The 144,179-nt window shown below is 28.4% G+C and overlaps 12 protein-coding genes across 45 annotated transcripts; 5 read left to right on the forward strand and 7 right to left on the reverse strand.

Annotated features, from left to right (window-relative positions):
* Positions 1 to 9,120: 9,120 nt before the first annotated feature.
* Positions 9,121 to 12,626, reverse strand: LOC107073191 (condensin complex subunit 2). Its single transcript, XM_015333727.2, has 2 exons — positions 11,828 to 12,626; positions 9,121 to 11,703 (listed from the first exon to the last, which is right to left on the reverse strand). The coding sequence occupies exon 2, from the start codon at positions 11,577 to 11,579 to the stop codon at positions 9,573 to 9,575; it is 2,007 nt and encodes a 668-aa protein (XP_015189213.2). The 5' UTR covers positions 11,580 to 11,703; positions 11,828 to 12,626; the 3' UTR covers positions 9,121 to 9,572.
* A 212-nt stretch (positions 12,627 to 12,838) lies between these two features.
* LOC107073190 (uncharacterized) lies at positions 12,839 to 20,601 on the forward strand. Of its 4 annotated transcripts, none has more exons than XM_089178567.1 (10): positions 12,839 to 12,947; positions 14,045 to 14,333; positions 16,796 to 16,905; positions 17,042 to 17,137; positions 17,224 to 17,389; positions 17,751 to 18,408; positions 18,514 to 18,901; positions 18,973 to 19,296; positions 19,367 to 19,783; positions 19,869 to 20,601. In XM_089178567.1, the coding sequence occupies exons 2-10, from the start codon at positions 14,283 to 14,285 to the stop codon at positions 20,287 to 20,289; spliced, it is 2,631 nt and encodes an 876-aa protein (XP_089034693.1). In that variant the 5' UTR covers positions 12,839 to 12,947; positions 14,045 to 14,282; the 3' UTR covers positions 20,290 to 20,601. The 4 variants fall into 4 exon arrangements, with proteins under 4 accessions (XP_089034693.1, XP_015189212.1, XP_015189211.1 ...); XM_015333726.2 differs by having other exon boundaries at positions 12,891 to 13,439; XM_015333725.2 differs by having other exon boundaries at positions 12,891 to 13,198.
* Positions 20,602 to 21,347: 746 nt separating this feature from the next.
* On the reverse strand, positions 21,348 to 23,306 carry LOC107073189 (growth hormone-inducible transmembrane protein). Of its 2 annotated transcripts, XM_015333724.2 has the most exons (6): positions 23,172 to 23,302; positions 23,051 to 23,076; positions 22,715 to 22,949; positions 22,494 to 22,605; positions 21,544 to 22,164; positions 21,348 to 21,450 (listed from the first exon to the last, which is right to left on the reverse strand). In XM_015333724.2, exons 3-6 carry the CDS (start codon positions 22,914 to 22,916, stop codon positions 21,366 to 21,368), a joined length of 1,020 nt encoding a protein of 339 aa, XP_015189210.2. In that variant the 5' UTR covers positions 22,917 to 22,949; positions 23,051 to 23,076; positions 23,172 to 23,302; the 3' UTR covers positions 21,348 to 21,365. The 2 variants fall into 2 exon arrangements, with proteins under 2 accessions (XP_015189210.2, XP_015189208.2); XM_015333722.2 differs by lacking the exon at positions 23,051 to 23,076 and having other exon boundaries at positions 23,172 to 23,306.
* A 1,142-nt stretch (positions 23,307 to 24,448) lies between these two features.
* Schip1 (Schwannomin interacting protein 1) lies at positions 24,449 to 48,926 on the forward strand. 11 transcript variants are annotated; one of them, XM_015333714.2, is made up of 13 exons: positions 24,449 to 24,645; positions 25,029 to 25,189; positions 28,340 to 28,411; positions 30,257 to 30,525; positions 31,771 to 32,117; positions 32,406 to 32,765; positions 33,375 to 34,008; positions 34,761 to 34,855; positions 41,454 to 41,612; positions 43,829 to 43,940; positions 44,507 to 44,865; positions 46,199 to 46,410; positions 47,783 to 48,926. In XM_015333714.2, the coding sequence occupies exons 3-13, from the start codon at positions 28,353 to 28,355 to the stop codon at positions 47,970 to 47,972; spliced, it is 2,796 nt and encodes a 931-aa protein (XP_015189200.2). In that variant the 5' UTR covers positions 24,449 to 24,645; positions 25,029 to 25,189; positions 28,340 to 28,352; the 3' UTR covers positions 47,973 to 48,926. The 11 variants fall into 11 exon arrangements, with proteins under 11 accessions (XP_015189200.2, XP_015189201.2, XP_089034689.1 ...); XM_015333715.2 differs by having other exon boundaries at positions 24,449 to 24,629; XM_089178563.1 differs by lacking the exon at positions 24,449 to 24,645 and having other exon boundaries at positions 24,736 to 25,189.
* Positions 48,927 to 52,963: 4,037 nt separating this feature from the next.
* Positions 52,964 to 63,444, reverse strand: ROCK2 (Rho-associated, coiled-coil containing protein kinase 2). Of its 5 annotated transcripts, none has more exons than XR_001476694.2 (13): positions 63,305 to 63,444; positions 62,966 to 63,218; positions 62,713 to 62,873; positions 62,278 to 62,616; positions 61,059 to 62,192; positions 60,674 to 60,974; positions 60,561 to 60,584; positions 59,936 to 60,351; positions 59,205 to 59,846; positions 58,705 to 59,115; positions 58,403 to 58,619; positions 57,978 to 58,282; positions 52,964 to 57,115 (listed from the first exon to the last, which is right to left on the reverse strand). XR_001476694.2 is itself a non-coding variant. In XM_015333699.2 (13 exons), the coding sequence occupies exons 2-13, from the start codon at positions 63,144 to 63,146 to the stop codon at positions 57,028 to 57,030; spliced, it is 4,128 nt and encodes a 1,375-aa protein (XP_015189185.1). In that variant the 5' UTR covers positions 63,147 to 63,218; positions 63,305 to 63,444; the 3' UTR covers positions 52,964 to 57,027. The 5 variants fall into 5 exon arrangements, 3 of the variants coding, with proteins under 3 accessions (XP_015189185.1, XP_015189184.1, XP_015189186.1); XM_015333699.2 differs by having other exon boundaries at positions 58,060 to 58,282; positions 59,936 to 60,342; XM_015333698.2 differs by having other exon boundaries at positions 58,060 to 58,282.
* A 683-nt stretch (positions 63,445 to 64,127) lies between these two features.
* On the forward strand, positions 64,128 to 68,399 carry LOC107073185 (uncharacterized). 3 transcript variants are annotated; one of them, XM_089178574.1, is made up of 6 exons: positions 64,128 to 64,271; positions 65,021 to 65,155; positions 65,406 to 66,299; positions 66,397 to 66,771; positions 66,882 to 67,058; positions 67,154 to 68,399. In XM_089178574.1, the coding sequence occupies exons 3-6, from the start codon at positions 65,409 to 65,411 to the stop codon at positions 67,313 to 67,315; spliced, it is 1,605 nt and encodes a 534-aa protein (XP_089034700.1). In that variant the 5' UTR covers positions 64,128 to 64,271; positions 65,021 to 65,155; positions 65,406 to 65,408; the 3' UTR covers positions 67,316 to 68,399. The 3 variants fall into 3 exon arrangements, with proteins under 3 accessions (XP_089034700.1, XP_015189188.1, XP_015189187.1); XM_015333702.2 differs by lacking the exon at positions 64,128 to 64,271 and adding an exon at positions 64,773 to 64,932 and having other exon boundaries at positions 65,386 to 66,299; XM_015333701.2 differs by lacking the exon at positions 64,128 to 64,271 and adding an exon at positions 64,773 to 64,932.
* Positions 67,897 to 72,171, reverse strand: rt (Protein O-mannosyltransferase rt). Of its 4 annotated transcripts, none has more exons than XM_015333729.2 (7): positions 72,046 to 72,171; positions 71,224 to 71,411; positions 70,849 to 71,150; positions 70,595 to 70,769; positions 69,429 to 70,515; positions 69,044 to 69,345; positions 67,897 to 68,930 (listed from the first exon to the last, which is right to left on the reverse strand). In XM_015333729.2, exons 1-7 carry the CDS (start codon positions 72,169 to 72,171, stop codon positions 68,741 to 68,743), a joined length of 2,370 nt encoding a protein of 789 aa, XP_015189215.1. In that variant the 3' UTR covers positions 67,897 to 68,740. The 4 variants fall into 4 exon arrangements, with proteins under 4 accessions (XP_015189215.1, XP_015189219.1, XP_015189217.1 ...); XM_015333731.2 differs by having other exon boundaries at positions 68,769 to 68,930; positions 69,192 to 69,345; XM_015333730.2 differs by having other exon boundaries at positions 68,769 to 68,930; positions 69,189 to 69,345.
* Positions 72,172 to 72,228: 57 nt separating this feature from the next.
* LOC107073194 (ATPase WRNIP1) lies at positions 72,229 to 75,245 on the forward strand. Its single transcript, XM_015333734.2, is given in 7 exon segments — positions 72,229 to 72,589; positions 72,809 to 73,149; positions 73,236 to 73,424; positions 73,535 to 74,174; positions 74,177 to 74,389; positions 74,488 to 74,709; positions 74,797 to 75,245. Coding segments are annotated over 6 exon segments (1,710 nt in total). The 5' UTR covers positions 72,229 to 72,589; positions 72,809 to 72,813; the 3' UTR covers positions 74,907 to 75,245.
* LOC107073181 (methyltransferase-like 26) lies at positions 74,941 to 78,615 on the reverse strand. 2 transcript variants are annotated; one of them, XM_089178576.1, is made up of 3 exons: positions 78,476 to 78,615; positions 75,929 to 76,010; positions 74,941 to 75,794 (listed from the first exon to the last, which is right to left on the reverse strand). In XM_089178576.1, exons 2-3 carry the CDS (start codon positions 75,958 to 75,960, stop codon positions 75,161 to 75,163), a joined length of 666 nt encoding a protein of 221 aa, XP_089034702.1. In that variant the 5' UTR covers positions 75,961 to 76,010; positions 78,476 to 78,615; the 3' UTR covers positions 74,941 to 75,160. The 2 variants fall into 2 exon arrangements, with proteins under 2 accessions (XP_089034702.1, XP_089034701.1); XM_089178575.1 differs by having other exon boundaries at positions 74,941 to 75,797.
* Positions 76,077 to 78,614, reverse strand: LOC107073187 (dnaJ homolog subfamily C member 21). 2 transcript variants are annotated; one of them, XM_015333711.2, is made up of 2 exons: positions 78,476 to 78,614; positions 76,077 to 78,270 (listed from the first exon to the last, which is right to left on the reverse strand). In XM_015333711.2, exon 2 carries the CDS (start codon positions 78,255 to 78,257, stop codon positions 76,233 to 76,235), a length of 2,025 nt encoding a protein of 674 aa, XP_015189197.2. In that variant the 5' UTR covers positions 78,258 to 78,270; positions 78,476 to 78,614; the 3' UTR covers positions 76,077 to 76,232. The 2 variants fall into 2 exon arrangements, with proteins under 2 accessions (XP_015189197.2, XP_015189198.2); XM_015333712.2 differs by lacking the exon at positions 78,476 to 78,614 and having other exon boundaries at positions 76,077 to 77,962; positions 78,067 to 78,227.
* Positions 78,616 to 78,924: 309 nt separating the features above from the next.
* Rbcn-3B (WD repeat-containing protein Rbcn-3B) lies at positions 78,925 to 95,584 on the forward strand. 8 transcript variants are annotated; one of them, XM_015333704.2, is made up of 25 exons: positions 78,925 to 79,081; positions 79,933 to 80,110; positions 80,201 to 80,433; positions 80,587 to 80,729; positions 82,804 to 82,994; positions 83,088 to 83,233; positions 84,250 to 84,276; positions 85,128 to 85,218; positions 85,300 to 85,714; positions 85,791 to 86,011; positions 86,090 to 86,309; positions 86,382 to 86,496; positions 86,613 to 86,818; positions 86,920 to 87,057; positions 87,175 to 87,243; positions 87,904 to 88,005; positions 88,993 to 89,208; positions 89,284 to 89,548; positions 89,630 to 89,849; positions 89,915 to 90,140; positions 90,227 to 90,564; positions 90,643 to 90,966; positions 91,056 to 91,148; positions 91,229 to 91,426; positions 92,111 to 95,584. In XM_015333704.2, the coding sequence occupies exons 2-25, from the start codon at positions 79,946 to 79,948 to the stop codon at positions 92,294 to 92,296; spliced, it is 4,548 nt and encodes a 1,515-aa protein (XP_015189190.1). In that variant the 5' UTR covers positions 78,925 to 79,081; positions 79,933 to 79,945; the 3' UTR covers positions 92,297 to 95,584. The 8 variants fall into 8 exon arrangements, with proteins under 8 accessions (XP_015189190.1, XP_015189192.1, XP_089034698.1 ...); XM_015333706.2 differs by having other exon boundaries at positions 90,230 to 90,564; XM_089178572.1 differs by having other exon boundaries at positions 85,131 to 85,218.
* A 14,219-nt stretch (positions 95,585 to 109,803) lies between these two features.
* unpg (homeobox protein unplugged) lies at positions 109,804 to 124,522 on the reverse strand. Of its 2 annotated transcripts, XM_089178578.1 has the most exons (4): positions 123,251 to 124,522; positions 122,802 to 122,917; positions 122,585 to 122,717; positions 109,804 to 112,254 (listed from the first exon to the last, which is right to left on the reverse strand). In XM_089178578.1, the coding sequence occupies exons 1-4, from the start codon at positions 123,552 to 123,554 to the stop codon at positions 111,368 to 111,370; spliced, it is 1,440 nt and encodes a 479-aa protein (XP_089034704.1). In that variant the 5' UTR covers positions 123,555 to 124,522; the 3' UTR covers positions 109,804 to 111,367. The 2 variants fall into 2 exon arrangements, with proteins under 2 accessions (XP_089034704.1, XP_089034703.1); XM_089178577.1 differs by having other exon boundaries at positions 109,805 to 112,254; positions 122,585 to 122,917.
* Between the last annotated feature and the right edge of the window lie 19,657 nt (positions 124,523 to 144,179).

Here is a 144,179-nt window from a genome sequence, read left to right on the forward strand (position 1 = left end):
AAATTGATAAAATTACACGAAGGAGAATCTTACTAGATCTCTCACATATAATGAAATATATTTACAGTTAAGAAAAACAAAAGTATGCTAAAAAACGTTTTTGGATTCATCCGATATTTAAAGGTGCGATTTCATGCTGACACTTGACGCTAACTTTGAGCGTCAAATTTGACCACATTATGTAATTTCGATTGAAGTGCCATCTAGATAAGAAGCAGCTTCAAATCTGAGCGTCAAACTGTAGCGTCAAGCGAATAATGTCTGCGAATTATAAATACCAACGATGGATTTATCAGTGCCGCGAAATAATTCGACAAGCAGAAATTGATAAAATTACACGAAGGAGAATCTTACTAGATCTCTCACATATAATGAAATATATTTACAGTTAAGAAAAAAAAAGTATGCTAAAAAACGTTTTTGGATTCATCCGATATTTAAAGGTGCGATTTCATGCTGACGCTTGACGCTAACTTTGAGCGTCAAATTTGACCACATTATATAATTTCGATTGAAGTGACATCTAGATAAGAAGAAGCTTCAAATCTGAGCGTCAAACTGTAGCGTTAAGCGACATTGACGAATTAAAATAGCGTTTTACAAGTAAAAAAAATCGAAAGTTGACTTATCGATTTATAGTATTCCCTAACCTATTCGAATCAACAACAACACAGTACAATTAACAATGCAAAAATAATAATTTATAAAATACTTGTAAGAAGATGAACATTATCAATGCAATTTATTAATGACTATTTGTTTTTTGTATAACATGTAAGACATATTAAAATATTTGTTTATTTTTTTTATGAGTATCAATAGGTTAGAATGTAGTATTTAATTTTTTACAAAGCAAAAAATGAACTGTTTAATTTATATGAAAACAGAGAATTGTTTATAAGTATTACCTCTTCAAAATCCATAAAGATGGATTTTTCTTTTTTTTTTTTTATGCAAATAAACTTTGAGAAAACGACGCGTTACGCGAGATACGAAAAAGAAGCAAAAAAAAAAAATTGAAAAGAAAAGAAAAAGGGGAATTGGGGAATAAGGGTGAGGGGGGTGGATAACGGTGACTCGGGGAAAGTCTCCGGTGTAAGCGATGCTCAAGAAAAGCTCGTTGAAAAAAAAAAAAAAAAAGACAAAAAAAAAAAAGAAAGAAAGAAATGTTTCCAAGGTTTTTATGCGAAACGATGCAAGAGAAGAAGAAGGGTTGTGGTAGAAGGAAAAGAAGGAAAGGGAATGGAAGAGGAAGGGTAGGGAAGGGTAGGGAAGAGTAGAGAAGGGTAGGAAAAGTGGAAAAACTCGAAGGAACGTATCGCTGAACAACGAAAATGCACACCCGTGGCACGGATTTGCCCTAGAGAAGAAGAACCTTTAGGTCCTTCTATCCACGTTCACCATTATATGCCCTTCGCGCATCACAGACTTTACTTGCTGCCACATAAAACTGAAAGTAACGATGCCAACATATAAGAAAGAAAAGATAAAGAGGAATAGAGAGAACAAGAAGAAGGAGGAAGAAGAAGAAGAAGAAGAAGAAGAAAATGGTGGGAGAAGAGGAGGAGGAGAGGGGTGGGGGAAGATCGAAAACGATTGGAAGGATTTTTTTATGATAAAAAGTTTTATGCAAGACAGAAAATTTTGTCTCGTTTTTGTTCTTTTTTTTTTGTTTTTTTACTAAAATACAATTTTGTTTCACCCCCGCCCCCTCCCTCCACCAGAAAATTGTTCCTTTCAAACGGAAATATATTTTATTATAGTTATTACTTATGTTTTATACGCATGAACGATTTTTGGAGGTTATGGTTTGAACAAATTCATGATCAAATTTTAAAATAATATTTTAAATAGAGAAATAAAAGAAAACATAATCCACAATTAATCAGAAGAATAATTGAGAGCGTTTAGAAAATTGATCGTTTTGTAAATGGTGATGATAAAGTTCGTTAAGTTATTCTATCGCATAAATTTTCAAACAAAGCTTGGAACCAAGCCCAATATAATGTTATACGGATTTTCTACCAAATCCTTTCGAGACAATTCGTAAAAAGGAAAATAAAAGAGAGGAAAAACCTTGTTGGTTGGTGCGTGAGTGGCTACCAGATGTTATACCAATTTTCAAATTACTTTATATTATCTTTTCAAAAAAGAAAAAGAAAAAGAAGAAGAAAAAGAAGAAGAAGAAGTAGTAGAAGAAGAAGAAAAAGAAACGTCGGATCCAGTAGTAGTAGTAGTAATAATAGTAGTAGTAGTTTTAATTATCAAAGAAGTTGAAGGTAGAAGAAAGTAGAAGAAGATAGAAGAAAGGTAGAAGAATAAAATGAAGAAGAAGAAACGTCGGATCCAATAGGAGTAATAGTAGTAGTAGTAGTAATAATAGTACAATAGTTTAAATTATCAAAGAAGTAGAAGGTAGAAGAAGGTAGAAGAATAAAACGAAGAAGAAGAAGAAGAAGAAACGTCGGATCCAGTAGTAGTAGTAGTAGTAGTAGTAATAATAGTAGTAGTTTTAATAATCAAAGAAGTTGAAGGTAGAAGAAGGTAGAAGAAGGTAGAAGAAGGTAGAAGAAAGGTAGAAGAATAAAATGAAGAAGAAGAAACGTCGGATCCAATAGTAGTAGTAGTAGTAGTAGTAGTGCAATAGTTTTAATTATCAAAGAAGTTGAAGGTAGAAGAAGGTAGAAGAAGGTAGAAGAAAGGTAGAAGAATAAAATAAAGAAGTAGAAGAAACATCTGATCCAGTAGTAGTAGTAGTAGTAGTAGTAGTAGTAGTAATAGTAGTAGTAGTAGTAGTACAATAGTTTTAATTATCAAAGAAGTTGAAGGTAGAAGAAGGTAGAAGAAAGGTAGAAGAATAAAATGAAGAAGTAGAAGAAACATCTTATCCAGTAGTAGTAGTAGTAGTAGTAGTAGTAGTAGTAGTAGTACAATAGTTTTAATTTTCAAAGAAGTAGAAGGTAGAAGAAAGGTAGAAGAATAAAATGAAGAAGAAGAAGAAGAAGAAGAAGAAGATGAAGAAGAAGAAACGTCTGAAAAGGATTTTGTAGAATTTTCTTCAACATACAAAGATTTGCTTCTTTATTTATTTTCTCAACTACTAGTAGTATTCCTCACGTTTGATTATTTAAAGGATCTGTTAAAAATTCGAGAGAGAGAGAGAGAGAGAGAGAGAGAGAGACAAAAAGAGAAAGACAAAAAGAGAGATTTCTTGGGGATTGTTGTAAACGAAAGGGGTGGAATAGAAAGATGAGGAGAAAAGAAGGAAGGAAGGAAGGAAGAAGTTAAAGGGTGTACGAGAAAGTAGGAAATGCTAAATATCCGTTCAGTTTTTCTTTTAGTTTTAAAGAGACACCCCTTACACCCTCTCTCCAGTCCTTTTTCTCATAAGAAGAACGTTAGGAGTAAAGAAATGAACGAAAGGAAGGAATTAAAGAAATAAAATAAAAAAAAAAAAGAAAAGCTTTCGGGTAGTTTCTTCTTCGTGCTTGTCAACTTGAATTCTCATTTCATTTGCTTACAAAAGTTATAAAAAAAAAAAAAAAACGAATAAAGATAGATGTATAATAATAGAGAAGAAAGATAAGAAAGATAAAGAATATATATATTCTAAATAGTAATACTATATACTACTAATACTATATACTATTATAAATAGTAATACCAAAAATTATATTATACTATTGTGTAGCCATTTTTTTTCCTTTATATATATTTTTCCTTTATTTATATATATAATAATTAAAATATATATATATATATATATATATATATATATAATATATATTTAATTATTATATATATAATTCTAATAAATATACTATTTATAATAGTATATAGTATTACTATTTATAGTTTATATATTAACTAGTTAACTTAGTTACTATATTTAGTATTAGTACTTCATACTAGTATTTATATATATATATATATATATTGGAGTGACTTATATTATACTAATTAACTTATATTATATATAAAAAGAGAGGAATTGACAAATAATAAAATAAATAAAAAATAAAAGAAGATTGATATTATATAATAATAACTATACCTAATAATAAATATAATCCTTGATGCATAAATTCAAGAGGTTTCGAGAGTGATTAATCTGAATGCTCGTCAACGCCCACACAGTATATGTATATGACGTTGGCACTTGAGGGTATTAGCGTAAAGAGGACGCTACAACGGGGTTGAACGCGACTAATCGTTCCAACCCTCCATCAGCCGACCTTTCTCTTTCTCTCTCTCTCTCTCTCTCTCTCTCTCCCTTACACACAATCACACACACACACACTCGTACACATATTCTCTGTCTCTGTTCTTTGTCTCTCCATTTTCTCTCTTTACCCCACTGTTCTTAATTTTACCGGACGAATTTCTACCACCCTACATCATGGAAATGGATACTACCCCTTTTCGTGCAAATTGAGATCGTGCATCTTCTAACGTGACACTCGACCCAAATTCCGCCACCTTTCCTCTTCCTCCCTCTCTTCCTCTTTCTCTTCTTCCTCCTCCTCTTCTTCTTCGTCTTCTTCTTCTTCTTCTTCATCATCAACTTCTTCTTCTTCTTAACTAGTTCTTTTTTCACCACGTGTTTTTAACCTTTTTACTTATGCTCACCATGAACAGATTTCATTTTACATTCATTCTCATAGATTCTGACTGTTTGAAAAATTCTATGGTGTATGAAAATATTTATCATCTTCTTATGATTTCATTTCTTTTTTTTTATTTATATTTTTATTTAATTTTATTTATTAATATTAAATTGGACTATGACTGGTGGAATGTTCACGTACCTTTAATTTGTACGAAATTTGGGGTGAACAATATATATATATATATATATATATATATATATATATATATATATATATTATTTATTTCTAAATTAAATAAAATATATAATTTCGTTCGCTATTTAATTGACTTAAAAAAAAAATCTCATTTTATATATTTAACTCTTAATAATTATATTATTTTAATTTAATTTAATTTGATTTTATTTATTAATACTAAACCATACTAAACTATAGAAAACTATAGAATATAGACTAAGTAATTTAATTGAATAATGAACGCAATATATTATATATTTTTTATTATATATTTATATAACATAATATTATAAATGTTATAAAATATATATATGTTTACTTTTTTATCTTTATTTTATTATTTTTTTCCTTTAACTTTTTATTCGTACATATAACATATATATTGTAATAGTTTTGTTCATGCATGATTGGAAGAAAAAAATAAAAGAAATAAAAAACAAGAAAAAAAAAAGGAACACGAAATATACGTATTTTTTATTCGATATTATTAGTGACTGAAAATATTTACAGAAAAATAAAAACGTGTGAAGGAACGATGGTTGATATATATATATATATATACAACGTGTCAATCAACAACAAAACTAGGTTTCCATAGTTTACACCAAACCTAGTCGAATAGTTTGCTGTTTCTTTTTTTTTTTTTTATTCTACTTCTTTCTTTCTTTTTCTTTATCCCTAGCACACAATTAATTTATCGAGTTTACTTGGGAATTAAGGACTTCCAACAACGATATATATATATATATATTCATCATCAAACTTTCATGTGTACTGATTTCTGTCTCTAAATATCTTTTGAACGGTTAATTTAATCGCCAAAACATAAGACACCATTTTTATAGAACAGTTAATTTCCTACAAAAATTTGTATTGCACATTTTTTAATAGTCATTTATTGTCGAGTTATAAAATTCATTAACAACAAAAAATGAAATTTGTCTTAAAATAATCAAACTTCAATCATGAATATCATTCAAATGGTGAGGTTTATGGAAAAAAATATAAGATACCTTTTTTGTAGAGCATTAAATTTCCTACAAAATTTGTCTAGAACATTTTTCTCTACAATCAATAAATAATGAGATATGAATTTTATTCTATTGGACTGAGAAAAAAAAATAGAAACAAAACTGCGATGAGAAGGAGGAGGATCTTCCTATTAAAATGAAGAGCTCATATTTGGTGAGAATTTTTTTTTAAGAAATCTAGCAACCCATTTTTCCATGGCACTTGTAAAAAAAAAAATAATTGATTTTTTTGACTCACCCTAATATATATATACATATATATATATATATATATATACAACGTGTCAATCAACAACAAAACTAGGTTTCCTTAGTTTGCACCAAACCTAGTCCAATAGGTTGACGTTTTTTTTCATTCTATTTCTTTCTCTCTTTTTCTTTATCCCTAGCACACAATTAATTTATCGAGTTTACTCGGGAATTAAGGACTCCTAGCAACCATAAATATATATATATATATATTTCTCCCTTTCCCTTTTCATTTTTTTTCTTCTTTCCTTATTTATCTCGACCCTTACTTTTTTTTCATCATTCATCCCCCCTATCAGCAAGTAATAAAATCAAGAGCCAATTAGAAAACCTCATTCTAAAAAAACCATGATTAAAAAACTTCAGAGTACTTTTTCTTTCTTTTTTTTTTTTTTTTTTTATCTTTCTCCTCATTTTTGTAATTTTCTGTTTGTTTCAATTTTTTTTTTTTTTTTTTCATTTTTTCATTTTTTCATTCCAAATTTCTTAACGCGACATTAGATTCTCCCATAATTTTTTTTTTTGCCTTTTTTTTTTCTTCTTCTTCTTCTTCTTCTTCTTCTTTTTCATCCCCCGGTAACTGAAACGAACGGAGAAAATATTCCGTCGATTGGATCTGTTCGTGGTTGTTTTCTTTCTCTTACTTTGTCTAAATTGTTTTTTTTTTTTTTTTTTTGATTTTTCTAATAACAAACTAGTTGAATGCATTTGATATTAAAAATAGAAAAAATTGGAAAAAAAAAAAAGAAATGGAAAACGTTTATCGATTACATTAACGAAGCATCGTAAAGCTGTGAAATTATCAAATTTGCATTTTTCTATTTTTTCTTTTTTCTTCTTATATACTGTCATCTGTGTGATAAACTTGAAAAGTGTAACGACGATTATTGAAATTAAATACAAGTAAAAGAAAAAAAACGAAAAAACAGAAAAAATGAAACGAATAAAAACGAATTTGACTCGAAGAAAATATTCCTGCAAGAAAATATTAAATAAAAAAAAAAAAAAAAAAAAGAAAACCAAATGAAAATAGAAATTTACGTGTTACATTTTTTTTTTTTTCAATCTTAAAACATTGAAATCACCCAATAAAAAAGAAACCACTACCACTACTACAGCACGTATAAATAAATATATCAAATTTGTCTCTCTCTCTCTCTCTCTTTCTCTTTCTCTGTGAGATTTTAATGTAGAAAACGAAGAAGTAGGATAAAATAATAGAAACATGTAAAAAGGAAGTAAAAAAAAAAAAAAAAGAAAAAAGAAAAAGTGTGTAAGGGATCAGAGGGAGGGAGTAGGAAAGAAAAGGGTGAAGAGAGAAACAAGGTTGGGTGGCACATGGGAAAAGGGGGAACGAAAGGGGAAGTAAACTACTGGCTTGCACGTGACTCCTCATTTTCATGGGAACTGTTTCCCCTCATACTCACACTCACTCACATTCTCTCGTTCTCTCTCTCTGTCTCTCTCTTTCTCTCTCTCTGTCTCTGTCTCTCTCTATTTTACAATTCCACTATCTCCCATTCGAAAGCACAGCTAACGAAGATTTATCGAGGTCAGTAACGAGTTAGCCGAGATAAAAGGGGCAGGTAGTAGTGGGTGGGTTGAGAAGTGTATCGGGAAACTGTGCTGGTCGTCTCAACACGCAGTTTTAAAATGAATAGCAGACGCAATTCTGACGCTAAACCTAAAACACAACCATGCTCATCCATTTTTCTTTTTCTCTTTTTTTTTTTTTTTTTTTTATTGTAGAAAGATCGAACATTCGTGGAATCAAGATTAACAACATTTCATTTAAGAATACTAATGTTTTTTATCATTCCAGTATTGGATCAAGTATAAGCAGTATCAGTATCATCACCCTATTTTCAACATTTGATTTAGTAATATTAAATCATTTTGATATTTGAAATATTTGATACTTTGTTATTTTAGATTACAATTGTTAGAATATATTTTAATATTATTAATTTTGCAAATGAACTATATTGAAAAGAAATAAACGATAATTATATATTGAAAAGAAACAATAACTAATAATTAGAATTAGAATTATTATTATTATTATTATTATTATTAGTGTTGTTTAAGATTTGTTGTAATGATTAATCGATTCGTAATCGTTAAACTCTAATTCAATAGATGTGAATATTATTATTTATACGATTATAAATTAATAAGCGTAATTTGTGTGATTAGTTGTTGTTGTTGTTGTTGTTGTTGTTGTAATTTTTTATTATTTCTTCTTTTCTTTTTTTTTTACAATCGTTATATCGTCAATAATTAATTATTATTAATGTTATTGAGTTCCTGGTAGTTTTAAATATTATTGTTGAGATACTCGCATCATTATTATGATACCGATGGATAAATTAAAATGGGAAATTACCGTGATGGGTTGCATCATTTAACATTTTTGCAAAATGTAATAATAGAAAAAAAAAGAAAAAATAAACACAAATCAACAGGATACGCTACGATCAAATTTACTAAGAGATTTGTATAATTGGTATTATTTTAAAACCGGTATATTACGATATTTACAAACCGGACGTGTAATGTATCAACAACATCGTAGAATTGTTATATCAAATAATTTCTATTTCTTTTTCTGACTAATGAAAATAATTGGGAGAAGAGTGAAAAAAAAAAAATAATTATTATTTCTAATGTATTTTCTCAGCAGAAAAGCAAACAACATAGAATTAAATAAAAAATTTAAAGTGTTTATTTCATTTAAAAAATTGATTTTAGTTAGCAACGAGACCACCAGTAAGCGACAATAGATACAAGTTCCTCTGCCGATAACCTACCAACAAGTTACGATGTCGATAACTTACCGACCCAGTGTCCCGCCGGTAACATACCATTAAGTTGCCTCGTCGATAAAATACCAACAGGTAGGTAAGTTACCGACCGTTCTTTTCTTCTTTTTCTTTCCTTCTTTCCTCTTTCACTTTTATTTATTCTATGCATGTTCTACATTGCTGTTACAGATAAACCTCAAACTATAGGACTAGGTTGAAGGATTATCAAATACCCATAATATCTGACTACTTTCGAAAGTTTCCTGACACAAGAAAGATAATCATCGTATATCTGCTAGATAATCAACGCACAACAGGGGCTTAAGAACAAAGTATAGTCTGTTTTCTAGTTTAATTTTTATAAATTTAATCTTATCTATCTTATAAAATCATTTCTCTATTTTAAAGAATTGTAAAAGAAAATTTCTGTAGGAAATTAGAATGAATAAAATATATTTAAATTAAATCAAATAATTGATTGAAATTATTTGTAAAATGTAAAACTAATATTTATTAAAAATATATTGAACATTTTTACTTTTAATATGGCAACAGATGTACAATATTATATTTCATTTAAAAAATACATATTTACAAATCAATATTCTTACAATTACTTATCAATATTCTTTACTTAAAAATCATTCTTCTTGTATAATAATATCTGAACCATCTAAAGTAGAAGAGAGTGTTAAAGACGTTTCATTGGCTAATTGAAGCAATGATACTATTGCAATGGGAACGCTTAATGCTTTAGCATTAGATTGAGAAAGTTTAGCAGGTAAAGTTTTATAAATGTCGCTGAAATTTATGGAGCCACTAATTTGATCATTTTTCTGCGTTTCTTCTTTATTATCAGTATTAGTTTTCTTTTCCAGAACAGCTTTCCATATTGTTTCCTTTAATTGATGCATGTCAATTATTTTGGCACGTGAAGGATACCTTGCATAAATTTTATTAGTTAATGTAGGTGCTGTTACCAAATTATCATTAATAAATGGTATCTGATTTTCTATTGGATTTTCATCTGAATCATTTCTATCTTGTGCATCGCAATCAACATCTATACCAGGACAAAAGTTAGATACATCATTATCATTGTTATAATCATAATCTTCTATATCTTCAGGCAGTTGTGCTGAATTTAGTGGACCTTCTGAGTTAGGATACGAAGAGATTGAAGGACTAAGATATAATTTAGTTAATTTTGTAATATCGTAATGCATATCTTCCGGTAATGTTATTTTCTCCTCCGTCCAATTGTCTCTTGCTGTTATCAATTTTATTTTGTTTACTCTGCTACATTCAAACTTTTGATCCAATACAGATTTATTTTCGTTCGTGAATGAAAGTTCAAATTCTTTTCTCTTCTTACGTGCAGTATGTTGACAAGTTTCTACTACTTTGCTATTACTTAACAATGTTTTTAGACCTTTATGTTTCCAATAAGAAGGTCCTGCCCAATGAATTGAATTCATATTTTGTTTTAAGAAAGAATATTCTGGCATTTCCTGATTTTGAATTATTTGTTCGGTCATAATTTTACGAAAATCTACTATATTTTCCGTTTGTTTCGGATTTCTCGCACACATATTTTTATCATTTGTATCTGTATCCATTTGAAAATAATTCGCTTCTTCAAAATACTCTTCATCTGCAGAAGGTACACTGGCATCAAGATCAAAATGAAATTGTTGATTTTCATTGTTTTCTTGTACAGGCTCTATGATATCTTCTTCATCTTCCAATGACCATCTTAAAAATTGAAAATCAGGCATGCTCGGAAACAGATCTAACTGAGAAATATCATCTATCTTTGATATAGTATAAGTAGGACAATTTTCATTATTTTCATTTGTTTCATTTAATTGATCTAAAATAATATCATTGCATATATTATGATAAAAGCCTGAATTAGCAAGATGCGGTAACACTATTTGGTAGAGCATATCAGACGAACAAAAATCTTCTCCTTTTCTTACAGTCATTCGCGAGGGTACCATTGTTTCTATTGTTACACTTAATGCATCATCTGTAATAATAATCTTTTGTTTTCCTTTTCTCTTTTTTCTCTTCGTTTGACTTTTTACTTCTTCTTCTTCTCCATCTGAATCTTTGTTAGACTGTGCTATTTCCATATCAGTTAAATTATCATCCTTTTGTTTATCCATTGCACCAACCATTTTTAAAACGTCTGTGTACATACCGTCAACGCGATACCCATAAATTTTGGCACATACATCCAACGATGTGCTAGCCATTTGCAAGTTAGTCATTTCTGAATATCTTTTAGTAACCATGTACGTCATATAATCAATCATTTGTAAACTAAATGCATTTTTAGGATTGATTTTATTTTCAGTACTCAATTTGATATATTCAGATATGAGTTCGGTCATTTTAGTTTCTGGCATTTGTGCTAAATAGCTTAAACCTAACGATTGTCTTCTTTCACTAGATGTATTAATTGATGTACTTGGAGTAGCATGACATCTCAATGCTAAACGTTCTCTTTCATCATCATTTTCTAACAAAGGTGACATATTTGTTGTTATGTTTATCGTTTTTCTACGCAATGGAGAAGAGACGGTTGAAGAATCGTTCCTATTTGAATCCATCACTATATTTGCTAAAATTTTTCTAGCCATTTTTAATAATTTATATTTAATTCTATTATATCTAATGAAACTTTTATAAAAACAAACTTCTTTCTTTATTCTTTAATGTTTTCTTTATCTTATATTGTTGTATGAAAAGTGAAGAAATATAATCCTAAACAAATAAATCAATTATTATTAAATATTATATATAAAAAATAATATTACAAATAAATAAATATATTAGACATACTTTTAAAAATTAATAATATATTATAATAATTACACGATTTTTTTACCTTATATACTGTACAGAAAATGTTTTGTAAGTGACATAGCTATTTACTTTATTTTACTTCAGAAATTTATTCTTAACTTTGACAGTTTACATTTAAATCTGTGAGGCCAGTTCGCGGAAAATTTCGACCCCTTCTCTTGAGCCCAGCACACAACAAAATTTACGTGTGGGTGTGTCGGAAAACCGAAAAAAGCCGAGTGAAGCCGAGGTTAGCTGCGCGACAGAGGAGAAATATAATTAGAAATACCCTGTTGGTATGTTACCGACAGGGCAACTTGTTGATAAGTTATCGACAAGATAATTTGTGGGAAGTTTATCTACAGGGAAATTAGTGGCTAATGTATAAGCAAAGAAAATATAGTAATATATAATATTAAAAGGCCACGTTTTATCTAAAAAATATATCTTTGCACGAGGTCCATTTTTACGGTACCGAACGTTCTTTTTCAAAGTCGAATAATATTTAAAACGTTTCCTCGAAATTGCAATAGTCAATAATAAGTTATTTAAATACCTGCGAACGTTAATCAATAATAATTTTTCTTTATATTAAATAAAGACAAATTGACAATGAAATTCAAATTGTTCGCGCTCAACGATAACACTACGCTTCCATCGGCGGTAAATTTGAAAACTAACGAACGTAATCGATTATAATCGAAAATGTACGAGAATCTTATCGAAGTTGTCAACTTTTATTATCGAGAAGATGCGAAATGTACGACGATACGAAAACAAACCTCTTGAAAATTAATCGTTTACAATAAAAAAATAAAAAAATAAAAAAATGTAAGGAAAGTGCAAAAGAAAAAATGGAATAAAAATAGACGAATTCTAGTCTCGTAAAAAAGAAAATAAAATCTGCAACTAACGTGTGGCTCCATCTTGCAATATCTCCCCTATTCCCCCTCTTTTATTGTTTTAATCGATCCTCAGCATATTCAGACAACGGCACAGTTTGATTTTCTCGAACGAGTTTCGATTCATCGCAATTGATATTAAATGCCAACCGTATTTCTGTCATCGTTGGACAAGTAATATGGTTCAAGAGATCATTTGTATGTATGTGTGTGTGTATGTGTACGCTAAGTTAGCTCTCTTTGTTGGCATTTAACATTTAAGTAAGTAAGTAAGTAAGTAAAGTAAGTAAAGTTAACCGAATAGGAGGATTCGTGTTACTTGGCACAAGTGTACAAAATAAAATATCACCTAATCAACAACGTGTTGTACAAAGACTATAGCGTAAACGAACAAGAAGAAAAAGAAAAGAAGAAGAAGAAGAAGAAGAAGAAGAAGTGTTAACTATAATTCCGTGCAGTGTATTACTACTACTACTGTTTTCCATATATGAAAAAGAACACAACACAACAAGGTAGAGAAAAGAGAGACTGTCAATTAAAAATGAAGTTGTGTGACATTATGATAATTAAAAGAACAAAATGAAACATTTTAAAAATTGATAAAAGAAAAAGAAAGTATCTTGAGTTGTGTAGTAAAAAGAACGACAAAATTGTCTTTTAATTTTCGATCAGATAAAAAAAAATACAAACAAAATGATAGAGGAACAGTTATTTATCTGAACCAATCAATCTAAAGCCGACATTGAACACGAAGTCTGTTTCAAAGATAGTCCTCGAGAAAGTCCTCGAGTGTGTCAATGTCCTCTCTTCTCTTTATCTCTCTCTCTCTCTCTCTCTCTCTCTCTTCTGTTATCTCTATCTTTCTCAACATTTTTCTTTAATTAATCTTAACTGAGTATATATATTCCTTCCAACTATATATATATATATATATATATATATTTTAATTGATTACCGTTCAATGGATACTCGAATACTATTCATAGTAACACGAATAATTCACCAACTATCAAATACTATATGCGAATGACGTTTCTGACATAAATAAAAATGCAAAATGTGTGTGTGTGTGTATCCTTGAATTAGAAAAAAAAGAAAAAGATTAGTAGTAATTTTGAAAATTGTTGTTTTGAATAATGTTGTCTTTTTTGTGTGTGAAGAAGGAAAAATCAATGATCATACAGATTGAATATTTAAGAAGATAATTTGTGAAGGATTCGAACGAGAAAAGGATGAAAAGGGAGTGGATAAAGTAGAGTGAGAAAGACAGAGATAGAAAGAGAAAGATCGAGAGAGAAAGAGAGAGAGAGAAACAGAGAGAGAGAGAGAGAGAAACGTCAATTGGTGTGCTGTTCTAGGACGACGATGTTGGCTTCCCGCATCAAAAAGGAACATCTCGTAACCAAAGTTGCAGCAGTGACGTATTTGTGAGGGTCTCGTCACCCCCACCTCCCTTGATAATCCTCCTCCTGACAACCCACTCAACACCTTCGCAAAAGAAAACAGGAAACGTGCCTTTTTTTTGCTGCGTGTGTCTCTCCTGCGTGTGTGTGTGTGTGTTTTTTTTTGGTTTAGTTTTTTGTTTTATTCTGATCAATGTCGAACATGTTCGCATGTCCTAGAGAAGCCGTACGTGTCAAAGTGAAGGTAAGAAAAAAAAAGACAATTCTTTTTGTGTTTCTTTTTTTTTTTTTTTTAGGATGAACCAAAAGTTCGTCGTTCCTTTTGTACTACGTCGAAACTTTTATTTTGAAATATTTGAGTAATTGTGTGAAATTGGTTTTTTCTTTTTTCTTTTCTTTTCTTTTCTTTTTTGAGATATTAATTATAAAAAAAATAGTACGAACTTTTGATTCACGTAGTGTTTAATATTTAAATTTCTATACTTTCCCGCACTTTTTCTTTTCTTTCCCCTCCCCCTTTTTCTATACTTTCTTTTTATTATGATTAGATTTTTTTTTTTAAATAGAAATAACAATATCCTACGCCATTGGTATACCTAATGTTATAAGTTTATAATAACGGAACACACCACAAGTGTAATAATAATTACGAGTTCTAGATAATCAATGAAAAGATAATTAATGAGTCTTTTTAACAACAGTAACGCAATTGATGTTAGTTTTTGATAATATTCATACTTCTTCTTCTTCTTCTTCTTCTTTCTATTTATCGAGAGACGTAGAATGTATTTTTTTCTTCTTTTTTTTTTTTATTTAATGTACACCTTTCGTAAACGCGTCAACGCTTCTTAATTATTATTTTTATTCGCGTGTGTATGCAAATGTTTTGAAAAAAAAAAAAGATGGCCGATGATAAAATGCAGATCTTTATTATTTTATATTTAGTTTTTTTTTTTTGTTTTAATTCATAGAACTTATATGGATGAAAATTTGGTAAAAAAAAATAAAAAAAAAAATAAAAAGAAATTGTTTCGACCTTCGTGAAAAAATATTCGGGAAATATTATTCGGTTTATATTATATCGATCGAAACTCCTTATACGTTCGTGCAAAGTTGGTTAAGGATCCGAAATTAGCGCCTTTCTATGCTACACTACTACCATCATACTAAACTGTGTTAATGTGTAAATGGAAAACCTTTTAGGAAACGAGTTCTCTAAGCTCAAATACCTTCCTTTACGTTTATATATATATATATATATAGATATATTATATGCACATTTTAGATGTACTCACCTACATTTTATTTTTCGGTTTTATCTTTATTTTTTTTTTTTTTTTTTTTTTTTTTTTTTTTATCGAGGACGTACAACAATTTTAACTTTGCATCTTTTTCGTTCAATCTAATAGCACACAAAATGACTAAGAAACGATAATTGTTCGTAAAAATACATTTCTAATGTTTAACACGATTTACAAATATATCATTGAATTAATTCGATATAGATCATTTATTTTTATTTATTACAAATATTAGAAATCGTTAATATTGCAAATTGACCAGTTTGAAGTTTCAAGTATTCAAGTTTTTACTTTGGTTAAATCTAGATCATTTTAAAATCTAAACTCGTTTTCAATGAACATATTTTTTGTATTAATTATACGACCTGTTTTCTTATTTATAATACTTCAAACGATACATTGAATATATTAATGTATGTTTCAAATAAACACGCATGTGTGTGTTATATTAAATTAATAGAATATTAAATTAAATGATTAACGTAATTTATTAATTAATTATTTATGAATAGAAAAATATTTGTTTGACTTATTTGTTGCATTTAATAATTATTCAATATTTTATATATTTCGTATATTCAACACTAGATATACCACCATTTTCAATATACCTATTTCTACCACACTAGTCAAAATGATTGATGTATAAAAAAAAAAAAAAAATGCTTTTGGATGCTTCCAATTGTTATTTACTCTTAAAAAATAACAAATAATATTTAACAATAATAATTTTAATAGATAAATCAATTTATAGATATTGTTAAATAACAAAACGCTTGGTTAATTATTTACAGAAATCAAATGTTACGTGTGAAGTAGAAATTTTGAATTAAAATGGTTGATCTGATATATCGAGTGTTAATTAAGATGCTTTTTTTTTTTACTAGACACTTATTTAATTGTCACGTGTGTTGCAAAGATTGATAATCAACAAGGTTATGCTAGGAAAATATATCTTGATAGAAGTTGTATTGACCTAAATTATTAAATTATATATCTCCGATTGATCAATTTAAACTCGAGTTGATTATTTGAAAACAAAATTGATTAACAATTCGATTAATTCAATTGGCAATATAAATGATTTCTTCTATTTTAAAAATATACGAGACATTATTTATAATTATTTATATATATATATATATATATATATATATATATATATATATTGTTAATCAAAATAAATATTTATTTAATTACTTCAATACGTTTGTCAAATCATGACTGTATATATATATATATATATATAAAATAATTAATCCTTTATCCACACATTGACATAAACGTGACTTTTATATAAACAAGATTAACGGGATTATGATTTTATATAAGGATATCACGATTTCAAATAATTTCTATCTCTTGTTCTCTTTATCTTTTTTTCTTTGTTTTTTTTTTTGAATAGAAATGCGAGACCAGACATCAACCGGAATATCGAAAATTCAGCGTAGATCCACAAATAACATCGATCGAAGTTCTTCAAAGTATATTGATCAAAGCATTCGATATCAAAGGGTAAGTTTTTACAGCAATTGCAATTATATTATTAAATATTAATTTATCTTATATAAATAATTTTTTGCCAAATTAAAACGTTGTTACCTTTTTTTCTTCTTCTTCTTCTTCTTCTTCTTCTTTTTTCTTATTACAGAGAATTTACAGTCTCGTATCGTGCGATAGACGATTATGGAACGGAGACGTATTTGTTCCTCCTCTCGGATTGGGATTTGGATGCAGCATTTATCAGGTAAAATAAAAAAAAGATAATAAGTTACTCAAAGTAAAAAAAAAAACAAACAAATTAACTAAGTTACTTTGAAAAATATTATTCAGTGCTTCAGAACCTTACCTCTATCTGCAAGTGAATTTGAAACCATTCGGTGAAACTGGCGATTGCGACTGTTATTGGGAACAGAATGCTCAGGAAGTGGTTACTAGACAACAGGAAAGTGGATTTCCTTATAAAACACCAAAGTTACCAGGCCTCATAATGAATAAGGCAAGTGTAACATCATGTAATATCATAAGTGTATTATTTTGTTAGAATTTTTCTAATCAACATATAGTTCTCATTAAAATATTTATGAAACAACATCTAACTATTGAACTTTTAATTACAGGTAATATAAGTTAAACAACCATCAAAATTATTCGACTACTGATACTCGAAATTTTACATTATATTACATAATTAATTGTTTAATTAACTTACAAACTTTTAGTTGAAATCAAATCTTTTCCTTAATTAAAATATGATAATCCGTAAAATCATAACTTCATTAATTTATTAATATATATATATATATAATCAAATATTATATTACTTGATGTATCATTTAAATTTGTCAATTGTTAAACAGATGGAAAGAACATTGAACATGGTACAACGAGCATTGGGTAATTTGAGCGACGAATCGTCACACCAGCAAAGTGTTCAACCACCAAGACCACCATTGATGGATGCGGAATTTCGTCGTTTTTTAGATCCTATCGGTCAGGTGATACATTCTAAAGAATTAAGGGCAGTCATTTATTTCGGTGGGATTGAACCGAGTCTACGTAAAGTCGTTTGGAAACATATTCTCAATGTTTATCCTGAAGGAATGTCTGGACGTGAAAGAATGGATTATATGAAAAGAAAAGCACAGGAATATCAAAATCTTCGAGAAAGGTGGCGAGTATTGGTACAGAAGGGTCAAAACGTTGGTGATCTTGGATACGTAACGAGTATGGTTAGAAAGGATGTTCTTAGAACTGACAGGCATCATAAATTTTATGGTGGTTCGGATGACAATCAAAACACAGCAAGTTTGTTTAATATTTTGACCACTTATGCATTGAATCATCCGAGTGTTAGTTATTGTCAAGGTATGAGCGATCTGGCATCACCACTTCTAGTCACTATGAGAGACGAAGCCCAAGCTTATATTTGTCTTTGTGCGCTTATGAGAAGATTGAAGGACAATTTTATGTTGGACGGTATCGCTATGACCACCAAGTTTGCTCATCTTGCTGAAGGTTAAACATATTTCTTTTTAAATATTTTCTTTACATTACTTTTCTTTCTTCTATTCGAAAGAAATAATATCATTTTCATTTATTTGATAATTTTGTTGATTTCAGGTTTGCAACATTACGATCCAGAATTTTACGCTTATTTAAAATCACATCAAGCGGACGATCTTTTATTTTGTTATCGCTGGCTTTTATTAGAAATGAAACGAGAATTTGCCTTGGATGACGCTTTGAGGATGCTAGAAGTACTTTGGGCTGCACTTCCAGCCCAACCACCCAACGGTGAACTTAGTCTAGCTGAAGTACCCTTTCCACCACCCTCACCACCACCTAGTCCTAATGTTAAACACATTCGTGAGAACGCTTATACGAAAGTATGCGCGATTAGACGGCAAAGTTCATCGGCCAGTATTGCAGCTAATGGAAAAAGAAAAAATATTAGCATGGAAGAATCGGTAATGCAATCAACTTTGGAAAGAAACGGTGATACTAAAAGGTATTTTTATTTTTTGGATTATATTATTATTATAATATAAAAAAAAATGTAAATAATTAATATGTTCGTAGATCGAATTCTCCTTATGAGACATCCTCGGAACCGGAAAATGATTTGACTTCGACTAAAAATCGTCGTAATTCCGAATCTACAGAAAAATGTTACAGTACTGATTCATTATCAGGAAACTTATCAGGAAAATCCAAACGCGTTAATTTAATGGAATTGAAAGAGAGATTGTCTCTACAAAATAGAGATCAAATTAAAGTTAACGAGCCAAATGATACGCCGGAAAAAAAGTGTGTCAAAGTTGTGAAAAATTTGAACGAATTTTTAAATTTCACTAGCTTGAATAGAAGTAAAGTAACCCCAAGTGATACTGAACCAGAACTTAGGTATACATTTAAAATACATTTACAATTTATCAATTAAATAAAAATATAATTATATTTTATTATTTTACAGAAGAGTTTCGAGTGAAAGTGGTGTATTACGAGTTCTCAGGGACGAACCAAGTTCACCAGACGATCCAACTGATTTTTTCCCAATGACTACATCAATGACTAGAGAATTAAGACTGGAATTGGAGTCACTCGATCGACAAGTTTTTGGTCCTTCCCCACCGAGCGAGCAACAATGTGATTGTGTATTATCAAAACGAGAAAGCGAATTAGCAGAAAGTGAAACGGAAACTGAATTAGCTAGATGTAGTCCAGTAGCAGATGTGTTTGTGTGGGAAAATCCATTACATACTTTGCAACAAAAGCATCATCCCGCTACACCGGACGAACAAGCTGATCTAGAATACGATGGAGAAATATTGGAAGATCAAAATGGTGTTAAATCCGTAACACCTATTAGATTACTCAAACGAAATGCAAGGTTATTATTATTATTATTATTTTGTATAAATATGTTTTCTTCTCAGAAAAATAAAAAATGATTAAAACGTAAATTTTTATTACAGATCTGAATCTGCATCGGATAGCGAAGGTACAGAAAGTTGGCATCAAAATACAGAAGCACCAGAAAGTCCAACGAAACAACCGGTTCAAGAACATTGCGAGGAAGCAACGGAGCTTACAAATTTGATTCCAGCAGGAACAAGCGAGGATCAATCGGGAGAAAGTTCATTACCACCACCTAACGAATTTGGTGGTGGTAATCCCTTCCTAATGTTTTTGTGTATTACATTATTGTTACAACACAGAGACTTTGTTATGCGTAATCAAATGGATTACAACGAAATGGCAATGCATTTTGATAAAATGGTTAGGCGACACAATGTGATTAGAGTACTTAATCAGGCAAGACAATTATTTGCCGGTTATCTAAGAAGACATTCCGTGACATCGGCTGTTGTCAAATCAGACTGTGTGAACGTTTAAAACGAAAGATAAATAAGAAACGACAAAAATCTGATAACATATTTTCCCAATGGAGTTCTTCCGCTGACAAATATGTACGTATGTGAGGAATAAATTCCAACATATATTCTATTACGTACAGATTCATTCAAACGGGGCTTATTATACGCGCACATATCTCTCTTGCGTATTCGCGCTTAAGCGCACGTGTAATCTATGCCAGTAAAAAAAATAAACTGTTCCATAGTACTCATTGAACGAAAAAGCTCTCCTATCCACCCTCTCCCCCATTTTTTGCAATATCTTACTCGATACGAAAAAAACAAAAGAAAAGGACAAAAAACAAAAAAACTAAAGACGCAAATATTCGTCGCGTTAATATATGTAGAATTTTGACGCGTGCCTTGAAACGGTATTCAGCCTTAGCCGGTTTTTTAATAGGCATACGTTAAAATATAAATAAAATTTAAACAAAAAATTAAATTCAAAAAAAGAAAAGAAATAAGCCCCGTTTAAAAAAAAAAAATTAAAAAAAAAAACTAAGCGTTTGCTTACGCACGACACATCATATCTCAAATACGAATTGCACAATACCATCAGCACCGCTTCGATAAATTCTTTTTTGTCGGCGGACAAATACACACACACACACACACACACACTCTCTCTCTCTTTTCGGCCGTACCTCGAATTAGGATTAAATCCCCTTCTAGTTTAAATTTGTAAAATATGTATCTTAAAACTATTTTAGCGGCTACATCTCTTAATTTGTTCTCAAACGATTATGCTTGAGAAACGACAATAAAGTGCATTTAATTTTATCTCTATTTATATTGTTAACTTTTATTAAATATTATATATCATAATTTATCATTTATTTCTTACACCCACTTTTTTTATTTTCTAAAATACATTATAACAGATTTATAAATATCTACAATTTTATATTTTTAATGCTTATTGAATTTATAATTAAGTTCCTACTAGATTATAATAAATATGCCATTTGAATATTCTTATTGTTAATTAGAATTTAATTTGGATGTTACATCAAATACTGAAATAATTTCAAATGAAAATCACGTTTTTAAGGAAATTTATTTTCTATTGCTAGAACTGTGTGATAAAATGTGTATCATATTTAAAAAGATATTCATAGCATCCAAGTAAATAGAAACAGCGCTGAAAAGAAAAACAAAACGTTATTAATTAACAAGGAAATAATAGAAACAATTAAATTCATTAGATATTTTTGTTCTTTTACAATATACTTACTTATTTATCGGGTCGTATTGTTTCACACTTTGGTTGTAATACATAGGATATTGTTCTGCTTGCTTAACAATTTTTTGTGTATCGTATAAGAGGAACATGGAGAAAAGTACTACTCCACCATACACGGATAAAGTATAAAGACTAGTACCCAAAGCGGTAGTGGGTGGTAAGAAAATAGATCCTAATGAACTAACCAATACAACTCCCAAACCGATAGAAAGAGGACCAGCCATTTTTAAAAACTTATCGCTAGGTGCACACATTGCTACTGTTGATAATCCACCGATTACACCAGCAGTGTACAATGCAGCTCTAGTTAATAACGGACCACCCAAGAAACATATTGGTGCAATAACAGCACCCATTAAACCGGCATGACCCATCCACGCTAGTTGTTTAGCACCAAAACCTTCCCTGTAAGGAATACTTCGTACCAATATGCTACTACCGATCATTGCTGCAATTGTACCAACAACCGCCATCCATCCTTGTTTGGTTACAATTCTCATTACTGCAGGAGAACGGAAACATAATGCAGCAGATGCTGCTGTGAGGACGATAGATCCTCCGAAGTACATGTAAGTTGTTCTAATTCTTTCTTTTACGTACTCGGGCCAAAAACTGTCAGAAAGTAAAATAATTATATTAACATATTAGAATTAACACATGATGATGCTAGGTTTGCATTACATCATAAAGAACCATAAGAGAATAATACATTGTAAAATATTTTGATTATAGTTTGTCAACGGTGAAAATAAAATTAGTAATTTATAGTATTTTCTAATAAAGTATTGGATTGAAAATTTGTTAGTTTCACGATATTCATTTAATCATCACATTTTATTATGCAAACATCTTTTTTTATTTTGTGATCATCCGAGACATTGCGTTTGGAATCCAAATATTCTTGAAGTTTTACTTGGAAAAATAAATGTATAGGTACGTACTGTACTTTGTCTATGGCTCCGGGCCTACTATCAAGTCCTAATCCGTAGTAACAAAGAGCACCTAATCCAAATGCAGAAGCACCAGCAATTACAGCTTTTCCAACCAAGAATGCTAAAATATAATCAACAATTAGAAACCCATGAGAGGTTATGAAAGGAACAAAATTAAATTTTTTATTTCTAATTCATTTTTATAGGTTATAATTTATAATTATACTTACGTTTTTCAGTAGCTGGTTGTGACAATCGTTCTGTAATAGTTTTTTCTTTGCGTGCACTTCTTGTAAATGCAGTACGTCCATCGTTGGCGAATAATCTCGAAGGTTGGATTTGTTTTAAAATTGGTTTGGGAGTAATGGGAGTTTTCATTAAATTTACTATGGTAGGCGAAATGCCTGCCCGACAAACTCTAACCAACATCATCTTGCTGATTTTACTTATTCGCTCGTATTATGTCTGTTGAAAATTAAAACAATAATTAATTATCTCAAACGTAAATAAATGATTGATTCATTTTAATACACATTACTTCAAATTATTATTTGAAGGTTACGTACAATTTATTTGATTCCAACAAAACTCGCTTGATTACGAATTAAATCGTTGAAATTAAAAACAATAATTTATGAACAGTTAGGATACTGTTATTCTAAAAAATGTAATATGCAAGTTACTTACATGATGCAATGTCGATGCAATCTGAATCAAAAATATGCAAACGTTAGGTCAACTCAACTGTTTCTGACTACTATGTGACACTCGTGTTAGTTACGGAAGGCGCATGCGCAGTAAAACTCGATGAAATTTCTCGAACTATTCGATCGATTTAATAAGTCTCACAAGTGAATCATAATTCGTAGAATAATTAAATTTCACTTAATGTTTTATATTAATTCATTATTAAATAAATATTAATATATTATATGTATATATACAATATATATATAATTTAATTTGAAAATAATAGTTCGATTGAATTCAAATTTCCCGCAAGACGAGAAACGATATATATCGAACGCATAAAACAATACACGCGATCGATTACAAGCAACTTTTGATTTACTTCACGTCGCATCAACGATAAGTGTTAGAAACCAAATCAATATTTTCTATTTAGAATTATAATATTTCTAATTATTTAATATGAAGTTTCAAAATTGATTCTAACATAATTTGTATTTATACATTTATAAATTTGTATATATATAGAACACTAAGAGGTATTATATATATATATATATATTTTCATATTTATATCAATAAAAATATATCTCACGATTGTTAAATTATATTTAAATTGTCCTTTTAAAACGTTTCTTTAGATTTTCTTTAAATTGAAAGGATTGACAGAGAGAAATAGTGTCCTTCGAAAAATCTGGCAACGATTCTAGGCCACTCGATACATATAAATTCACAACGACAATTATTTATGACAGGACAAAGCCTATTATAGTCAACCATTTAAAAAAATCGACATTGAATTTTGACAAAATGCGAAACAAGAACAAATTAGGTATACACATTCCTTTCATTTAATTAAATAATAATTCATTTCTATTATTTCTTTTCAGTAATGAATTAACATAATAAAAAACCATTAATTTTACATAAAGAAAAATAATTGGAACATCAACAAACCATACATTTGTATGCAACAAATAAAATGTTCATATGTTTATCTAAATCCTTGGGATACTGCTTAGAAATAGGACTAGTTCAATGAACGGATTAGAAAATTACATCTATATACAACGCCTACGCTTTTAAACATCTAATACTTTCATAGAAACATTCCAATTGATATTCTATCTCTTGAATATATTTCTCTACGTTTGGGAATTAAAAAGAAAAGAAAAATAATGAAAAACGATAGAGACAAAAGAGAGAGAGAGAAAAAAATGAGATGAAAGGAGAATAAAAGCTATTGGGTAGGGGAATGAGGAAAAAAAGAAAAGACAGGGGGGAAAAAAAAAGACTAGAAAATAATAAAAGAGATAGAAAAAAAGAAAATGCTAAAGAAAAGAGAAAGAGAGGAAATAAAGAAAAAATATTCGATCCGATTCCGTAGAATAGTACCGCCAACAACCCCACGAGGAATTTACGCGCACGCGCGGCTGTATTATATTCTGACGAAGGGTGAGAGAAAGTAAATGTATGTATGTATGTGTGTGTGTGTGTGTGTGTGTGTATGTGTTTATGTCTCTATATATGTGAAAGAGAAAGAGAGAAAGCTAGATAGAGATCGAACACCGAGCTTATATACTCTCTCTCAGTTTGCTCCCGTTCTTCTCGCGAAATTCTCTCCTTTCTATTCACTTTGAACCAACCATCACTAAAATATCATTCGTATCTCATCCTACATTGAAATAATGTATTTTTGATTATATCATTGTTAAGAGTTTGATAAACGCGAGATAAAAACATTGTTCGCGAATATAGTTCTATCGATTTAAAACAAAAAACAAAAAACAAAAAAAAATAGAAATAAAAAAGAAAGATACATCATCGTCATTATCATCATTCAATCGTTTTCAGACTGGTGGTCTGAATTTGTTGTGGAATGATTGACAAGAAGAGGATTAGGATCATAGATTTTTAACATCTAACATCGTTTAAATCAATCTAAGGATTTGCTTATTCGACTAATCGCATAAGATTGACGACATTGTCTAATTACTTCAAATTACAGGAATAACGTAAGTAACTTTTTGATTTTATTTAACAACGAATTATATTAATTATTAATATTGAATAATAGTGTTTAAAGAAGACACAATAATTCGTTAAATTGATTTGTTTTAATATTAAAGATTTGAGGTGTATGACGTTATGACTATAGTCAGATATATAGAAGTATATACAGGGTGCAAAGCACTCGACTCTTTTAAACCGTGGAATGGGAGGGTTAAGAAGGGTGGGTGTATTCTTAAATCGTTATTTTCTATTTTAATCTAATCCTATAAATGATCGTTTTATCAATCAATAAGTATCTTTTAATATTAACATTACTATTTTCCATTTTTATCCCTTAATTTCAAATGTTCTTCTCAATTTCAATTGCATTATTTTGGTTCGATTCTTTTGATATAAAATACAATACTTATAAGAAACATTATTTCATTTTATTTAAAGTTTATTAGAAGAATTCGTTTGAAAAGATTGGAAAGATTGCAGTAGTAGTAACAGCAGCATCCTGTTACTGTTACCGTTACTGCAGTAAAGTTAAAGTATTTGAACTAATTCTACGTAAAAGCAGCCATGTTCATTCGTGATACGAAAAACTGAGGGATAATATTATTTCAAAATACAAATACACGCGTGTCAACGCGCATATTATTTTCTTATCTTTTATTTTTCTTCATCCCTTTTATTTTTTTTTTTTTTTTTAACGTCGAACAAAGATAAAGAATCTTCATTAATTAGGAAAAGGGACCTGGTGTTCTCAACGCTGCAAAATTCAACGCACAAAGATGAGTTACACGATCGATCGATGCGTGACTCTTTCTACGAAACAGATACACACATGTACGCATGTAGTCACACACATACACATACACAATACGCACACGAGCATTATGCATACGCATACGTAGAAGAAGAAGGAGGAGGAGGAGGAGGAGGTAAAAAAAAAAAACAAAAAAACAAGAAAAAGAGCCTAAAACTTACTTTACGTTTTACTAATTTTTCTATTTTTAGTGAATAAAGTAACAGGGACGAATTTTTGACTACTCCCTCAAATTCCCTCTACCTCACCCTTCTTCCCTTCACCACAATCAGCCTGCTGTCCTTCTTCGCCCACCACAAGATTTGACACATCGATCGAGTGAAATTTGAGAACACGGTTCGTTAGAAATGATATAATCCGATTAGTTTAGGTACGAAGAAAAAGAAAACATGAAAGAGACTACTGTTGTTTCAAGGAAACCTCATCTCGACTAACAGAACTTCTTACGAGTATCTTTGTACGTAAACAGAAAAAGAAAAAAAGATGGGGGAGAAACTGTAAAGAATTCTCCTTTTTTTTCTTTCTTTTTTTTTTTTTTTTCTTGACGATACGTAACAAGATTCATTCAGTGTGATGAAGAAATACGACGACAAGGTGTAAGGAGAGTTTAAACAGAAGCCATTGAAATAAATCGTTGGGGGTTCTTGAAAAAAAAGAAAAAAGGGACAATGACAAGATTACGATTTATTAAACACACTTATATTATAATGTACCTAAGTTTAAACGAAATAATAATTATAAAAAGAAAATCATTACTCTGAATAAATAGAAAGATTTCATAGAGTGGGAGTGAGGGATGGTTTGATGGTAATAGGAACGATCAAATGATATTCAATTTAATTAATTCAAATTCAATATTCGATATTCTGTAAAATTTCCAATTATAATATATATATATATATAACTTTATTTTATATTATATAATATAAAGTAATAATTAATTAAATATAATATAGAATATATTTAATTTATTATATATATATAATTTAATTAATATAATAATATTTATTATATTTTATAATAATATTATAGAAAATAATAAAAATAATAACATTATACAATATAATATTATAAATTATAATAATATTATAAAATAATAAATAATATTATAGAATATAATAAATATTGTTATATTAATTAAATACTATATATATATTAATTTTATTAATATTAAATTAATAAATATAATAATATAAAATATATAATATTTATTATATATATTATATTTAATTAATATTACATTATTATATTAATTAAAATTCTATTAAAAAAAAAAAATACCATCACATCCGTGTTTAATTGTAAACAATAAAAAAAAAACATGATATTTATATTAAAAAAATCAATTACGGTATAAATTAATATTCGTAAATCGATAAATTGAATAAGTTGTTAAAATTCTGAAAATCAAAGAGGGCCCTTCTGAAAAAAAGAAAACAATATTATTGATTATCAACAAAATATTTTATTATAAATAAATATCCCACGTTTTCTTCCCAGTCGAAGATGAGAGAGTAAGACAGGGTGGAGTAGCAAAGGAATAAAAGTAGGGATTGAAGTAGGGGTAGGTTGGTAGGTAGGTAGGTAGGTAGATAGATAAAAGAGGGGTGGAGAAAGGGGAAGGAAAGGAGAACGAAACGAGGGTGTTGGTTGCAAGTCGATAAACCACGGGAAACGCGAGCACCCTTGCGCACGGTTTCAACATGGCCGACGGTGAGTCCCATTTCCTTTTTCCATTCATTCCTCTCACAATATTCTAACATCACAACAGTCACTGCTGGACGTTAACATTCATAAACAATGATTCTATCGTTCAGATTTTATTTCTTTATTTATCCATATCTTTTTCTTATTTCATTTATTTAATTTTTTTATTTTTATTCACGATAAAACGTATATATACATATACATATATATACATATATTTATATATATATATATATATATATAATTTGTTTCATTGTCATCAGTATTATTGCAATAGTTTTAAAAATTCGTGCAACGATTATAAATACAACGAATTAAAAATTAAAAAATATATTTATAAAAAAAATATTAAAAAACAAAAAAAACAGAAGACAGAAAAAATGATCTCGTAAAATACAAAAAAATAAAACATATATATATGTACAATATAGGCGAGTGTGAAATATAATTTACATAATTTATTAATATTAATTTCATTAAAAATTAATTGTTATTCATTTTTAAAATGTGATTTAAACTAAGTACAAATAAATCATGTGTTTGAAATATATTTCATTTTTGTTGTTTTGTTTATAGGATTATTCAAACAATTCGTTAAAATTTGTCATTTTTTTTGGTTTTTTTGTTTTTACAGACGAGGATTCGATATGCGACTCAAGGAGACCATCGTCACGCTACCTTTGCATCCTGGAGGACTGAACAATAAGTAAGTTTACACCTTTTGCCATTCCTGTAGTTTCTTTTAATTTATTTGTTCTTTTTCTTGTTTTTGTTGTTGTGTTGTTGTTACTGTTCTTTTAAGTATACTCCAGAGAGAAAGATATTTTGTATTTTATTTCGAGAAACAAGAGAATCAACGTTTGACATCAAACTTTTTCACTAAATCGATATTTTACTACTTATCGATTTATATTTTTTTTGTTTATAAATTTTATTCGTTTACACGCGAGATGTGTAGAAGAGATATGTTTCATAATTTATTATTATGAATAAACAATAACAATCTCATTGGATTTAGTGAAGTTTACAAAGTGTGTATAAACGTGTTACGTCGATTTAGTCTAAAACAATTTTCTGTTAATTGTGCAACATGAACGTTTTGTTTTGAATGTGTTTTGTACATTTTGTTTGAACGTTTGAATTGTTTTTGTACGTAAAAAGAAAGAAAAAAAAAAAAAGAAAAACAAAAAAAAATTACGTGAATGTTCTAATTTTGTATAAAGATACTTATATTCTTCAATGTTACTTAAAGTAGCTCTTGAAATTCATTAGCACCTTTTTTGATCATTCTACTTAAAACGAACAAAGGATGATAATAAATATGTGAGCATTAAAAATGGTTGAACAAAAATGTGTGTCTGTGTGTGTGTGTGTGTGTTTGTGTGTGTCTGTAAAATATTTTTTTTTTTATAAACATTTTAATTTCTATCGTTTAAATATCATTTTAATTAATTATATTCTTCTATCTCTTCTATCTTCTATTTTAAATCTGTTAAATTACAAATTTCATATAACCATATGATATTACATTATTTTGTTTAATAAATAAATTTACGGTTAGTTGATATAAACAAGTAATAAGCAAACGTGATCTTCTCTATCTATTTTTATAATATACTGTTAAAGTGTATTCCAGGTTTTTGTTTTATTTTAAATAACATTTCACCTATTACATTATCAGATAATATATCATCATTCTCTTTTCACTCTTGTGACCTATTAAATTGTTTAAAGTTAATACACGTATATATATATATATATATATATATATATATATATATTTTTGTATAAAAGAAAGATAAAAAATATATGAATTATCAAAAATATATTATTATCAAAATATATATATATATATATATATATATATATATATATATATATATATATATATATATATTATATCAAATAATATAAAATATATTATTATCAAAATACATATATATTATATAAATAAAAATATATTATATAAAATAATATAAAATATATTATTATCAAAATATATATATTATATAAATAACAATATATTATATCAAATAATATAAAATATATTATTATCAAAATATATATATTATATAAATAACAATATATTATATCAAATAATATAAAATATAATATATATAATAATAAAAGTATAATAATAAAATATATTATATAAAATAATAAAAAATATATAAATAAATATATTATCAAAATTAACATTTTGCATACATATACTTACACACACATTCACCCATGAATATATATATATATATATATATATATATATATATATATATATATATATAATTAAGATACAAATATATATTTAAATATATTTCACATTAGATCAATTGTAATTTGTAAATAGAAATATATCTACAGATAGATATACGTTCATCTCTATAGATAGTTTCTTCTTCGTGCTCGTAAAAAGAAAAAGAAAAAAGAAAAAAGAGTAAGAAAAAAGCATGCAGATGTAAAGTTACTATATTTATATCTAGGATAGGAGAAGTGTTGTGTTGAACTAATAGAAACGAATCGTATCGATTAACTTGAACTATTTTATTTTAAGCAGTCAGCTTCATAGAAACAACGAGAATCAAGCAACCACAGAGGAAGTTAACAACCAAAACGAAACATCAACCTCAACCGATTTTGGATTGGAAGAAACTGTTGAATTTCACGTTGCCGAGGATACTACCATATGGTCATCTCTTGCTATTGCACGTGATGATATTCAATTAATAACAACGAACAACGGACGAAACAATATTAATAATAATTTAACTACTTCAAGAATACGTCGTAACAGTTCAATCGATAGTCTTGCTGATTACGAAGGTAATTCATTTTTTTTTATTATTTAATAAATATTTATAATCATTTGATATCTTTAAATAATTGTTGGTCTCGTTGTCAAAGGTAATAGGAATTTGAAGTAATATTTTCTGAAAAGAAATATACGTTATTAATAAATTAGTTTAAATAATATAGTATTATTAAATATAGTGTAATTATAATAATATAGTATATATTAATTATTATATTACTATATTTTAATTAATTAACAAATTACTATATTAATATAATATAATATAATTAAATAATATAGTAATATTATTTTATTTTAAATAATATTATTAATATATATTATACATATTATTTTAATTAAATATATACATATTATTATTATTTTAATTATAATAATATTAGATTTTAATTTATAATATTATTATAAATAATAATATTATTAGTAATATTATTAGTAATATTAAAATAATATTACTATGCATACACAAAATGTTGCATATTATATTATTTAATTTTTAATATTACTACACATTAACATAAAAAAATCCTATAATATAAATTGTTAAATTCGATACTTAAATATCATAATTATTTTTACATCAATTTAATATACATATATATATATATGATCAAGATATGTATCCTTGACATTGTTCAACGTTAGGAAGATATCAAGTTATTTCAAGTTCAATGATTATACACTTTACACCTTTTAGCGATGACTAGTATCATCCTAATCATGAAGTACATTTAACGACATCACGTTTGAAGAATATTATTTAATTTTCTTCAAAGATAGACAGATAGATAGAAAGAGTAAAAGATAAATTCCAAGTACGATATAACAGTATTCCGTTAAAAGTGAATTCACGTCAACTCAGATCTCTTGGAAGGGATAAATTGCGCAACGGGAGGAGCAATTTAAAGAGAGTCAAGTAGAGAAAGAGAAAGAGAGAGAGAGAGAGAGAGTGAGTGATAGTAAAGTAGATTGGTTAGCTGAGAAGATTCGCAGTTAGAATTTATAGAAAGAGCCAACCATAACCGACCAGGCCCCAGAAGCAGCAACAGCTGGTCGGCCTGTTCACGAATTACAAAAGTACCAACCACGATGAACAAGATGATGAGTCAGTCATTCAATCAATCGAAGAAGAAGAAGAAGAAGAAGAAGAAGAAGAAGATGAAGAACCGTTTAGAAATGTTTAGAATTATTTCTTGTTATTCTTTTTTCAATATTTAAAAAAAAATAAAAAACAAGTATAAAACTTTTATTTACAGGACGTAATTCATCTTCACGTGAGGATTCATCGTCCCACGAGTTAACACCTTCCGAGTGGTCGGATCTTTCTGAGGAAGGAAACCTACCGTCATCCGGTTGTTGCGGTATAGTTAATACAAATTATCCAGGATTTCAACATCTAGCACCTTCTTTATTATCGGACACTGATCTTACCGAAGACGAACACGACAGTTGTCCTGATTATATTCGTTTGAACGATATCGACGCTAGATCAAGCGAAAACGGTAACGAATATAACAATAATATCGACGAGAGTATTAATCATCTTTGTGGACAAAGAAACGATCATAAAACTTTCTACGAAAAACCTAAATTTAATATACAGGTAAATATTTGTCATCTAACTTTTTGATCATTCACCTATTCTGTTATATGTTTAATTAAATATTACTTTATTATTATTTTTTTTAAATTTAATATGTTAATTTTTTGTTTTTTTGTTTTTTTTTTGATAATACTTTGTATCATAATTGAATATTAGTTTAAATATATTTTTAACAACAAATTTGTTTAAGTATGAGTATACTTTTATAAATAAATTTATTTATCATTCGTTTGATAGGTCTCTCTCTCTCTCTCTCATGATATTTATCTGACGCACGTGGTTTTGCAGACGGTTACTTCTCTGTACGAGTCAGTGGTGCCACCCTCAGAAAAGTGTATAAACTACGTTAAAAGCGTTGAGGTTTCGAGATCGGAAGAGAAGACTCTTTCACCGGAGCCAGAGATCATCGAGACTGACAATTTCTTGACATTAGAATCTGAAGATACGTTCAATCATCATCATCATCATCATCATCATCTCCACCATCATCATCATATCACAGAAGAAATACTTCAAACTGAACACGAGGGACAAGAATTGAACGTTGAACTGGAAGTATTAAAATTGTCCATTGGTAAAAAGGAGACGTTGCAATTTCCAGAGATCGAGGAGATCTTAGATTCGGGAAAAACCAGCGAAATAGGCGAGGTAAATAATCAAATAATTAAATGAAATGAAATAAACAACAAATAATAATACTTACAAACGGTGCGTATAATTATGAAGAAAGAGGGGGAATTATTTTTCAATAACAATTGTAATTTAAAAAAAAGAAAGAAAAAGAATTACACCCTGTCATAATTATCCGCGCAAAGTAAAAAAAAGTAATCTCTTAAAATATATACATATACATGAACTCGGTTAAAAAAAGAAAGCAGCAATTGTATGTCAAGTGCAACGATAGAATTTAATTTATTATTGCATTAGGAAGAAATACAAAAAGAATAAGAACGTTTGAAGTGAATAAATGAGATATGTCGTTAAAAGCAAAGTAAAGCAAAGCAAAGCAAAGCAAAGCGATGTAAAACGTGTGCGATTTGTCTGTTATCGGTATCGGCATGTGATAAAAGCAAAAGAATATATAAAACGTTTAATGGGAAACCCTTGAACGCATGCCGGTAAAAATGTATTTCAAATTGATCCCCGAAGCAATAGAAAAAGTATAACGATTTTAAACGTAACATAAAACGATGTTAAATAATAGTCTTACGATGTCAATCGTATTTTCATTTATTATAATCTTGAATTCATTTGCAGACGGAGGATAGCGTGGTGGAGCAGCAGCAGCACATCGACCTCATACGCGAGGCAAAGGAATTGCCTCGCAACGAACGCACCAAAATAGGCAACCAAGCAACAACGACTACGACAACACCATCACCAACACCAACACCACCATTACCAATACCAACAGTAACAGAAACAACATTATTATCAAACGTTTCACCAGTTGACTCGGAAACAACCAATACCGATACCGATAATTACACGGAAGAACAATCAACATACACGAAACTTGAAGAAATCGATCTTCTATCGAGTATCGGCCGAGATATCGGTGTCGATCTCGAAAAATACGTACAATCGGTACCGGACGTAATAGCCATGGAGGCCGTTGACACCGTGCGTTGTTCATCGCGTGGTTCATCCCGCGGTTCATCGCGTTCCGCATCCGGGAATCGCAACATGCGCAAGGATCCACATTCAGAAGACACCAATAAGTTACTTGATCGTGATCTTTCCGATACGTCCAGTGCCGATTCTAGAAAGAAAGAAAAAACGGTAAGGAATCAAACGAAAAGAAGACAACAACAGCAACAACAGCAACCAGTTCGTTCATCAAATTCAAGAAGGCCCGATAAGAGAAGAGCCGATACCGAGAACGGCCCAGGTATCATTTTATTATTTTTATACTTTCATTCTAATTATTTATATTATTATTAGTAATGTTGATTGATGTGAGTAATCGTTTAGGAGTTACCCGTATTATTTTCCTTCTTTTTTTTATTTTTTATGATTTATACCCAGATTAGCGTAATCTAAAAAGACAGACGATTAAAATACGTCGAGGAAGAAGTTCGTATCCAGTTAGAAATTAATAACACACGCGACTACAAGTTTTATAACGTTTAAACAGTGTGTGTTTGTGTGTGTATCGCGTCCATTTATTATTACATTAGATATATTTAATTTTAAGACTTGTTATAACCGGTAATTTTGTTATTTCTTTCTTTTACTTGTTTTTTTAAACAAACATTTCGTATTTTTGTACACGTTTTAACGTTATATTGGTTGGATATGATTATCCTTATCATTTTCGTATTAAAAAGAATAATATCGTTAAAATAATCACTCAAATGGTCGGTTTTAAAAAAACAACTTGAAAGTAATTAAATTGGAGAGGGGAAAAAAAGAAGTAAAAAAAACAAAAAAAACGAAAAAAAAGAAAATGAAAGAAATTAAAAACGAATGATCGAATCACCTTATTACAAATACACCAATAGTAATCGGTATTATGACCCGTTATATTTAGTTCGACTGTGCCACGTTTTGCATTGCAATAGTATTTCTACGAAGTCTCAACTGTAATCTTCCTCTTCTTCTTCTTTTTATTTTATTTTTTCTTCTTCTTTTTTCTTCAAGGTGGATTTGACGTGTTCAATATTGAGACGGCAATGCCAAAAATTGACCTGGATGCTATCGAATCACATTTAAGAGCAGCTGAAGAAGAACGACGGGTAAGTTTTTGAATAATTCTTTTGGTTTTCTTTTTTTTTCTTTTTTAACCATAAATATCAAACACACACTCATACACATTCGCAGCAGATAAACTATACGTAAATATATATATATATATATATATATTTATTGTTAAATTATATAATTGTATAATTAATATATAATATTGTATTATAATATTATTGTGTATTATATATATATATATATATATATATATATATATATATATATATATATATATATATATATATATATATATATATACATAATATAATATAATTGTATTATATAATATATAATTATATAATAATATATAATATTATTATATATAAATATATAAATAATATTTATTAAATAAAATTATATATAAATAATAATATTATATATTACTTATATATATTAAAAGTAATTATATATTATTATGTACATTTATATTATTGTATATTATTATATGAATTATAATATTATTGTATTATATATATAATATAATATAATTGTATTATTATGTATATAATTATATAAAATTATATATATATTAATAATAATATTATATATTATTAAATAAATTATATATTAATAATAATATTATATATTACTTATATATTAAAAGTAATTATATATATTATTATATAATTACAATCAAAACAAATTCATTTCGAATTACGTATCACGAATAATTGTGCAGCGCGAATTAAGCAAAAGATTAAATGAAACAATTAATAATTATTAATTATGAAAAAATTATTATAGGTTTAAGAATGATTTTAAATGAAAGTATCAGCGTTGATTGTCAAAAAGAAAGAAAGAAACATTTCATTCTTATAAATGGAGATGAGACGACATAAGATCAGTTTCCCTATCTTACTTCCTGTGTTACTTAAGAAAAATTCATCACATTCACGTTAGTACTCCTATTATTCTTTCATGAGTATACACCTGAGATATTTTAGTCTTAAAAAGGGTCAAGGATCGTATTACAGTCACGCTGTCATTCTTACCGGATATGCATCCTCGTATTTTTAGATAAATATTGGATTTAAACAATGAATTCTTGTATGTACAATATGTGTGTGTGTGTTTTGTGTGTGTTGAACATTTTTGTTCACCATTTATACTTAAATAAATAATTATAGTATTTTATATTTATTACTATCATTATTATTATTATTATTATTATTATTATTATTTTTATTATTATTATTATTATGTTATAGATTATTTAACAAATTAAATCTTAAATAACTACAAAAAATAAAAAGAAAGAAAATAATATTAATATATATATTAATTAAAATAATATATAATATTATAATATATATATATATATATATATATATATATTTATATTATATTATATATTAATAATTTATATTTATATATATATATATATATATATATATATATATTAATAATTATAATAATTAATATTATTTATATTTTATAATTAATATTTTATAAATATTAATTATTAAAATAAAATAATATATATTTATGAATAAAATAATAAAATTTATAAATATAGTTAACATATATATATATATATGTATATTAATAATAATAATAATATTATAATACAATATAATATATATTGATTATACAATTATATAATATATAATATATATATGTTATATTATATTTATATGAAAAATTTGGACATTACATATTGTACTGAACTCTTAATCTGTAATATACATATATATATATGTTTGTTTACATAGACATATGTATGTCACACACTTAAATATATAAAGAGTAGGCGTTTACATATGTAGGCTTTCGCTCGAGGCCATTAGTCAGGAACGGACTTAGATTTACAAAGACCCAGACTCGATTTTGTTATCTAATCTTTCATGTAAAATACTAATATACACGAGAATGATATAATGAAATCATACAGAGTTACAGTCAGAGGAAATTTTGTTACACTTACACTTAGGATAAAACTATGACGTTTGATTATTATATTGAAATGAAAAATATAAAGAAAACAACATGAAAAGATTAAGAAATATAATTAACAATAATAATAATAATAATAATAATAATAATAATAATAATAATAATAATAATAATAATAATAATTTAATCGTAAAGTTTATCATTTGTTTCTTTTTTTTTTAATTGAGATCTATTAAATTGTAAATTGTTTGTATAATATAATTTCAATTATGTTTAAATACAACAACAACAACAATAACAACAAAAAGATCTTCAATAATGATCTCAATTTACGTTCTCGTTAACTGATTGTCAGATTCAATTTATTATGCACGATCTAACATGTAACTCTACGATTGTATGTTAATTTTAAGAAAACGGAAACGGAAATGAGAAGAGAGTAAGAGAGAGAAAGAGAGAGAGAAAGATAAATAAAAGGGAAAAGAAAAATTATTAATTTAACAAATTAATATAATTGAATTAATTTTGTATTTAAACATGTAATATAAATTGTAATTGTGAATTATTTGATCAAGAATCAATTTTGGATGATTATATTAATATTTTTTTTAATTAGTTATTATTTATATATATATATATTTTATATTATATTTTATTATTAGTTATTATTTATATATATATATATTAAATAAAAGAGAGATCATTATTAGTAAGATCATCTTGAAATAATTAAAAATAGATAAACAGAAAAAGATATCTAAACTAGCCGAAAGTAGAAGTATTATACATAGGTCAAGGGATTCGCATGATCAACCAACCAAAACGTTTTACGTCTACTTCAAAGACAATTTAGAATTCTTTTGTTTAACTATCTTTCTAATAGGGGGGCGAGGGCGAGGGCGGGGGCGGGGAGGGTGAGGGATAATTCTCGAGAGAGAGAGAGAGTACTTTTGTAAATAATAATCAACAATTTAACGATAATTAATGTTACGGGAAGATTTTTCTTTTTTTTTTCTTTTTCTTTTCTTTCTTTTGTAGTTTATATTTAAAATTAATAACAGTATTAAAAACTACGTCTTTTTTGTTTTTTTTTAAATATCCAAATTAATAATAGGAAGAATAAATTAATTCGTATAACATTAAATAAAAAAGAAATTATTAGTAATAAAAAAAGAAGAAAACACGACGATAAATTAGTGATAAAGATTTGGCAAAGTTTTTGAATTAAAAAAGAAAGAAAGAAAGAAAGAAAAAAAGACAATGAAAACAACAACAAAAAATAAAACCCAAGTGTACGTATCCAAAAGTTATACGATTAGAAATGAAAAATTTGTTATAATAAATATAATACAGAATATAATAAATACAGAATAAATAATTTAATACAGAAAAATATAATGCAGAATAAAATGAAAGAAAGAAATGAATGAAACCAACAACAACAACAAAATAAAACCCATGTGTACGTATCCAAAAGTTATGCGATTAGAAATGAAAAATTGTTATAATAAATATAATACAGAATATAATAAATACAGAATAAATAATTTAATACAGAAAAATATAATACAGAATAAAATGAAAGAAAGAAATGAATGAGACCAACAACAACAACAAAATAAAACCCATGTGTACGTATCCAAAAGTTATGCGATTAGAAATGAAAAATTTGTTATAATAAATATAATACAGAATATAATAAATACAGAATAAATAATTTAATACAGAAAAATATAATGCAGAATAAAATGAAAGAAAGAAATGAATGAAACCAACAACAACAACAAAATAAAACCCATGTGTACGTATCCAAAAGTTATGCGATTAGAAATGGAAAATTGTTATAATAAATATAATATAGAAATAAAAGAATACAAAAATAAAAGTATAATAAATATAATATCAAATATAATAAATACAGAATAAAAAGAAAGAGAAAAGAAAACAATGAAACCAACGAAAAAATAAAAACCATGTGTAACGTATCCAAAAGTTATGCGCGATTAGAAATGAAAAATTGTTATAATAAATATAATATAGAATAAAGGAATACAAAAAAATATATAGAAATAAAAGAATAATAAATATATTCTAGAATGAAAGAATAAAAAAATAAAAATATAATAAATATAATATAAAATATAATAAAAATACAGAATAAAAAGAAAGAGAAAAGAAAACAATGAAACCAACGAAAAAATAAAAACCATGTGTACGTATCCAAAAGTTATGCGCGATTAGAAATAAAAAATTGTTATAATAAATATAATACAGAATATAATAAATACAGAATAAAAAAAAAAAAAAAAAAAACAATGAAACTAAAAAAACAAAAAAACCATGTAAACGTATCCAATTAGGTGATTAGGAATGAAAAATTGTTTTATAAAATTAAATTCGCTTAATTTAGGAGTAATGTAAAGAACAAAAGTGTTGAGGCTGGTAGAGGAGGAGGAGGAGGAGGAGGAAGAAGAAGAAAAGTAGGGGAATATAATTACTGAAGAAAATATCAGAAAATACGAGGTAAAGGACCGAAAGTAGTAAACGGATAAAACAGCAACAGCAACAGCAAAAGCAACAGCACAAGTGCCACGGTCGCGTCAACCGTGTCGACCACTTTCACCAAGGATCCTGAACGACTTGGTGGCCAGACGTTAGACGCTCCTAGACAGTTACCTACTCTCACAGTATTAATACAGCAATACCAACAGTACCATCAGCAACAGTAATATTAGTAATAGCAACAACAACATCAACAAGAACATCACAATCATTATCACCTTGTTAATTTCATACTTAAATTTAAAAAAAAAGGATACGTCCACCTGAAGAAGAAGAATAAGAAGAAAAAAGAAATTCAGTTCGGTTAAGTTCGGTTCGATTCGTTTAGTTTAGTTTAAGTTTAAGTTTAAGTTTAAGTTTTCCAGTTCAGTTTCAATTGAAGTTTCAAAAGGTTCTAATTAAACTCCGATTGATATCTGTGTTGTATTTTTTGATCTCGTGCATGAGTTTTGTTTTGTTTTGTTTTGCATATTGCGTGTTGCGTTACACGATAGGGGGTATACAATTTATTACATAGATACGTGTATGTGTGTGATCGTGTGAACGATAAGAAGAGAAAAAAGAAAAATAACAAATTGCACTTTATTATTGATCAAGAAAAAAAAAAAAGAAAGTAAGGAAGAAAGGAAGAAAGTAAAACGCAATATGGGTAGCAGCAACAAGTCAAGAAGACATTACAAGAAGGATTCGCGTTTCGTTGCTGATCTTTACACGTTCACTTACGACGATTTTGATCTCGTAAGATTCAGGTTGCTCAATAATGACAAGTTATACAGAAGTAATAAGAACCCTAACTTGTAGTAAATTAAATGGGCGACAGCGGATAAATTATATCTAACATGTCAAATTACTATAACCGGTTGTTTATATGATAACCATATCCTTTTTGCTAACACTTGAACACCAAACCACACACGATTGGAAAACTCTATTTATATATATATATATTATTATTATTATTACTATATAATTATGAATATGGTATATTATTATATATATATATATATATATATATATATATATATATATATATATATATGTATTAATTTATTATTATAATATTAATTATTATATATATATTATATATATGGTATATATATAATAATATAGTAATAATAATATAATATACCATATATTAGTTTATTATTATAATATTAATTATTATTATATATATTATAAAAATATTGGTATATTATATATATATATATATTAGTTTATTATTATAATAATTATTATAATATTATTATAATATTAATTATTATATATATATTATAAATATGGTATATTTTTTATATATATAGTATATATATAATAATATAGTAATAATAATGTAATATACCATATATATGGTATGGTTAGAAAGAAAATATATATATATATATATATATATATATAGAAAGAGAGTTTTCCAATCATGTGTAGTATATATATACTCTCTTAGAACTTTTAAAGATCATTTAGAACGTGCGATTTGAAAGTAGTTGGTAAACCTTTTTTTAGGATTGAGGAAAACTAATTGCATTGCGATTACAGATTTCTCTATTTCTCTCCTGTTTACTATTATTATTACTATAATTATTATTATTATTATTATTATTTGTATAATCAATATAATCGATCATTGAAGTTTACAACGAAATTCAGATTAAATTGAATGAACAACAACTTGGAGAAATAAACCAAAAAAAAAAACGATTTATCTATATCAGAGTTAGGTTTATCGGTTTAAAAAAAAAAAAAAAAAAAAAAAAGTATATATTGAACTTTGACCTTTAATCGTTATACAAAATCCAATAATTGACGACAAAATGGTGAACGTTAAATTGACTATAACATCGTAGTATTTAATCGAATTTTATTTCGTCGTATTTGAACGTTTTTGTGTTTTTTTTTTTTTTTTTTAATCTTCTTTCCACCCACGCAAGAGTTGATTTAAAAATTTTTTTAAACTTTTTTTTGTGAATATATACGAATAATAATAATAATAAATATTAGAAGAAAAAAAAAAATACAATTGAGCTGTCGCCCAGTAAAAATCGTTCGTTTGTTTGTTCTTTGGTTTTTTTTTTCGTTTTTTTTTTGTTTTTGTAAATGAAAAATATTCCAACGAATGGAAATAAATTTGAAACTTCTTAGGAAGATGACAACGAAACAACAACCAAAACACCTGTTCTTCTGGTACCGGAAGTGACGATTCGTGAGAAACCAAAAGAAGAAGAAAAAGATCCCGAGAGGGAAGATTTGATCGCAAGATTCGATAGATTGATACGAGGTGATCCAGATGAAACGTTACAGGTGCAATTTTACAGGTTTATTTTTCTTTTTTTTTTTGTTTTGTTTTTTTTTTCTTTTGAAAAAGGTGATGGGTTTTTATAACGTAACACTTGTGGTAATTTTTTTTTTTTTTTATTCGTTTGAAGGAATATAAGTAATACAAATTTATTGTTTATACTTAGGTACTTTCATATTTGCAAGGGTTTTATTTAATAAAAATTATTGTTTTATTTTTTATAGGATTTAACCAAAAAAATTCAAAAATTAATTCATAGGATTATATATTATTTTATAGGATTTGACCATTCAAAAATTAATTCATAGGATTATATATTATTATTGTTTTTCATAGGATTTAACAACGTTCATAATTTAATTAATAAAATTATATATTATTATTATATTTTATAGGATTTAACCATTAAAAATTTAATTAATAAAATTATATATTATTTTATAGGATTTAACCATTCAAAAATTAATTCATAGGATTATATATTATTATTTCATTTTTATAGGATTTGAACATTCAAAATTTCATTCATAGGATTATATATTATTATTGTTTTTTATAGGATTTAACCATTCAAAAATTAATTCATAGGATTATATATTATTATTGTTTTTTTATAGGATTTAACCATTCAAAATTTAATTAATAAAATTATATATTATTTTATAGGATTTAACCACATTCCAAATTTAATTCATAAAATTATATATTATTTTATAGGATTTAACAATTCAAAAATTAATTTATAGGATTATATATTATTATTTCATTTTTATAGAATTTGACCATTCAAAAATTAATTCATAGGATTATATATTATTATTGTTTTTTATAGGATTTAACCATTCAAAATTTAATTAATAAAATTCTATATTATTTTTATAGGATTTAACCACATTCTAAATTTAATTCATAAAATTCTATATTATTTTATAGGATTTAACCATTCAAAAATTAATTCATAGGATTATATATTATTATTTCATTTTTATAGGATTTGAACATTCAAAATTTCATTCATAGGATTATATATTATTATTGTTTTTTATAGGATTTAACCATTCAAAAATTAATTCATAGGATTATATATTATTATTGTTTTTTTATAGGATTTAACCATTCAAAATTTAATTAATAAAATTATATATTATTTTATAGGATTTAACCACATTCCAAATTTAATTCATAAAATTATATATTATTTTATAGGATTTAACAATTCAAAAATTAATTTATAGGATTATATATTATTATTTCATTTTTATAGAATTTGACCATTCAAAAATTAATTCATAGGATTATATATTATTATTGTTTTTTATAGGATTTAACCATTCAAAATTTAATTAATAAAATTCTATATTATTTTTATAGGATTTAACCACATTCTAAATTTAATTCATAAAATTCTATATTATTTTATAGGATTTAACCATTCAAAAATTAATTCATAGGATTATATATTATTATTGTTTTTTATAGGATTTAACCATTCAAAATTTAATTCATAAAATTCTATATTATTTCATAGGATTTAACCACATTCCAAATTTAATTCACAAAATTCTATAGTACTTTATAGGATTTAATCATTCAAATATTAAAATTATTATTATTTGTTAAATATAAAATTATTATGAAACTATTCCAACTCTCTAAAAAAAAAAAAACAATCTTATAACAAAGAATGCTTACCAATAAATAAATAAATAGATAAATAAATAAATAAAAATCACGTATAGAATTGTTCGTAGGTAAAAAGTTAACAAAAGGAAATACTTGTGATTCTTGAGACGATAATAAAAAAAAAAGAATAATATAATAACAACAACAACAATAATAATAATAATAAAATAAAATAAAATAAAAATAAAAATAAAAAATGGGAACAAGCTCGTAAAAAACGAAGGCATGCATTATTAGACTGTACACGAGTATATTCGTATATACGAAGTCGAAATGAAAGGTGCTTGTTCTGGCCTAAGGCAATAAAATTCTCCAGTGTAAGGTGGAGGTGAAGAAGGAGAAGGAGGAGGAGGAGGAAGAGATGAAGGAGCTTTTTTTTTCACGCTTGCGGAAATTCTAAAGACAAATAAAAAAGTACCTAGTAAAAATTGTAACTACATAACAACACATAACATATATATATATATATATATATATATATATATATACAATATACATCTTGTATATATATAGAAAAATACTTTTTATTTGCCAACAGCGAAGAACTGACCGTGAGGAGATTAGAAGAAGATTAGCAATGGGTCCGGACGCTGAAGACATGCGCGCTGAACGAGGAAGAAAGCCAAGCCTTCAGTCACGTCTACAAAGTGGTTCGTATCAGGTTCATTTCATCCCTTCTATTTATTTATTTTTTTTTTCGTACGAGAACCTACCTTTAAAGGGTTCGAACCCTTTAAGATCTAAAGATACTTCACTTACGGATCGTTATATGAAACCATTAACGCGCGGCATGTGACATTTAATAAAATGCTTGCAATTATTAACTTAGACGATTTGTTTTTGGACGAAATTTCTATTGGAAATTAAAGTATTACGTGTTTAGTTTATTTAAACTATCGTTGTGAACTATTAACATGATGACATAGTCAAATAATGGGATTGAATTTGATTCAAAGTTGATACAAAGTTTTATTGCAAGTAAAAAGAGTGTACTACGTGTTTAGTTTGTTTAAATAATCGTTGAACTATTAACAAAATGACGTTAAATATTGGGATTATATTTTGTTCAAACTATTGTTTTACAAATTTCTATTGAAAATAAACAAAAAGTGTAAGTTAATTGATGAAATGATGATGATGATTATTATTATTATTATTATTATTTTATGTATAAAATGGATTGAATGTAATTAATTGTATTATTGTTTTATTAAAGGTATGAATCTTCAAATTTGCTTCATGAACGAAACACCGTCAGATACTGAATCATCATGCTCAGAAAGCGACGCCTTGCCGGGATCAACACCAATGTCCCGTGGATCGAAACAACAAACAAAACAACAAGCACCCTCGAGACCACAAGTACTAAGCCTACCACCATTGAGACTCGACTCTGGTACAAATTCAGCCCCGGTTGATGAAGCAGATTTCTTTGCACGCCAAGCGAAACTTCAAACAGAAGCACGCATGGCACTTGCACAAGCCAAAGAAATGGCACATATGCAAATGGAAGTTGAAAGGCAAAGGCTCAAACAAAGTCCAATCACGGAAATGGTTAGATCCAGTTTGGAAAAAGTAAGAGAATCAATTTATATTTCATATTCATTAAATAATATTAATCTTCGTTATATAAACCTTTGTATTAATGTATTAATTGTCATTGTTTATTACTGTATACCGTAATTGTATTATTAACAAAATTGCATGCAATGCCAAGTTGAAATGTGCATCGTATACAAACTTTAAAGAAACATTTGTGTTAAATTATTTAAATTTACTATTAAAACATTTATATTAATATTTTATGTAAATTAAATAATGCATAAATTATTATTTTTAATTACTGTATACCGTAATTGTACTATAACCAAAAGTGCATGCAATGCTAAGTTGGAATATACACCGTACACAAAGCTTAAAAAAACATTTCCGTTCAATTATTTGAATTTATTATTAAAACATTTATTAATATATTTATTAATATTTTATGTAAATTAAATAATGCATAAATTATTATTTCTAATTATTGTATACCGTAATTGTACTATTAACAATCTTGCATGCAATGCCAAGTTGAAATGTGCATCGTATACAAACTTTAAAGAAACATTTGTGTTAAATTATTTAAATTTACTATTAAAACATTTATTAATATATTTATTAATATTTTATGTAAATTAAATAATGCATAAATTATTATTTTTAATTACTGTATACCGTAATTGTACTATTAACAATCTTGCATGCAATGCCAAGTTGAAATGTGCATCGTATACAAACTTTAACGAAACATTTGTGTTAAATAATTTAAATTTTTTATTAAAACATTTATTATATATTTATTTTATGTATTAATTGCCATTGCTTATTACTGTATACCGTAATGTGTATGTAAATAATGTACTATTAACAAAAGTGCATGCAATGCTAAGTTGGAATATACACCGTACACAAAGCTTAAAAAAACATTTCCGTTCAATTATTTGAATTTACTATTAAAACATTTATTAATATATATTTATTAATATTTTATGTAAATTAAATAATGTATTAATTATTATTCCTAATTACTGTATACCCTAATCATATTATAAACAAAATTGCATGCAATGCCAAGTTGAAATATGCATCATATACAAACTTTAAAGAAACATTTCTGTTCAATCATTTGAATTTACTATTAAAACATTTATTAATACATTTATTAATATTTTATATAAATTAATTATCATTCGTAATTACTGTATACCTTAATCATACTATAAACAAAATGTACATGCAGTACTAAATTGGAATATATTATAATACAAATGTTTTTGTAATGAAAAATTGAAAAGAAATGTTTCTATAAAATTTGTTGGTCCTGTTATTGATTATTAAATGGTTACTTTTTTTTTTTTTGTTAAAGGTTGGCGTACAACTAGGTGAAGATAGGCGACGTTTATCACGAGTTTTACTTACGGAATTAAACGTTGCACAGTTACAAGTAATAGCTAATGACTTACATGCGAGAATTGCTGCTTTGAACGAGGCTTTAGTTGAAGGACTCTTGAGTAGGGACGATCTACATATGGAACAGGATTCAATGCTAGTCGATGTTGAAGATCTTACCCGATACTTGTAAGGATTATTAGAAAAATTCATGAATATTCGTGTCATTCATTTATATTGAGTGTCATTTCAAAATTATACACCGTTTAATGTTTTTATTGTAAATTTGTATTGTAAATTTGTATTGTAAATTTAATTATATTAATATGTATGTTTATACGTGTATACGTATACGTGTATTAAGATACATATATATATATATATATATATATATATATATATATATATATATATATTTATTAATAATAATTAATAATTATATTTATTATATATATAAAAATATAATATAATATTTATTTATTTATTATTTCTATTCTATTCTAAAATTTATATATATTATTTATATAATATATATTAATTAATATTAATTATTATATATTATAATATTATTATATTTTTTATTATTATTTAATATATTAATTTTATTATATTTATTATTGTTATATTATTATATTATATTATACTATATTATTTAATTATATTATATTATATTATTAATTATATTATATTATATTAATTAATTATATTATATTATATAATATTATATATTATATAATATATATTATTATATTATATATAATATAATAATATATATATATATTTAACGAGTTTACTCTTTAACTTTGAAAGTTGTATTTATAACAAGTAAATTAAATTTTAAATACTAAAATAATCTTTATATATATATAAAATATACACAATGCTAAAAGAATCCTAAAATATTAATATAATATTCGATATATCTTAAATAATTGTTAATTTATCTAAAGAAATGTTATATTGTTATTTAAAAGCACGTAGAATAACGTTCCATACGTAATCCCCTTCGAAATCCAATGTTAAAACTGACACGTCGTACTCCGTATGAGAGTTTTATTATCAACTGTTGTTTATATGACTTTCCTTATAAGGAGATTCTATTTATTAGGAATATTATTCTCGGTTATACACATGCGTAACGTTTAGAAAGTCATGTAAACAACATTGAATAAAAAGTATTGGCATAGAAGACAATGACCTGTCTGAAGGTGATTTTCGAGGAAGACAATATTCCAATCATATACTCGGTGTTTTTAAATTACAATTAACATTTCTTTCGAGTAATTAAGAATTATTTTAATATTCTAATAAAAATTATTAATATTTGTAATTGTTTTAAAGTAAAAGTACATTTGTTTTAATGTTTTCTTTCTAATGATTAACTTTTAACGGTGTATAATTTTATTAATCGACACTCATATTTTTTTAGCTTATTTATACTTCTTCCTTTTTTTTTATTCTTAAAATATTGATTAAATAAATATTAATAATTAAGAATTATTTTTTAACAAATATTTGTAATTTGTTGTTTCTTTTGTTTTTTTTTTTTTTTTTTTGACAGAGGTGCCAAGCAAGAATCAATGAAAAAGAAACAACAACAACAACAACAAACGGTTACCGCTAATCGTAATAATCAACAACAACAACAACAACAACAACAGCAACAGCAACAAACTACGATCAATCAATTAAAAAACACTATAAAACCAAAACTGACGCACCGTAGTTTAGTTGCACTCGTTAGAAAATAATCTTTTGCCACGAGACTGCGTAGTCTCGTCGGAAATTAAAAATACGAGCGGAGAAATTCATTCATCAGAGAGACGAAGAAAAAGAAAAAGAAAAAGAAAAAGAAGAAGAAGAAGACTAAGAAGAAAATGAAGGGATGAAGCTTTGCAGCGTTTTATAAAAAAAAACACCCACACACACACACATAAAAAAAATTAAACGTCTGTTCAGATAATAATAATAATAATAATAATTAATAATAATTAATAAGATTAATGATAATAATTCTAAAAGAAAATGGAATACAATGAAAGAAGAAGAAGAAGAAGAAGAGTAACAAAAACAACAATCAACCAACAGAAGATGAAAACGTATAAAACTGGATTTAAAAAAAAAATAAAAATAAAAACAACAACAACGCTGCAATCTTTTGAAGAAAAATAAATCCAAGGTGTGCCTGGGCTTTAGTACTTTTTAGCAAGGACGTTGATTACGAAACAAAAAATCGGAGCCGGGACAGGGGCCGGGGCAGGGGCCGGGGCCGGGGCCGGGGCTGGGGCTGGGGGGATGGGGGCTGAGAGATTAAGAGGATGATGTACGACGAAAAAGATTTTTGTTCTAAAAATGATGATGAAGATTAAAAATGAAAATACAACATAACAAAAGAAGAAAGCCAAAAAAAAAAGAAAAGAAAAGAAAAGAAAGGAAATAAAGAATTGTTTTCCATAATTTCAAAAAAAGAAGAAAAAAAAAAAAAGGTAAAAAAGCAACAACCAAACAACAACAACAAAAAAGAAAAAGAAGAGTCAAGTTTTTACAGCTTTGTTCGTTATCGAAATATATAAAAATAAATAATACAGCAAAGTTATAGGATTTTAACGCGTACGCGTATCAATATTATACTCGTACGTATATAATTATAATATTTAATTATAATTATTATACGTAAATAGCAAATGGTCAGAAAAAAAGAAAAAGAAACTTAAACAATACCCCAAAAAAAAAAATGAAAAATAATGAAAAAAAAAACAAAAGTAGACAAAGGAAAAAAAATTATTCTACGTTTCAGTACGAAGAGAATTGTTCTTGCAATCTCTCTCTCTCTCTTCCTATCTCTATTTCTATTTCTATCTCTCTCTCTCTCTCTCTCTTTTCTCTCTCTCTCTCTCTCTCTCTCTCTCTCTCTCTCTTTCTCTATTTCTATATACGGATCTAAAAGAAAAACGATCTGATTGTAATCCACGAAATTTAATGCATGCAATAATGTTTACCAAGTGTGTATCTACATTGCCTTTAAATAATAGTGCGCCCCCTCCCTCCTTCACCCCCCCCTCCTTAACCCCAATCCCCCATAAAAGAAAATAAAAACAAATCTCTCTCTCTTTCTCTTTCTCTCCTTCTCTCTTTCTATCTTCAATGTAATTTGTATATAAAGCAGAGATTTTTCTTATAAGTGGATGATGCACATATGTTTGAAAAAAAAAAATGAGAAAAAAAAAACTTGAAATATCTATATCATTGTATTAATTTTCTTCGTTATATTATTATTATCGCGTTATTTATATAAATAAGTTATATATATATGGTATTAATTTTCGTTTATTTTCCATGTCTTCCAAAAACAATTGTAATCTCTCTTGTATTTATTTGATTATAATTATTGGGTTTGGGGCAAGAAAGTAATTTCGGTTGTTTTTTTTTGTTTTGTTTTTTTTTAGTTTAAAATAAAACACTCCAATTGTTTTTCTATAATACAATAAATGAACTTTAAATGAACACGTTCCGTGTCACGTGTACCACCGGTGGTACACGTTAAACTTGTTCATCAGGCCACGTGTGTACCATCATCGGTGGTACACTTTTACCATTTTATGCGTTGAAAATATATGTTTTGTTTATTAACAAATTGAATTTTGTAAGAAAAAAGTATTCCTATTAAAGGATATTGATGCATTATACAAAATGTAGTATAGAAACAATGCACATATGTATGTTTGTTCAATTGTTATATATTTACAAATAATTTATAATTACATGGTAATGCGATTTGTTGATTTTGTTTTTTAAAGCAAAAAAAAATTAAATGGCTTGAGTTGACAAGTCAGGTAAAAAAAAAAAAAGAAAAAGAAAAAGAATCATCAAAATCCCAGTTGCAAGTGCACCCAGTTGAAAGTTCTGAGGTATAACAAACATTAAAAAAAAAAAAAAAATACAGTCGAATTGAGAAGCTCCTCGTTTTTTTTTTTTTTTTTGAAGTCGGTTAAAAAGGGCTTGCCACGGAACGTGTTAAATAACTAAATTTTATTAACTTTCTATACAAAAAAAAAAAAAGGAACTTTCAATTATCTACAAAATTTTAACACATTAACAAAAGAATAATGATGAAACAAACATAACTTAATCTATTGATGCAAAATGAAATTACTTTTCTTGCTAACTCAATATTTGATTTGTGTACTCTTGTTATTTTCTTTTGTATTCATTTTTTGTTTTGTTTTTTAGTTGTATTTTGTTCCAATTATACTACGATTTACTATAATTTAAAATACAGCAGTATTGCATATCAATTATATGAAAAAAAAAACCAAAAACAAAAAAATAGAAGAAAAAATAGAAGAAAAAATGTTGGATTTAACGAATAAGAAAAGATAGTTTTTTTTTTGTAATTTTTTTTTTTTTGTTACATTCCTATTCGAATTTTTTTTTTTTTTTTTTTTTTTTTGGAAAAACATGGTGCGGTTGATAATTTTATTAGGGAAAATAATTTGTTCTGGTGTATATTTTGTTTCTTTTTTGAAAATGGAAAATATTTAAATAATCGTTTTCTTTTTTGTTGTCTTCTCTTAAAAGAAAAAAAAACATCATCGTCGATCAATTTTTGCATATCATTATTAATTCATGCATACGAAATTATACCTAAAAGTATATCTTCCTACCTTTCGCATATATATATCTATATATATACAATAATAATAATAATACTAATAATAATAATAATAATAATAATAATTAAAAGAAACAATTATAAATGAATGCATCATCCCCCTTCTTGTTGGTTGAAAATAATATTGGTGACATGTGTTAAATTAAAACACAGACAAAACATTTTCTTATTTGTAATAAAATAAAAAAATAAAAAGAAAGAAACAAACAGAAGATAAAAGAAAAAAAGTGCATTAATGTTTATCACATTTGTGGTGCATCATCAATAATTATTGAAAAGATAAACAATTCTCGTAATGAAATATCCGTTTTTTCATTTATTTTAATTATAATATAATTATTATAATTAATATATATATATATATATATATATATATATATATATATATTATATAATAATATAGTAATATTATAATATAATATAATATATTATAATATTATATTATAATAATTTTTTTTTATATTATTAATATATAATTAATAATTAATATTATTATATTATTAATATATATGTATATATATTAATTATATTAACACTTTAATGGCCGCACGTCTAAGCAGTCAACTTAGTGAAGAATTAATTTAAAAAAAAAACAAAACTTTATTATAAATTCACGAAAAAATTAACATGAAGCAAAAAACAACAACAATTTAAACAATACATTTAATTGTATATAATTTTAAATATATAAAGAGTTATAAAAAATAAATAATGACAAATAATGGTTGTTCCAATTATCATACACTTGTTGTGTGAGCGGCCATTAAAGAGAATGTTAATTATATAATTATTATAATTAATAATTATTTTTAATTTATTTTAATTATATATATATATATAAGTATAAATGAATGAACGAATGAAAAAAACAATTAATTGTGATGCACGTGCCAACGTTTCGCAAATAAATTATACCCCCTCACCAAATATTAATACGAATAATATTAAATTAATTGAAAAAGAAGTGGAAGAAATGTTTCATTGACAATACATTGTCACTGAATAAATGAATACTAAAATTAGGCCACTAATTAAACTTAAGATGTGACAGTTTATAATTAAACAATTCATCGTTTAATTGAAATTATTTAAAGATGATGAGAAAAATGAGAGAAAACACGTTTGAAGAAAACGTTACAATGTAAACCATATTTAAAGAGACAAATTGAATTATCTTATAAATCATTTTATTTATATTTAATTGAATATTTAAATTCCTTTTTCCTTGTTCTTTTAATTTCATCTTTTTATTGATGCATTCATTCATCATCAATCTAATGAAATAAATAAATAAATAAATAAATAAATAAATAAATAAATAAATAAATAAATACGAATGTCCCTGAATCGAGCTTTAGAAAGACACGTAGAAAAAAAAGATAAGAAATGAAAAAAAGTGTGTGTGGCACTTAGAAACGTCCTCTCTTCGTGTTCACGTGTTCCAAAATAAAAAATAAAAAATAAAAAAAAAAAAAAAAACAAAGAAAAAAAAAAGAAAAGAAAAAACTTGAGTATTAGATGATGCAGTATGTGATATGTATACTTCGAAATGTGCAAGAATGAATTTTAAATATGAGGAAGAAAGCAAGTGGATGTTGTGTGGTGTGGTGTGATGTGGTGTAGTATGAGGACAACAAACCTCAATGGATTGATTTTCATTTTGAAGCTTATTGTGCAAAAGATGGGAAGAAGAAGAAGAAAAAGAAGAAGAAGAAGAAGAAGAGACAACAAGAAAAATCATTTCAAATTCATAATATAACAAACACACATAAAACACACTCATACACCTTTATGAGATACCCGTAATATATATATATATATATATATATATATATATATATATATATACATAGACATATATATAAGGTATTTATAATAATTACAAAAAAAAAGAAATTATAATAATTATTATTATTATTATTTAAAAAAGAAAAATAAAAGAGCTCAAAATTTGAATTCCATCCGCAAAGGAGAAGAAGAACATACACACATACACACACACACACACATAAAACAAATGATTCAGTCATCATAGAAAATAAAGTCTAAAAACAACAACACACACTTGCGTATTATCTACAAAATACTTTTAATCGTAATATTAATTAATAATATACAGATTGTAAATAACTAAACAATAATAAAATATGCTGTAACAAGTTTTTTTTCTCTTTTCGCATCTTTCTACTCATCATATTAACTTCATTTGTTTTTGTTTTTATTTTGTTTTGTTTGTTTCTTTGATTTTTTTTTGCTTCTTTAATTTTTTTTTTTTTAATGATTTTTTATATATTTTGTCCTCTTCTTCTTCTTCTTCTTCTTCTTCTTCATCATCTTCTTCTTCTTCTTCTTATTTTATTCTTTTCACATTTTTGCAAGAATAATGGAGATTTTTATTTAATTTCTTCCGATCTCTTCTTCTTCTTTTTCATCTTCTTTTTAAATTTCATATATAATAATAGAAACGACGCCAAAGTATTCGCAAATATGATTGAAATTTGAATCGTTAACGAGACCGAAAGTGGGAAGAAGGCACAGGGTTGTTTTAAAGTTATGTTTTTCTTTTTTTTTTTTTTTGGGATGATGGTAATATTATTTTACTCATTGGAAAAAAAATGCTTCTTTCTCTCTTTCTTACTTCCTTACTTTCTTTCTATCTTTCTTTCTTTCTTTTTATCTTTTCATTATTCTTCGTTCATTCAAAAATTCACAATGGCGCGAAATTATTCGTAAAAAAAAAAAAAAAAAAAAAAAGTAAAAGAAACAACAACACATTTTAGTAGTCCATTTTTACTTTCTTTTCTTTTCTTTTCTTTGTTTCTTTTTTCCTGCAGCCTCTGTTTGTATATTGGTGTGTTAATTTTATTTGTTTTCTTATAAACATTATATTTTTGTTTTTATCTTTTTTTTTTCAAAAGTTCCACACACTTTCTTTTCTTTACCGTAACTTTTTGATTTTTTCTTTCTATTCCAAATGATAATCCACGTAAAATATGAGAGAGGGGAGCACCGTGTCGCAATTCTCGCATCATGAAGAAAAAAAAAAAAAAAAAGAAAAAACAAACAAACAAACTCTCAAAGAGAATTCGTTTTTCTTTTTTTTTCTTTTTTAAGCGTGTACAATTAATTAATTAATTAAATAATTTCATTAATTAGATAAAAGAAATTAAAAAAAAAAAGAAAAAAACGGAAGTGAGGGGAACAGAAGACGACCGAGATGCGTCAAAGTCGTACGCCATATTTTTTTCTTTTCTTTCTATCATCCTATATGGACATCCCCCCTTCATCATCATTATCATCATCATCATCATCATTATTAATATTATTATTGTTATTATTATTTTATGCAAAAAAAAAAAACGTAAAAAGTTTGAACACGCATCGTTGAGAGAGGAGTACCCTTTTCTAATATTTGTTTTTAGTATTTTTTTGTTTTGTTTTTTTTTTTCTAAGAACACAAGCGGCGACAACGCGTTAATTACTCGTACGTTTATCCTTTTTCATTTTGTTTTTTTTTTGTTCCTTTCTTTATATATATATGTATGTAATAATAATATATATAATATGTACTAATTTTTTGTCGTCAGGTGCCACGTTTTTTATTTTTTTTTACTTCTATTTTCTAACGCAGGGCACACGCACGATAAAATTCCTAAGCCTTTCTCTCTCTCTCTCTCTTTTTTTTCTCTCTCTCTTTCTCTTTCTTTCTTTCTTTCTTTTATTCTATCTTCCTTTCTCAAAATTATGCATTATTAATATTATTATTATTAATATTATTATTATTATTATTATTAATATAATTATTATTAATATTTTTCCTTTTTTTATTTTAATTTCAATTTCAAAAATTCGCGCGAACACACACTCTCTCTCTCTCTCTCTCTCTCTCTCTCGCTCTCTTTCTCTCGCTCTCTTTCTCTCGTATATAATTATATATATATATATTTTAAAACTTTCGTAGGTCATAACTGTAAATAATTACATCTACTGTACAACGAAGCGCTCGCTCTTTTTTCCTAGCGTTTATTTTTCTTTTTTTTTGTTTTGTTAATTATTCATTTTCTTTTAAACTTACTCTTTTACTTTTACTTTTTTGTTATGTGTGTGTATCTATTTAATTAATTAAATAATTAATTAATTCTTTTTCTTTTTTGTTTCTTTTTCTAAGCACTCATCGTTGTGCTGTGATTTTGATAATTCATATTTTCTCTTTATTCTTATTTATCATATATATATATATATCGGTTGTTTTTTTTTTTTTTTATATATAATTAATCTTTTTAGAAAAAATTTTTCATTTACTTTCGTTGGTATAAAAAGAAAAAAAAGAAAAGAAAAAAAAAGAGAAAAAAAAAGTAAAAAAAAACTTTATTAACGCGAAAGTGTCACAAACTACGCGTTAAAAAAATATATATATATAATATGCATAAAAAAAAGGAGATTTTTAATAAAGAAAGAATAAGAAAAGGAAGAAGAAGAAGAAGAAGAAGAAGAAGAAAACAAATATTAAGCAAAGAAACAAAACTTTGGCAGCTGTTTTTTTTTTTTTTCTTCGATGATCCACGTATTACGAGCAAGAAGCGCGATAAACTTGTCTCTTCTTATAAAGTTTTTTTTATTCTTTTTTTTTCTTTTCTTTTTTTTTTTTTTATTTTTTTTTTTTACTTTAATTCGATGTACCCAGTAAGAATTTAAATATTTTTTACTTTCGAAAAAATATAAAAACTTTTTTTCTTTTTTTTTTTTTTAATAATATAATACTATCAATCCTGTGATATATATACATATATATATGTATATATATATATATACTCGTTATAGTATTCCAAGCAAATAATGCTCGATTATATCCATCTTGATTTTCTCTACGTTTAGAATAAGAAACGGAAAATAATAAAATTAATAAAAAAAAAAAAAAAAACCTAACTAATAAAATAAAATAAAATAAAATAAAATAAAATGAATAAAGCACCTCACCGTTTGATCCCTTGGATATGGTGCCAAGAAAGTATATATGTACAAAGAACATTAAAGTTAAGCATTCATATACAATATATAATGAATATGTGATATGCCTAATCAATTAATTAAAGTTTCAACAAATCGAGTATCCTTCGACAAATGGATAAAGTCATTTGTCATAATAATACAATGAATTTTTTGTTTTTGTTTGTTGTTTTTTTTTTTTTTTTTTTTTTTTTTAGTCAAATTAATACCAAAGATGAATAAGAGAAGAAGGCTGCATAAATACATTCACTTTGATTTCTTGATCGCAGATGTTGTTAGTTGGTTATTTCATTTCTTCGCTAATTTGTTGTTAAAATAATTCATGTCGATAAAACTTGTTATTATAAATAACGACTCCATCATTGTCATTCGTTCTTTTCTTATCCTTTTCCATTCGCATTACTTTTATAGTTTCCTTGATTTTCAACATATAACGTGCTGTTATATTTTGGAATAAGTAATGGTTATTATTCTGTTTGTTTGTTTGTTTGTTAAAACTCCACTTGTGTTGTTGTTATTATTGTTGTTGTTGGTATATCCTATTAACCCTGTTTTTTCCATACAGCTCTGGGACTTGATTAGAATTTGATCTCATTGCTATAATATAACCGATTAATTAAATATCCGGTTTATATCGCAATTGTCGTTAATTCATTTCTTCTTATTATGTTGTTCCTTCCATCTTGTTTTGTTTTCCAACTAATATGATATTTGTTAACAATGTATTTTGATCGCTAATTCCGACACAAACACATGGAACTACAAGTAAGTAGTAGCAGCAGTAGCAGTAGTAGTAGTAGTAGTAGTAGTAGCAGTAGAAGTAGTAATAGTAGTAGTAGTAGTAGTAGTACTAGAAGTAGCAGTAGTAGACTCTGAAACACATGGCTTCTGGAAAATGTATGTGAGAATAATGAACTTAATAAATCATGATCATCATTCATTCATCATCATCTTCATCATTATCATTATCATTATCTTCATCATCATCATCGGGTGTACAAAGTGAAAAATCAACCGATGCGACGCTTGTTTGACTAAAGTAACGCGAACCTTAGTAAAGAAGGACTAAATGATAACAATATCAAGTGCACTGACGATTGAAGAAGAATTATCAATGCAAGCTAAGGTCACTTGCCCATACTGGCATTTGCTGGCAATGTTGCTGAGCGTTGTTGCACCGATAAATATGGCTTTAACGTCGATCTTGTTGATTCCCTAAAAAAAAGATAGAACAATCATATTAATAAAGAAATATTAGAATATTTATTCTATCGTTTATATATATCTACAAATTGAACGGCACAAATAAAATGACGAGTGTCCAAAAATGCATTCCCAAAAAGAACAAAACAAAAACAAACAAAAAATAACTATCAATGCCCGATATATTGTAAAGAAGCTCCAAAAGCGTATCAGCAATTTCCAAAAATATATATGCATATTAATCCTTTAGATACTACCATCCATCCATCCATCCATTCATAGACATTTAGCATCAGCTTCAAATTTGTATAAATATAAATGTGAATATCTTGAAATGTATTGTGATATAATATTTCATTTGTTATACTCATGAACAACATATAGTCGTATCGAAAGGATTAATAAATTTATTATTGGCCCATTAACATGATAATAAAAGCTTTCAAAACGTATGATCTTGAATATTCTCATTTTAAAATGATTCTTGTTTCATGCTTTCATTTCGGTTTACTTGAAAAAGGACAATACATCTGAACACCATTTTCTATCTAAATATTATCCTAGATAATTTTCAAATAAAAATTGCATTGTTTTTCTTTCATATGCTGGTCATGCAGTGTATATATATATATAAAAAAAAAAGAAAGCTAATACGATCCCTATTTATTTCAGTAAACACAACGAACACAGTTATTGGTGGCCAACCTGGATGATTTCCTTGTCCTTCACATATTCTCCGAACAATAGATTTAATTTTTTTTTTCACTCTGTGATTCTTGCACACTTAGAAATATTGACTCTATTTCATATTTTTAGTAATTATAGAAAGAGATGTTTATGAAGAGAAATGGGGAAATAATGAAACAACTCTAACCTCTCTAAACCCGATCATGCGATGCCACAATACACGAGATCTATTTAGTCCCTGGCTACGTTGAGCTGCACGGCTACGCTACCTTGGCGAGACACGTTGTCCTGTGCCATCGACATGTGAATTAGCTTTATAACCACATTTTTGTATACGCCTAGATAATCTTGTAACCCAATATTTTTGTTCCTCTGGACTTCCCGCAAGGACCAACAATTCTCGTGCACTGTTTGGATCATAATGTAATTTACACGGAGCTATGGCATCTTCTTTCTTTTCCAAATGTTCTTTATGAACTTTTATACGACATCCTATACAATAATAATGTTATATGAAAAATTAATATTACAATTTGTGTGTTACATTAAAAAAAAAAAAAAAAAAAAAAAAAAAAATATCATTAATTTTTCATTAATTTTGTTTTAACTTACTTCGACATTCCAATGCTGGAGATGGACGAAACATATGCCAAAGTTGTTTAGAACAAACTTCACAAGCAGTTGGCATATGATAAGATATTGAAACAAATTCGTGACCCTTCAATTGTTGAGTACCAGGTTTATCTGTAAGTTGTGGTAATTCTATTCCAGATAATGCATTACCTTCGTCCCCAGGTCTTCTAGCTTCACCTTCACCAGCATAAAGTAACTACACGAATGATAATACAAAATAATCATTATTTTAATAATTATTAGATGTTATGTTTTATAATAAAGATTATCCAATAATTTACCTGAAAAATCCTAGGAATATCTTTGGCATTGGCGCGGATAACATCACCTTGCGTGACAGATCTAACATGAAATACTTTACTCAAATCTAATATCAAAACTGGATCGGCGTTCATTTTGTCGTTTTCGCTATTATAAAAAATGATCTTTTTCGATGAAACGACCACGTATTGCTTCTTCCAACCATGCCTCTTAATATTTTGTTTGTTTGGCACGTTTAACCAACCCTCTAATCTCATAGAACCGTGCTCGGATAAAACGGAATCTTCTCCATCATTTTCAACGGAAGAAACACTTGCTGTTTCTGAATTGACGCTAGCTATTTTCATTTGCAACGTTTCAATTTCCGAATCCTTTGAATCCAATTCCATTTGTAGCCTCAATTTTGCTTGATTTTCTTCCACGAGTTGTGCCTGTTTATTAAAATATATATATATATCATTTATTAAAAATGTGTAAAAAGATATTTCATTTATATAAAAGAGATTAAAAATGATCTTACTTGTAAATCTTGTAGATCCTTCTGCCATTTAGCTGCCAATTGTCCATATTTTTCACGTTCTTGAGTAAGTTCTTGCTGAAAGCGTCTACAGTCTTTTTCCTTCTTTCTAAGATCCGTAGCAGATGCTTTGTTCTTATTTTTACCAGTAGATGATACATCTTTTCTATTCATGATTTCAGCCAACTTGTTAACAGCTTGTTGTTTAAGCACTTGCTCAGTCTTTAATTTACTACTGAGTTTTTCTATTTCTTCAGCATTAGATTGTGCTTTATTGAGTTGTTCTTGAAGTTCTTTCACCCGTTTATTCAAGTCTTCTTTCTCTTTAATATATTGTTCGACAGATTTCTTTAATTCCGCTTCCCCATCTTTAAGTCTGTTTATAATCTGTTCTTTAGCATTCAATTCCTGATGATGTTTAGCAACTCCATCTTTGTATTCCAATTCCTTCATGGTACGTTCTTTTTCAAGATCAGCCACAGTTTCTTCAGCTATTGATCTTGCCAATGCTTCGCTATCTCCTCTGGTTAAAGAAAGTTGTAATTGATGAACCAAAGAACTACGTTCTTCTTCCAACTCTTGCTGTGATCTCGTTTTCTCTTCAAGCTCTTCACGTAATTCTTGAGTTTGTGTTTTATAAAGAGTCTATATATTAAACATAAACGTATTCGTTGAAATAACAATGGATATTATTTGTTTAAAAAAAAAAATAATAATAATAAATATATATTTACCGAAAAGTAAGCTTCTGCTTCCAGTTGTTCTTGTAATTCTTTAGTCTGTAGCTGATCAACATTTCTTTGAGTCTTCAAATGATGTAATTCTTCCTCTATTTGTCGTTTGGCTTCTCTTAATTGAGTTACTTCACCAATTAACTGTTGTTCCCTAGCACGTAATCTTCCAGCTTCCGAGGACTGTTGTGCCAAATCAGTTTGAAGAACATTTCTCTTTTGTTGTTCCTGTTCAACCTGGCCCTGAAGTACTTTAACTTTTTCCACTTCTTGTCTGTGTTCACCCTCAAGTTTCTGCAAACGTTGCTGGATTTGTCTGTAGTCTACCGATAGCATAGAAGTTTGTCTCTCCTTTTCTTGTGCAAGTAATTCCGCTTTTTGTCTACCACTCTTCTCTTCGTTCAATTTTGCTTGTAAAGCTGTTTAAGATAATAATAATATATCATTAAAAATTCTATTTTCTTCATTGTCAACATATAATTCTTGATTATAATATACATACATAAAGGAAGATCATCACCAATATGAATGCAATAAAAAGTATCAAATTTTTATTAGATTAATTGACAATCATTTAAACGATACTAAACGGATGAAACGACACAACAAATATTATAACTATTATTACCTGAGAATATTCCATTATGATGTCCTGTGATGTACGTTTAAGTAAAGGTATAATATATTTTATGAAACTGTTGTACTTGATAGATGAATAATATATTTATATAATATAGATACCTTTAACAACTTCCAGATTTGCTTCTTCCTTCGATAGTATACGTGATCTTTCCGTCTCTTGATGTGCAACAACTTCTTGATTATACCTAGCTTGTGCAGCTTTTAATTCAAGCGTCAAACTTGCTGTTTCTTTTTCTAATGCCGATACTTTTTCATTTAGCTGTCTGTTGTCCAAAGTAGCTTTCTCTTCTTTTTCATGACTACGTTTCAATTCAAGGTGTAAAGCAGATAAACGCGTTTCTAGTTCTACTGTTAAAGACGACGCCTGTGATCGAGAGCTACGTTCTTTTGATAGTTGACCCTATAAAGAAAAAGAAAACAAAAGTAATATACATATTACATAATTTGACTATAAAAAATGTAATTATAAATTTCTAAATCTTACTTGCAATGCGGCAACTTCTTGCTGTAAGGTATCTCGTTGAGCTTGCAATTGAGTTCTTGCAATTTGCAGTTCATTAGCCATTTGTTCGGCAGCTTGACGAGCTACAGTAATTTCAGTAGCTTGTTTTCGTAATCTCGTTACTGTCTCCGTTTCTCTTTCCAATTTAGATTGCATTTCTTTAATTTGTTTTTCTAATGTGTTAACACGTTCAAATGTCTGTTGTGAAGTACTAGCGTCTCGTGCTCTCCTAGATTGTTCCTCGTCAAATTTCTTTTTTAATTCCATTAATAAAGATTCTGCCTTTCTACGAGCTTCTGTTTCATGATCTACTTTCCTTTGTGCTTCTTTATAATTATGTCTTAATAAAGTTAACTCTTTATCTGCTCTTCCCGCCTCTTCACGTAATTCAGTCTCCCTGCGTGTCATGGTTTCTAATTGAACGGACAAAGCTCTTTGTCTTGCTTCCATAGATTCAATTTGCCTTCTTTCTCGTTCTAATAAATTTTCTAACTGTGAGATTTTGGCATCATCGTTAGTACCATTATTAATATGATTTTCTAAACCATCTACAGATTCTTTCCCATTAATAGCTAATAATTGATAATCTCCCGAATATGTGAAACCTATGAATGGTAAATGATTTCCAGAAAATGCTTTTGGTACTGGAAAACTTTCCTCCGGTCCATCTTCTTTATCGACATCATCAAAATTGCTGGTATCATCGTCTCCTGATAATTCGGGTACCACGGGTGGTACGCATTCTCTTAAATTTTCAAAAGTCCACTGATCATTTTTAAAGAATGGATGGCTTTTGATTTCTTCCATGCCATTTCTTCCTAACCGTTTAGTTCTATCCGTGAGAAAGCCACATATCAAATTTTTTGCATAATGCGAAATGTTAAGCTCCTGGGGGAAATGTAGTGCATTTCTATGATCCATAATCTTCGAATATGTTCCAACTAATGAATCAGCATAAAATGGAGTGTCCCCAACGAGCATTTCATATAAAAATACACCAACAGACCACCAATCACATTCTCTACCATATACACCTTCTCCACCCTGTGATTGAAGTACTTCGGGTGATATATAATCAGGTGTACCTACTGCAGTATCAGAACGAACCAATCCATCCTGTATTATACAAACACATACATTACAAATTAAATTTATTGACAATGAAAAAATAAATAATATCATATTTAAGCATAATACATACAGCATCCATTCTCATACACGTGCCAAAATCTGCAAGTTTCAAATGGCCATGCTTGTCAAGCAGCATATTGTCTGGTTTGACATCTCGATGTACAAATCCCATACGATGTATTGCATCTAATGCGAGCACTACTTCGGCACAATAAAATTTGGCCCATTTTTCTGGTACATCATAATTAGACATCAAATTAACTAAATCTCCACCTGGCATATAATCCATTACCATGTAGAGATACTTTTGATCTTGAAAAGCAAAATGTAGTTGAACTATCCACTGCGAATTAGCGTGAGCCATAATATCTCGTTCTTCCCAAAAAAAGGCTGAATCCGAACGCTTGATCTATCAATTATCAAAATAAAACAATAAATAAATATATTTAAAAAAAAACGAGCTTATATATAAACATAATAACAATAATTATTAAACGTGAATTACCATTTCAAATTTGCTGAGTAATTTCATAGCATAGACTTTTTGAGTAGATTTGTGTCTAACTAGTTGAACTTCACCAAATGCACCACGTCCTATAACTTTAATCAAAGTAAAGTCATCGATACGCATTCGCATTTTACAAATATCTTGAGCGACGGAATCATCTGTAATAAAAAGATAATTAATTGTTAGCTGTTTAATGTATGTTTTACTTGCATTTAAATAAAATTAATAAATGTATAGGAATAATAATTACATCTATTCATATAGGCTTCTATATTCTTCATACGCTTAACACCAGGATGATCACAGTCTGCAACAAGCGCTTGGACCGTATCTAACAAACTGTCGATATTAGTCACACTTCTAGGATCCTTAATACGTTCCTCCAACAATCTCAGGCGCCTGCGCCTATCCTCATCTCTTATTATTTCCATTTCTCCTGTTAGGAGTTAAGGCTACAATGCCGCAACAATATACTCTTTTCTTGGTGCATTAGTCCATTTTCCCTGTGTACCACAAAGAGTAGAATTAAAATCAAATAATACATGTATACAAATATATAAACAAAGAAGTATATAAAATAATAAATTACATTTGATGAGTAGGAGAAGTAACGTAGCACCATTACATTACTTAATTAGATACGATGTCAGAACGATGAAGTAGTAGAGGTAAATTTTTGAAAAACACATGTATCCAGTCAATGTGCAACGACTTGTTGGCACAACCGATATCGTAACGACACGTTTGATTGATGAAAGACAAACGGTACGTTCGAATCGAGAAAAGCATTGCTTGTACGTGTTATGAAAAATGTTGATTACTCGAATTGGAGTGGTTTTTTGTTTTCTTTTGTAAAAAAAAAAAAATAAAATATGAAGAAATAGGATCCTTACTTAAGTGTTATTACAGGTAGAATTGAACATATACAATAGACGATACAATTGATATAGGAAATCTTTTGTTAGAGATGTTTCTTGATCAAGGATCTCAAAGTATTACGCGTAGACCTTCTGACGAAAGAAAAAATTCGAAACGTGTGTCGTAATAGACATAGTTAAACGAAAATGACTAAGATATTCCACGATCGAGAAATCAACATAAATAATCGTATGACATCAAACACTATAATCATTTATAGGTATATTATAATACAGCAAGTGCTCGTTCGTAGTTGATCACGATAGAATTTTATCTCTTCTCTTTTCCTACATTTTCAATGCTCGATATCGTAGATACGACAACGAAGACGAGGATGAGGAAGAGGAGCAGGAGGAGGAGGAGGAGGACGAATGGAAAATAAAGGTAAATCCACGTTAACTTAAAGCGTCACACAATTATACCACACAGTACCTACGTCCCACCACTTAAACTCTAATCGAATAAAAATACTATAAAAAGCATTATCTTTCAGCGCGGATTAATCCCAAACGCGGACAGCTGAGCCGTGCATGCGCCATTGGTGAAAATTCACAACGGTCGTCAAAGCCGCCGACGACGACAACGACACTACGACGACGGCGACGACGACGACGACGACGACGACGACGAATGAGCTAGTAAAAACTATATACACGGACACATATACATATTCACGACACACACGCACATATATATACGAAATATATACCGCGATACAACACTTCCGCGTTAACGCGCGAAAAGGATGAAGAGGTTAATTTCTTTCACTGAAAGAATATAACCTCTCGTGAAAAACAAAGAGAGAAATAAAAACACCAATGAAAAAAAAAAATATATATATATACAAAAGTAATAATAATAATAATAATAATAAAACAAAAATAGATATAAGAAAAAAAGAAAAATAAATCCAAATTTGTTCGCGTTCCAAAATCGAACGTAACGAATCGAACTAATTTCTGATTTTATGATATGCGATCCTGTATGTTATTGTTTTTTTTATTATTATCATTATCGATAACGAAGTTGACGACAATTATCAACGCGTAGATATATATATTTTTAATAAAAATGTTACTACGTTTCAATGTAGTATTGTATTTTTTTTATTTTAATTTTTTTTTTTTTCTTAAAACGAGGACAAACAGGGTGGAGAAATTTTCTCGGACGGTATATCAACGACTTCGGAAAAATGACGTAATGGTGGTAGGCGATAGACAAGATGGCGGTGGTGTTTCGTGCATAGGACTGATACATAAGATTTTACGTCAAGCAAACGTCTCTTTATATGATTAATTTGTTCGTTCAAATAGATTTGTTTTAATCGATAATAAAGTTAAAAGTTATTTAAACCTGTTGATATTTAATTGTTTATTATTAATTGCAGTGTTATTATGGAAAAGTCTGGAGTTTTCCCGCGCGTATTTTGATGATTGTGTAGGATACGGCTTACGCATTTTTTTGGCATCGTTTATGTGATATTCCGTATTTATAGCGACGTGAGACGTCGCGTTAAGAATAGGTACGTTCTATTTAATCATTTAAATAATCTAAGTTATTCATTGAAAATCATTTCATATTCACGGTAATTTTTATACATCACTTACGTGTATACATTTATTCTAATATGTCATATTTATAACTCTTGCAAGCTAATTTATATATATATATATATATATATATATATATATATTGATTTTTTAAAAAATTCTTTTCAGTTGATTTTAATTTGAAATATTAAATTGCTAAAAGGTGTCATACGTATTCCGCAGAACATGGGTCTACCTTGTGACTGGCAGATAAGCAAGCAAAAGATATCAGAACGTGGTAAATATTTGCTTGAAACAGGACAATGGTCAGATTGCAAATTTATTGTTGGTCAAGGACCACATCAGGAGACATTGAAGGGACATAAATTGTTTTTGGCGATGTCCAGCCCTGTATTCGAAGCAATGTTTTATGGAGGTATGGCAGAAAAAAATGATCCTATACAAATACGCGATGCTCAACCGGATGCATTCAAGGCACTATTAGAGTATATATATACTGATCGTGTTAATCTTGGTTCATTTGAACTTGCCTGCGAATTATGCTATTGCGCTAAAAAGTACATGTTACCGTCCTTGGTGGAAGAATGTATGCAATATCTGTGGTTCGATTTGTCTCCAAAGATAGCTTGTAGAGCATATGAATTTGCTAAACTTTTTGAAGAACCCGTGCTCATGGAAAAGTGTTTACAAATAATATGTACTAAAACTAATGAAGTTTTAGAAGAATCTAGTTGGGAGGAAGTCGAATTGGGTACAGTTATCACCGTTTTAGAACAAGTCGATTTAGAGATAAGTTCAGAACTCGAACTGTTTACTGCTGTTGAGCGTTGGGCTAAAGCAGAATGTGTAAGAAAATCATTAGATCCAACCGATGGAAAGTCATTAAAATCTGTTATCGGTAATGCTTTATCCAAAATCAGATTTTTAACACTGACACCGCAAGAATTTGCCGAAAGTCCAGGAATGTCACCTCTTTTGACCCAAGACGAAGCTTTCGCTATCTTGATGAATATATTATGCACAGAAAATAAATCACCATTACCAGAAGGATTTTCCAGCGATACGCACAATAGGGCTAAACCATTAAAAGCACAATCTGTACATTTTTTTCCATCCGTGAGTATTGTGAATTTATTGTGCTATGAAATAATTTCTTTTATACTCATTTGAATTTCTACATTACATTTCTTCTTTATTGAATTTTAATCAATAGAAACATAGACGAGTATCAACTCCACATACCAATTCATTTAGTTCATGTACATTTTGGCCCTCAACATCACGACCATACCAATTGTCCTTTGATGTCGAAGGAGAAAGTAGTAATTCTTTACATAATGCACCACCTATGGTAGTTGAAGGAGGAGTAAGAAAAGAATCTGGAAATCTAAGTCAAACGAATAATCCATCAACGGCTATAATAGAAGGTGGTGGAATTCGTGAGGGACCAAAGTATTATTGTCTTCGAGCGATAGCCCATCCAACAGATTGCCTTAATAGCAATGTATTAGATTGTTCAGTGACATTCAGTGTGGATAAAAACATTTGTATTATGGGTGTGCAAGTTCCAACACAAATTGCTATTGCGGTATGTTCATTTTTTTTTTTATTAATATAGATATATAAAAATATTAGTTAGTCTATATTTCATAAAGAAGAAAATAAATGTTTATAATAAGTACATATTACTCTTTACAGACAAGTAATTTACATCAAAATTCGGATCCTGAAAGATCATATACGGAAATACTGTATGCTCATCTTTTAGATTCTGATGGCAGTCGTTTAACATACACACATTTTACTACTAAAGTAAATGTTGGAACTCTCGTCGAAATTACATTTAATCGTGCTGTTTACATACAAAAACATAAGGTCTGTTTTCTTTTTTTTAATTCTTATTTATCAAAGACAAATAAGTATTATCATCTTATTAAAAATAACATTATTATCTTTTTTTTTCAATACAGATTTATCGTGTAGGGGTAGTCTTTAACAAAATTGGTTGGTACCCGATGGGATTGTGCACACAACATATGACCTGTGATTCTGTATTCTTTTCATTTGGAATTGGTAACAGTGACCACAGTATCAGAGATGGTCTCATTCGTTCAATTGTGTTCACTTATTAACGTTGACAATTATATTGTCAAATCTTAACAAATTTTAAATATGTGTTTTAAATTTGTGATAAGACAAATGTCTATCTTATTCTGTTACGTATATTACATTGTTAGTATATATTATATTTTTTCTTTTTAATTTTATTTCAATCATCATCAAGATATTGGAAACGTGAGAAATTGTACAAATAATAATCATTGGTTCTACTTATTGAAAAAAAAAACAAAAAAACAAAAAGAAAAAGAAAAAAAATGCTAAAGAAAAAAGTAGCTATGGACAAATTGTAATTTAATCGTTTCCTAATTACATGTAATTAATTATATTCGAAAGCTATATATATATATAATAAGGAAACTTAGTATACGTAATTTAGAATATTAGTTTTACCATTTGACATCGACAAATTAATATAAATACGTCTAAGAAAAAAAAAAAAAAAAAGAAAAAAAAAATATGAATGAATTAAATGTTATAAGTTGCGAGTAATCTGGAAATAATTGAATTATAAATTGTTCAACAGAGATTATAAATCTGTGTACAAACATAAAACTTTTTTTAACTTGTATGAAAATGTCGAGTTTTCTGTATAAAAAAAAAAAAAAACAAACAAAACAAAAGAAAAAGAACTAAACTTGGAATTAACAATTTAAAATGCCCTTATTAAAGATTTAATCGCATATAAACGGAATGTAGTATTGACTTTCCCTTTAAAAAAAAAAAAAAATTAAAAAAAAAAAGCAACAAAAAAATAATAAAAAAATAAAAAAAAGAAGTTTGGAATTTAAAAAAAAAAAGAAAAAAAGAAAAATATAATATAATCAGTCTCTCATAAAATGAATTTGTTAAAATGAATCACATTTTGTTTTTTGTTTATTTAAATGTATATTTAATCGTATGTCATTTTTAAATGCGCGCAAAATTAAGTTAAAAAAAAAATATATTCTCTAATATATATATATATATATATATAATTAAAAAATTATCATCTATTTATGTTCTTATTTTTAACATATTATTATCTGAGTATTTGCTGTGTACACTTTGTCGCATTTAAATGGTATGAAAAACTTTTAATAAATCTCTTTATATTAACGCTTCTTTTAATTAATTCTAATTATTATATATACATTTGGATATTATTATTACTATAATTATCCAAATGTGCATATATACTTCATATCCAACGCATAGGCAAAAAAAAAAACTTCCTATTTTGCAATTACATCAATATTATATACAGAGCGTCCTGTAACTTATGGTACAAGTAAGTAAGGAGTGATTATACATACAAAATTAAGTCGGAAATGTGGAATAAAATTTGTTCATATATAATTTTCTATGTATTATCATCTTCTGCTTGCTTTTACCATAAGTTATTATAGAACACTCCGTATATAGAATTAATGTGAATAATAATCATCAAATTATAATTACTAAGATTTGTGTATGATAAAGTCCCACGTATCTTTCCATTTTAATTTTAATATGTCCTTGGTACTAAGAGGTACTACTCCATAACTGAGTGCACCAAATTTTCGGAATACATAAATAACGAAGATTAACCATGTAATAGTACTAATTGTCACTGCATATAAAATCATCGTATTATTAGTATATCGTCTTCTGAAAGTAAAATTAATTATGCATTATTTTTTAATGTCTCATTAAAAAAGAATTAAAATCTTACATATTTCACATTTCATTTCATTTCATTTAAATAATGATAAATTAATTACCTTATTAAATAATAAATATGATCTATCATGACAGCTATTAAAAGAACTTTAAAAACAAATGCCGGCAAATAATGATGTAAAAATAATGTTCTTTCTATAAATATGAATGGTAAAAAATGTAATAAGTAACCAGATAATAATATACCACCGGCGTTAAGAAATCTATTCCATTCTCCATTAATAACATCAAAACACATTCTTCTTCTTCTCATAATATAAAATATTAAAAGTGCCGTATACACTATTAAAGCTGCTGTACCGGAATACCATATTGCTATGTTTCCTAAAAGATGAATTTGTGCCTGTAAATAAGGAGAAGAGAAACTTTATACATGTATAAACTATTTCATTTATTTACGTTACTAAAAGGACTTTTCTAACTCACATTGCTGTCGTTAGAAACCCAATATGCTATGCCTCTAGACATGAGTGGCCATTCCAATGGACCACTTGAATACATATGACTATTTTGTCCCTCTTGACTACCAAATAACATTTTTATTTGCAATTCTATAAATTTTTCCCAAAATGTTAACGTAGTTGCGCGCAATGGTATCATTTCTGCATTAATAAGTTCTCTTTCTCTTTGTTTTTGATCTTCATTTTTAGTATATCTATGTTCTTCGACATTCCATATTGAATTCAATTGATCCACCAATCTATCTGCTACAACTTCGTATTGATTGAAACCCCAATCTGGCAACTGTCTACCACTAAATTTTAACGCATATTCAGTATTTACATGTATCAAGCGTACTTGACTTTGAATAGCATGCCATATATCACCCGATTGATCTTTGTTTGTTATTTCTACTCTCCAAAGATTTTGAGCAGGCATGGATACATTGTAATCGATATAACAAGATACTTCTTGGCTTTGGGGTGTCATAGGTGCAGCAACGTCATGTGAATTTAATGCACGACTAGTAATACCATGAACCAATTGTATTACATCTCCATGTTTTATTGGCTCGCTAGGTTTTGTAACGACCAAGTCATTTCTATCAGGTCTTTTTATTATCCACCAATTATTAACATCTTTAAACGAATAACAAGTAACTTGTTGTTGATGAGAACTTCCTCTACCATCTGGATATCTTAATGGATACATATGACTATGACTATGAAGCCAACACGCTCTTCCATAAGTATGCCTCAAAGTAATTTGTGAACCATGTGTAACTTCTAAAGGTTGTCCCTTAGTAATACTCGCAAGACCACCTTCTAAACTTGCCTGGAATGCACTGGTCATTACTGCATCATGCGGACCAGCTTTATAAAGTGTTTCTAAATGTATATAGAAGACACCTAAATATATAGTACTCATCACACCGATTATTAAAACAATTCTCAATAATAGATGACCAAGTAATCTTATAGTGGATAAAGTCTTCCTAGGTATCAAAGACCAATAATCTCGAGCAATAAGGTAAATGGCAAGAATTAATGTATAAAATCCAACATACTTAACGCTGAAGAAAAAAAATGCATCTTATGAAATAAATTTCTAATAATAAATGAAATGAAAAGAATGATATAAAAGATAAATACCATACGGCGCATGTTAAACTTGCAATTCCTAAAGACAACCACAACCACCATGACAATCTTGTCGGTTGATCCATAACTTTTCTAAACTTTATTATACATAACAATCCAAATAATGAAAATTGAATCAATATACTTTCCATTAAGATAAATCTTGATTGTGTAAGAAGTGCATTATCTAAAATATTAATATAATATTAAAAACATTTATCATCTTTTAAATGTCAAACATCTTTACCATAGATTCAAATAATTACCAAATAACAAAAGTATTCCTGCAATCATTGCAGTCCATTGTTTCAGACCTAATTCTAAGGCAAGATGATAAGCTGTTGGTATTATCAAACTTCCACATAAAGCAGGAAATAAACGTAACGCAAAAAGAGGAACCATATCAGCATAAGGGCTTCCTATTCTATCAAATTTAAATTGTCCATCAAAGCCAGCTATATAAGCGACAATAGAAATAAGTTGTTTTCCCAAAGGTGGATGTGAATCAAAGAAGAATGTTCGTTTCATATACATTCCCACATATTTACCATAATGCAGTTCGTCAAACCTAAATAACATTGTTGACATCAGTCAAATTATTAACAAAAGAATCATCATCAATAATATGAAATTAAACTAACACTATACTTCTTGGTTCTTGCAATCTATAGAGACGTGTGACGAGAGCAGCGATCAATAAAATAACAGCTATTAGATCAATTTCCAAATATATCTTCAATCTAGCTCGTTTCTCATCATTGATTATCTTAATTTCATCTTCAGGCAAATAATTTTCATTATCTTTTTGCAATACAATTTCTTGCTCGTTCTATAATAAAAATATAAGTAATTAGTTATGTATATATATATAATACTGAAGTATTTGTTTATAATTATATAAATATAATTGATATAAATATAGTATTAAAATAATTATTTATAATGTATATTATACTTAGTTATTAATATAAATTATATATATAAATATAGTACTCTAAAATAATTATTTATAAAGTATATTATACTTAGTTATTAATATAAATTATATATATATATAAATATAGTACGTTATTTATATAAATATAATACTAAAGTATTTATTTATAATTATATAAATATAATTTCTATAAATATAGTACTAAAATATTTATTTATAATGTATATTATACTTAGTTATTAATATAAATTATAATTTTTTTATAATATAATTACTAATAAATATTACTAATAAAATAATATTTTTAATTACTAATAAAATAATAAAATAAAAAGTTAAATATAAACAATATATATATATATATATATATATATATATATACACACAGCTGTTTAATATAAATACAATTAACAAAAATGTGACATTAAATTTATGTAAAATTATGATTGAAATAATTTGAAAAAATAAGAGAGAGTAGGAGAGCATATAAAAGAAAAAATCCTAGATTGATCGATAAATTAATTACCTCTTCCTTTTGTATCCTGGTTGTAAGATAATCGCCGGTACCGATCTCATCGCAATCAAATTTCGCGCTTAACCGCGACAAACGTTTGTTATCATTTGTTTTTATACGTCTGCGACGAACTTCCATTGCAACAATAAAACAATGTAATAATATTCGACAGAATGTAATTATTATTAAATAATATAAATATATATATATATTACTTGTTGATCTATAACAACAACATTTTATTTATACTTTGTTGAAAACGTTTGGCGACCATCCACGTCATCGATTAATGTACATAAATCGATTATATCAAATTTCTACGAGTTCAACAGAATTATTTATCTTTTCCTCGAAAGATATATTATCACCGATGCACGATACAAATATGTATTTACATAATATTCCAATAGATTTATTTACTTGGTGAATGTGTTACACTGTGTCAAACTACCAGGAAACTCATTTTTATCCTTTTAAGTTGAAAGAACTTGTGTGTATTCTTTCATACCCTCAAGCGATTGGCTTAAAGGTTAATGCAACACTGTCCTAAATAACGGTACTTTAAACCTATAATATTATCTTACAATTAGATTTTTTTTTTGTTCTTAAGGACATCTTTTATCTTTTCATATTTTGTTTACATCATCTTCCGTTTTTTAGGTTAAATTTGTGTTCATTCAAAATTGACTAAAATTACATAATTACTAATTGTGTATAAGTACAAATATTTATGTGTATATATTATGTATACATCATTTTCTACATTTATTTACAGATTTAATGATGAATAACGAACAAGTATCCTGTCCAGTATGTCAAATTGAATTTCCATCATCTTCAATTGAATCTCACGTTGTTAAATGTTTATTTTTACTTGATTCAAATAATGCGGGTATTTCAAAAGAATCAAGTCCAAGTCCTGGAAGTAATAAATCATTTAAATCAAAAAGTTTGTTTAACAAAAAGCCTGATCATAGGATTACAAAAAGAAAACTTAGTTCAGGACAAACATTTTTAACTGCTAAGGGTGATTGTACAAAACAAGATAGTAATACAAAGGAAGATGATACAAAACAAGATAATATTAAGCAAGATTTGGAAACAAAAGAAAATATAGTATATAATTTGAATAATAATTATATCATATATAATTCTATTTTATGAACATTTAAATTGTTATTATCAATTGATTTTATTTATAGATAGAAAATCCAGTTAAGAAAGCTCGAATGAATGAACATATACCTCTTGCTGAAAGAATGAGACCATCTAATCTCTCAGAATACGTTGGACAGGATCATATTCTAGGACCTCAATGCACTTTGTTTCAATTACTGCATAAAGGAGAAGTACCTAATATTATTTTATGGGGACCACCTGGATGTGGTAAGGTAATATATATATATATATTATTTATTTATACAACAAATATAATAATGCTTTATATTGTACATTTATATTGTATTGTATGAATAATAATAAATGAATCTCTTTTGTATAGACATCATTGGCAAATGTAATAGCACACATCTGTAAAAATAATACCAAAAGTAGGATGCGTTATGTAAAGTTATCAGCTGCCATAGCAGGAGTTAGTGATTTAAAAGAAGTGATTAACATAGCTGCTAACGAATTGAAATTTGGTAGACGTACAATAGTATTCATGGATGAAATACATCGTTTTAATAAAACTCAACAAGACGTTTTTCTTCCTCATGTTGAATCAGGAACGATTACTCTTATTGGAGCTACCACTGAAAATCCTTCGTATAATTTAAACTCTGCATTGTTGAGTCGTTGCAGAGTTGTTGTATTAGAAAAGTTATCTATATCTAATTTAGTATCAATATTAAAATGTGCATTATCCTCATTAGGAGGAATAATACAAATTTCATCAGAATCTAAAAGTAAAAACAATTTCTATAACAATAATAATTTAGAAGCAAGTGGATCTAACACATCGTCAAATCCAAGATTCATCGTAGATGAAGCTACCATAGAATGGTTAGCAGAAACGTGTGATGGTGATGCTAGAATAGCTTTAGGTGGATTAGAACTTGCTATACAATCTAAAACACCAAATAAAGAAGAATTTGTAGAAACTGATCCTGTAGTAATTACGTTAAATGATGTTGAAGAAAATCTAAAAAAACACATATGTTGTATGACAGAAAAGGAGACCAACATTATGACATGATTTCAGCTTTGCATAAAGCAGTAAGAGCAAGCGATGAAAATGCTTCACTTTATTGGTTAACTAGAATGATTGAGGGTGGTGAAGATCCAGTTTATATAGCAAGAAGATTAGTTAGAATGGCGAGTGAAGATGTTGGATTAGCGGATCCCAAAGCTTTGAGTAAGAAGATATTAATAATTTATTTAAAAAAAAAAAAACAACAAAAAATGCAAATATGTTTGTTATTGAAAAATGTTACATTTACATAATTATTATAGGTATTGCCGTACATACTATGAGTGGTTGTAAAATGATAGGTATGCCAGAATGTGATGTTCTTTTAGCACAATGTACAATTTATTTAGCTCGTGCACCAAAGTCTAGATTGATGGAAGATGCGCTTAGAGCGGCTCAGAAAGTAGTGGCAACTCATAAAGGTCCCCAACCAGGAGTACCATTACATTTAAGAAGTTCTGGAACAAAACTTTCTAAAAGTCTTGGTAATTCCAAAATTTTCTGCTTCATTAATTTGTCAAAATTATTCTTTTATCATTTATATATATATATATATTTTTTTTTTTTTGTAGGGTATGGTAAGGGATATAACATGAAGCATAAAGATAAATCTGGATTGAATTATTTACCAGAAGGATTAGAAGATATTGATTTCTTTGCAAATAAGGATCTTAGGTCTTAAGGTCTACAAATATTTTTTTCTTACAAAGCTGGTATTTGTTTGATAATTTCAGATATTATTATTATTATTATTATTATACATTATAGGATATACGTAAAAGTATTAATAGATGAATATATATATATATAAATATAGATTTAGATAGTAAACACTTTTTTTTTATCTAAATCTATTTTTAAAGAATTATTTGATATATTCTTACAGTATTATATTATTATATATTATTATGCAATACTTTACGTGAAAAATAAGATTTAAATTTTTGTCCAAATAACTACTTTGTTATTGGAAGGCATATCAATGGTTTCTACAAGATTAATATTGTTTTCTTTTGCTAAATTTTCTAATTCTCTCAACTCTCTAAGACCAAAATCAGGATTTATAGATTTTAATGATTTATTGAATTTTATATTACTCTCCGGTGTGATAATACCATCAATAGCATAAGGGCCATATGTAAATAAAATACCATTAGATTTTAATAATTTTCCAACATTTTGAAATAAACCTATGGAGCATTGATATGGTGCACAGTGCATCATATTAGAATTGTATATGTAATCTATACTATTTTCCGAAAAAATACCATTACCCCATAATCGATAATCAGTGGTAATGTCTATATGTAAAGGTTTTTTTACATTGGAAAATCCATTAGCATGTGCGGCAATACTTTCTAATAATTGTGTTTCATTTTCTGAAGGATAAAATGTAACATGTGGAAAATGAGGAGCAAAATGTGCTATGTGTTGTCCTGAACCGGAAGATATTTCCAAAAACTTCTGAGATGTACCGGGTTGTATGTATCGTCGTAAAACTGATAAAATAGGATCCTTATTACGTTCTGCTGCTGGATATATCAGTTTTTTAGCAGCCATACTTGTTGACCTACTTTTTCATAAAATAATATTTATAATTCTCTATCATTATTTTTCAAGAATATGAATTTAAAAAAAAAAAAGAAAAAAAATAAAAGAATATACAAAAGAAATTATTTTCTTAAAATAGAGGTGTTTTCTCACCTGTGATTAGCAGCACAGTGAATTATGTTCATTGCTGATTATCACATTGGTGCATAAACATATATCGGAGATATTTAACAATCTGAAAAATTCAATAAGTTTATACAGGATAATGAAATATAAAGAAGAAGGAAGAAAAGTGTATATCTATGGAGAAGAAAATTTATTTTTATTCGCTAATAAGACTGAAATCATTTTTTTTTGTTTTTTTTTTAGTTTTTATAAATTATTACAATTGATTCTCCTACAATTTATTAATTTACTATATAACAAATTGTTAGAAGTGGTGAAGTTTTCGTTAATTTTAATAATTATTTCTTTTATTCGAATTTCTTTTAGATTTAGATACGTGTTCTTGATTCTTTTTAACTGCTTTATTTTTTAACGATTCCGGTATATAAACCGAATGACCTGTTTTATTTAAATGTTCAAACAATTTGTTTTTGCTAGAAAATTCAGCTTTGCAGGAAACACAAAAATGTGCCAAATCTTGAACGTCTGCTATCCTAACATCTTTTTTACTTTTACATTTGTTTTCATTTCCTATTTTATTGCGTAACTTTTTCGAATCCTTTTCTTTGCTATTCTTTAGTTTTTCATTGGAAATTTGTGCTTGTTTTATCACATTATCGGTACTTTCAAAATTCATCTGAGTCATTTTATTCTCCAAACTTTTTAAGTCAGTTTCGTTATTAGTCTCATCACTGCAATTTTGTTTTTCTGCTTCTTCACATATTTCTAAATCTTCCTTATTCGTAGTAATCTTACTTAAGGCAGCTTTACGTTGTTGTTGCTTTTTCCGTTGTTTCTTAGACAACCATATGTGTTCGTCAAAACTGTTATCCTCTTCATCGCTATCATTCTCTACATTTTGTATATTCCTTCTCTTCTTTTTCTTTTTCTTTTGTTTAGTCTGTACTATCTCTTCTTCTTCATCTTGATCAGACATTAATTCATCCTCAGAAGTTAAATTTTCCTCTTCATTATCTTTCTTTATTATTATTGGTTCATCAAACAATTGAGGACCAGTAGCAAGATTACTTTCATCTATGTTAGATAGTTTTGCCCAAGCATTTGGAAGAGGAGTTTGAGACGTGTCATCATCGTCACATGTTAATTCACCTTCTGAAACCTCATGTTCATTATCATAGCTAGTAGTATTGCTTATGTTAGAATTGAATAAAAAGTCAGGTAATTGTGAATCTGTTGCTAACTTAACTTCATCTCCTGGAGTATTGTATGAAGTTGTAATAGTGGACATTGATTCGGAACTTGTATCAGTTTCTTCTGTATTTTCTTGTATACTCTTATCTTCCTGTACCATAGATTGTTTCATAGCAGTTAAATTTTCTTTATGTTTCTTTGAATTCTCATGATTGGCAAAAGCTTTATGCGTTTTAAAGATTTTATTGCAGGCAACACAATAAAGAGTATTATCATCAATATCATTTTCAGTTTCTGAATCTTTGTCGGAAGATAATTCTTCACCAAATTCAGCAGCAAGATTAGCTTCAATATTTTTAAGTTCCGCTTCGACGTTTGAAAATTTGGACCATTCAACTACGGTATGTTGTTTTAAATGTTTCTGCCTCTCTAACAATTGCATTCTTTTACGTTCTTCTGTCTTTTTCAAATTCTCCTTGGCACGTTCCTGAAGCAATGCAACGTGCGCTTGTACTCTCTTATCGCGTTTTCTAATAAACGCAACCAAATTTCTAACTTGTTCGTTCCTTTCGCGTTTAGCTTTTTCGCGTACCTTTTTATTTTCTTTTTCAATAAGTCTAACTATTCTTCTGTTAGGTGCATGTCGAATATCATGCGGATCTAACCAAGCGAAAGATCTCTTTGTACTGTAACTTTGCCAATAAGCATAAAAAGGATGTACCACATCTTCATAAGAACTTTGAGAATTTCCAAAATTAGGTACTTCTTCATCGGAATCACCTTCCAATACAAATTCATCATCCTCTGCTACTAATTTCTCAAAAACTGTTCTGTATACAGTGTAAAAACCTTTTTCATCGTCATTATAACCTTGAAAGCAAGTAGTTGTAAAATATTGAAATAAATCAATCGAATCATCTTTATAATCTTCCCCAATGCCACCTTTCAAAATAGCATCTCTATGGTTATCGTACCATGTTCGTTCATGAGGATCACTTAATATCTCCCATGCTTGTTGAACTAATTGAAATTGTTCTTTAGCTTCTTCTGGAGCATCTAAATTTTTATCTGGATGCCATTTCAGTGCTAATTTTCTATATGCTTTTTTTAATTCATCATCTGTGACATTTCTTGATACACCTAATACTTCGTAATGACACTTCATTGTAATATTTTCTCTTGAATTTAATAACAATAATATTCATATAAATAATATTAATGATTTTTTCTTAATAATAAAATATATATATGTATATATATGTGTGTGTGTATGTGTGATATTTATTCTATATTATTCTAACAATGATATTTTTCGCAAGGACATTTTTTTCTTTTATATTTTACATTGATCATTATGCACATATTGATGGATTAGAATCTTACCGAATATTAGCGAACACCAGTCGATCGATCGTCTTCGATAATATAACTGATAATAATATAAACTTTTTAATTGTAAATATAATAATTGTTAATTGTTTTCAATAATATCTTTTTACATTTTTACGCAACGCATTATTTTAGAATCTTGCATGCTCTTGCGTTAATATTTACAGCTTACATTTGTTACTATGTTCAGATTATAGGGTTAACATTTTTTATTAGCTTGAATATAGTCACAAGTGTGACTAGTTCTGGAAAGATTTTAAAACATTATTTTATTTCTTAATTTAAAGCGTCATATTATTTTAATTTCGATGAAAAATATTATAAAACGATTGAAAAGTTTTCCGGTGATTTAAAATCATTTAAAATATTATTCGTTATTATTAAAAAGAAATTAAATGAATGCTCGTTAATTATCAATATGTCTCAATATGTCTAGGGATATTTTGACATAGAACAGCTGATCGTTAGTCCATTCAAGTGATACAATCTTCACGTCAAGATGGCCGCGATCGTAAAAGTGCAGTAAGGAAGGAGGGTTTTTCGGCATATTTGGCCAATTTTGACGTTTTAAGTAGCTGTCAGCGTTAATCGATCTATCTGGTAAATATTATCAACATTTTTATACGTTTCATTTCAAATGAAATAAATGTTAATAATTTTAAATAGTATAGAAAATAAATGTCAAGATCATTGGGGGGGGGGGGGAGGAGAATTGTCAGTGACATCTTGCGAATTTAATATAGCAGACGCCTTCAATTCAATTGCTTTTGATAATTCTTTATGATTATAAATGATTATTGTTTCAATATGATACCAATGACACGGACATTATTTTCTTCAGTATTTATTTGACATAACCTAATTTCTTTAAATTTAACATTTTATTAATGTCAATGTAAGTATGTCAAGATTATGATAAAAATCTATCATTAATTTGTCGTTTATTTATCATTGAGTTATCTTATTCCTATCTAACAGTAGTTGGTTCGCTAATCATGTTTACAATAATAAACTTATATTAAACTTACAAAATTATTAATTTTTATTTTGTAACCAAAATTTTAATTACAACATTAGAAGCTTTTTTTTTTTTTTAAATTCTTAATAATAAACACAAATTGATATGACATTCAATAATTTGTGTAACAGTCATTTATATTTCAATAAAATATTTCCTTCAAGTTAAATTGATTGTCATTATTATTATTATTATTATTATTATTATTATTATTGTTATTTAATTATTTTTCTACGATTTCTCGGGTATATATTAGCGTGTCAGACAGGCCAGGTCTGACAGTTTTAATCTTCAGAGTTTAGGAAAGCTCTGGTTGTGTTGCATGTTTTTAATATAACCGCCTTTTGTATTTCTTGGTGTATGTTTGGATCTAGTTGTAATTGTGTGAGATTATTATTATTATTATTATTATGTATACAAATTAAATTTTCAGATATAACTTCAATATGACAGCGGGTACAAGTTTAGTAGTCCCTATAGTATTATGGGGCCGAATAGCACCAACTCATTGTATTTCTTGTGTTTATTTATCACGAGATCAAAAAACTTTAGTTACTGGATGTTACGATGGTCAGATATGTTTGTGGCAAGTTGATCCTGAAACACTTAAGGTAATTATTATATTATTTTAATATCATTTCTCATTCTTTCATTTCATTTATCTTCAATATTCATTTGAATTTGATTTATATTGTTTTTAGATGACACCAAGATGTTTACTCGTTGGTCATACTGCTCCAATAATGTGCCTAAGTCGTGCCAGCGTTATCAAGGAGCAAAATTATATTGTCAGTAGCAGTGAAAGCGGAGAGATGTGTACTTGGGACTTGGTTGATGGAAAATGTCGGGAAGCTGTTAAACTTAACTACATTCATACGCAAATGTTGCCTTATGTCTCAGCTGGTGGTGAAGACGTTAGATTGTTTTGTTCTGGGTATGTTAAATTCATTTCTATATTTATTTGAACTTTTCTTATGACTCAAACATAAAAGTTGTAAATCATAATGCAAGGAATTAAGAATGTACAAGAAGAAAAAAAGAAAAAGAAAAAGAAAATCTAACATTTTATATTGTTTTTTAATTATAGAAATTATCCAGAAGTTTTAGTAATGGACCCATTTAGTTTGGAAGTTCTATTCACGCTGAGTTCTCAAGTGAATCCTGATTGGATTAGTGCTTTGCACGTTCTACGGCCGGCCAAACGGAAAGGTCGGTTCTACGTGCATACAAGTTAGTTACACTTCATCACACCTACGCTTATACCATATACAATGCTATCTTATCTTCTACCAATCTTTTATCAATTTGTATTATGCGCATATTTGTTTATTTCTTTTTTGTTTTTCTTTTCTTTAACAAAAAGAAACTGAACAAACGAATAATGAAGTTGATATTGCATATATCAGTTTCATTTGTCTCTATATAATATTACGTTAATATTTATTATTATTATTAATTTAATTAGTCATTTTTATACAATTGACTATTTATTTAATCGCACATAATACTTTTTGAGTAATTTAAATATTATTTTTTTTTTTCTAATGTTTCTCCCTTGAGAATAAGTCTTTTTTTGAATTCATTTTGTTTCTCTTTTTTATATATATATATATATTATATATATTTTTTTTCTTTTTTTCTTTTGTAATGCGGAAAACATCAGTATAACAAATATAGAATCTAAAAATAGATATAATATTGATGACATTTTTTTTCATTTAACAAATTTATTAAGGACCATCGAATTTATAAGGGTATTAAGTGATTTATATATATATATATATTTGATTTATATATTATTATTTTTAATCTAGTACTGGTGATTTATATTATATATATATATAATACAGTTAGAATTTTAATCTAAATTACATTGTTGCAGCATGTAAATGCGAGTGGATACAAGCCAGTGTTAAAACACTGATGTTCAACGCTATAAATCACTTCTATCATCAATTATTTTTCTTAATATTATACTTTATTCATAAATTTTCTCTTTGTCTGTCTCTCTCTCTCTCTCTCTCTCTCTTTCTTCTCTCTCTCTCTCTCTTTTTTTTTTTATCTATCTATTTAACTTTTGTGCCATTGGTAGAAAATGAGTCTATAACACTAATCCTCGCACTATTACATTAACACATACTATTCATGCTTCTTTTCATCAAACGTTACATCTTACATTTTAATCTATCGGTAGAATATACATTACAAATATACTGACATGCATTTACTTAATTCCTCATACTAATTTTTGATATACTGTACCTATCGTAAGTATATACTAATAATATCTATATATATATATATACCTATACATATTTTTTACGTCTTAAACTTATCTGTAAATATAATTATATTAAACTTATAAGGGTTTGTTGTCTTTGTTAGGGTTTAACCGTTTGAGTCCCAAATAATGTAATTGTTTCATGTTATTTAAATGCAATATGCAATTTATTCATGATCTTGGGTAATTTGTCTACATAATTTTTTTGTCAAGACCACATCAGGACTTAAATGGTTATGCAACCAAGCATGTTCAATATCTCATTTTGTTTTTCCTTTTTTTTGTTTTTTGTTTAATTCTTTCTTATGATAATATACTAACATCCTAAATTAGGGAGCTTTTATTTTTCATTGGAGTATTGTTACACATATGTGAAATATAATTAGATTATTAAATATATAATATTAATATATTATATTTATTATAATTAATTTATTATAATTATTATATTTGTAATATATAATATATTATATTATATAATTATATATAATTATAAAATATAATAATTATAATATTAAATTAATATATGAAATTAAATATAATATATTAATATAATAATTAAATATATAATAATAATAATATAGATTAATAAAAATAGTATTTTATATAAATATGTTTATTTGATTTAATTAATATATTTTTTTTTTTTTTTGATAGCTCTTACTATTTACATTTAATTTTGTATATATTATATATCTATATTTATGGAAAAGCATGAAAGGGAATATAAATCAAATTTAATTAGTAGAATATATAATTATTTTTTATATTATATTTTATGCATGAAAAAAGCATGATATAATAAGTTTATCGATTAATTAATGGTACACTCAATAATGTTTATTTTCAAATTTTCATTAAAAAAAAAAAAAAAAAAAAATGATCTCTGTTATAGAATGATGATCAATTGAATAACTTGTTTTAAAATTTGTATTGCTTTTTTTAAAATGCTATTATTATATAAATAACTTAATATTGAAGATTTAGTTAACGCGCAACACAGGCGCTTTTATTCATTTAAAGACGACGTTGTGTTGGCTCTGACAACGACCGGTACAGTCAAGGTGTGGACACTTTTGGGACACGAAAACCGTAACAGTGAACCTCTTTATGAACACGAGAGCAAACAAATACGATGTTTGAATGCTCTTGCTATGATCTGCTGTCCTTACAATCAACGTACAGTTCTTATTGTATGCTCTAAATATTGGCAGGTTTGTTCTTCATTTTATAATCACAATTATAAATGTTAATGTAAATGTAAATGTAATATAAAAATATATATATATATATTTTTTTTTTTTCAGATATTCGATGCTGGTGATTTTTCGGTCTTATGTTCCATAACAGCACCTCGAGGTGAACGTTGGATGGCTGGTGATTTTCTAGCAGCAGATCGTGTTATTTTATGGAGTGACGAGGGTCATGGCTACCTTTACAAATTACCAGCTAAGTATGTTCCTTCAAAGTATACGTTTGTTTGTTTGTTTTAATTGCTTTAGATTGAGATCTTGACAAAACCTTATCAAAATGATTTGACGTTTTATCCATCTTGATTTATTTATTCATTAATGATGAATATAATTGATAATATACAAATGTTTCTAATTTCTAATTTATTTCAGCAATGAAATTTCTTGATTATACTACTCTTCTTTTGCACCATTTTAATAAATAATTGAAAAATTACTTATAAACATTAATAGAATGAATACAAATATAACGTTTATACTATAACTACACGATCTAACTAATATCCAATTATATTATTATACATCTAAGTAAATTAGAATGCCTGTTATTTTATATCCAGTATGTTTAATCCTTAAGCTTATCTTTATGAATTTATTTCAAAATATCTTCTTTCCTTAATTTTCAAATTGGACCTGGGATATATTGCTCTCGTAGAAAGAAGCACCTGCTGGCAATGCACAAATTCAATATTTTATTTTCCCAATTTGTTGTTTCTACCATTTGTCATACATAACAACGTATTTTAGATAAATAATTATATTTAATGTCTGAGAGAATAATTATTTTCTTTTTTTTTTTTTTTTTTTTTTTTTTTTAAACAGTCACAATTATCGAATAATTATTATTATATGTTTAATAATATTATAATCCCGCGTTATTAACAAAATTATTAACAAAACAAAATTCAATATTGATTTATTTCCTAACGCCATCCAATATAAACACATAATATAATCATTGAATAATCTTTTTTTTATTAAATTAATAATGATTCTTTTCATTTCTATTTACCCCCACCCCCACCCCCACCCCCCCAAGTAATCTTAATCGTCATCGTCAAGATTTCTTTGATCATATATGAATACTTGAATATTTAATTGCCATCCCTTCATAAACAATTCACATGCCAATTAACACAATGATCTGTTTTACGGTGATGTGTCTTTTCTACATAACATACATCTACTGCACTCCATGGGTGGTCTGGTCTTCTAGCAAGCTGAAGGGCAAGGCTCTCAGCAGGTAACCTCCTGTATAATCACTTTACAACGTCTCTTTTTCTTATTATAGTCCTATCTTGATTATCTATCTTAATCTTATATTGGTTTTTGATCATTTCTTTTCATATGGTTATTATCATAGTTATATTATCCTTCCATCTATTCCTTTTATTCTGATTTAATTCTTATTTTTTTTTGTTTTTATTTTTAGTTTATCTCCTCCTCTTCTTCTTCTTCTTCTTCTTCTTTTTCTATCTTTTTCAAACTTTCTGCTGCTCATAGACTTAAACTATTGTCTTTTTCTTTTCTTCTAATCACATTTTATATGCATCTTCCATTTCATCATTATTCATTGATGAAATATGATTAATTGGAAGTAATATTGTAAATAGATATATTGTTTTATAAATTTGGAAAATAATTATTATTATATTTTAATTCTATATATTTGTTTTATTATATTATATTTTTATTTGATTTATTTTATGAAGTATAATTACACCCACTCTACTATTCTTACAGTATTTCATTCACTGTAATATTACTATGTTATGTATTTGCTTGAAACTGCTTCGCATGCACCATTAATGCACACTTTTATTATATTTTTTTCTTCTTCAATGACAAATATAAAAATATGATTAAATGATATACATGTGAAAATGAATGTTACATACACAACAGTATATATCTAATGCTGCTTATAAATATTATAAAACATTACTTATGGATTACTTATTAATACTTGTTAAGAGTTGAACAATATATTATGAAATATAATATAAATAGTCATAAGTAATGTGTAAATTGAATATATATATATATATACATATATATATTTGTTAATTTTTATTTTGTATTTTACAATCTTAGTAGCGTAGCAGATAACAAAAATTTTCATACTGCGGGAACAGAGCATGATCAACCATATCTTTATTGTATTCTAACTCAACCAGGAGATAGGGTAAGAAATTATTAAATGGGATCATATTTCATTATCTATATTCTATTCATATATAATTGTTTTGTTTTTATTTTATATTAGCCACTGTCATGCCCACCTGCAATGAGATTGGTTACAGTTCAAAGGCAAAATAAAACATTGAAGTATTTACTTCGTGGGGATAGCGAAGGAGTCGTTGTACTTTGGAAAGTACCTGAATTAACAGCTCAACAATTGGTACAGATATCTCAGAACGATGGTTCTACTACACCAACATTATCACCGACAGTTAAAACTAGCTTAACAGCTGCTTGGGAAGCAATGAAACCACCTCCCGTTGGTATCCTTGATCAATTGGATACGGGAGATAAGAATGGTATTAAGTTGACTGCTAGTATATATCTACCACAACAAAGTCGTTTAGTTGTTGGTCGTGAAGATGGTAGTATTATTATTGTACCAGCCACACAAACAGTCATGTTACAATTACTTCATGGCAATCATCAACAATTTGATGGTATAATAATCTATATTTATTTTGTATATATTTTATATATTTATAAATATAAATATTTGAAAGAAATATTTTACAGATTGGCCACCACATCAGGTATTATTAGGTCATTCAGGAAGAGTTAATTGTCTCTTGTATCCACATGGAGCAGCACCACGTTACGATCGTACACATCTTGTTTCTGGTTCCGTAGATTTTGCTGTTTGTCTTTGGGATTTATATGCTGGTACATTGATTCATAGATTTTGTGTACATGCTGGTGAAATAACACAATTGTTGGTTCCTCCCGATAATTGCAGCGTATGTTTTTACTTTTCTAATACATTTTATATTTCAATTATATATGGTGTTATTCATAATTACATTTATTTATTACAGCCTAGAATACAAAAGTGTATATGCAGTGTGGCATCCGATCACAGTGTGACTTTATTATCATTAGCGGAAAGAAAATGTGTTGTTCTAGCTTCTCGACATCTTTTTCCAGTAGTTACTATAAAATGGAGACCCTTGGATGATTTTATGATTGTTGGATGTTCGGATGGTGCTGTGTATGTTTGGCAAATGGAAACTGGCCACTTGGATAGAGTATTACATGGTAAATATTATAGCAACACACTTAGGATTATTTCTTAAAAACAACATTCTATTAATTATTTTCACATTGCAGGTATAATTGCTGAAGAAGTATTGTTCGCCTGTGACGAGAATACAATAACAGCGGCTGGTGGAACTGCTGCTGGCGGTGAACTAGGATTAGCTAATCCGGCAGTACATTTCTTTAGGTAAATGAAATCTTGCAGCACGGATGGTGAGAACCTCATGTGATTTAAGAAATATAAACATTTTCAAATGAATTTAATTCTACTATTATGATCATTGTTATTTTATTTCTATATAGAGGTTTAAGACATCGAAATTTATCAGCAATAAGACACGCGACGCAAAGAGGTTTGCATCAATTACAGCAACTTCATGGTGGCCATGGTACAGATCATGGTAATCAAATAAAAGCTAAGGGATCGCCATTGATGATACAAGGTTTTAGAAGCAATCCTAAGGATCCTGAAAGTCACATATTATTTTTTGATATTGAAGCACTTATAGGTACGTTCAAATTATCCAATGTATATGTGTGTTTGTGTATGTGTGTATGTGCAAAGTTAATAATTCAATGAATAATGAAACTTTTGCTATCATATTTTTAGTGCAATTGTTGAGCGACGAGTATGGCACAATGTCACCAGGATCATTAGAAGCTCAAGGATTAATTTCAGCATCGGAATATCAAAAGGTTGCAGCCCTGACGCAATCGGCTAGTCCAGATGCTCATAAAAAAATAGCAGGTATTTTATTTGTTACATAACTTTATGATCATAACACATTAAATTTTTTTCTCTATTATTACTCTTTTGATCCTTATTAAATAAAACTTAGGTACTTCACCTCGTATATCTTTGTAGATTTTTTCGTTCGTGTCAAGGATAAGGCAGGTGACGTTGAACGAATTTTAAAGGAGAAGGACCGTCACGGTATCGTCCTTAATATTGTTTTTGTCTTTTCAAATTGTGCTTTCTGTTTATCCACATTATATATATATATATATAGACATGAAATATCCTTCTTTTGTCACACATATTCAAACTATTGTTCTCACATTAGAAGTGTGCAAGAGGAACAACAATGTCGTAGATAATGATCTACTTAGAACGGCTATTCAATATGCCATTCATGATATTCCTTTTTTTTTTTTTTTTTTTTTACAAATATTTTTATCTTTCTAATAGACAATGTATGAGAAATTGTGTGTTACGTGCATATAATGTTTCGTTCAGGAGTGGCGTTGTGTTGCATGTTGTATGAATGTGAAATTCATGAATATTCTACAATTCATTTTCCTATTTCACTCATTAATAATACCAGTTTAAACCAGTTTCAATAGAAGTTCTTCGAACTTATTTATTCAAATATGTTTCTCCTTAACTTTCATAAACTATTATTATTTTAAAAGTTGTGTGTGCGTGTGCTTGTATGATTAGATTATGACACCTAATAAAATAATAAATAGATAGATAGATAGAATTAATTAATTCATCATCGTAGTTAAAAATAGATCAATCCAAGTAGTAGGTGGTTCGTTTTTACATCATCATTTTCAAAAGTAATAAATCTAAAGGAGTTTATTTCTATAGGTATATTGGCTAAGATGAAGGAAGGGGCGGAGAATGTGCACACTAAATTACAAGCTAAGGCAGAAAGTGTAGGCCTCAAGCCATCCACTCTTGATGGCAAAGGTTAGCCAAAATAATAAAAAACAAAAAATAAAGGTGGCTTATTATGTCACTCATGTTATTGTGCATGGGTAATTTCCGCCTTTAGAGTTGACTATTTGCTTTATTATGATTTTCTTTTTTATGTATGTAGTGACAACGCATTACTTGTTTCTATTTTTAAAAACAAAACAAAACAAAAATACAATATAATAGGATTCGATAATGTATTCGCTAATTATATTTTAGCTAGCTCGCACGTGTGATATATATATATATAATTTATATTTTATGCACGCAATAATATATCAATAATTATTATCACAGAGTGTTCTTCATGGTAAGTTAATAAACAATACGAACAAAACAATATAAAATAAAAATAACAATATAAAATGCAGATTAGTTTACATGTTTCATATTAGTTGATGTGTTTACCGAGCTTATTATTATTTGCTTATTACAAATAATAGAAGAACAAGAATAAAATTCATTAATATTACTCAATCACATAATCATTTGTGTATGTCCTATAGTTTGAACTAATTACTTATCAAAAGTTACAAGAGCAACATATATTTCGTTGTGCACACTATGAGTGCATTTTCTCTCTCTTTCTCTCTCTCTCTCTCTTTCTTTCTCTCTCTCTCTCTTTCTTTCTTTCTTTCTTTCTCTATCTCACATAGCTTTTTAATTTGATTTATTTCTTACATTCACATGTGTGTTATACAATTATATTACACAACATTATTTATTAAGAAATTATTTATTTATTTTGTGCTTTACAGCATTAAAGATATATATTAGGATATATTTCTTCATGTATTTTTTTTTATTTGATTCGTCAAAGTAACATATTTTACAGCAATATATATAGTTAGACATGCCTTAAAACTTGACACGGTATGGGCGACCACTAAGCACGCATTCATCGAGTCGACGCACATTTTTCTATATCTTTTACAAATTACATTATAATTTTCAATTAACGCGTTATCTTATGTTACACAGGTGATAATTGGAACAGCAATGATGCCTCCTCAAAAAACAATCTCAAAAGGAATGGTGCATTTAGTGAGCCAAATGCAACGATGGAAGTTGCACAATTACTTCTAAGTCTTTTACACGCATGGGGAATGGATCCAGACTTGGATAGAGTTTGCGAAGGAAAATTAGGTTTACTGAGACCTATGGTACCAGTTTCATTTGGTGTTCTATCTAAAGGAGGTACGAACGATGATATTCTGTTAATTTTATAAACAGGAATGCACAGTGTTTTTAAATGAATGTTTTTTTTTACAGGCTATATGTCGTTGTTACTTCCAACTTGGCAAACTCATTTGGAACCTGCTAGTGAGCCTGCAACGCAATTGGAACAAAGATTACCTGTTGAATTAGTAAGGCAAGAGAGACTTACTAGGGCCTTTACCGCAAGAGCCCATTGGGAATTATCAACAACCATAACTAGTAATCATTTATTGGCTGTGGTAGCATTAGCCAATACTTTAATGTCCATGAATAATGCAACCTTCGTACCTGAACAGGAACGTAATCGAAAAATGCATAGGTACTCTATTACATATATCTATAATCTTAATGAAATAATAGAAAATTATTATTATTATTCATATTTTGATATTATTCCTAGACCTGGTAATAGAGCAACAGTCAATTGGAATAAAGCTGAAGAGGAAAATGAAGAAATTTATACAATCCAACAAGCACAAATTAAACAGGGTTGGTCTCTTTTAGCTACGTTACATTGCGTACTTTTACCTGACAAGGTAACTGCACAAGGTGGAGCAAAAACATTTAAACGGCCGCAAGTAGAAATGATGGCACGCAGATGGCAACATCAATGTTTAGAGGTTCGTGTATTTCATTGAATTTTCTTATTTTTTTTTAAATTAATTTATTGTAATCACATTTTTAGATACGTGAAGCTGCACAAGCTTTATTACTGGCTGAGTTAGGTAGAATGGGTCCAAAAGGTAGAAAAGCTCTAGTCGACAATTGGTCACAGTATTTGCCAATGTACAGTACCCAGGAACCAATTGCACCTCAAATTCAAAACCAAACTCCACCGACGTCAGGTAGTCCAGTTCCGATGAACGAAACTCAAGGAGACGACGAGGACGAAGAAGAAGAATTAGCTGAAGGTGATTAATTATAATAAATGTTATCTATTTTTTTTTTTTTTTTGTAATCCATAATATTATAATGATCAATATTTGAATAACTTTAGAAGTAAGCGTAGCTAGGAAACCATCAAGCGTAGCAGAATTGAAACGTAAACAGACGACAGCAGTTGTATTATTGGGCGTAATTGGTGCTGAATTTGGTCAAGATGTTACCATGACTAACCAAAGAAGAGATAGCGAGCAAAGGCGGAAAAGTTCAATCGTCGAAGGTTTTGGAATTGGAAATAATAATCTTGCTAGACACACCAGTATGGCTTTGACGCATCTGTTACTTGCACCACACTCTCCTAAATTACCTTTGCATACCCCTCTACGAAGAGCTGCTATTGATCTCATTGGTAGAGGTTTTACCGTGTGGGAACCATATTTGGATGTGTCCAAGGTCTCAGAAGAATGAACAAAAATATAAGTCTACTTTTGATTACATTTTAATGATCATTAAATGAAAATTTGATTACAGGTACTTTTAGGGCTCCTTGAAATGTGTTGCGATGCAGATAAATTGGTACCAAGTATGACGTATGGTCTTCCTTTAACTCCTCAAGCTGATACATGTCGTACAGCACGTCATGCTTTAACTTTGATAGCTACCGCAAGACCAGCAGCATTCATAACAACGATGGCACGAGAAGTAGCCAGATTTAACACTGTGCAACAAAATGCACAAACTTTAAATGTCAATCTAGGAGCAAGTGTATTGATTAGGGCAAAGCCTGAGATACTCAGAATAGTAGAACAATTAATCGACAAGATGCAAAGTGAAATGAGCGATTTGTTGGTCGAAGTATGATCAATTTTCAATGTTATTTTTTAATGTCTCATATTAATTGCAGTTATTTTTTGACTAGGATATTATTATTCATATATTTTTAGGTCATGGATATAATATTACATTGCTTAGATCCTGGTCATTTGAAAGCAAAATCATTGTCCGAAGTATTTCCAGCCGTTTGCAGATTTAATCAAGTTAATATTATACATTTTTGATTTTATTATGAAAAAGTGTTGTTGTTCATTTGGATAATTCAAAATGTCGTACTTTTTAGGTCAGTCATTGTACGGCAACACGCAGGATAGCTGTAGGCGGTCGGGGTGGACAATTAGCGCTTTATGAACTTCGAGGTAACGTCAAATGTCAAACAGTACCTGCACATCAAGGTCCTGTAACTGCATTAGCATTTTCACCGGAGGGTAAATTTCTGGTTAGCTATTCTTGTTCTGAGAATAAACTTTGTTTCTGGCAAGTAAGTAAACAAATAAATCAATACATAAATAGAACAAATATATTCTATTGGGTTGTAACATATAAACAACAACAAAATAATATATGAAATATAGAAACGAACGTAGTTTTGTTATACAAGTAATATTCTTATAACAAGGTATATAGGTTCCTAGAAAATGCCGTGTTGTATGAGACCCAGAGCCAGTACAAAAAGGGGGGTTACAAAAGGGAGTTAGAAATACTTTCCGCAACACTGTATCTTTAAAACGGTAAGCCTCGCTGCGACTGTAAAAGTACAGTGTTGTACAAACGTTTTTTTTTTACATATTATAGTTATTTAATTATTACAGTTTATTTTACCTTTGACTATGCTTTCAATTATTCAACATAAAAAATATTATACCTGTAAAATTATCCCCCCCCCCAAAAAAAAGAAACTTTTGGGCCAACCTAAAATATATATTTTTAAAAGGAAACCGTGTTATAGGATGCCGTATTGTAGAAGGGTCTTCGTAATTTATAAATTTTGTTATAGCAAAACCCTGTTATAAGATGCAATGTTGTAGGAAGGTTACTACCTGTATTTTTAAACGAATGTATGTTACAGCCCAATTATTTGAACAATTATATCACAAACTCAGTAAAACAATGATCATAAAAAATATGTAAAAGATTATTAAGAAAGAACATTTATTTTTTTTAGCAAACAAGTAGTGGTATGTTCGGCTTGGGTAATTCACAAATTCGTTGCGTTAAATCGTACAGTACCGCACCCATAAATGATGTAACACGATTGAATCCTATGCGTTTAGCTCGACTCGTATGGATTAATAATCGCACAGTTACATTGATGTTAGCTGATGGTTCAGAGACACGTTTCAACGTTTAAAATTTTTATTTAGTAGAATTATTATTCTTTCATCTAATCGTGCATTATCATCATTATCATCATCATTATTATCATCATTATTGTGATCATCATCATCATTATCATCATTTGACAAGCATAAAATGGTATCAAGAAGTTAGTTGATTAACGATCTGTATTAAACAGAGAGAAGAAGGAAAGAAAGAAAGGAAGGAAGAAAGAAACGAAAGAAAATGTTGAAAAGAGTGCCATTGCGGTTGTAAATGCGCTTGGTACTTAATAGAGCTATTAAATATTATACAGAATGAAACATGAACGAGAGATAGAACAATGTGAATTTGAAATATTTCACAGTAGCAGCAGCAGCAGCAGCAGCAGCAGTAGCAGGATGACGATAGTTATCGTTAAAGATTTCTTGATAAAATCGATAAACGACATTGACGATTTTGTTTCTTCGTTTTTTTTTTTTTTTTTTTAGTTTTTAGTCTTGTTGCTTTATACAATTTAATCGAGTTGTCTTAATTATTTTATTTTTTTTTTTTTCGTTGAAACTTCACACGATGACGTTTTATTCGATATAATCGTATTACGTGTATGTACAAACGCCTAGAGAATTTTGTTGTTGTTATTGTTCCGGGAGGGGGCGGGGCGGGGCGGGGCGGGGGGAAGGGGCTTTTTCCTGATGGAAATTGAAAGAAAATGAAAACTACCCACCTTTGAAAAATAGACACATACACACACACACACACACATAAAAATAGAAAAAGAAAAAAACAATCCTATATATAAATACGCTTTATACAAAAATTTATATAGTTTATTGTAATTATCAATAGTTAGCAGCGTAAATCTTCTATTAGCACGAAATATTGAATATCTATTGTATATTGTATTTGTGTATTAATTATTGCACAAATATTGAATGTGTATTTAATATTATTAAAAAGAGATTCAACGAATGTCCTGTAAATTTTAAAATGTCTTTTTTTTTAATTGTTCTTTTTTTTTCAATGTCTCTTTTTGTAATATTAAATAAACATGTATTCAATATTTATTCAATATTTTGTGCTATTAGGGTCGTCATACGTTTCTTTACATTAATTAAAGATACCACATATAAATAGGTCTCGTATATGTAGATAAGAAAATATCATTTACAATTAACAGAATGAAAACAGAATGAAAACGTGTGTTAGTTAGAAGAATGCAAGAAGGATTTTTGTTTCAATGCATCTTTTAATACCGAATAGAGCCTATATATACATACAAACAAACAAAACAAACAAAAATACATGTCGTATAATTCTCCGGGATTAGAATGATCAAACGAAAAAAAAACAACAATGAAAATTGTAATATCGTTACCACACACACATACCCACATGTATATATAATGGATATTTAAACAAACAAACAAAACAAAACAAAAAACAAACAAAATATTTATCGCAAGTGGTTTGTATATACATCAGTGCTGAGGATATATAAACGATGATACACACATAATATATATATATATATATATATATATATATATATATATATATATATATTACCGATTTATATGAAGTTCATCATAGTTTTCTCTTCACAAAAGCAAGCCTTTTTTAAAGTTTTGTATATTATTTCAATTTTTCTTCCCGCAAATCTTCGATCTTTTATATTATTTGATGCTTTATACAAAAAGAAACAAAACAAAAATAATATAATCATATTGTTACTTTTCTCTTTTTTTTTTTTTTTTTTTTTTAAACAATGTTGTTTCGTTTAATTCTCATTAATTAAATATTGAATTGTGACAGATTGTAAAACTGTTCGATCGCGTGCATTCCTTTGGTATATACATACACGTTAGGTTGAAACTAAAATAGTGCCAACTATTTATTCACAACCGATACAAAAGAGTTACATGTTTGTACCTGTTACCTGTTCTTCAAAGTAGTCATCAGCGTTGTGTAGAACCCATTGCCAGCGTTACCAGAGCTTGCTGTTCTGTTGATGATGCGAATGGAGTGGTCTACTGCCATGTCTTATCCAGTATTACGATATGGCGTAAGAAAGCCTCTCCTTCGCGTTCATAGCGCTCCAGGTGGGTCTGAGCAGCGTCGTAATGCATCCATTTCTGCATTTCCATCAATTCATGCGAAACCCATCGTGGCATTTGCTACAGAATTGTTCCAGAGATTTGACAGGTAGTAGACATCTTCATTCGCGCCATCAACAGAACAGGCTCAAGCCTTGCAAATTAGTGGCAACGGGTTCTACACAACACTGGTGACTACTTTAAAGCACAGTAACAGGTACAAACATGTAACACTTTTGTATCGATTGTGAATAAATAGTTCAAACCTACGTATATAAAAGTAATCACACAGAATAGTAGATAAAGACTTTAGATCAGGACTTCTCAAAATTTGTTTCATTCAATGAACAAAACCCTTGTTTAGGATGAGCAAATATTTTGATTACACTGTATATAAATTCTAGATTATATTTTTGTGTTTTTTTTTTTTATATTATTATCATAAACTCTCATGGAAGTATTGTTGTACGCTTAGTATTTAGTCAAACAAAACACTGGTTGGTCTTTATAATGAATTTTTAATTATTCCAAACTTCCACATATATTTAGATAAAGTTCTACTTTAGATCAAAGTCCTTAGTTCAAAGTATTTTATATAAACAACAACAACAACAACAAAAGAAACAAACAAACAAACAAACATTCTTCCTTTATGATTATTTCTATATGGTCGGTTGTATATTAATACTTTAGTAAAAGAAGAAGAAGAAGAAGAAAAAGTTGAAGAAGTTATAGAAAAAATGGAGAGATAAGTAAAATAGTAGTATTCATTTTGTGTTATTGTTGTTGTTGTTGTTGTTGATTGTGTTGTATAAATGTTTAGAAAAATACGACTATAGTTTGTATTTAGTTTTTTTCTTTCTTTTTTTTTTGTTTGTTTGTTTCTCTGTTGCAATGCATAAATGTTTGTTTGTTTTTTTCTTTTTTCTTTTACAATTAATGCACATCGGATATATATTTGCATAAAATATTGCGGCAAAAATGATTATTTATATAATGAACATACATGAACATACATGAACATACATAAACATAATGAACATAATCTAATTTATTATATTGTTATCGTCTCGTGCGAATTGTTTGCAATTGATTGTACACGAAAACGAGTTAAATCGTTTGAGGGACACACGCACATATTCCATTCGTTTAATCGATGAATGTGCATCCTACGTTGTCCTTTATTTAGTAAATAATAGAATAAAATAACAACAAAAAATAACAAATTAAGATTTTTTGTTATTAGCAACGATAACGATAATGTGCTATACATATGCTATATATATATATATTAATTTAATATATATATATATATATTAGTATAATGTATTATACTAATTAATATAATATAATGTTATAATATATAGTATAATATATATTTACTATTTTTATTATTATATTTATTATTTATTTATAAATAATATTATATTATAATATTAATAATATAAATTAATTATTAATAATACTATATATATTGTAATATTAATAATATAAATTAATTATTAATAATATTATAGTATAATATTAATATTATAAATTAATAATAATATTATATATTATATTTATTTATTATACTATTATATTATTAGTATAATATAATAGTATAATATAATAATAATAATAATAATAATTAGTATAATATATTATACTAACAAATAATATATATATTAATATAATATGTTATATATATTATTGTTGCACTTTTTTTTTTACAATCAATGTAATTAATTGGTATTGCACAAAGAAAAAGTATCATGAAACTTTGAACGCTTTCCTTTTCGACAATTACTACATGCGTGTGTGTAATTTATTTATATTAATAATAATAATATTAATAAATTATAAAATAAATAAGTATAAATAATAGTAATGCGAATGGGATACGCGTTAGTTGAAATATTAAAACATTATAATTATATAAATTGTATTTTAATTATATGGTCGTTTTCGTTGCGGATATGTCGTCATCGTCATCGTCGTCGTCGTCGTGTCGATAAACAAAATGTAATGTTAATTTTGACAAAAAAAAAAAACAAAAAAAGGAACAGTACCGAACTTCGAACGTATTGGCAATGAAATGAAGGTTTTTTATATGTCCACAAGAAAAAGAAAAGAGAAAAAAAAAGAGAAAGAAATGGACAGTCAAAACAACATTCACAAAAATACATTTCACTTTTGCAAATTCAAATAAAAGTATTCCTTCGACTAAGACGATTGAAATATACTTATATATTAAGTAATGAAAAAATGACGAAAGTATTTTACGATTTAACGGTTGATCGCTAATTACAAAAAAAAAAAAAGAAAAAAAAAGAAAAAAAAGCAAAAATGAGCGCCATTCTCAGAATCATTACGATTAACTTCACTCATAAATATTTCATTCAATTTCCTTTTACAACAAATTATTTTGATCGATAATGAATTATTTTCCATTTACAATTTGATATTTATTTAACAATTAGAATTATTATAATAATAATAAATAACAAATATTTTAATAATGATGACTAGTGTATTACTTTAATGGCCGCACCGTCTCTACGTAGGTCAAACAAACGTAGGCCGGTAATGTTTTTGAAAAATTCATTTAAAAAGACTTTATTAAATTTACGAAAAAAACTAACATTAAAAAAAAACAACAAATATAATTTTATATAATTTTAAATATATCAAAAGTTATATAAATAAATAACAACCAATAACTTGGTTGTTCTAACTATGACACACAAGTTGTATGTGAGCGGCCATTAAAGTGTTAATAATATAATACAACAATTTATGTTTTATTATTTATTATAAACTTGATTTATACATACTTTTTTTCTAACACACGGTATAAATAATTGCTAATTATTTATCATTATTTTATATACTTGTGAATAATTCTATCTAAAATATAATTATTTTTTCGTTTTAAAATAAAATTACTAAAATCAAGGTGAAGTTAATCAATTTGACAAATGAACATGCTCAAATTTAATGATTAAAATCAATCGATTACAATTTTTTCATTCTTTTTTTCGTGAGATAGAGAGAACAACAAAAAAAATAAATCAACAAAAATTTTCTCTTATCGATAAGAATGAAACGCGAGTAACGAAATATTTATTATTTGTATCACGCAGGCGTGTCGACGATCGGTACTTGTGTGTATTGTAATCATTGAAACGAATTTGTATTTTTTTTTTTCTCCATAACGACGTTCCTCAAATAATAATATAATTATAACATTTAAAAAAAAAAATTAAAAAAAATAAAAACAAAATAACAAAACAATCGAGTCGTTACGAGAAAGCCTTTACAATAATAATAATTAATATTAATAATAATAATTAATAAGAATAATAATAATAATAATAATCGGACGCAGTTAGAAGCGTGTGATCGTTCTGATTGAATTAATTGTATATACAAGAATAGAAAAGAAAAAAGAAAAAAGAAAAATTGTGAACCGACCTATGCCTAATTGTATCTATGTAATTACTTATGTGTATATTATATTTACATTATCATCTATATATATATATATATATATATATATATATATATAATATATAATATATTAATTATACGCGCGTAAAAACGCATTCGACTCGATTCGAAGGAGAATCGAATCTCTCTTCGATTTTCGACGTTTCTCTGTATGAATTTAAACAAAGAAGAAAAGAAAAAAAAACCAAAAGTGACAAGAAAGTATACCGCAACTGTTGTTATAATCGTTATGCAATTATTGAATGTATTTAAGTGTATGCAACAAATTTACAACTAAATTCATCAGTTGACAAAAAATTAATGCGACAATATATACGAATCTAATAACAACAACAACAACAACGCATTTCAATTTTTCGCGCTCTCATTTCTGATTCGTCAACGTTTTTGTTTTTTAATACCGTAATACGCAGGTGTATCAACAGATGACGCTAGCGTATCAATCAATTTCAAGCAACATATGTGCATCTTTTAATACTTAAGCGACTCAACAGATGACGCTAGCGTATCAATCAATTTCAAGCAACATATGTGCATCTTTTAATACTTAAGCGACTCAACAGATGACGCTAGCGTATCAATTAATTTAAATTCAAATGGCGGCAATTGGAAGGCGCGCTTTTTAAAAAAATAATATGACTAATTTAATTATGATTTAAAAATGTGTCGATTAATATTGTTTGTAAACAACAACAACAAAATCTCGTAAGTAACAATAATCGTAATATTTATTATCTTGTATAATTTGTTTTATTATATCATATATATATATATTAATCTGATTAGGTTCGTGATGGATGGATACTTAAAGATAAATCGTTTGCAATTGGTAGTAGAGAGGAGGGTGGGTGTAGTTGAAGAAAAAATTAAATGGTAGAAAAAAAAGGATTAAAGAAATAAAAAAAAAACCAAAAAATAAGAAGAAGAGAAGTGTGGAGAGGAGGACATGTAAGGAAAGTCCAAGGGCACGTATAGCTTACGTACTTGGGCTCCATTATGAGGTGAAGGCATGTCGAAATTATCATACATATTGGTTAGCCTGATGCCGACACGATGATACGCTCGAAGGTTCCGAAACGTCCGATTATTTAAACAAACGCGTACGATAGGATCACAGTGAAGAGGAGTACACACCCACTTCTTAAAAGAAATTTCCTTCTTGAGATAGAACGAGAGTCCTGGAAGAGAAAAAGACAAACATTTCGAACATGCCATCGAACCCAATTATTTACTTTGCTGATCTTAAATCACTTAACGTTTATGTTTGTTGTATTTTTTTTTATTTTTTTTATTTTTATTTTTTTTCTATACCTTTTATCAATTTTGAAACATTGTTTTATAATCAAATACAAATAAATAAGCAGGATTTTTCAAATGAAAACATTTTTATAATGGGGTTGATTTGAAAAAATGAAACGCGGCCATGTTCTTTTTTTGGTTTATTTTTAGAGTTTTGTAATTTTGTTAAATTAATGTATAGTTTTTTTTTCTGAAAGAATATATAATAAATAATTGATAACATTATCGTTACATTGTTGTTGTTGTTGTTTTAATTTATTCGACGTTTATTTCTAAAAATAGAAAAAGTTACTAAAAAAAAAAAAAACGTTACCAAAAGTTACCAAAATTGCATTTTAATATTAGAAATGATTTGAATTATATTTTCATAATATAATATATAATAATTATATTACAAGAGACAGTAAGATATACAAATATACCGCAATATTTTCAGATATTTAAAAAAAAAACAAAAAAAAAAACAAAAGAAATGGAAGAAGAAAGAAGCGCGCGAAATTTAAAAAATTTATATCATAAATAAAAAAAATATATATATAAAAAAACAAAATATTCATCACCAGTAGAAAAAAGAAATAACCAAAATCTAATATCTTGTTGCAGGTTTGTTCATAATAATATATTATTATTAATATTATATTAATATTATTATAAATATTATATTAATTTAAATAATATTTTTCAAACTAGATAATAATATTCACTAAAGAAAGAAAGAAATAGAGAATCCCTATGGGACGATGAATCCCTATGGGTACAACCAACCACACACAACAGTTAGGAATAGAAGAAAGTAAATCATATAAAAAAACAAAATACCCAACACCAATAGAAAAAAGAAGAAACCAAAATCTAATATCTTGTTGCAGGTTTGTTCATAATAACATATTATTATTAATATTATTATTATTATATTAATTTAAATAATATTTTTCAAACTAGATAATAATATTCACTAAAGAAAGAAAGAAAGAAAGGAAGAAAGGAAGAAATAGAGAATCCCTATGGGACGATGAATCCCTACGGGTACAACCAACCACACACAACAGTTAGGAATAGAAGAAAGTAAATCGTTGAAACTCACCCTTGACGCGCCCTTCGTCGTCTGACGCACCGAAACCGAAAATTAAATGTCTCGTACGAGGATATTACCGCGACTACTACGGATAAGCACGTTTTATTCTCATACATGAATAATATACGAGGAGTATGTTAAAGGATAGAAAAGGATGGAAAATATATTCTCCCTCAAAAAGCTTTCCTTTACGTTGACGCCCACTTTCCGCATCTTTAACCACCTCGACTGGCTGGCTGGCTGGCTGGATGGTTGGCTGGGCCCTCGACATTCGCTTATAAAGCCCTTTCGAATATCGTAATCATGCTATTATCATCATTAATTCATTACAACGAGAATCATCATTTTCTTCTCTCTCTCTCTCTCTCTCTCTCTCTCTCTCTCTTTCTATCTCATATGATTACGTACATAAATTACATCATTTAAAATTACACTTCTTTCTCTGTCCTCCTGCCACCCTCTTTCCACCTCTATTTAATCGTCCAATCGTTTATCAGTTATGTATACGTTATGGGATTCTCCTTCTACCACCATCACCACCCCCTGAAAGCACTCTTTGAAAGCCACCACACAAATCGTTCTTAATATAAATTCCCACGGTAATTATACAATTTATTCAATTACAAGGGGTTTAAGTTTATCAATATTTTTGTTAATTCGACCGATATTAGCGTTGCGTGCCACGTGTATCACCGGTGGTACACGTTAAACTTATTCTTCAGGCCACGTGTTATTACTACCTTATATTAACACTTTGTTGATTGACTATTTTTTTTTCAAAATTTATCCTCATGTCACCGACTATTATTTCGTAATTGAATTGAAAAGTAAAACAATATAAGTATAATTTTATTAATATATTATATTTTATAATTAAGTAATAAAATTGGGGATGATATTATTTAACAATCACATTATAATATTATTATTATATAATAATATTTAGAATATATTTAATAAAAATTATAATTATATATATAATATTAATATTATATATATATTATTATATAATTTATAATAATATATTAAATAATATATATTATATAATTATATAAAATAATAATAAATAATATTAATATTATATATATATATATATATTTACAACAAGTATATACAAGTATATACTTGTATAGTAAGTATATACAAGTTATATACAAGTTATATAACAAGTATACCAAGTTATATATATAACTTGGTATACTTGTTGGTACACTTACCATTAGACATATTTATTTAGTGTGCTGAAAAATATATATGTTTATAACAAATTTCATTCTGCAATAGAATATTTCTACTATTAAAATATTCATGTATTATTACAAAATGCACTATATAAAACAAAGCACACATAAGTTTGTTTAATTATATTACATATACAATAATTAATAATAACATGTAATGGTTGATTTATATTCAAGCAAAAATTGTCTCCACAATCTCTAAACAAAAACATGACATTATCGGAAAGATTGGAGGAGAGTAGAAGGGATGGGAAGAGGGGTGTATTTAAAATAAAAAAAAATAAAAAAGAAGTTAGAAAACAACAAAAAAAAAGGTTGAGTAAACAACAATTTGGGGACAACATTTTGGGATATCATCGACGACGAGACGACTATTAAAATAATGACACGGATGATTGGTAAAGGTAGAAGGGTGGTGAAGAAAGGGGAGGAAGGAGGGACGTATGAAGTGGCAGAGGCATTGGGGAAGGAGGGAGAGAGGGTGAGAGAGAGGGGGAAAGGGAGGAGGAAAGGGAGGGTGAAAGGGAGAATAAATTCCGTTTGGCGCTACAATACCATCTTTTATATATGCAGACAACGTATCTTGCTCGTCGTGGCGGCCGACCAAAGACTCCTGTTGTCCTTTAGTTTATTCGCTTACGAAATGATGATACACGAAATAAGAGAGATGGTTTAAAGAGAGAGAGAGAGAGAGAGAGAGAGAGAGAGAGAGAGAGAGAGAGAAAGAAAGAGAGAAATAAAATTGATCGTTTACCGTTTACAAGATCAATTCTTAACCACATTTGTCTTGGCCATTTTATTATTCCTACGTTGATCTTTCAAATTCGAACTTAAAACAACGTTTGAATGATCAATCAATTTTCTATTTATCATTGATCTTTGATCTGAATAAATAATAATTCAACAAAAATTCCATCAAAATTTGGGAATATTAATAGTTTAATTATATAATAATAATAATAATAATAATAATAATAATAATAATAATAATAATATTGATTTTGTTAGATTTATTTGTTAAATGTTAAGATAGTAAGAATAAATTGTGTGCAGATGATTGATATTATAAATTTCATTTTAGAATATTATAATGGTTGGTATTATATAGTTATATATATATATATATAATTATAATTTATTAAATATATTATAAATATTGTAATAATAATATTTTATGATGTTTCGTTCGAATTTTATTTTAATATTTGATGTATTAATATTAATCGATTGTAAATTAATTTTAAAATAATAATAATTTGTATTATATAGTTATATTATAATATTAAATATTAAAATATAATTATAATTTATTAAATATTATAAAATATAATTATAATTGATTAAATATATTACAAATATAATAATATATAATTGTTATATAGTATTTTATTCGAATTTCATTCTAATATTTGATTTATTAATTATTGTCACGTATAATCATTTTAAAACATAAGAATACTATTATTATTATTATTACTATTATTGTAGACGTTTGTTTTATCGATAAATTATTTATTTATTTATCTGTATATTTTATATCAAAATCTTAAATAACCAAAATTATTATAATATATTTAAACAATACTTGTTAATGAAATTATAATTGTACCAACGTACGATAAATCATCAGATTTGATTAAAAAATTATTAAACTTGTTTCACGAATGAGATAATAATAATAATAATAATAATCTATCGTTAATTTGAAATGTATATCATTAAAATTAATTAACACTTAATTAATAATTTTAATCATTGTTTTTTTGTGCATCATTAGCACGTTATCATTTTTAATGATTATTTTTCTTTTTTTTTTTTGTCGTAGTTATCTTTCATGTTGTTTTTTTCTTTTCTTAATCGTGTTTTTAGAATTTTTGTTTGGTCATCGAGTATCATTTAGAGATTGAGGATAAAGGGACGAACCCAGTTTTAAAGAGCAAAACCACAAGATTGAATGGACCGAGCCTCAAAACTCAAACGCCCACTCAATACTGCGATTTGATCTATTCAACGAGTTCGAACCACTCTAATCACAAATCGATCTTTATTTCTTTCTTTCTTTCTTTCTTTCTTTCTTTTTCTTTTTCTTTTTCTTTTTCTTGTTAAGTCAAGTCCTTCCTATCAACCAACAACAACGTTCTTATCGTAACATTGATCGATGTTTTTCGAATAACGTTTTAACACGCAACACCAAATCGTTTTCGTGTAAGTACTTACATTGTAATATATCCCTTCTAGTTAATAAGAACTCGATCGTGATAAGAGGAAAAGAAAAAAAAATAGAAAATAATAAAAGAAGAAGAAGAAGAAGAAGATGATGGGAGGTGTGGGTTGTCATTTTTATATTAAATTAATTGTTTTTTTTTATTTATTTACTTTATAATTTTTTAATATATAAAACTGTAATATGTAATAAAATATGTAATATATAATAATATAATATAATATATAATATATAATAATTCGAATTAAGAAACGAAACGAAACGAAACGAAACGAAGTGAAAAGAAACGAAACGAAATGAAAAGAAACAAAATGAAACGAAATGAAATGAAATGAAATGAAACGAAACGGAAGTGATGATCTCTTAAAGGAAATGAAAGAAAAGCAGCAACCCTTGCCATGGTTTGGCACATGGACGGTACACGCCCTGCTGACTGGACTGTTTTTTATCGTTTCTACGCCCGAAAGATCGACCCACCATGGAAACAGAGAGTCGATGAGAAAACGAGAATGAGAAAAGAAAATGTGGTTCACAGAAATCAAAGAAAGAAAGAAAGATAGAAAGAAAGAAAGAAAGAAAGAAAGAGAGGGTGGTCCAGAGTCTGGTCGATTCGCCTGCAGCTGTAAACGGAAAACTGTGTGGGTGGTTTGGGGAAAACGCAAAAGTTCAACTTCGAGTCAGCATCCCACGTTTTCATCTTATTCCTACGTTCATATAATTCCTAATTTCCTTTTTCTTTTTTCGTTGTTATTGTTGTTGTTGTTGTTGTTGTTGTCTGTCTCAAGAAAAAGAAGAAGAAAAAGAAGTAAAAAAAAAAAAACATTGCTGTATTTTAAAAGATAAAAAAAATGGTTTAACTCTTTCAATGAATTTAATTTGAAAAAATTCAAATGATAGAATTGCATCAAAATTTTGGTATACTTAATTATACTAATAAGAAAATTAGATTTTATTATTAATATAATAATAATATTATATATATTTTATTATGATTATTAACGATAAAAAATAATTGATATTTCATTGTAATGACACGGTTAAAATTATTTTTTATTAATTTATTATATATATATATATATATATATATATATATATATATATATGTATAATATATATATAATATATATATGAGATTATTTTTATTAAATAAATAAATAAAAAATTATTAATAAACCATACTATTCCTATTCCATCTATAAAAATAAATACATAATATATACCCTTGTATATTTAATTCCAAATGAAATTATACCAAACTTCAATTATCTATTATTACCAGTTAACCCTTTGAGTGCTAAATAATACTTTAACCTACAATGTTTTGTAGAAATAGAATAATTTATTATTAACCAGATTATAATAATTAATTATACTTAATAATTAAAGTTTTTTATTTATAAATACACAATTTTATTTAATTAATATAAATATTAAATTATATTTTACATAAATATTAACAAACACGTATTATGCTTCGAACGATAAGGTTACTAATTTTTACTAAACGCATATATGCGTCCATAGCACTCAAAGGGTTAATCAAAGAAGAAGAAGAAGAAGAAGAAGAAGAAGAAGAAGAAGAAGAAGAAGAAGAAGAAGAAGAAGAAGAAGAATAAACAAAAAGAACAATCAAAACCCCTTAGAAAAAAATTCTCCAAATTAGAGTCGATTTCATCTGAACAAAGGTGGCGGTGGTGGTTGGTTGGGGGGGGGGCAAGGGGGTTAGATGACGGAGAGGTTTACGGGGGGTTGAAATGGTGAAAAGGTGAACGAGGAAAGAGAGGGCTGCAACCGAAGCGAAGAGGTTTGCTGGTTCGTTGCTGGTAGTCGTGATATCAGTATCAACGCGGTGTAATCAGCGAACCACGCCCATTGGCACGATGCTCGGCTCAGTTCCGCCCACTACGGCAATTACACCCTCGAGTCACCCACTGGAGGGGAACATTAAACTCTCCTCTTTCTCCCCTTGCCCCCTTTTTCCTCTACTTTCTCTTCTCAATCTCTCTCTCTCTCTCTCTCTCTCCCATTCGATCCTAAAACTCTTTCTCTCGACTCTCTTCATATTTTTTTTTCTTTTTTTTCTTTCTTTCTTTCTTCTTCCTTTCTTCCTACTTTTGATATATACCATCATCCCCCGTACTACCCCCTAATCACATTTCTGTTTTTTTTTTGTATTTCATCTTCACACGTTCTCTGCTTACCAATGACAAAGTTATTTCATTATATTTTTTTCTTCTTCTGATGAATTTTACTTATTACACAGTGTGTACATTTGATTTGTACTTTTTATATACAATATTTACATCTTACAGAATTGTATTAGGTCTATCAAAAAAGTTCTCTCTCTCTCTCTCTCTCTCTCTTTCCATTTTTAGAATAAAACAAAAGTAATTAATCAATTTTCTCATATCTCTTTATCATTATTTATAAATTTCTTATCATAGTGCGATGACAATTTGTATATTGCATTTTGAACAAAAATGTTTTATCCCTAGAGACGAAAACATGAAACTGGTGTTTGTCAGAATGGACAGAACTTTCCGCTAGATCTAATTATAGAGTTTCATTAGAAATTTATAAATTTAAATATATATATAAAATAAATAAAATATTATAATTTATTGTAATAAATATACCGTGTGTAATTTCTTTTAATTAATCATTGACCATAACTGGAATCGATAAAACGGGGTGAGGAGGGAAGGAAGGGAGAGAGAGAGAGTGCATTTCTAGAAACCCTAATTTCCCACAGTTTTTACATGTTGTGTGTGTGTTTAGTTCAGTCAAGGATCGAGATTGTGATTTTCCCTACTTTTTCAGACTAACAGCAGAAGAACACCACACCCTTCTTTCCCCTTCCTCCCTCTCTCCCCCTACACCATTAAATCGGTTAGGAGAAATCGTCATTTTTCTAGTGTCCGCAACGAATCGTTCATTGAGCACGCGTCGTTAGATGCAACACGCATACGTGCTATGTGTGTGTGTGTTTTCTTTTTCTTTTTTTTTTCTCATTCATTCATTTCTTAAAGATCGATACTTTTAGTTGAAATTAATTTTTGGAAAATAGATTTATTTATTATAGATTGTTTTTGTTTGTTTATTTGTTTGTTTGTTTGTTTGTTTGTTTGTTGGATCAACTAAGGAACACAAAAACAAAATCAACATTGGCAAACTTTCTTTTCATTCTCGATCCCACGCATTGAACTCACTCATTTCTATCGTCTACACTATAATTTCATCTTGTTATATATATTTGTTTATTTATTTAATAGTTTATTTTACAACAATTGTTTTTCCCTGTCGTTATTTTTCTCTAGGTTGTTTCTTTCATATGGTTAAATGATGATAAATTTCATTTGTCATCTCTCTCTCTCTCTCTCTCTCTCTCTCTCTTCTTCTGTGTCACCCTTCTTCTCTTTCAATTCTTCGCGCATAATTGTTCAGGAAACGTTAGCGGTAAGTGGATTGAAAAGGGAAATGTTCATCCGGAAGTACATCATCTCTTTAGTAAAGATGATAAATCGATACGGTACTATTTGTCAAATTTAATGTTAAGTATTTTTCTTTTTAGCATAATTTCTTATAATTTTTTTATAATTTATCATGGCAATATTCTTATTGTATATAATATGATATATATATTGTTATAAATATATTGTAAAATGTATGATTTTTTTAAAGTGTGTCATTTGATTCCTCCTTATGGTAAAAGCTCAGTATACATTTAGTATTAATAAACAAAATTAGAATAGGTAGGAACATTACTAGTAGTGCATACATGGTATATATTTTGTTATAAATATATATAAATTAAAAAAATATATATATAAAAATTGTATAATTTTGTTAAAAATCCCATATGGTAGAAGCTCAATAAACATTTAGTATTAATAAACAAAATTAGAATAGAGATAGGAACACTACTAGCAGTGCATATTTTGTTATATATTTTGTCATAAATATATATAAATTAAAAAAAAAAAATATATATATATATATATATATATATATATATATATATATAAATAAAAAAATATATAATAAAAATTGTATAATTTTTTTTTTAAATCCCATATGATAAAACCTCAATATACGTTTAGTATTAAAAAACAAAATTAGAATAGGTAGGAACACTATTAAAACAATATAACTAATCCAAATTAAAGAAGATTCGATTGTTCAGTTCATGGTTTAATTATGTACACGGTGAACTAAAAATCTTGTCATCATTTTAAGATTCTCTCATTGAACTTAGACTGGGGTATAGAACAGAATAGAAGGTAGGAAGGAAGGAAGGAAGGAAGGAAATAACGATTGTGATACATCGGTTTAATTATTTATAAGGTAAACTAAAAATTTTATCATCATTTTAGGATTCTCTCATTGAACTTAGACTGGTATAGAACAGAATAGAAGGTAGGAAGGAAGAAAGGAAGGAAGGAGGAAGGAACGATTGTGGTACATCGTCTAGGTCGTACGTTACGCTTGAGGGGAACTGCTTCTCAGTGTCCTTTGGTAGGCGTGTCAGAATTGCTAGATGATTTATCCTTTGCGAAGCGGTAACTGCCGAGATCGTCGACTAAACGACCACCCCATGGTCCTTCGTGTATTAACCGTAATGCACTCTGCTTTGCCATTGTGTACACTCAATACCAAGTCTCTCTCCTCTACCTAGTTGAACACATTTTGTTAAAGGAACAACTTTTTGACTTATATTTCTTCTCTATGATCGTCCCTCGAACGACATCTCCTTCTTCCTTTCTTTAAGAACGATCATATTTTTCACTTATTTTTACAGTTACTTTTCTTATCTTTTATACGACACGTTTTATATTATTATTTAATCGATAAAACTTAACATTACTTTATATTTACAAAATATTGTTATTCAAATTACGTTGCATTTCTTTTATTTCAAATTAAACAAATGTTAATGGGGATTTATTATTTGTACGTTTTATCTAATGAGACATTTTGTTAAGAATAATTTCAATAAATTTGATTGAACTAATTTACTAATAAACATTTTGATAGGAACTACTTGTTATCGATACCTTCAATAAACTAATTATACGTTCGTTACAATCCTACTATTAAAACTTTACATTATTTTACTATTATTACAGAATAAAAAAAAAAAAAAAAGGGAAAACAAAAACTATTTCACATATATTCAAATTCTAATAAACCATTTGTGAAATTAGTCAAATGTTAAGTGGAAAATTAGTAGGATTAGAAAAATAGGGAGATTTACTATTCGTACGCCCTTTCTTTGATACGTGACTTTATATATATATATATACGTATGTGTGTATATGTGTGAGAAATAAAGGAACGGTTTTTGTGTCGTTTTAGGTTTGAAACGGCATATGGGGTCACGCCCACGAGGTGCTGCTGTTCTCGAACGACGAATTTTCACATTGCTGCATCCTCTCCTCCTCTCCTCTTCTCCCTATCCCTATCCCTATCCCTGTCCCTTTTCTCTTCTTTTCAATAGCAAACCTTATAGCACGCGCCATAGTAAAAGCAATAGAGCAGCAGTAACACTATAACAACAGCCTGCGAAAATGCTAGTCCGCAAATCCTGCGGTGTTATCCCGATAATTTCCAATGACGTCAAGGTGATCCCGTGGGAGCCTAACGTTTAACCTTCGACTTTGTAAAAATTGACAAAAGGTTTACAAGGATGATTCGATACGAGTACACATATACATACACGTAAATATATATTGTATCGGATGTGATCAATTTGTCAAAACAATTTTCGTTTTTTTTTTTATTCAGACTACTGCACTTATCTTATTCGATTAATAATAATAATAATAATAATGATAGTGAATTAGTTTTGAATTTAAATAAATGAATTTAGATAGATTAGGTCAGAGATCGGCAATCTTTTGTAGTCGGAAGAGCCAAAAATTACAATTTACAAAATTTCAAAGTTTTTAAAGAGCCACACAAACATTTTTTCTTACCAACAATAAATAGTACTCGTATAAATAAAGTTAGTTTTTTGAGCCTAATCCTCGTTAATCGATTCAGAAAGATTTTTAAATATATATATATTTTTTTTTTACTAAACTCTTTTAACTAAAGAGCCGCATGTGGCTCTCGCGAGCCGCAGGTTGCCGACCCCTGGATTAGGTAGTAGATCATTGATAAACATTGTTTTAACACATCATTCTTCTTAATAGCTTTTTTTTTTTTAATGGGACACTAATTTTAGGAAATAACAGAAACAATAATAAATAAGTAAGACCAAATAAATGCATAGTTATCAATTATTATATCGTATGATATATTATTCGCACATTGTTTTTTATTGCCCTTCATTGATACATACACAAAGTATGCTAAAAATCGTACGTATCTATTATGTACCCATTTAATCAGAACAATGAACTAATTTCAGATTTCATTTTGTTTCAAATTGATTTTATGATTTATGAAAAAAAACAAAAAACAAAAAAAATAAAAATGAAAAGGTGTGAACACGAAAAATAATAATAATTATAAAAAATCAATTAATGTGTTTTAATTTTATTTCGTTTTTTATTTCATTTTGATTTATCATTAGTCCATTGTTATAATTAACAGGTAACGTATATATATATATATATAATACATTATACGTATACATTTATATATACACATATGTATATATGTATATGTATATGTATATGTATATATATACGTGTATGTACATATATATACGTAGGAGAGAGAAAACACGTTGTATTCGCTTAACGTTTTGCGAGACAACCGGTATAATACAGCTGCGATAATCACACGGCAAATCGATACAATATCACCGTGTAACTTAGTAGAGAACACGATAGGGTAAAACCGTGCCTAACTTAAATTATCTATAATATGCATGACCGATGTATATACAATAGGATCCTAGAGATAAGCGCAGGCGCGCACCGCACCGTCTTCCTATTTACAGTTCTCGATTTTTATGTTTATTTAAAATGCCCACTGCCATCATCATCATCATCATCATCAACCAACACTACTATCTCACTAGTACACCATTATCAACTACTACCACAAGCACAACCATAATCACCACCACCACTATCACCACTACCACCATCACTGATGACTGGTTCATTTTTTCTTCCTTTTATTTTTTCTTTTCTTTACCATTTTTATTTATTTTTTTTTTCTTCTTCTACAAACTCGCACGCGTTTCTTTTGCTTCCTTTTTTAAACATTTTTCCTTTTATATTTTATTTTATTTTATTTTTTTTTTTTTTCATTAGAATATAATTGCAATAAGGATTAATTTTATTTCAAACTATGACCTCGCAAATTTAAAAATCTAAATAGAAAAACAAAATGAATAAACTCGAAAATTCAGACTTACGTTTATTATAATTTAAATATACTTAAACCCTAGGATAAATATTAATCTTTTGAACGACACGTAAATATTGTAATATAAAATTGTTTTTAAATAAATATATATATGTGATCCACTTTAAATAATTCCAGATTATACAAAATTGCAAATATTTAAATAGTAACTTGACAAATCGGTGTAACAGTTCATCCAAGGGTTAAAGTATTACGTTAACGAATCTCTCGATGAAAGGAATGTTATGGACAATTCGTGATAATAATGATAAAAACAAAAAAAACCAAGAAATAATATCAGGGATTCGAATGTTCACTACCTGCCGGTAGAATTAAGTCCATCCCGATGAGGTGGCACGGTGAAGGCTCTTAATCCGACGCCTACGCCAATACCAACGCCTACTACAGGTAAAGGTGAACTTTGCAATTGACTCGATACATTCATCGATGAGTTCACCAAACCCATGGTGGTGGCGTCGGTTACGAGAATGGACGAGGATGATGACGAGGAGGGGGAAATTGGATCAACAACTTCGTTGACCGTTGCAATCGTACCACCCAATGCAGAAGTTGCATTTGTCAAAGTATTAGTAGTAGTAGAACTCGTAGTTGTTCTAACACGTGCAGGTCTTGCACATTTTTCTAAATGATGATGATGAGATCTAACGGCTAATCGACTAACATGAACCGGTATTGGTACAACTATTCTCGTACCGTTTCCGGTATGCTGTCCGGTAGTACCACCACCACCATGATGACGAGTACCAGCACCACCACCAGACGTTGACATTGACGACGCATTCGAACCGATTCCACCATTTCCATTTAATCCAGCTTTGACTCTTTTCCACTTAGCTCGACGATTTTGAAACCATATTTTAACTTGTACCTCGGACAATTTCAACGCATGCGCTATGTGCGATCTTTCGGTTAAACTTAAATATTTTTTAGCGTGAAATTCTCTTTCTAATTCTAACAATTGTTCAGATGTGAATGCAGTTCTTCTACGACGAGCTTTGTTTCCCGACGAATTCGAACTAGAATGTCCTCGTACACTTTCGTGACCTTGCCCATTAGGCGAACCGTTGTTTCTGGTACCGTTTACGGATCCGACGGTAGTCGTATCCAATCCCTCACCCATACCATTGTTAGTTCCACCACCTTCGTCCTCGCTTTCCGCAGATACTCGTCCATTTTCTGATCCTAATTGGGACCAAAATTAACATTATTATTCATTATTATTCTTTTCAATTCATTTCATTTTTTTTTATATTTTATAATATTAATATAGATAGATTTGTGTTGTATAGAAATATTTGAAAACAAGTTCATTTGTTTGCTTTTATAGAATTAATTTCTTATTGTAAACAAAATTACGAAATTTTTCATTGTCTCTCGGTAGTTTTGTTTAATTAATTTAAAAAATTATTTGGAAATTTGGAAATATATATATATATATATATGTGTGTGTGTGTAATTGTAACTTAATATTTTCCTTGTTAATAATAATAATAATAATAATAATAATAATAATAATAATAATAATAATAATAATAATAAAAAAAAGAAAAAGAATGATTGTTCCTTTTTTACTTTATTTTTATCTTTTACTTTCTTTTCGTAATATCAACGTTTAAACACAGTTCATCGTAATTTGATGATCAAACGTCGTACGAATTCTCGAAAAAAAGGGCTCTGTTATTAAGTAATTATGTTATTATGTTATAGCCAAGTTGCACTAGTAATACGTACGAATGGAATGATCACACAGTTATAGTTAGACCTACGATCGACCTATGTTCCAAGGCTTTTTTTTTTTTATAGGTTTTTTTCTTTTTTCTTCTTCTTCTTTCCACCACATTTTTAACCTTTCCTCCCCCTTTTCCCTGTAGAGCAAATTTTTACGAGAACTTCCATCGTATTTTAAATGGTCCAACCAATGTATTCATCGTCATCTGAATTATCTTTTTTTTTCATCTACATTTTTTAAAATTAACCCTTATCGATCGTCGTTTGATTTTTCTATTGACGATTTTTATTAAAATAATTTATAAAAGTGCTTTCGACAAAAAAAATTTAAGAAATTTTCTTGAAAATATTATATTATAACAATAACTTATTATTTATTAGAAATTAATAATATAAAACAAAAATAAATTAATAATAAATTAATAATATAAACAATAACAATTTATTGTTTTCATCAAGTACCATACAATTATATGAAATTATTTAATTATTTAATTATTAATAAAATATATTTAATTTTCCACGTGACTTACAAACCGATAAGGGTTAAATTATCATCAACTACGAGATACCGTTCCTCCACGTTGCAAAGTGCAAAGAAAAGAAAAAAAGTGAAGTGAAAAAGAAAAAAGAAAATAAAAACAAGAAACCAAGTTAATCTAATTGTAAGTGTATTCTTTTTCCTATCCACCCCCTGATCAAAATGCAATAAGAAAACTCTATACACGATCTTTCCTTTCTTTTGTTATTATTATTATTATTATTATTATTATTATTATTATTATTCTATTTCTTTTATGTTTTTTTTTTTATTTTCTTTCCTTGTTTTCGAAGTTGTAATAAGCGACACGACCAGTGCCGAGTGTGCAACACAACAGCAGCAAGGTTTCAGTTATTCTAGAGTTTGATGCACCCAAGAAGTAACACACACACACACATACACACATACGATCACACGGGGACCCTTCATTTATTCAAAGACTTTCGATTGAATCGCGAAGCAAAACGCTTCCGCACAATACAAACCTCTTATGAGAATTGAATTCATATACATTTTGCTTCATATACGTTTCCATACATTTTCATATATTTCATACGTGTAGGATTTTTTCATACGTTTCCATACATATGGTTTTGTTCATACGTTTATATCGTACGAGAAGAAATGAAGGTAGGAAGGAAGGAATGAAGGAAGGAGAGAGAGAGAGTCCCTTGAAAGTATCGGCCCGAACGATGCAAGCAACTTTTCTCAGCACATCTGTTCTGTTTGTCCCCTGTGACAGTCTTTACACTTGAAGAGAAATCGATTTCCCACCTCCACCTCCACCTCCTTCTCCTCCTTCTCTTCCTCCTCATCTTCTATCCTCCCTCCCACATCCCTCTTATAAAAAGGAAAGAAGATATTTCAAGTTTTCATTTCTTTCTTTTTTTCTCTCGTTGTTTCGATTACTATTAAACTTTATCGAGTTGTTGTTCATCGTTCGTGCATCTTTTTAATTCCTTATGATGCACCCATATAATATAACCCCATATCAATTATATACGATTGTAAAGTAGTTTCCTTGTTTTAATCTGATTAATATTGTCTCATATGTTTTATTATTTATGTAAGATAAAAATGTTCTGTTCTATTTTGTTTTTGTACGAGAATTTTTTGGTGTTTTTTTTTTTTTTTTTTTTTACATATGGGTCCCCATATGTCCAAATTTAACACACACAAAAATGAGTGTATATTAATGTAATTATATTAAATTATATTGAATGAATATATTGAATTATATATATTAATCGTTTGAAAAAATATTCTTCATATTATTTTATCATATATCTAGATATCTTAATATATATAAATTACGTGTCACGTTGTTTGTCCGCAATGGACTCCTAAACTACTGAACCGATTTGAATAAAATTTTGCACACTGTGTGCAGTTCCATCCAACTTGAAAGATAGGATAATTTATATCTCAATTATATAATAGCAATATTATTTTATGGCGAATTATTTGTTTCGATGGCGGTATAAGGTAATTCGTTGACTTAAAGATGTATGTATCGGACTGATTGTGAGCCACAGTAACGCGTGACAGGGCACCCCTAGTGTATATATAATCTTTAATCTTACATATTAAAATTGAAATAAAATAGAGATATAAAGATATAGATATAGATATAGATATAGATATAGAGATAGAAAACTGAGCTCGATGTTTCGATGAAAAACGATCGTTGAAGTGGGATCGAAACGCGATTTGGCATAACGCCAGGTTTTCACTTAGTAGACAGGCACCCCTCCTGTTGGGAGAACGTGTTCTTCGCGACGTATGCGCCAGTATGCTTAAAATGAGTGAGAGAGAATAAGAAAAAAGATAAAAAGAAAAAAAAAGGAAAAAGTTAAAGAGAAAGATAGAAAGAGGATTTGCTTTGCAAAGTCCGACCGTATCCAGATTCCAAGCATGCTTTTCACCCAAATAGCACATTAACAGTTTCCTGGAAATACTGTGAAGCATTTAAGTAATTTTTTTCTTTTTTTTTTTTTTGCTATTAGAATATGCTAGATGAAAGTAGGGAAGAGTTGTATGTATTGAGTTTATTAATATTATCATTTTAATTTTAATTATTTTCATCACGAATTTTTGTCAGAGTTTAAAAAGCTTCATCCACGTATTAGTTCGGTTTCCAATGATTTGTTTAACTAATTGTTTTTTTTTTTTTTTTTTTTTACTAAATTCTTAAAAATTTTTTGATGAAACTTATGTGCAGCGGTATTTGTCATATTCAAACGTGTGAAAGAAGTTAAGTATTTTTTTCTTTGTTTTTTATTTTGTGTCACAAGTTACTGCAAAATCAAATTATTTTTGTCGATTGATTTGATTTTTATGAAAAATTAAGTAACCTATTGCAATCAATAATGAATTTATAATACGTTTAAACTTTGCGAATGAAATTATTATTATTATTATTAGTTTCATTTTATAATATATATATATATATATATATATATATATTTTATATTTATTGACTAGGATGAACTCATCAAAGGAACCTGTCGATGTTATAATTTCGTATGGAATATCGTTTTAAATTTATTTGAAAATCGAACGAGTTACGACACACTAAGGAAATTGCCAACCGGAAATGGAATAAATTGGATTGTAAATTATTTTCCCTAGCATGAATAACGCGAATAATAAAATCACTTTTTAAAAGTGCTGACCTCCTATCATGTGTGAATAAAAAAAGAGATGAAATAAAACGAGAGAATGATTAGTGGATTTCAATAAAAAAAAATAAAAAAAAAAAAATAGGAATACCTGTATAATATTTTCGAATATAGAAACTGAAAAAGAAATAAAGTCGAATTAATTAAACCGATCCTGGTCATCTTTCCGAGACCAACGTAATCCAAAAAGGAGGGGGAGTGAAAGAAATCAAGGATTAGGGGATGAGAATGAAAATGAAGTTTGGGGGAAAAGGAAGTTGGTCGTCGTCCTGTGGTCTGAGGCATTTTTTTTTATCGTTTTTTTTTTCTTACTGCTTTTTTCTTTCCTTTACTGTTATTTTTTTCTTTTTTTTATTTTTTTTTTCTGGTCACAAACATAGTCGAATCTTGCCGACGGATCCTCCCATATCGTGTAGTTGGTTAGATGCAGGGTCCATTGGTGGTTGGCAATGAATAAGGAAAAGTCCTAGCGTCGTTTGGAAACTGCGGTAAAAGCGAAAAACTTTAGGGGTAGGAAGGGGGTGGATAGGTGGTGGATAGGTGGTGGTGGTGGTGGTGATGGTGGTGATGGTGGTGGTTTCCTTGCAAGCGTTACTGATGTATGGTAGAATAAAGAAGATCGAGGTCAAAGAAAGTGGGGGGATGAATTTGTCCGAATCAAATAAAAAAATGTCTTTGTGTGTGTGTGTGTGTGTGTGAAAGAGAGAAAGATAATTGAGTTGATTCTCATTTAAAATGAAATATATTATTACAACTAAGAAAACAAACTAAATAATTTACATTAGTGTTAAAAAATGAGTACCTAAGTACCCTGACCTAATTAAGTATTAGAAAGTAAGTAACCTAAGTACCCTGACCTAATTCGAGAATATAATTTGGTTGATCGACAAAAGTGGAAGTGTTGGTGAGGGATGAAGTAGGAAGGTGTGATTGTGTGGTAGTGTGTGGAGGTAAGAAGGATAGGAGTGGGGTTAGGGGGTGGTTGTGAGATGATGAGGTGGGAGGGGATTAAATTTAAGAAAATGAGAGAGGGATGCCAAATTTAGCAGAACTCGCGATCGATTAACAAAACAATTTAGAAAGAGACCTGACACCGAGAGAAAGACACCGGAAGCAATTATCGGGATCGTCGAAGGAAGTCGCGTGCGCAAGACAACAACGATCAAGAAAAGGAGGTGGGTGGTAGGATGGGTGGTTGGTGATTCTGCTTGGCTGCTTGGCTGGTTATTTCTGGATGCGACATGAAATTTCAATTGAGGATTTTATTAACGTTCCTCGGGCCAAACAATTTTCTGTTATGTCTGACGTTTCGTATGTGTTTTTTTTTTCGTATTAATAAAAGTACAAGTATTACAAGACAAGGGTGGAAAGAGATGGGTAGTGATAAGGGGATGATGGAACGTAATCTGGATGCAATTATTTACTCTATTATTTATTAATTATAAAATATATATTATAAACCCTAAAGCAACCCTAACGTAACCTGAATGCAATATTTACTCACTCATTCATTCGTTCATTCACTTATTTTGAATCTATCGATTTTAAATACTAAAAACACTAATATGTAACACATGTGTATACACATATATACAACATAATTTTCTTTGTATCAATGATATCAATTAATTTAACTACGTTTTCAATTAATTAGTTAGAATATTGAACTGTTGAAACGATAAATCGATCGTATTATTTCATCGCTTTCAAATCATCGTCGTCATCTCTCATCAACCATCAAATAACCAATCTACCCCCTTCTTTCTTTTCGTAGTCGTTGACTATTGCACTATTCTTAATCGGATGAAATAATAATAAATATCGATAAACGATAAAAAGATACTCCTAATAATCTTACTCGTCGTTTTCTATTAAATATAATATGATATCATCCTGTTCATTGATTACAAGGAATAGAGAATTCTTCTTTTAGAATTTCCCCTACCCTCCCTATTTCATATTTTTGTTTTATTTTTGCACTGATAACATTCGAATTAGGGGTAGGAACTATTGTTTTTTTTTGTAATGAATTATAAATAATTATACTCTCATTAAGTACATTTAATTGTGATAATAATCGTAGACAAATGGTGTGTATCTTGTTTGTTAAATAGGGTTACAACAATTTACATTTTCATTTGTTCATTAATTTGATTTCATTTGGTTTTGTTTTTGTTTCATTTAATTTTTAAAGTATCCAATCACACAATGTGTTATTGGATAATTACAAGTTCTAAGTTTATTTGTGTTTTTTTTCTTTTTTTTCTTGTAATTTCTTCATTAATTTTATTTCACTTGGTTTTTTTTTTGGATTTCATTTAATTTCATTTATATTTTATTTTATTTTATTTAATTTAATTTCTTCTTCCCTTTTAATTTTTTGTTTTGTTTTTCATTTTATTTTTATTACGTCCAAGAGTGTTTCATGTTTCATTATTCATCGAGATAATCCCTTCTTTAATTCATACATTGTTTGCGTTTGAAAGCCGCATCGAATGAATAACTCTTTCAACGCTTCGTCGAGCACTCCGTGTTCATAATATTGATCGAGAATATATACCATGATACCGTATCTTCTTCCCGTTCTTTATCAAATTGTTTTCTAATCAAATCACACGTTTAATTGTAAACTCGATCTGGGACATCGATTTTGATCGATTAATTTTTTAATACCTTTTCTTTATTTCTTTCTTTCTTTTTCAAATCTCTCGCGTAAAACATTTATTTCACGTTACTTGTGTTAATTGAACGATTACGGGGCTGATGGGGGAGGAAAGACAAATGATAATTATTGTTTTTCTCATTGTTATTGTATCTCATTTACTGTACACCTTTTATTGCAGTCTAATTTTTGTTGTTGTTCTTTTTCTTTTGTTGTTATTTTTCTTTTTGTTAATTCTTCGTACGTGTTACAAATATCAAAAATACTTTCCCCGAATTTTCCGTGCTTGCATACGTGATTTAACGGATCGATTACCTATCATGCATAATTGCATGATTGGTGAATTGCATTCCACGTCAGAATGCCGTTTGTTAAATCCCTAATGAGATAATTCAAAAAAAAAAACGTTTAAAAAAATCATCCGGTTTTAATTCTTTTTTTTTTGCATATTAAAAAGAAATAATTATAAGAAATAATATATTTTTATTTTCCGTGTCCCTGTTCTGTTTTTCCCACACACACACACACACACACACACACACACACACACATCTGTTCCCCTACCTTTTGTTCGTTTGATACAAAAAAAAAAAAAACAAACAAATAAAATGCATTAGAAATGATTCGAAGCTAATAATGATACGAATGAATTAATTTATGTCGAAAAAAAAGTTCAATGTGATTATTTAATAATTCATTTTATACGTCAAAATAATACATCATACGATAATATCAAAGTTTTGATGAACAATATTGATAATAAATCTGATACAATCATTTTCTTATTATCATCGTCATCGCGAACGTAAGACTTTTGTTTGTTCTCCCATCTGTGTCTTGCATACAAATGCATTAAAAAAAAATAAAAAAAAAAATAAAATAAAATAATTCATTTCTTCTTCGTTGCAGAAATTACAGGTGTAGGCAATCATTTGATTAAGGGTTAAGTGTTAATTCACAAATTTGCTAATTTATTTTTGATTGAGTTTTGAAATAAAAAAAAAAGATAAAATCGAGAGAGAGAAAGAGAGAAAGAGAAAGAGAGAGAGAGAGAGAGTAGTGTCTCGTCGATAATCGTCGTAACGAACGCAAGGACTTCTTCGTTCACGGTGTGTCATAAATGACCGATGACAGATTCCCCGAAGCCATTTCGTCGTGCATACAAAATTAAGTTGGTCGGCGGTACATCAATAAAAAGTGACCGGCCACGAATAAAAGAGCGCGGATACCGTCGATCGTTCGTTCATTCGGGTCCCCGGTCGGTACCTTCGGAAATACGTGATCGGTAATCCCTTTCGTTATAATCTTTTGTAAGTTTCGAATTTTCAATCATTCATATACTTATATATTTCTTTTCGATCATTCTCTTTAAGTTCAGCCAAATTTAACAAGTTTTGAAGTGAAAACCTTCTTTAGAAGAATCAGGGTGATTTGAAAATTGTAAAACGGAAGAACGTGAAACCGATGAAACAAAAATAATTAATCAAATTTAATATATAATTTAATTCTATATATTTTATTTTATATATATAATTTCTATATAATTCCATATTATTTAATTCTATACATTAATTAATTAATTAATTAATTAAATTCTATATATAAAAATTCAGTGTGTAACAAATGTTTTTTGTTCACTAATAATTTTTAAACTACTCAACTTATCTTAATGAAATTTATTTTATTTCACGTGATTTTTTCCAACTTAGCACATAGCACAATTTTTATCACGAATTTTTTCTTTTTTTTTAAATTATTTTTGATTACTAATTTAAAGATTTTTATTTAGAGATTATCTAGGTTCTGTAAGGTTCTTTCAATAGATGGTGCTGTATTACAATTCAATTATTTCGATATATTCACGTCTCGAAGCTTGCTTTTCTTTGAAGGTTTCACTTCTACCGCGTGTGATCTGCACATATCTGTATTTTACTTTACAATTTATTTTGCTAGCACGTTTCAATTTGATGATTTCAATGAATATTATATATAATATATGATACTCAACATAGTACTTAATTTAGTTTGAAATATCAATTATTATACATTTTAACATGCACATTATTTTTCAAATAAATCATCACAAATCTTTCTACCTGACCAATCTAATAATTCAAAAACCTACTTATGTTTGGTAGTTTATAAATAATAATAAATATATTTATTATAAATATTAAACATGTTAAATATATTTTCATTGAAAATAATAATTATCTTCGAATATTCCAATCGTTAAATCTAAATTTATGATCATTACAAATTGACACAAATTTTTCAAATAATCTTCTATGTAAACTAATTAACTGATTGTTTAAAGATATTATTTAATTTTATAAGATGACTCGATTATTCGTAGTTTATCCAATTATCAACATTTTGATATTTCAATGAATCTCTATAAGTATCATATTATTATATATATACTTAATTACGTCCAATTAGGTTGCATATTTGAACAGGATCGATGAAAAATTGAAGAGAAGTGAGAAGGGGAAGGTGGTTAAGAAGAGAACCGAAGTTCGAGATTTGGGTCACGGTTCTATTCGAGTAAACGAATGATTTTTTTATCAAGATAAAGAGAGAAACTCGTCTTGTTCTAACTTGATATGACTTCTCTCTCTCTCTCTCTCTCTTTCTTTCTATTCAAGACATTTCACTCAATAATCCGTTCACGACAATATCATCCAGCATTAAATATTGGTTTATTCCCGTTGATTATCAACGAGAGTTTTGCGAATAAATCCCCTACCCCAGCCCACCTTCCATCGCCATTCGATTCGTGGAAAAAAATTACCCGCGTATTTTTATTCCTTAATAGTTATATTTTTAAATGTGACCATTGAAAAATAATATATATATATATATATATATATATATATATATATATATGTATGTATGTATACGTGTATGTAAATTAAATGAACGAACTTTATTATTACTCGAAACTTTCTTATTTAAATTATCGGTAGGTTGGTGAGAGGAAAAGCAGGGGTGGGAGGAGGGTTAACGGTAAAAACGGATAGATAAAATCTCGGTTGCGGGAAATAAATTTGAAGAAGGTGGTTTTTTTTTTTTTTTTAAGTGGAATACGAGATGACGATGGTGATCGAACAGAAAAAGAGGATTGGAACCGTCAATGGTGGATAGGGGAATTAAGGGGGGTAAGATAAAGGGGGGAAAAAGACATGCTCCTCCTCCTCGATCTCCTCCTCTTCCTCTTCCTTCCCTCATCACGTGTTTGATTTCGCGAAATGCGAGAAATCGCATCGGATTAACGAGCGTTTACGAATTCCATGAACGTTCCCTTCTACGATGCGGTACCATACGATCGAATCGGCCCGGCAAAGGAACAAGATACACATGGTTGTGTGCATAAATTATTTTATCGAGAAGCAGACACTCTTATATAAAGCTTGCGGGGTCGCGTATATACCTAAATACATACGCTCACGCGTGTGATAATACGGTACTCGATGAATACCTGGCCGAATTTCAAATGACATTCCACGAAAAACTAACCAGAATTACTTGGTTTCTTTTTAATTTTATTTTATTTTTTTTTTTTTTTTTTGTATAATTTTTTATTATCGAATTCTTAGAACACATTTTAAACAGCATTTAGAATAGGTTTTATTATATATTTCTTTTCTACGCGAGATACCTAATTATTAACACAATTTTCACGATTAATTATTTCTCGTCATTATCATTTTTATTTTACTTTATTTTATTTTGATTTAATTAATAAATTAATTTCTAATTAAATTAATATGTTAAGATTGAAAAAAACAAAAGGTTTTCTCGTAAAAATTTGCAATCATGTTTCATTGATATATCGGTCAGTTTGAAATAAGTGTACGGTGTGCAAAGTATGTTATTAAAATATATAATAAAACTCACCTAATCTAGATTTAGATAGATCATGAACAGGAGACGGTGGTGAATCTATGCTACCATCGTCATCGCTGTCCGTGAAACTGGTTGATCCACGTTGATTGATAGATCGATGAAATGTATTTGGATATGCGACACCCTGAAGATGATTATTCGAACCACCAACCAAATGTTGAGTTAATCGATTTTGATGCAAATCCTGATGAGATGGATAATTACTAACCGTGGAATGTGGTGGTAACATTGGGACACCGGAAGCTGTGCCGCCGCCACCACCACCACCGCCATACATTCGCATGGGTAGCCAAGCACCGTATAAACTCAACGGTACACCGAAACCTAAAAATGCAACGATTCATTTCCCCCATTTTTTTCAACGTTTCCTTGCGATACTTTTTCATTTGAAAATTAATTACTACACGTTGACTGAAACACACCCCCCCATCTTCCAAAAAAAAAAAAAAACCAAAAGTTATACTATGTTTAGCTATAGGGGTGAAAGGGGGAGTTTAGTTGGGTTAGAGGTAGTCAGAATTTTAAAAAATAATTTGGAAAAGTTTGATCATTGTTAGATTACTGGTTTAACAGTCAACGGTGTAATTAAAGAAAAATATAAACAACAAAATTATGATCGACTATCAAATCAACCAATGAACCAACCAACTAACCAACCTGATGGCAATGCAGTAGCAGCAGCAGCCGTCGCAAGATAATGACGTTGATAAAGATATTCCCTTTCCCTTTCCCTTTCACTGTCCTCATCGTTAACATTAATTTTATCATCTATCTTCGACATACCAATATCACCCGCACAATTTCCCCTTGCACTCGCGCAACTTCCTATAAGACTTTCTATGGTAAACGGTTTTGGCGTTGGACGTCGTGCGATTTTTGACTCGGCAATCGACGTTTCCAATTCGTCGCTGGCCGAACCAACGTCCAATTCGGTTTCTTCAATATTCGTATCTACGTCCATTGCTACGTTCGTTATTTTCTTTTTTTCTTTATCAAACAAATCTCATTTGTAATTTTAAATAATTCTCAAATAATTTTCATTTTGCCTTCTTGAATTATTGATAATCCATTAAATGTTTTCTCCATTGAACTTTGTTTGATTTAATCGATAATTATATACTTTCAAACACAATTTATAAATCATGTATTATTTTAGCACGGATTATTTTTGTTTTGTTTAAAATGAAACAAAACTAAAACACAACATAAACTTTGACTCAACTTTGTCCATTGTTCTATAATTAATAATATCATTACACACGTTTATTCGTCATTCGATTTTTAATATCACATGGATCCAATTTATACACACAGTTAGAAAAAAAGAGACAGAGAAAGACATCACCAGTCCACGAGAATATTGAACGGTAAATGATAGAAGTATAACATATACATATACACATACATATACATATATATATCTATAGATAATGATAGAAGCAAAAGAGGTAGAGGTATCGAACATCGACCTTATCGAGCACGAGTCGACGGGTGACTGGCGAAGACTCGTCGGGCGCATTTTAATTCGTCTCTCCTCCCCTTTCTCCCTTCCCAACCCCTCGTTGCACTCCTCCCCTCGCGTGTATATGTATGTGTGTGTGTGTCGTTGTCCTCGTTGTCGTCGTCTTCGTCGTGTCGGTTGTCCTAACTTCTCATAAATGTCCCTGGGTTTCAACCAGCAGCAACAGCAGCAGCAGCAAATACTCACGTTAGTGGTGGTTGTGAAGGTGGTGGTGGTGGGTCGTGGCGTTTATTCGAGTTATTCCATTCTCGTTCAACCATTGGTTGATGCTACAGCCAACGAGGTTGTTTGGACGCCGCCTATTCGTGCCTATCCGCCATCTTGCTACTCTCTCACACTTTTCACGATCCTCTTCTACAGAATAGCTTTACGTCTGAAAATCTACCTCTTCTTCTAGGTAAATTCGATCCCCGTTAGTATGAGGGGAAAGGGAAAAAGGGGTAGAGTTTCGTATACTATTTCTAATTCGACAATGTTCGATTGGTTTCATTGTATTTGTGGGTTCTGTTTTTGTTCTATTTTTTGTTTTTGTTTTAATAGCTAATCTTTCTTCAATGGTTTTTATTTTCTCTTATTGTTCATCTTTTTCCTCATATTAATAAGCATTTTTCGTTAGACGTAGATAACTAATAGGAAACACGTTTAAGATCTTATTCTAGTATGGTATATAAAAATATAACAGGAGGATTTGGTGGGCTAACGTTGTTGGTGGGCTAACATTCAAGTGTGTGTGTGTGTGCTAACGCAACGTCGTCGTGGTTCGTTAACGATGATACTATCTCATACGTTTACCGACATTACTCATCTTCTACTACTAACTCTCTTCATACATTTATTATATTATTTACTTGTAGATAAATCTAATATACTTTTTTACATATTAATTATATACTTTCAAATTGTAATGTATGAAATTTATTTTATATTTCTTTTATCTTTTGGTCTATTAAGAAATGTTTAACAGGTTCATTAATAACATTTAAAAAAAAAAGTGAAAAATATACTATAATACAGTGTCTTCAAGCTCGTTAGGTAAATTTTCAAGCCGAGTAATCGTTACATCAAGCTAATGGCAACGTTATTTCGATGCTCGTTAACGTGACGTGACTCTAATTGGGCTTAACCGAATCTAAAGTTAAACGAACACGTCGTACGAAGAAGAGGGAGTGTGAAAGAGAGAGAAAGGAGACATCAAGTTGAGAATTTTCGTGCTTAAACGTCATCAACGTGTCTTTCTCTTTTTCTAATCTGACCAACTAAATAAAACGTTAAATTATCGAGAAGATAAAAATATTATTTTATTTGAAAAATTATTCTCTATGTAATATTGTTATTTACGAAATAGTGGTACCAAATGTAATTAATAAAATCGCATAATTGATTGGTCGAATAAAAAAAATCTTGATAACAGATGAACACACTTGTTAAAGTGAACGAATCGAATTAAAATAAAATTGCAAGAATAAAAAAATATTACAAAACGTATCAAATTGTTCTCTCAGAGTCCTTTCATTTTTATTCGTTTACCAAAATTCAAAATACTTAGGAATATAAGAGTTAAAGGTATACACACGACTTCCGCGTACTGCGGATACTGGTTTTACGAACTGTTACCAAAGAAAATAGGTTTTAGTGTGCGTTACAAATGTGCCTACTTTTGACTAAAGTAAAGAACTGAAAAAAAAAAACAAAACAAAAAAACACTTTGAGTTAAAATAAAAAAATCTCATCTTCGTTGAGGATGTAAACGGAAATGAAAATTATTCGTCGAGTGCAAACCGAGCGTATCCTACTTATGGTCAAACTACCAGTTAACGCATTGTAAAGTACCAACATACGTAAATAACCAACCAAAAAGTTGAGATTCGCCGAAAACTAGACCGAAACGGAGATTCGTTTGCGTTTGTTCATCTAACCGTAACATCCCTTCTCTCTTTCTCTTTCTCTTTCTCTCTCTTTCTCTCTCACCCAACAAGAATCGAGATTTCTACACAGAGAAGATCCTATAATACTATTTTTAGATACATCCTTCCACTTTCTTACTTATCTTTTTTTTTCTTTTTTCATCCCCCGTGTCTACACTACTTGTACGAAAAAGACCCTTATGATTTACGTTTCGTGGCAATGCGACATCTTCGCATGTTTTATTCTAGTTTTCTTACTGCATCCATAATATCATAGTATAATATAATCGATCATTCAACGATTTATATTTTGGCGTCATACCAAATTCTTACTTTAACATATTTTCTATCATTACCACCCCTCCCCCCATCTACTTCTTAGAAACTTAGTTTCATCAATTAAATAATAATAAATATCGTTTAAATAAATATCTTCATTTTCATATTCATAATAAATGTTATACATTGAAACATCGAAACATCTGTGGTCGCATTTAAAATCCAATCGATTTGAAACAGAAACAGAAAAAAAGAGTAAACATTCCTAGAAATTGAAATTTATATTAACAAATTATTCAATAAATACGTGAAATTTCTATATGTATGTGTATATATATTTTCCTTTCCCCTCCTTCTCCTATGTGCAAAAAACTTAATTATAATTTAATATTAAATTATGATATAAATAAAAATAATAAAAACTTAACTCTTAACGCTACGTAGCATGTTTTATACATTTTATGTTTTTAGCATGAATATTTTTAAGATGCTACAGTATCTACGGTGTTGACTATTATTGTTAATTATCTGTAGTTTAAAACGTGCTCATGTATTATTTAAAAAAAAGCACAGAAAAAATTAAAAAAAAAAAAAATTTTTAAATTCGATAAGTATTTAAATATTTAAAGAATAATACTTGTCATAATTAATAATTACAAGCAGTGGTACAAAAATATGCGGGAGCGTTAAAGGTTAAAATTTATTATTAATTTAAAAAAAGATATTTATACAAGATATTATGAGAGAGACCTATTTTGATTTTTAAAAGGGTTTTTGACTAATCGATGATCATTCCTCATAACTTAAATCGTACACGGATATCATCTACCTACCACCGTGGTACGTACGAATACTCAGACGGCTTTAAATCTTCCTTCCCCTTTCCCCTTTCTCCCCCATTCCTCTCTTTCTCTTTCTCTAGGTCTGTCTTGAACTAAGTAAGTAAGTAAGTAAGTAAGTAAGTAAGTAAGTAAGTAAGCTGGCTAAAATCCGCTTCTTTGTTTTTCGCGTCGGAGGCGTCCTTGCGCGACCCGCAACGTGCGTCGTCGTTACGCACGTGTGAACGGAAACGGTCTACTCTTAAACGGCTCGAGTCACCAAAAAGCCCTCGCGATATGCTCAAAACGTTCAACGTCTTTTTTTTATCTTCATCCTTTTCTTTTTTTATTTTTTTTTTTTTTGTGTCGTGTCGTGTCGAGGAACATCTTTTAATTGCCTACTAGTATTTCTTCGACTAAGAAACGCGTTATATATTTATATATATTATATATATAGGGAATTCAACGTCAAATCGATCACGTTTGATCCCGATCCCTTCCGATTTAGTGAAACTTTTTAATCATTTTTACATTTTTTTTTCGTACGATAGAAATAAGCAAAATAAAATCGCATCCTTTAGAGATGCCTGTTATAAAAATTATAAAAATAAAAAAAAATAAAACAAGTAGATCCATAAGAGTCTTAAACATGAAAAAAATATGTTAAATAAATTAAACATTTTGTTGAAAAGCATATTTAAAATCTATGTAAACCTGTGCAAATATACAATGTTATATTTATTATGGACTTTTAAATATATATATATATATATATATTTCATATTTAATGAGAAAATATGTGTGTGCCTTCAGAAATGCCAATATATATATATTGAAAAATGAAACAATTTTACGAACTAAAATAGAAAAAAATCTCAAAGGTTTGTTGTTAAATCCAACGATGATCACCTGTAACAAAAAGAAAACCATATTAATTATAGAATCAAGTGAAATACAATAGCCTGACATATGAATCGTCGAATTCGCAGATGCACTTTTCAAATTGAATTCCCTTTTTACTTTTTATCAAAATTCTATTTAAAGTTGCAATAAAATTGAATTTAAACGCGTGATTTAACATTTACAAAAAATAAAAAAATAAAGTCAATTGATTATTATGAAATACTTTTAAACTGCATTATATAGAAAAGAAAAAAATTACAAATTTAATGAAATACGATCACAGTAAAATATTTTAAAGACAAGACAAGACAAGACAAGAAAAGAAAAGAGAAATTATTTAAATATTTAATGAACGTTAATTAAGTTTCAAACTTTAATAGTAAGGAAATTTTTAATGTTGTTGACTCTAACTAACTAAACACATATGCATCTTTTTGACGATATAGACACGAATTTAGTGTCCCAAGGAGATGGAATGATCCGTCATCCCCAATTATAACTAGAAATTAATGACGAGCAAAAAAAGTAAAATATAAAATATGACTAGTGAATCATTCTCTAAAGGTTCGAACTTACTGTTGAACCTTTGAAAATAACTCAATAGCCTTAGTAGTTGCCCTCTTGAGCCACAATTAAGTGGGGGCCTCTTCGGCATTAAGCCTCTTCTTTCTTCATTCTTTGAAAACTGCATTTGGACATTTCCTACGTACGAGTAAGATAAGATCTTTCATACTAAATTTGCAAATGAACTCGTATTTTGTTATGATTCTAATTCTCACAATTATTAAAAAATTAATTTACACTTCGCGTTCTCTTTTCTAGCTCGTGTACCATCAATGAATTTAAAGTTCATTGACCATACACGAGAGAACATTTAATCGAATGTCCAAGCAGATAATAATTTCCCTCGATGACCTAATAACACTTCGCACTTTTAACGTCGAGTAATAAAATCGAATTGAAATAGAAAATGCAATAAATGTAATGTATTTTCTTGCAATACTTTCATTTCATTAATTCGTTATATTTAATTATATCAAATAATTCTAGCTGTAAGACGAAATCGCGATGGTGCGGAGTGCTAATCCTGAAATACTTAAAACTAAGTATCAAATGCATCAAAGAATTTGCGAATTTGATTCGACTTTATCTCGTTCGAGATAAAATCGAAGTAGAAATGAATCTTTCAAATGGTTGCAAATACCTTTGAATCATGATACATAATAAAGATCACAGAATAGTCACAAAATAAATTAACAAATCAAGCATAATAGAATGAGATGATCAAATTTTGTAACAATTCTGTGTATAAACCAGGAGGCGGAATTTCCACTCCGGAGTGGAAGGAAGAAGTCTAATGCCTTTCCTGGATCCTACCTACTTAAAATTAAAGTTTTTCACATTCATTCAAAGAAGTATGCTACCTGCCTGCCTATTACCAATATTTTTACCCATTTTAAGAAAAACCATACATACCCACCCACTCACTCCACGGTTCTCTCACATACCACCAGGGTGCAAAAGCCTAAACTAGAGAGCATACCCCGGGGCACCTCCGACACCCTAGTTCAACCACGTTTTCTAAACTTATATGCTAATGGGTATACGTACGTTTTGCTGAAATCGACTGCCAAGGCTAATGATTATTGCATAAAAAACTAAAGCAAAAATACAAGTATACACTAGTATATATGTATGCATACTAGTAACATACAAGTATATCAAAGTTTCTACAAATAAATGCAGTAACTCTACTATGCAAACGAGATTATCAAAAAAATGAGAAATATTTAATATAAATATAAAAATGAAGATAGATATGTAGAAGTAATGCTTTAAGTATTTAATGATGTATTAAATGAATAAAAAATAACGCGAAACGATGTACAATACACACTACCTAATACGCACACACAGGTGTAAAGTACATCGTGCAATCACTAGCACAATAACAGCCGCCAATAGGGGAAAAAACTAAAACTAAACCCACGCTAACTGTTTCTCACCCATACGTGTAACACCTGGGCACACACATAGATGAGAACGCAGAGAGTATGGGGGGGAGAAACGGGAGATTAGTATATTAGAAGCTGAAAATCCTGATCTAAAAAATATGATTAAGACATAAACACATAAATACATTTGTATAAAAATTCATCTAAGCGACTAAGGACTCTACAAGTCATTTGGTGAATAATGACTTAAACAAGCGAATGAAAAAAAAAAGTTACCCCATATGAAACAATTATTGTTTCGAGGTAAGGATGTATTAAAAGACTCTACAATGATGATGGATATTTTTTGCAAACCTCGGACGACTTTTTCATTAAATGGCTATTCTAATTAAAGAACTGGGCTTTGAGCCGCCACTTAACTGCCAAAGTCTATCCGTCGCGAATGAGTTTGTTTTCTTGCCCATTTATTTAAAATATCGAAATATCGACATATCAAAATTAATCTCAATTAGATAAACTATATACGAAGCAATGCATGTAAGACATTTATTACATGCTTTTAACATGTAATAAAAAAGATAGTGCATTTATTAATTGCATTATGAATTAAATGAATTTAACCGATGAGACAAGAAAACCTATCCTGAACTAATAATAAAACATACAATAAAATATACAATTTTCATGAGTAACTCCTAAAAAGGAATTACTCATGTGCTCGTCAATAATTTATTTAAATAATTACAACCAGTAACTCGTACCGATTTGGACCTTTCATCCTCGGCATGATTGAGCACTGGAGGGACTTTAAATAAAAACTCACGGTTTAAGAAGTTCTGCGATGGCTCCAAAACACTCCTACTTCGCAGCAAATATCTTAGTTTAACGATGGAAGACGATACTCGATTTGCCATTGAAGAAGATCCATCGAAGATCCATCCAAAATCCATCGATGATCCACCAAAAATCCATCGAAGAATTCATTCGACATCTTTGAAAGGAAGAAAATCCATGGTTATATCTGTATAATAAAATAGAACAAATTGATTAGTTATCTGGAATATTATCCAAAATCATGTTAAAATAAAATCGAATAAAATGTAAATAAAAATGAATACTTACAATGCATTTCAATGAGATGCAGCTCTATTGCATCATGGTGATGCACCTCGCGTGAATCTAACAACGCGGTATAAACGAAAATAAGAAACTATAGATGAGTTTCTTATCGCGAAACCGAAATTTTATTATACGACGAACAACACTGACTCTAATTCGCGTTTGATTTTAATTTATTACTCGCCCGATCACTGATTCTAGACTGCACTAATTCAAAGACTGCATTGCTCGCAGTCAAATGCAAGAACAAAAATTTCACTCCCGGTCACTTCACATGGGCCATTCGTGCACGATTGCAATCTGAAACTGAAATAAAAAACAATACTATTAATATCATTACTATTACAGAAAATCATTAAAATTTTTAAGGAATTATTTAATAAAAAAATATACTCACTTTAAATCTTTATTAGTGAATGCACAATTGGTCTCCTATCCTTAGGATGACGATGACAATGCACAAATAATGACTATAAAACTGCATTACATTCAATTAATTCAATTAACACTAGATTTATGGACTGAGCAAATTTGATTCATTTCAAACTTTTTTGTTACATATATATAAAATAGAAATATTTTAATTAATTGTAATTTAATAAAATTTAAATTTAATTAATTTTAAAATAGAATATTTTTTAAAAATATATATTAATTTTTAATGCTGTAATGAAATATGCATAAATATTAATTCCTCTCCTCTATCCATTTTTTCATTTAAACAACGTTTGTAAATTTTTAAATAATAGTGAACAAATCTAGTGTTAAACGAATTTTTAAATGAATTTAATAAATAAAATGTGAATATATACCATTCCAACGATGATCTGAAACACAAATAAAAACAATATTATATAAATCGTTGTTATATAAAAATTTCTACAGTTATTGAGAAAATGCTTAATAGAAAAATATACTCACTTTGATGGATGCAGGATGAATGCAGGATGGGTATCCTACCCTTAGGATGACGATGAGCACAAGTTTAAACCGAATAAAAGAAACTTGCGAGTTTCTTAACCGAGCAAACGAAACTTTAACATACGACGATCAACACTGAATTTACTTGTCGACTTTTTTATATTTTATTTTAACACGATGCAACACACGAGAACCTCATTGCCTACGCGCTCGATTGCAATGATTTTCTGAAACATAACAAGAAAAAGAACAATTAATATCATTGTTGTAATAAAAATCAATTGAAATTATCATAGAAATGTTTGATAGTAAAATATACTTACTTTTAGTCTTCGTTGATGATTGCAGGATGGGTATCCTACCCTTAGGATGACGATGTATAAAATAAAATTAAATAAAAAGTCTGAAAAGAGCTGAAACATACTAAAGACTATATTACAATATTTCCTGTAAATCATTTCTGAAGGCAGGGCACACATTAAAACCCTTGAATATTTTTGATAGAATGGTATTCAAGTTATTAAATATTTGTGAAATTTATCAAAGTATGCAACTATTTGCTTGCAATATTACATATCAAGTATGTAATGCTAGTAAAAATATTAATTAAAAATCTTTAAAGTTGTTTAAATAAAACAGTAATTGTATCAGCAAACTCAATAAAGAGTAACATAAAAAATAAACCAGTTTTAATACCATTCTATGCAATGAAAAACTTTTTAAACTATTAAAATCAAAAAGATAACGTTAGAAATAAAATTATTAAGTAATTTAATACGCCTTATTTTCGTTGATGTTGTCTCGTCGAAAGATAGAAGACGAATACGAGGTACGTTACTACATAACCTTGGTAGAGGAGATCTCGGGAGTGTCGAATGCTCGGCTATTATACCTATGTTATCGGCTGTTTACGTTTTGTAGTCGAAAATTCGACGAAGAAAATTCCTCGAGAAATTCCTGGAAATAAAAATACACATTTATAATAACTTATATGTCGAGTGTATTGTTTTCTTATTCTTCCTCTCTGTCTCTCTCACTCCTTCTCTCTCACTCTTTCTGTAATATTTCTATATGCTTATATGCTTATATTTAAAAATAATAATGCTCACCTCGCCGTACATGGAGAAGATAAAAAAAGTTGCCACAAGGTTAAAAGATTAGTGAATTCGTGTTATAACTCTTCCCATGTTAAGAAAGCTAAAAGAAAGTAAAATATGAAAACACATATAAAAATTATGCATGTAGTATGCATTTGATATATAACATTCGTTATATATCATTTAATATATAACAGGAAGGTGTACATTAAAATATTAATTGAAACAATTATCTGAAATTAACGGGATAACAAAATCCGCTGCAACACGTATACAGATGACAGAATACAAAAATTCGAAAGATTCGCCATATTGATGTGCATAAAACAGGCGCATAAGACTGGCGCGAAAATAATGCATGCGCGAAAATGATGCGCAGTAGATCTTCTTTCCACCTATAATAAAGAAAAATTTCGAAAGATTAAAAATACGATATAGAAGCATAAAAATTGTCAAAATATACTCAAAAAATCAAAATCGATCCTTTTATCCTTTATATATTGTAATAGAAAGATGTGAACCTTACAAAATATCTTTTAATTACCTGATTTTAACGAGACAACTACACACGGATGTGTTCTCCACGAAAGACGCCATGAAACTGAAGAATTCGGACGAAAGCTTGGCTGTGATTGGCTAATTCATTTTTTTGACCATGAACAGGGTCCTAACTGCTTCTTACACGGACAGAATCTGACCTTCTTTATGACCACGCTGGTCAAACTACATATGATAATTTATTTATTAAATAAATTAAAAATCATTTCTATTTTTCTAATAAATGTACACAACACTTATAAATATTCTAAAAATAATGAATTGAATAAAGACAATGTAGACATTACGAAAACTTTGTCGTTTTACACAAAAGAACAAAATCGTATAGAAGAGAATTGTCGATAGAAAAATATCTAATATGAAATGCAGCATATAAAAGAATAAATTCCCAAAATCTATATCGATAAAGAATCTTCACAATTGAAATACTTTCAGAGATGCATAATTGTTTTAAAAATATTAACACTAACGTTTATACACGATTCACACGAAGATCATTCTACATGATTTTCTATGCTATAAGATCCTACATTCTCTTTATTCTATTCATTATTTTTAGAATAATTATAAGCAATAAGTGTTAATTTTATTTGTAATCGAAAAAAGAAACAAATTTATAACATATCAAAATTATTTACCATTTAATGTACCTTAAATCCTATGAAATATTTAAACCAATGTATATGCATAGAAACAATCTAAAATGTAATTAGAGAATATTAGAATGATAAAATAATTGTTAAATAATTAATATAATTGCATATTGTTATCTAATAACTTAATACATATGATCTATGTACCTTTCTCTTCAAGATTCACCTTTTAACTGAGGCATTATCCTCTATAAATATACTTTTATTTTAATGTTGTTTAGGTTATTTTCCAACTTTGCCCATGTATGCAACGTAAATAACATTCGAAATAAACAGAATTTCAGATTATATTTCTCTTATTTTTACACTCCTTTCACTCTACACAATACTTTACACACTTTAATTATAAACATTACAAAAATAATTAATAAAATAAAAAAAGAATGCAGAATAAGAACATTATCTCATTGCATACGAGAAAACAATCATGTAGAAAAGAAACTTTATCAAAGAATTTAGTAAAACAATTGACAATCTATCGCTTGCCAACAGTATAAAAGTCCCTATTATCCATATCGATAACGTAAAAACACGCATTTATGATGAGGATTTTTTTTTGTACTATTGGCAAGCAAAAGATTGTCAATTGTTTTACAAAAATCTTTGACAAAGTTTCTCTTCTACATGATTGTTTTCTTGTATGCAATGAGATAATGTTTTTATTCTGCATTCTTTTTATTTATTCATTATTTTTATAATGTTTACAATTAAAGTGTGTAAAGTATTGTGTAGAGTGAAAAGAGTGTAAAAATAATAGAATTATAATCTGAAATTCTGTTTATTTCGAATGTTATTTGCGTTGCATACATGGGCAAATTGGGAAAATAACCTAAACAACATTAAAATAAAAGTATATTTATAGAGGATAATGCCTCAGTTAAAAGGTGAATTTGGAAGAGAAAGGTACATAGATCATATGTAATGAGTTATTAGATAACAATATGCACTTATATTAATTATTTAACAATTATTTTATCATTCTAATATTCTCTAATTACATTTCAGATTGTTTCTATGCATATACATTGGTTTAAATATTTCATAGGATTTAAGGTACATTAAATAGAAAATAATTGTGATATATTATAAATTTATGTTTCTTTTTTCGATTAGAAATAAAACATACACGTTGTTCATAATTATTCTAAAAATAATGAATAGAATAAAGAGAATGTAGGATCTTATAGCATAGAAAATCATGTAGAATGATCTTCGTGTGAATCGTGTATAAACGTTAGTGTTAATATTTTTAAAACAATTATGCATCTCTGAAAGTATTTAGATTGTAAGGATTCTTTATCGATACATATTTTGGGAATTTATTCTTTCATATGCTGCATTTCATATTAAATATTTTTCTATTGACAATTCTCTTCTATACGATTTTGTTCTTTTGTGCAAAACGACAAAGATCTCTTAATGTCGACATTGTCTTTATTCTATTCATTATTTTTAGAATATTTATAAGTTACGTATACATTTATTAGAAAAATAGAAATGATTTTTAATTTATTTAATAAATAAATTATCATATGCAGTTTGACCAGCGTGGTCATGAAGAAGGTCAGATTCTGTCCGTGTAAGAAGCTGTGAAGACCCTTTTCATGTTCAAAAAAATGAATTAGCCAATCACAGCCAAGCTTTCGTCCGAATTCTTCAGTTTCATGGCGTCATTCGTGGAGAACACATCGGAGTGTCATCGTCCCGTTAAGATCAGGTAATTAAAAGATATTTTGTAAGGTTCACACCTTTCTATTACATTATATAAAGAATAAAAGGATCAATTTTGATTTTTTGAGTATATTTTGACAATTTTTATGCTTCTATATCGTATTTTTAATCTTTCGAAATTTTTCTTTATTATAGGTGGAAAGAAGATTTACTGCGCATCATTTTCGCGCATGCAGTATTTTCGCGCCAGTCTTACGCGCCTGTTTTATGCACATCAATATGGCGAATCTTTCGAATTTTTTAATCTGTCTTCTGTATACTTGTTGCAGCGGATTTGGTTATCCCGTTAATTTCAGGTAATTGTTTCAATTAATATTTTAATGTACACCTTCCTGTTATATATTAAATGATATATAACGAATGTTATATATCAAATGCATACTACATGCATAATTTTTATATGTGTTTTCATATTTTACTTTCTTTTAGCTTTCTTAACATGGGAAGAGTTATAACACGAATTCACTAATCTTTTAACCTTGTGGCAACTTTTTTTATCTTCTTCATGTACGGCGAGGTGAGCATTATTTTGTTTAAATATAAGCATATACGCATATAGAAATACTACAGAAAGAGTGAGAGAGAAGGAGTGAGAGAGACAGAGAGGAAGAATAAGAAAACAATACACTCGACATATAGGTTATTATAAATGTGTATTTTCATTTCCAGGAATTTCTCGAGCCGACGACAAAACGTAAACAGCCGATAACATAGGTATAATAGCCGAGCATTCGACACTTCCGAGATCCCCTCTACCAAGGTTATGTAGTAACGTACCTCGTATTCGTCTTCTATCTTTCAACGAGACAACATAAACGAAAATAAGGCGTATTAAATTATTTAATAATTTTATTTCTAACATTATCTTTTTGATTTTAATAGTTTAAAAAGTTTTTCATTGCATAGAATGGTATTAAAACTGGTTTATTTTTTATGTTACTCTTTATTGAGTTTGCTGATACAATTACTGTTTTATTTAAACAACTTTAAAGATTTTTAATTAATATTTTTACTAGCATTACATACTTGATATGTAATATTGCAAGCAAATAGTTGCATACTTTGATAAATTTCACAAATATTTAATAACTTGAATACCATTCTATCAAAAATATTCAAGGGTTTTAATGTGTGCCCTGCCTTCAGAAATGATTTACAGGAAATATTGTAATATAGTCTTTAGTATGTTTCAGCTCTTTTCAGACTTTTTATTTAATTTTATTTTATACATCGTCATCCTAAGGGTAGGATACCCATCCTGCAATCATCAACGAAGACTAAAAGTAAGTATATTTTACTATCAAACATTTCTATGATAATTTCAATTGATTTTTATTACAACAATGATATTAATTGTTCTTTTTCTTGTTATGTTTCAGAAAATCATTGCAATCGAGCGCGTAGGCAATGAGGTTCTCGTGTGTTGCATCGTGTTAAAATAAAATATAAAAAAGTCGACAAGTAAATTCAGTGTTGATCGTCGTATGTTAAAGTTTCGTTTGCTCGGTTAAGAAACTCGCAAGTTTCTTTTATTCGGTTTAAACTTGTGCTCATCGTCATCCTAAGGGTAGGATACCCATCCTGCATTCATCCTGCATCCATCAAAGTGAGTATATTTTTCTATTAAGCATTTTCTCAATAACTGTAGAAATTTTTATATAACAACGATTTATATAATATTGTTTTTATTTGTGTTTCAGATCATCGTTGGAATGGTATATATTCACATTTTATTTATTAAATTCATTTAAAAATTCGTTTAACACTAGATTTGTTCACTATTATTTAAAAATTTACAAACGTTGTTTAAATGAAAAAATGGATAGAGGAGAGGAATTAATATTTATGCATATTTCATTACAGCATTAAAAATTAATATATATTTTTAAAAAATATTCTATTTTAAAATTAATTAAATTTAAATTTTATTAAATTACAATTAATTAAAATATTTCTATTTTATATATATGTAACAAAAAAGTTTGAAATGAATCAAATTTGCTCAGTCCATAAATCTAGTGTTAATTGAATTAATTGAATGTAATGCAGTTTTATAGTCATTATTTGTGCATTGTCATCGTCATCCTAAGGATAGGAGACCAATTGTGCATTCACTAATAAAGATTTAAAGTGAGTATATTTTTTTATTAAATAATTCCTTAAAAATTTTAATGATTTTCTGTAATAGTAATGATATTAATAGTATTGTTTTTTATTTCAGTTTCAGATTGCAATCGTGCACGAATGGCCCATGTGAAGTGACCGGGAGTGAAATTTTTGTTCTTGCATTTGACTGCGAGCAATGCAGTCTTTGAATTAGTGCAGTCTAGAATCAGTGATCGGGCGAGTAATAAATTAAAATCAAACGCGAATTAGAGTCAGTGTTGTTCGTCGTATAATAAAATTTCGGTTTCGCGATAAGAAACTCATCTATAGTTTCTTATTTTCGTTTATACCGCGTTGTTAGATTCACGCGAGGTGCATCACCATGATGCAATAGAGCTGCATCTCATTGAAATGCATTGTAAGTATTCATTTTTATTTACATTTTATTCGATTTTATTTTAACATGATTTTGGATAATATTCCAGATAACTAATCAATTTGTTCTATTTTATTATACAGATATAACCATGGATTTTCTTCCTTTCAAAGATGTCGAATGAATTCTTCGATGGATTTTTGGTGGATCATCGATGGATTTTGGATGGATCTTCGATGGATCTTCTTCAATGGCAAATCGAGTATCGTCTTCCATCGTTAAACTAAGATATTTGCTGCGAAGTAGGAGTGTTTTGGAGCCATCGCAGAACTTCTTAAACCGTGAGTTTTTATTTAAAGTCCCTCCAGTGCTCAATCATGCCGAGGATGAAAGGTCCAAATCGGTACGAGTTACTGGTTGTAATTATTTAAATAAATTATTGACGAGCACATGAGTAATTCCTTTTTAGGAGTTACTCATGAAAATTGTATATTTTATTGTATGTTTTATTATTAGTTCAGGATAGGTTTTCTTGTCTCATCGGTTAAATTCATTTAATTCATAATGCAATTAATAAATGCACTATCTTTTTTATTACATGTTAAAAGCATGTAATAAATGTCTTACATGCATTGCTTCGTATATAGTTTATCTAATTGAGATTAATTTTGATATGTCGATATTTCGATATTTTAAATAAATGGGCAAGAAAACAAACTCATTCGCGACGGATAGACTTTGGCAGTTAAGTGGCGGCTCAAAGCCCAGTTCTTTAATTAGAATAGCCATTTAATGAAAAAGTCGTCCGAGGTTTGCAAAAAATATCCATCATCATTGTAGAGTCTTTTAATACATCCTTACCTCGAAACAATAATTGTTTCATATGGGGTAACTTTTTTTTTTCATTCGCTTGTTTAAGTCATTATTCACCAAATGACTTGTAGAGTCCTTAGTCGCTTAGATGAATTTTTATACAAATGTATTTATGTGTTTATGTCTTAATCATATTTTTTAGATCAGGATTTTCAGCTTCTAATATACTAATCTCCCGTTTCTCCCCCCCATACTCTCTGCGTTCTCATCTATGTGTGTGCCCAGGTGTTACACGTATGGGTGAGAAACAGTTAGCGTGGGTTTAGTTTTAGTTTTTTCCCCTATTGGCGGCTGTTATTGTGCTAGTGATTGCACGATGTACTTTACACCTGTGTGTGCGTATTAGGTAGTGTGTATTGTACATCGTTTCGCGTTATTTTTTATTCATTTAATACATCATTAAATACTTAAAGCATTACTTCTACATATCTATCTTCATTTTTATATTTATATTAAATATTTCTCATTTTTTTGATAATCTCGTTTGCATAGTAGAGTTACTGCATTTATTTGTAGAAACTTTGATATACTTGTATGTTACTAGTATGCATACATATATACTAGTGTATACTTGTATTTTTGCTTTAGTTTTTTATGCAATAATCATTAGCCTTGGCAGTCGATTTCAGCAAAACGTACGTATACCCATTAGCATATAAGTTTAGAAAACGTGGTTGAACTAGGGTGTCGGAGGTGCCCCGGGGTATGCTCTCTAGTTTAGGCTTTTGCACCCTGGTGGTATGTGAGAGAACCGTGGAGTGAGTGGGTGGGTATGTATGGTTTTTCTTAAAATGGGTAAAAATATTGGTAATAGGCAGGCAGGTAGCATACTTCTTTGAATGAATGTGAAAAACTTTAATTTTAAGTAGGTAGGATCCAGGAAAGGCATTAGACTTCTTCCTTCCACTCCGGAGTGGAAATTCCGCCTCCTGGTTTATACACAGAATTGTTACAAAATTTGATCATCTCATTCTATTATGCTTGATTTGTTAATTTATTTTGTGACTATTCTGTGATCTTTATTATGTATCATGATTCAAAGGTATTTGCAACCATTTGAAAGATTCATTTCTACTTCGATTTTATCTCGAACGAGATAAAGTCGAATCAAATTCGCAAATTCTTTGATGCATTTGATACTTAGTTTTAAGTATTTCAGGATTAGCACTCCGCACCATCGCGATTTCGTCTTACAGCTAGAATTATTTGATATAATTAAATATAACGAATTAATGAAATGAAAGTATTGCAAGAAAATACATTACATTTATTGCATTTTCTATTTCAATTCGATTTTATTACTCGACGTTAAAAGTGCGAAGTGTTATTAGGTCATCGAGGGAAATTATTATCTGCTTGGACATTCGATTAAATGTTCTCTCGTGTATGGTCAATGAACTTTAAATTCATTGATGGTACACGAGCTAGAAAAGAGAACGCGAAGTGTAAATTAATTTTTTAATAATTGTGAGAATTAGAATCATAACAAAATACGAGTTCATTTGCAAATTTAGTATGAAAGATCTTATCTTACTCGTACGTAGGAAATGTCCAAATGCAGTTTTCAAAGAATGAAGAAAGAAGAGGCTTAATGCCGAAGAGGCCCCCACTTAATTGTGGCTCAAGAGGGCAACTACTAAGGCTATTGAGTTATTTTCAAAGGTTCAACAGTAAGTTCGAACCTTTAGAGAATGATTCACTAGTCATATTTTATATTTTACTTTTTTGCTCGTCATTAATTTCTAGTTATAATTGGGGATGACGGATCATTCCATCTCCTTGGGACACTAAATTCGTGTCTATATCGTCAAAAAGATGCATATGTGTTTAGTTAGTTAGAGTCAACAACATTAAAAATTTCCTTACTATTAAAGTTTGAAACTTAATTAACGTTCATTAAATATTTAAATAATTTCTCTTTTCTTTTCTTGTCTTGTCTTGTCTTGTCTTTAAAATATTTTACTGTGATCGTATTTCATTAAATTTGTAATTTTTTTCTTTTCTATATAATGCAGTTTAAAAGTATTTCATAATAATCAATTGACTTTATTTTTTTATTTTTTGTAAATGTTAAATCACGCGTTTAAATTCAATTTTATTGCAACTTTAAATAGAATTTTGATAAAAAGTAAAAAGGGAATTCAATTTGAAAAGTGCATCTGCGAATTCGACGATTCATATGTCAGGCTATTGTATTTCCCTTGATTCTATAATTAATATGGTTTTCTTTTTGTTACAGGTGATCATCGTTGGATTTAACAACAAACCTTTGAGATTTTTTTCTATTTTAGTTCGTAAAATTGTTTCATTTTTCAATATATGTATAATGGCATTTCTGAAGGCACACACATATTTTCTCACTAAATATGAAATATATATATATTTAAAAGTCCATAATAAATATAACATTGTATATTTGCACAGGTTTACATAGATTTTAAATATGCTTTTCAACAAAATGTTTAATTTATTTAACATATTTGTTTTATGTTTAAGACTCTTATGGATCTACTTGTTTTTTTTTTATTTTTATAATTTTTTATAACAGGCATCTCTAAAGGATGCGATTTTATTTTGCTTATTTCTATCGTACGAGAAAAAAATGTAGGATATTCGAAAAATCATCGGTACACAGGTATACTTATTCGATAAAGATATAATTATTATAAGGATAAAAATAATTGCTAAATTAACCCTATTTTTTATATTGAACGAGTAATTGCAAAAGTTTGACTTTTAAGATAGATCGTTAATATTCTTCTTCGTTTAATTTCCCAACTTATGTCGAATGTAAAAATACACCGTCTTGTTTCCTGAGATTATAATTTTTGGTAGAGTGCAGGTCTTGTATAAAAGATATTTTAATATAAAGAAGTAGGAAATAAGAAAAAGTAAATGAAGGAAAAATAAAAAAAAAGTTTTTATAGGAAGTATAAAAGAAATTCGAATAAGGTATTCAATAGTTGCATTATAATTCCCACATTTATAATACTAATCGAGTTTAGGCATAAGCTTTCACATTGCGAAAATACAGTCCTATCTATGTTTATATGTAATAGTAGTAGTAGTAGTAGTAGGTGCATAGATAAGCCTCAGTACGTCCCTCTTAAGCGTCGTGTATAATTTGTCCAGAACTACCAACAGAACGGACGAATGGAAAGAGGGAAACAGGGGAATCCTGAGCTAATCCATTACAAACGCGCCGGTAAACGTGCCGTCTCATTTTCTCAACGCCCACCAATTTGCTAACCATCGATTTCGTTCGTTCATTCCTTCCTTCCTTCCTTCCTTCCTTCTTTCTTTTTTTTTTCCTTTTTCCTTCCTTTTTCATTTGTAAGTACGTAAGTTTGCTTGCACGCACGCACCCACGCACGCACTTGTGACACGTCACGCAAAACGGCTTCTACGTGTTATTTCCCTTCGATTTGTAAAATTGTATTTTTATATTTCTTTTTTTTTTATTATTGTTTTTCTTATTCTTTTATCTTTAAAAAAAAAAAAAATCACGTTGTTGTTCGAAATTTCTAAACTTCTTACATAATATCGAAGATATTTATTTATAAAAAAAAAAAACAAATAAGTAAATAATCCAGTATGTTAAATATATTTTATTATTAGTCAAACAATTTCTTAAAGATAATGTATACATTTTGAATAAAATTGTTGTTTAATTATTTCATTGAATAATTTCAATTTTATTTTAATAAAATAAAAATAAAAAGAAAAAGAAAAATAAGAAATATTTGATTTAATAATTCATAAATTAATTTATAAATATAATAATAAATAGTGTAATAAATTTGTGAACAAGATTTTCATCATTTTCGCGTATATAATATTCCCCTATGTATAATTTCTTTAGTTGATCTTTTTTTTTTGTTTTATTCTTTCTCTCTCTCCCTCTCTCTCTCTATTTCTTTCTTTTACTTTGTAAGAGTTAAAGGACACACATCGCCGCCTTCATTTCACGCGTAATCGAAAACACGTCCCGTTTCAGAAGCTCGTGAAGAAGCCACACGTTGCTCGACCTCGTAGCTTCGTCCCAAGATAGCAGCCCGTTTAGTTGGTGTCGCGTACGATTAACTTGATTTAGGCAGGACGCCCGTTTAACGTCTTCAACGTTCCTCGATCCCAGCCTCCTATAAATTACCTCCCACTTTTTCTTTTTAATTTTTTTTTCTTTCTTTCCTTCTCTTCTCCCCTCCCCCCGCCTTGGTTTGACAAGCCTGTGTGTCACAGTGTGTGTGTGTGTGTGTGTGGTGTTGGCGATATTTACCTATCCTGTTTTTGAAAAAAAAAAAACAACTATCTAAAAAGAACACGATGAATAATTACGAACGTGAAACAAACTCGTGTATTTTAACGAATAGAAAATATAATATAAACTTCCGTTTTCTTTCGAACATTTTCCTTTTTTTCTTCTTCACCCTCTTTTTGAAAAAGAAACAAAAAAAAATGTAAAAAAAATGCAAACACTTTTTAGATCTATTATTAATTAATGTATAGTTTTTTGTCGTTTGATAAACTCTTTTTGAAGATGAGTTTTATTTTGCAACAATCTAAAATAATATAAGATCTCAGATAAATAAAAAAAAACAAGTAAAAAATTTATCAACTTATAAGGACACGTGTGTTAAATGAAAATGTAAACAAATAAAAAAATAAGAAAAAATCCGTGAACGCTTTTAAGACATACAAATAAATACGACGACGTTTAAAGAAGGACGCACGTGTGAGGATTGAAAAACTGACAAAACACGTTCTTGTGACA

The sequence above is a fragment of the Polistes dominula genome, unplaced genomic scaffold (genome assembly GCF_049000335.1).
Source record: "Polistes dominula isolate Pdom_NZ unplaced genomic scaffold, Pdom_raw_medaka contig_11, whole genome shotgun sequence".
Lineage (NCBI taxonomy): Eukaryota > Metazoa > Arthropoda > Insecta > Hymenoptera > Vespidae > Polistes > Polistes dominula.

What these genes read in the sequence shown, in the direction of transcription:
- LOC107073191 (XM_015333727.2), bottom strand. Translation starts at nt 11,579, where the DNA reads ATGGCTAGAAAAATTTTAGCAAATATAGTGATGGATTCAAATAGGAAC.
- LOC107073190 (XM_089178567.1), top strand. Translation starts at nt 14,283, where the DNA reads ATGTCGAACATGTTCGCATGTCCTAGAGAAGCCGTACGTGTCAAAGTG. An exon ending in AGAAACGGTGATACTAAAAG is followed by an intron (nt 18,902 to 18,972) that starts GTATTTTTATTT and finishes ATATGTTCGTAG; the next exon opens with ATCGAATTCTCCTTATGAGA. An exon ending in GATACTGAACCAGAACTTAG is followed by an intron (nt 19,297 to 19,366) that starts GTATACATTTAA and finishes ATTATTTTACAG; the next exon opens with AAGAGTTTCGAGTGAAAGTG.
- LOC107073189 (XM_015333722.2), bottom strand. Translation starts at nt 22,916, where the DNA reads ATGATGTTGGTTAGAGTTTGTCGGGCAGGCATTTCGCCTACCATAGTA. An exon ending in ACAACCAGCTACTGAAAAAC is followed by an intron (nt 22,606 to 22,714) that starts GTAAGTATAATT and finishes ATTATATTTTAG; the next exon opens with CATTCTTGGTTGGAAAAGCT. An exon ending in GGAGCCATAGACAAAGTACA is followed by an intron (nt 22,165 to 22,493) that starts GTACGTACCTAT and finishes ACTTTCTGACAG; the next exon opens with TTTTTGGCCCGAGTACGTAA.
- Schip1 (XM_015333714.2), top strand. Translation starts at nt 28,353, where the DNA reads ATGCGACTCAAGGAGACCATCGTCACGCTACCTTTGCATCCTGGAGGA. An exon ending in AACCTAAATTTAATATACAG is followed by an intron (nt 32,118 to 32,405) that starts GTAAATATTTGT and finishes GTGGTTTTGCAG; the next exon opens with ACGGTTACTTCTCTGTACGA. An exon ending in TTAGATCCAGTTTGGAAAAA is followed by an intron (nt 44,866 to 46,198) that starts GTAAGAGAATCA and finishes TTTTTGTTAAAG; the next exon opens with GTTGGCGTACAACTAGGTGA.
- ROCK2 (XM_015333698.2), bottom strand. Translation starts at nt 63,146, where the DNA reads ATGGAAATAATAAGAGATGAGGATAGGCGCAGGCGCCTGAGATTGTTG. An exon ending in ATATTCCTAGGATTTTTCAG is followed by an intron (nt 58,620 to 58,704) that starts GTAAATTATTGG and finishes TCATTCGTGTAG; the next exon opens with TTACTTTATGCTGGTGAAGG. An exon ending in GGACAACGTGTCTCGCCAAG is followed by an intron (nt 57,116 to 58,059) that starts GTAGCGTAGCCG and finishes TCTTTTTTTTAG; the next exon opens with GGAATCAACAAGATCGACGT.
- LOC107073185 (XM_089178574.1), top strand. Translation starts at nt 65,409, where the DNA reads ATGGGTCTACCTTGTGACTGGCAGATAAGCAAGCAAAAGATATCAGAA. An exon ending in CAACACAAATTGCTATTGCG is followed by an intron (nt 66,772 to 66,881) that starts GTATGTTCATTT and finishes TACTCTTTACAG; the next exon opens with ACAAGTAATTTACATCAAAA. An exon ending in TTTACATACAAAAACATAAG is followed by an intron (nt 67,059 to 67,153) that starts GTCTGTTTTCTT and finishes TTTTCAATACAG; the next exon opens with ATTTATCGTGTAGGGGTAGT.
- rt (XM_015333729.2), bottom strand. Translation starts at nt 72,171, where the DNA reads ATGGAAGTTCGTCGCAGACGTATAAAAACAAATGATAACAAACGTTTG. An exon ending in AGGAATACTTTTGTTATTTG is followed by an intron (nt 70,770 to 70,848) that starts GTAATTATTTGA and finishes TTAATATTTTAG; the next exon opens with ATAATGCACTTCTTACACAA. An exon ending in GGGTTTCTAACGACAGCAAT is followed by an intron (nt 69,346 to 69,428) that starts GTGAGTTAGAAA and finishes CCTTATTTACAG; the next exon opens with GCACAAATTCATCTTTTAGG.
- LOC107073181 (XM_089178575.1), bottom strand. Translation starts at nt 75,960, where the DNA reads ATGAACATAATTCACTGTGCTGCTAATCACAG. An exon ending in CACTGTGCTGCTAATCACAG is followed by an intron (nt 75,798 to 75,928) that starts GTGAGAAAACAC and finishes TTTATGAAAAAG; the next exon opens with TAGGTCAACAAGTATGGCTG.
- LOC107073187 (XM_015333711.2), bottom strand. Translation starts at nt 78,257, where the DNA reads ATGAAGTGTCATTACGAAGTATTAGGTGTATCAAGAAATGTCACAGAT.
- Rbcn-3B (XM_015333704.2), top strand. Translation starts at nt 79,946, where the DNA reads ATGACAGCGGGTACAAGTTTAGTAGTCCCTATAGTATTATGGGGCCGA. An exon ending in TGCTCATAAAAAAATAGCAG is followed by an intron (nt 87,058 to 87,174) that starts GTATTTTATTTG and finishes ATATCTTTGTAG; the next exon opens with ATTTTTTCGTTCGTGTCAAG. An exon ending in TGAGCGATTTGTTGGTCGAA is followed by an intron (nt 90,967 to 91,055) that starts GTATGATCAATT and finishes ATATATTTTTAG; the next exon opens with GTCATGGATATAATATTACA.
- unpg (XM_089178577.1), bottom strand. Translation starts at nt 123,554, where the DNA reads ATGGACGTAGATACGAATATTGAAGAAACCGAATTGGACGTTGGTTCG. An exon ending in TGCTACTGCATTGCCATCAG is followed by an intron (nt 122,918 to 123,250) that starts GTTGGTTAGTTG and finishes TTGCATTTTTAG; the next exon opens with GTTTCGGTGTACCGTTGAGT. An exon ending in TCTATCTAAATCTAGATTAG is followed by an intron (nt 112,255 to 122,584) that starts GTGAGTTTTATT and finishes GGTCCCAATTAG; the next exon opens with GATCAGAAAATGGACGAGTA.